We start from the raw sequence: 144,179 nt of genomic DNA, 5'->3' as shown, positions 1-144,179 counted from the left end.
ACTGGGGATAGTCTGCCCTGATACCTGCACTGTCACCAGTGGCAGTGATTGGAGGAAATCTCTCCGCGCTGTGTTTAAACTGCAACCAGTGGCTGGTGGGAATCCTCCCAACTTTATCTTTGCACTGGAACTAACAGCAGCGACCGGATAAGATCTTCCCTCAGTAACAAATACTGCAGCAGCTGCTGGAAATCTAAATGAAACAACAACAACAACTTGTATTTATATAGCGCCTTTAACCTAGTCAAACGTCCCAAGGTGCTGCACAGGAGACAAACAATTTGCTGAAAATAAAAAAAATTGCTGGAAGCACAGAGCATCTAATTTCAGGTGTAGTTCTTCAGCAGAACTGAGAACTGAAACACAACAAAATATTCGCCATCTGTGTACATAAATCGAGAATGACAACAAATTGTACTACCAGCGCCAACCACTCGGTGGCAGTCAGTAAGGCCAAAATGGAAGGGACCAATTTAGCAAAATAATCTCCCTGCTCCAGGCAAAATTACATTTGAGCCACATTCTCCAAGACAAACTTCTTGTTTTAGTATCTGACCAAGGAGGCAGGTCAGCAGAAACAGAGAATCATGTTCTTTATCTGAAACAGCTTAGTTCTGATGTTTTTGTTACACACCCATGTTTTAGAACGAGCTCTGCGTAAAAACTAATGAACAAATTTAGAGTTCTTAACTTTCCTTTGTGTTTATAGCACTACCTTTATTTCTAGTTTATAAACGTTAGACTCAAAAATATCCTTAGGCTGGAATCCTGGCAGCTACGCTGAGATGACACGAAGGCAAGAAAATATATATATTTTTTAAAACAGGGGTCCGGTCACTTCCGTAGCCTGGAGACCCCGATGGAACTCACTTGCCCCCCATCTGGGGGCAGATGACAACATGGAAACATTAGTCCGTGCTGCTGTCCACACCAGCAGCAGTCCTGATCCCAAGTGCCCACTTTGTTCCCATATCCTTTCATCTCCTTTCCCTCGACCAACTGACTATCCAATTATTAAAAACAACAACAGAAAATTGCTGGAAACACTCAGCAGGCCAGGCAGCATCCGTGAAGCGAGAGAAACAGAGTTAACGTTTCAGGTCTGTGACCCTCCGTCAGAACTGGAAACAGTTAGAGACGTAACAGGTTTTAAGCAGCTGCAGAGGCAGGGAAAGGGGGGAGGGGAGGAAAGAACAAAAGGGAGGGTCTGTGATAGGGCAGAAGGCAGGAGTGGTTAAATGGGGATGGCAGAATCATCAACAGCTGCCGCCTGAAAAAATAGGGGCCGAGGTTATGATCTGAAATTGTTAAACTCGATGTTGAGTCCAGAAGGCTGTAAAGTGCCTAATGGAAAGATGAGGAGCTGTTCCTCGAGCTTACGTTGAGCATTTTATTAGGCACTTTACAGCTGCCTGACCTGCTGAGTGTTTCCAGCATTTTCTGTTGTTATTTCAGATTTTCAGCATCCACAGTATTTTGCTATTGTATCCTATTATTAAATCCTGACATGGTTTCTGCTTCATTCACTATCTCGGTGCATTTCCCAGCCTCACAACCCTCTGAGTAAAAGAGTTTCTCCTGCTCGCTGTCTTAATTCTCTTACATTAAATCTCAGTCTATGTCCCTCTGTTAACTATGGGGTGAGGGGGGGGGGGGGGCACATTGAAGTGTAGAAATCAGACCAAATGAACGGGGCTTACTTTGCTCTGCTTACCTGCTCACTGATGCCCAGTTTGGGTTCCGCCAGGACCACTCGGCTCCAGACCTCATTACAGCCTTGGTCCAAACGTGGACAAAAGAGCTGAATTCCAGAGGTGAGGTGAGAGTGATTGCCCTTGACATCAAGGCAGCATTTGACTAAATGTGGCATCAAGGAGCCCTAGTAAAATTGAAGTAAATGGGAATCAAGGGGAAATCGCATCATTGGCTGGAGTCATACCTAGCACAAAGGAAGATGGTTGTGGTTGTTGGAGATCAATCATCACAGCCCCAGGACATCGCTGCAGGAGTTACTCAGGGCAGTGTTCTAGGCCCAACCATCTTCAGCTGCTTCATCAATGACCTTCCCTCCATCATAAAGTCAGAAGTGAGATGTTCGCTGATGATTGCACAGTGTTCAGTTCCATTTGCAACTCCTCAGATAATGAAGCAGCATGTGCCCGCATAAAGTAAGACCTGGACAATGAAAAATTCTAAATGAATTTTTTGCATCTGTTTTCACTATGGAGAAGGACGATGTAGACATAGAAATAGGGCGGGGGGACTGTGATATGCTCGAACATATTAACATCGAGAGGGAGGAGGTATTGGCGGTTTTAGCTGGCCTAAAAATGGATAAATCCCCAGGCCCGGATGAAATTTATCCCAGGCTGCTGTGTGAGGCAAAGGAAGAGATTGCGGGGGCTCTAACACATATACTCAGGACCTCTCTGGCCACAGGGGATGTGCCAGAGGACTGGAGAACCGCTAATGTAGTACCATTATTCAAGAAGGGAAGTAGGGAAAAACCGGGGAACTACAGGCCAGTGAGCCTAACATCAGTGGTAGGAAAATTATTGGAAAAAATTCTGAGGGACAAAATTTGTCTCCACTTGGAGAGGCAAGGATTAATCAGGGATAGTCAACATGGCTTTGTCAAGGGAAGATCATGTCTGACTAATTTGATTGAATTTTTTGAGGGGGTGACTAGGTGTGTGGATGAGGGTAACGCAGTGGATGTGGTATACATGGATTTCAGTAAGGCCTTCGATAAAGTCCCGCACACGAGACTGGTCAAGAAGGTAAGAGCCCATGGAATCCAGGGTGCCTTGGCACATTGGATACAAAACTGGCTTAGTGGCAGAAGGCAGAAGGTGATGGTCGAAGGTTGTTTTTGTGACTGGAAGCCTGTGGCCAGTGGGGTACCACAGGGATCGGTGCTGGGTCCCTTGCTGTTTGTGGTCTACATTAATGACTTGGATATGAATGTAAAAGGTATGATCAGTAAGTTCGCGGATGATACAAAAATTGGTAGGGTGGTAAATAGCGAGGAGGGTAGCCTCAGTCTGCAGGACGATATAGATGGGTTGGTCAGATGGGCGGAACAGTGGCAAATGGAATTTAACCCAGAAAAGTGCGAGGTGATGCACTTTGGGGGGACTAACAAGGCAAGGGAATACACAATGAATGGTAAGACCCTAGGCAAGACGGAGGGTCAGAGGGATCTGGGTGTGCAAGTACACAGATCCCTGAAGGCGGCGGAACAGGTGGATAAGGTAGTAAAAAAGGCATATGGGATACTTGCCTTCATTAGCCGAGGCATTGAATATAAGAGCAAGGAGGTTATGATGGAGCTGTATAAAACACTGGTTAGGCCACAGCTGGAATACTGTGTGCAGTTCTGGTCGCCACACTACAGGAAGGATGTGATCGCGTTGGAGAGGGTGCAGAGGAGGTTCACCAGGATGTTACCAGGGCTGGAACGCTTCAGCTATGAAGAGAGACTGGGCAGATTGGGTTTGTTTTCCTTGGAGCAGAGGAGGCTGAGGGGGGACATGATTGAGGTGTACAAAATTATGAGGGGCATAGATAGGATGGATGCTGAGGAGCTTTTTCCCTTAGTAGAGGGGTCAATAACTAGGGGGCATAGATTCAAGGTAAAGGGCGGGAGGTTTAGAGGGGATTTGAGAAAGAACTTTTTCACCCAGAGGGTGGTTGGAGTCTGGAACTCACTGCCTGAAAGGGTTGTGGAGGCAGGAACCCTCACAACATTTAAGAAGCATTTGGATGAGCACTTGAAATGCCATAGCATACAAGGCTACGGACCAAATGCTGGAATATGGGATTAGATTAGACAGGGCTTGATGGCCGGCGCGGACACGATGGGCCGAAGGGCCTCTATCCGTGCTGTATAACTCTATGACTCTATGACTCTAACATTCAGGCTTGGGCTGATAAATGCCAAGTAACATTCACGCCACTCAAGTTCCAGGCAATGACCATTTCTAACAAGCGAGAGTCTAACCACCGCCCCTTGACATTGATCACCGATACTTCCACCATCAACATCCTGGGGGTCACCATTGACTAGAAACTTAACTGGACCAGCCACTCAAATACTGTGGCTACAAGAGCAGGTAAGAGCAGGTATTCTGCGGCAAGTATCTCACCTCCTGACTCCCCAAAGCCTTTCCACCATCTACAAGGCACAAGGCAGGAGTGTGATGGAATACTCTCCACTTGCCTGGATGAATGCTGCTCCAACGACATTCAAAAAGCTCGACACCATCCAAGACAAAGCAGCCCGCTTGATTGGCATCCCATCCACCACCTTAAACATTCACTCCCTCCACCACCAGCGCACCGTGGCTGCAGTGTGTACCATCTACAAGATGCACTACAGAAACTCGCCAAGTCTTCTTTGGCAGCACCTCCCAAACCCGCGACCTCTACCACCTAGAAGGACAAGGGCAGCAGGCGTATGGGAACCACCACCTCCAAGTTCCCCTCCAAGTTACACAGCATCCTGACTTGGAAATATATCGCTGATCCTTCATCGTCGCTGGGTCAAAATCCTGGAACTCCTCCCTAACAGCACTGTGGGAGTACCTTCACCACACAGACTGCAGCGGTTCAAGAAGGCGGCTCACCACCACCTTCTCAAGGGCAATTAGGGATGGGCAATAAATGCTGGTGTTGCCAGCGATGCCCACATCACGTGAAAGAATAAAATGTGTGGCCACTGTCCTGTCCATTAACTTTAATTGAGACCGTGTGAATTTTGTACTTGCGTCCTCTAGTCCTACGCTCATTGTCCAAATTAAGTAACTTGCTTATTTCCATCTCATCTATACCTTTAAAGACCTGCATCATGTTTTCCATCGGTTTCCCTTTCTGCCGTGAATGGCTTGTTCCCTGGAATCATGCTGGCAAACTTTCTCTGAACCCTTTTTTAATGCACCTATGCTCTTTCTCTGGTGCATGCCATACTCTAGAACTAGCCTCAACACTGATCTACACAATGTCAGTGTAACTTATTCTGATTTGTAATCCAATGAACTCCAATACCTGATTTGCCTTATTGATAACTGCTTCACACGGATTAGATGCTTTTAGGGTATGATTAATGACCGCTACCCAATCCTTCTCCTTTTTTCGACCTCTGCCAATGTTATACATGCTGCATTCATGTTACCTGCTTCTATTTGCGTTACTCTATATTTGTCCCCATTGAAATCCATCTACAATATCTCGGGTCATCGATATAACTGGTCCAAGTCGCTCTGAAAATAATCATTCTCCTTTCTACCTGTTACCTGTGCAGGTTCACGAGGACAGAACAGTGGGCGAGTACACGGAACTGGATACGAGCAGCTGTCTTTTGGGTGAGATGGGGTTTATGGAATGTGATGCTCGAAGGCCAGCAAGGTGAGCGCCGGAATAATCGAGTCAGGTGGTCACAAGCTTCCAAAAGCCCTGGTGGACCCTGGCCATCCAAAAAAGAAACCCAGCTCAAATCATAATAAAGAGCCTCGCATAAACATCAATTTATATGCTAAAAAGTCGACTCGCTATGGTGATATCAAGGCAGTCATCTTATTTTGGATTCAGAAGCAATTATAAACTGCCTGAGCTTTACAAACCTGCTTGATGATGGCAGCTGCACTTCATGATTAGATTAGAGTCTAGTAGTTACTCCCAGGTATCTTTTATTTTCTCATTAATTTATTCCGGTTAATACATTTTTTCAAGCGAAAACATGCCTCATCTGCAGCGACCCAATGTACCAGATGACAGAGTATTCCGCCTTAACTCCAGTGATTAGGGTAGAAACCAGCCTCCAGCACTTGAGTGCTCCCCAGTGTCCTGGCCAATATTTATCCCTCAACCAACATAACAAAAACAGATTATCTGGTCATTAGCACATTGCTGTTTGTGGGAGCTTGCTGTGCGCAAATTGGCTGCCGCGTGTCCCACATTACAACAGTGACTCCACTTCAAAGGTACTTCATTGACTGTAAAGTGCTTTGAGACGTCCGGTGGTCACGAAAGGCGCTATATAAATGTAAGTCTTTTCTTTCTCTGGTAGCACAGTGCATTACATGCGGATACAGGTAGTCATTCCCAGGATCTAGCCAATAGTCCAATTCTGGCCTCTTGCGCATCCTCGAGTTTCACCGCTGCACCATTGACGGCCACGCCTTCAGCTGCCTAAACTCTAAGCTGTAGGTTTAATAGGTCTCCCAACAATTTTTCTTTATACGTTTGAGTGCTCATGTCCAGCTAACCCATAGAGGGGAGCTGATGAAACACAGTTGATACTGGCCCTCTCGAATCCAACAGCTACCAACCAGCTGACCAAACTGCATCGTGATAAAAGGTTTGACCTCTTTCCACTGCTAATAGGATAGAACCTTAATTCCACATGTGCCTGTGGATAAAGAAGCAGCAATACAGACAGCAATTACAGCTCTCAAGTTAAATATCTCTATAGGTTTCATGCAGTATTCTCATGCAGTGGGTTACAGAAACTGGAGTATACTTGAGACCCATTTTATATCCAGTGACATCAATATTAAACGGGTACAGCTTTTGCATTTATCCATTTGGCTATAAGCATAGTGGAGAATGATGATGAAACCCTCCCAACCCCGCCACCTCTATCGCCTAGAAGGACAGAGGCAGCAGGCGCTTGGGAACATCATGGAAATATATCGCCGTTCCTTCATCGTCGCTGGGTCAAAATCCTGGAACTCCCTACCTAACAGCGCCGTGGGAGTACATTCACCACACGGACTGCAGCGGTTCAAGAAGGCGGCTCACCACCACCTTCTCAAGGGCAACTAGGGATGGGCAATAAATGCTGGCCTTGCCAGCGATGCCAACATCCCGTGAATGAATTTAAAACAAATACCCTGCTTTTCATTCTACATTGGAAATACTTGATTTTTGCTTCTATAGTGGTATTCAGATTTTTTGAATCTGTGGTTTATGAAATTTATCTGCAGTGCCCACTAAGGTATGTACTGAAATAAAAACAGAAAACGCCAGAAATACCCAGCAGGTCAGACAGCATCTGTGGAGAGAGAGACAGAGTTAACGTTACAGGTCGATGACCTTTCGTCAGAACTTGTGCAAGGTCTGTACCGATACTGTTGAGACTGATCACACTTAGGGCTGAATTTTGTCATTGGGGGCGGGTTGGGGGCGTGTCAGGTGGTCGGCGTGTCAGGACCCTGCCTCCGATGTGAGGCGGGATAAAGTTGCGATTTTGCCCTAATTGGGCACTTGATTTCCAGCGTGTGGGAAATCCTGGCCCAATGAGTCTTTTGATACTGAAACTCACCTCTGATGACGTCATCTATGCAGCTGGATTTAAGGTCTGCAAGCAGCCTTGGTTCTTTTTCAGCCTTACAACTTTATCAACATACTTCTGAGGGATTCCTACTGCAATTATGTCCAGCACCAGGCCAAAGTGTGCACCCAGATTCGATGAGGCCTCCCTCCAAGCTCTGGTGGAGGGAGCAAGAGCAAACAAGGAAGTGCTCTTTCCTTCCTCAGGGAGGAAAAAGCCTCCACAACAGACCAAAGCTGTGTGGCTACAAGTGGCACAGGAGGTGAATGCGATTTCAATGTGCAGCAGAACCTGGCTGCAGTGCAGAAAGAGGTTTCATTACCTTCTCCGCACAGCAAAAGTGAGTATTCCATCCTCATGACACTCAATCTCATCGCCTCTCATCACCAGCACTCTGCTTTGTCAACCTCCTCCTCCACATCCCACTTCACCCTTACATCCCTGCACCCTTACCCATTCCCTCACTCTGTATGTTCACATTCACTTAACTATTCAACTATGCAGCCCTCACACTCCCTATCACTGTGATGCTATGATAACAACTTACAACACACAGGGAGGGCCCTTGGTCTTGGCACCTCACTCCATCTTTGTGTCCTTCTAAGCATCTATGCTATGGATTCTCTACACTCACTCCTTCATTCTCGCTCAAACTCCACTTGTGTCCCTCATTGCAGGAAAAGAGAGCCCACAATAAGAGGGAGAGGGCGAGGACAGGAAGAGGGCCACCCTCAGTAGCCCAGCTCACCAATGCACAGGAGGCGGCCCTGGAGATCATGGGAATGGAAGAGGATGCGCAAGTGGGGGATGGAGAGACGGGTGTATCAGAGCAAGCTGGTGACAGAATAGTTTTTCATCTCTCATTGGCATTGCATGAGTGACTGATATTGATTCTGATGCTCTAGCAGACTGACTCATGATCATCTGCACAATTCAATGTGCATGCAACATTTATCTCACATTTCTAACTCTTTCCTTTACTCCACCACAGGACCATCGAGAGCCCCCGTCCCCACTGTCGAGGAGGAACAGCCTGAGCCCCCAGAGTCCTCAGAGGAAGCTGCAATCTCTGAGGGCATAGCGTCAGCAGAATTAAGTGCACCCAGCACCAGTGCAGACACTCACACCTCGGTGGGACCTTCGGGAGATAGAGTAGAGTTGTCACCTGGTGTATCACAGCTCACAAGTGAGCATCAGCAGATGGTGGAGACAGGGAGAGCAGTGGAGAGGCCTTGGCAGAGGGCGCAGGACTCTCCCAGATCGGCTCCGCTGCATGTCGACCCTGTGCCTCCGGGTCCATCCAGAAGGAGAGCGGTGCTAGAACTCCAGGAACAGGTGCCAGAGTCTCTGACAGGTTTTGTCTCCAGGGTCGCTGTGAGTGTGGAGCGAATGGAGGAGTCCATTTAGTCCGGATTACACCGACTGCCCCCGTGTTTAGTCCAGGTTACACTGACTGCCCCGTGTTTAGTCTGGGATACACTGACTGCCCCGTGTTTAGTCCTTTGTGGAGGCATTGGCACATGAACACATTACCACGGAAAGGATGGCAACCTCCGTGGAAAGGATGGCTACCTCCGTGGTAAGGTTGGCTACCATAGAGGAGAGGATGGCTACGGTAGAGGAGAGGATGGCTACGGCCATGGAGGAGCTTAGTCGCCAGGGTCTTGAAAACATGGTCATTGTTCAGAATAGAATGACATCTCTTGAGGAGCGATGGTCAGCTATTGAGTATAGAAACCAGACCTTCATGGAAGTCCTCTGGAATAGGACTGCCAGTGCAGAAACAGGTCCTCCTGGCCCCCCTGAAGTGCAGCAAGGTGCTGTCAAGCCACTTGCTAGCTCTGAAGTGGGGCTGACCCATGAGAGGGATGTTGGTGGCAGAGAACAAGGAAGTGGGGGCTCCTCTCCAAGCACTCACACGACCATGCCACTGCAGAGTCCTCGGTCAGAGCCCCACCAGAGTCCTCACCCAACTGAGATCAGCATCTCAGCCCCTACACAGCCACAGGAGCAGCAGACTGTTTCTGAGCCCTCACAGGCTCGCAACCCCAGAGGATGCCTGCCAAAGGTGTTGAGGCAGGAGCAAGAAAGTGAGTAAGGGGCCTCCACATCTGCTGAAGCCACTGGGGAAGCACCACGTAGGAGCATGCGTAAGAGAAAGATAAAGCACAAATAGTCACAAGGGTAGTCACTTGGGTGTTCTGTTGTGTTTATTTTTGAAATGCCATCCGTTGATTGTTGTGATAAAAAATTCTGATGGCAAACTGTTGAAGTTGTGGCCTGTGTCATTTCGCAAATGGGACTTCCACATTTAGGGATTAGGGCGGCTTGCAATTGTCAGTATGGTGGTCAGAGTGATAGGAATCCGCAGGTTCTTGGCCATTGTCAATGCTCTGGTAAGAAGGTGCGAGGCAAAAGTGTTTGATTGGCCAGGCTAAGCAAATCTGGCCAAGATGAGTGCGTCCCTTGCATCCCGGGCAGCAATGTGCTCACGTGCTGCTGCCGCTGGTTGATGCGCCTCCACAAGCTGTTCGTTGTCGCTCTCCTCCTCAGCATCATCTGAGGAGGATATGAGATGAGCCACTTGTACCTCAGGCATCTGCAAGCCACGATGCTGTGCCATGTTGTGAAGTGCACAGCAGACCACAACAATTCTGGAGACCAGGGCTCCACCTGATCTATCAAGGCATCTGAATCGCATCTTCAGCAAGCCGATGGTTTGCTCGATTATGGATCTGGTGGAAAAGTGGTTGGAGTTGTAGCTCTCCCCAGCTTCTTTGGATGGGCTCCTCAACGACATCATTAGCCATGTCTTCAGGGGATAGCCCTTGTCTCCAAGTAGCCATCCGTTAAGTTGGTCTGGTGGACTGAAGAGTGGACGCACACTAGACTGCCACAGGATGAAGGAGTCATGGCAACTGCCAGGGTACTTGGTGCAAACATGCAAAATTTCCTTCTTGTGGTCACACACCAGCTGCACATTGAGGGAGTGGAAGCCCTTGCGGTTGACAAAAATACCTGGATTGTGATGGGGTGCCTTAAGGGCCACATGTGCGCAGTCTACGACGCCCTTCACCCTTGGAAAGCCTGCCAGATTAGCAAATCCAACCACACGCGTGGTTACACTTGCTTGATCCTTGGAGAAGTTGATGTAATTGTGCACAATGGCAAAGAGGGCATCGGTTACCTGCGTGATGCAAGTGTGTGCGGCCGCCTGGGAGACGCCGCTGATGTCTGCTGCTGATCCCTGGAATGAGCCTGAAGCAAAAAAGTTGAGTGCGGTGGTGACTTTGATGGCCACTGGTAAGGGGTGTCCACCCACTCCTCTGGGCTCCAAGTCTTGCTGCAGCATTGCGCAGATGTCACCCAATACTTCTCGCGAAAGTCTGAGCCTCCTTTGGCACTGCTGCTCAGTCATGTTGAGGTAGCTCATCCTCTGTCTGTAAACCCTGTTTTGGGGTTATCTCCTGCAGCGATGTGCTTCCATGCGCTGGCGCCTTCTTGCCTGTGCAGCTTCAGGTGAGTGAGCAGCAGGTTGGCGCTCCTGTTGTTGCTCCTGCTGTTGGTGCTGCTGTTGTTCAGGGTTCTGCTGCTGCCGTGGCTGGTCTTCATCCGAATCTGATGTCCAGGAGGAAAGGCAATAAATGGTTCCCATTCTTCTGGTATATACCTCAGTTGAGGAAGCGCTCATTCAAGGTGGGGAGAGGGATTTCCCAGGAGGTCACACTGGAGATGGGTGTCAGACTCCAAACTTCCACAACAATGAGTAGGCCTGCTAAAAGTTCCCCCAGACCTGAGACAACAAAGTTCTGCCACCTGCAAATGATAATTGGTGAAAACTCCTTTTTAATGGTGGAGCTGCAGCTGTTAGTAAGCAATCCACTTGTGAGGCCGCCAGGATTAACTGGTGTGTTCCAGAGGAGACGTGCAGCACACGGGAAATGTGTTAAATTCAGAAAGGCCTCTCAAAGTGGGATTATAGAGGCAATTAACTGGTTGTTAAAGGCCTTAAGTGCCTATCCCGCCTCTTGGAGGCGGGATGGAAACGGGGTCTGAAACCACGATTGTGGGAAAATTGACCAGAGGCGGGATTGGATCCGCCCGCCATTTTTTGTGATTTTAACACCTCACACGCCTCCAAACCCGCCTCCTCGGGCCTGGTAAAATCAAGCCCTTACAATAGCTACAACCCATAGTAGCCACTGCAGCGAGATTGCTTTTTATCTGATCAGTCACTGGAGTGTAGTAAAAGGTTGTGTTGGAGACCATTTTCTTGGAGCACTTGGCACTTAGGTCTGTTTAATCTAATTGAGCAAAACTAGTGAAGTGCAGACTCACTGTGGGCGCTGGGGTAAAACTGACGATATCGAACTGGATGCCCATTATACACCCCGCCCTATTTTCCCAATGTTGACTTCAATGGAAAAGGGAATCAGGCACGGTGTACACTGGGCACCCAGTTCGATATCGCCAGATTTAGTTGAGGTAAATAGCATAGTTGCATTTAAGTGGAAGCTGGATAAGGGAAAGGAATTGAAGGATATGTTGATAGGGTGAGATGAATAGGGTGGGAGGAGGCTGGCGTGGAGCATAAACACCGGCATGGACCTGATGGGCCGAATGGCCTGTTTTTGTGCTGTAATTTCTATGTAATTCTATGCAATACACCAGCGCCCAAAGGTAAAATCAATCTCACTGGCTGGATGGCTGAGGTCAAACTCCCTTATGGGGTGACTTTTTTTAAAATTCGTTTATGGGATGTGGACGTCACTGGCAAGGCCAGCATTTATTGCCCATCCCTAATTGCCTTTGAGAAGGTGGTGGTGAGCCGCCTTCTTGAACCGCTGCAGCCCGTGTGGCGAAGGTACTCCCACAGTGCTGTTAGGGAGAGAGTTCCAGGATTTTGACCCAGCGACGATGAAGGATCGGCGATATACTTCCAAGTCAGGATGGTGTGTGACTTGGAGGGGAACTTGGAGGTGGTGGTGTTTCCGGCAATGTTTTTAATAAATGCATTGTTGAGCTTGTATGGATTTGCTCTGTGCATTATCGTAATATATCTGTGAACACAGTTACTGTAAGCAGGATAATCAATACGATAAAAAATATCACAGAGTGGAACTTCAAATGAGCACTAACCTCATCGGTTACAGGGAGCAGTGCCAGTAACTAGACCTCAAAACTCGCCAGCTCTGTTAAATAAAGTACAGACTGACCGACTGATTAATTGAAGTCTAAGGGCTAAAAATTCAGTTTGGGGTGCCAAGCTCGCCTGGGCGCCGGAATTACCGCTGCGCGCGGAGCCACTTGCGCCATCGGGATATTCAGTTTCTGCGCCCCAAATGGAAGCGGGCCGCTAAACGAGGCTTCCCGCGCCCCGCTTGGGGCGCTGAAACTGAATATCGGCGCGCAAAGTGCCGCAGCGCCACCCGCTGCGGCACAGCACGCTGCGGTACTGCAGGCCTTCCTCCCACTGTTAAGGGGGAGGTGCCTGCAACAGCGCGATCCCCGCTCGCGAGTGCCGGCAAATGAGCCCGGCACCAAGGAGAAGTGCCGGGCTCTCGGGAAACAGCCGGCAATGCCGCGGGGGGGGTGGGGGGGGGGGTGTGTAGGAGGCCGGGGACGGAGGTGCGGGCAGGCGGCTGCTGAAAAAGCGGCCGGCCGCACCTCCACCTTAACTAGCGCCACTACCGCCACAGGTTGGCCCCTGTGTACCGGTCGCTATTTGCGGCCGGCGCGGAAGAGGCGGGCGCGACCTAATATGGCGTTCGGGGCAGTAGCGGGGCGCTGCGCACACCGATGACATCATCGGTGGCGGCGCAGCGCTACAGGCTAATGCCGCCATTAGCGCCCCGCTAAATATCGCGGTGGTTGTGGCCAGTGGCGCTAAAGCCTCTGAGTGGCCTCTTTGGGCGCAAACTGGTGGCGCAAGCAACTGAATTTCTAGGCCTAACTCTTTTACTCGTTAGTTGTCTGAGAATCTAATGGATCCATTAGACTAACATGAAAGCTGATTGACATTATAGAACAATTAAACCGGCAGTATCATTTTAGTGAATGCACTGTGAGGAGACAACATTCTTCACCACAGTGCATGCTGTGTGTCGTTATACTTCATCCTGTTTTTTTATTAGATAGTTGAAATGCTGTATACCAACGCTGTACTGTTGGACCAGACTGCTTTCTTATTGTAACAAATTTCGAGTAAAAGCTGACAAAAACAAAGGGAAGTCTCAAATGCAGCGAATCTGAAATAGAAACAGAAAATGCTGCAAAAAGCATAGCAGGTTGGTCAGTGTCTGAAAGAAAAAGAGACGTTGATATTTCTGGTGGGACCACTTATCACAACACATGGCTACATGTTAACCTATCTCTTGCCTTCTGATGCTGATTCACCCACTGTGCATTTCCACCATTTTCTGTTCTAATTTCAAGTAAAAGCTATCACTTCAGGCATATCCTGTTGTATGTCTCAGTGTCCGCTCCTGCCGGTTTGCATTATAATTTCACAGCGATCTACAAGAAATGAAACCAGCCTAAATATAGACAAAACAGGAAGGGAGAGCATAGGAAACAAGTAAAGTAAGGGAGGGCATCGATGGCCAGGGAATAAATAGAGTTATAGAACAGGAGTGTAAAAAGATGGTTAAAAATAAAGTGAAAGGAACTGCTATTAAAAATGAGTTAAACTGTCTGTAAAGCAATGCACACAGTGTCCGTAATAAAACAGGGGAAGCTGGAGGCAATCATGTGTTGCGAGGAACCAGACATAGTAGGGATTACTGAGACATGGCTACAGAAAAATCAGGACTGGGAATTAAACATTGCAGGGTACAACATATTTAGAAAAGATAGAGAGGGGAAAACGGGGAGGTGGAGTAGTTGTACTTATTGGGGATAACATAATGGCAGTAGAAAAAGGTGACGCAGCTATCAGCAAAACAGAACTAGAATTCATGTGGATAGAGATAAAAGATAATAAAGGATCAATCACACTAATAGGGGTAGTCTACAGACCACCTAATAGTGGAAGGGAGATGGAGGAAGAAATATGCAAACAAATTAGGGAAATGAGTAAAAAACATAGAATAATAATCATGGGGGATTTCAACTACCCCAATATTAATTGAACAGAAGAGGTAGGTAAAGGGGATAAGGGAATGGAGTTCCTACAATGTGTACAGGACTCCTTTCTAACCCAATATGTAAAAAGCCTAACGAGGGAGGATTCGCTATTGGATCTAATAATGAGGAATGAACCAGAGCAAATAAGAGAAGTAAAAGTAGGGGAACATCTAGGCAATAGTGACCATAATATAATACACTTTAAGCTAATAATTGAGAAAGACGCAAATATGACAAAGATCAGGGTAATAAATTGGAGAAAACTGATTTTGCGGGGCTGAGACTAGAACTTGGGAAAATAAAATGGGCAACAATATTTGCAAGAACGTAAGAAGTAGGAGCAGGAGTAGGCCATACGGCCCCTCGGGCCTGTTCTGCCATTCAATAGGATCATGGCTGATCCGAACTTAGGCTCACGTCCACTTCCCTGCCCTCTCCCCGTAACCCCTTATTCCCTTATCAGCTAGGAAACTGTCTATCTCCGTTTTAAATTTATTTAATGTCGCAGCTTCCACAGCTCTCTGAGGTAGCAAATTCCATAGATTTACTACCCTCTGAGTGAAGAAGTTTCTCCTCATCTCAGTTTTGAAAGGGCAGCCCCTTATTCTAAGATTATGCCCCCTAGTTCTAGTCTCACCCATCAGTGGAAACATCCTCACCGCATCCACCCGATCAAGCCCCCTCACAATCTTATATGTTTTGATAAGATCACCTCTCATTCTTCTGAATTCCAATGAGTAGAGGCCCAACCTACTCAACTTTTCCTCATAAGTCAACCCCCTCATCTCCGGAATCAACCGAGTGAACCTTCTCTGAACTGCCTCGAGAGCAAGTATATCTTTTCTTAAATATGGAAACCAAAACTGTACGCAGTATTCCAGGTGTGGCCTCACCAGTACCCTGTATAACTGCAGCAAGACTTCCCTGCTTTTATACTCCATCCCCCTTGCAATAAAAGCCAAGATTCCATTGGCCTTCCTGATCACCTGCTGTACCTGCATACTAACCTTCTGTGTTTCATGTACCAGGACCCCCAGATCCCTTTGTACTGTAGCACTTTGCAGTTTCCCTCCATTTAGATAATAACTTGCTCTTTGATTTTTTCTGCCAAAGTGCATAACCTCACACTTTCCAACATTATATTCCATCTGCCAAATTTTTGCCCACTCACTTAGTCTGTCTATGTCCTTTTGCAGGTTTTTTATGTCCTCCTCACTCACTGCTTTCCTTCCCATCTTTGTATCGTCGGCAAACTTGGATACATTGCACTCGGTCCCTTCCTCCAAATCGTTAATATAGATTGTAAAGAGTTGGGGTCCCAGCACTGACCCCTGCGGAACACCACTAGTTACTGATTGCCAACCCGAGAATGAACCATTTATCCCAACTCTCTGTTTTCTGTTAGATAGCCAATCTTCCACCCATGCCAGTATATTGCCCCCAATCCTGTGATTTTTTATCTTGTGCAGTAATCTTTTGTGTGGCACCTTATCAAATGCCTTTTGGAAGTCCAAGTACACCACATCCACTGGTTCCCCTTTATCCACCCTGTTTGTTACATCCTCAAAGAATTCGAGCAAATTTGTCAAACATGACTTCCCCTTCGTAAAACCATGCTGACTCTGTCCGATTAAATTATGCTTATCCAAATGTCCTGTTACTGCTTCCTTAATAATGGACTCCAACATTTTACCAAAGGCTAAATGGTCTATAGTTTCCAGCCTTTTGTCTGCCTCCCTTTTTAAATAAGGGCGTTACATTAGCAGTTTTCCAATCTGCTGGGACCTTTCCTGAATCCAGGGAGTTTTGGAAAATTACCAGCAATGCAACCACAATCCCTACCGCTACTTCTCTCAAGACCCTAGGATGTAAGCCATCAGGTCCAGGGGATTTATCTGCCTTTAGTCCCATTATCTTACCGAGTACCACTTCCTTAGTGATTTTAATCGTGTTTAGCTCCCCCCCCCCCTATAGCCCCCTGTTTGTCCAGTGTTGGGATATTTTTAGTGTCCTCTACTGTAAAGACTGATACAAAATATTTGTTCAGCGTTTTTGCCATCTCCATGTTCCCCACCACTAATTTCCCGGTCTTGTCCTCTAAGGGACCAATATTCACTTTAGCCACCCTTTTTCTTTTTATATAACTGTAGAAACTCTTGCTATCTGTTTTTATATTTTTTGCTAGTTTACTTTCATAATCTATCTTCCCTTTCTTAATTAACCTTTTAGTTATTCTTTGCTGGCTTTTAAATGCTTCCCAATCTTCTATCCTCCCACTAGATTTGGCTACTTTATATGCCCTTGTTTTCAGTCGGATACTATCCTTTATTACTTTACTTAGCCACGGATGGCTGTCTTTTCTTTTACACCCCTTTTTCCTCACTGGAATATATTTTTCTTGAAAGTTGTGAAATATCTCCTTGAATGTACACCACTGCTCATGTACCGTCTTACACTTTAATCTATTATCCCAGTCCACTTTAGTCAACTCTGCTCTCATACCTTCATAGTCTCCTTTATTTAAGCTTAGTACACTGGTTTGAGATCCAACTCTCTCACCCTCCAACTGAATTCGGAATTCAACCATGTTATGGTCACTTATTCCAAGGGGATCCTTTACTAGGACATTTTTTATTAATCCTGTCTCATTACACAGGATCAGATCTAAGATTGCCTGCCCCCTGGTTGGTTCAGTTACATACTGCTCAAGGAACCTGTCCCTAATGTAGTCTATGAACTCTTCCTCAAGGCTGCCCTGCCCAATTTGATTTGTCCAGTCAATATGAAAGTTAAAATCCCCCGTGATTATAGCTGTTCCCTTATTACAAACCCCAACTATTTCCTGATTTATACTCCAACCAACAGAGTTGCAACTGTTAGGAGGCCTATAGACTATGCCCACTAGTGACTTTTTCCCCTTATTATTCCTTATCTCCACCTAAACTGTTTCACTATCCTGATCCTTTGACCCAATATCATTTCTGACTATTGCAGTGATTCCATCCTTTATTAACATAGCCACCCCACCTCCCTTTCCTTCCTGTCTGTCCTTCCTAATTGTCAAATACCCCTGGATGTTTAGTTCCCAGTCATGGTCACCTTGCAGCCATGTTTCTGTAATGGCCACCAGATCATACTCATGTGTAGTTATTTGTACCGTCTATTTTGTTATGAATGCTGCATGTATTCAGATAAAGAACTTTTAAATATGTTTTGTGACAATTTATTCCTGCTTTTACCCCCTTTACTACTCTACCTTTATCTTTATACATTCTGGCCTAGAAATTGAGTTTTGGCACAGCCAGGGCTTTAGCGCCGGAAGTTAGTGCCGGAGCTAAGTCGCGCTGGTCGGGCCCAAAATTCAATAGTTCTGCGCCCAAACGGCTGCCGGCGCTGCTGAGAGCTGTTTGCGCCTGAAAACTGGTGCTACGCGCTGAATTTCGGCGCTATTCCGGCGCTGCGGCGCCCGCTGCGGTGCGGCAGGTTCGGGAAGTGCAGGCCTCCTCCTTCCCTTAAGGAGGAGCTGGCTGCACCCGGCCGCGGCCCGCGAAAATCTTTTTAAAAATGAGCCCGGCACCTCGGACAAGTGCCGGGCTTGCTTCTGTTCCGGGGGGGGGGGTGGGGGGAAGTCCGGGGAGGGAGCTGCGGCCAGGCGGCCGGCGGGAAAGCGGCCGGCCGCCGCGGGGCCTTTAATGCGCCGGCGCAAAGTCATGTTGGACTCTGTTGCCAGAGTCTTAGTTGCGGCTGCCACGGGCGAGGCGGCCGCAACTGAATTTCGGCGCTGGGGCCCGTTGGCATGGCAACCGGGACGCTGCGCACACCGATGACGTCATCGGTGCCGGCGCAGCGCTACCGGTGCAACGCCGCTTTAGGGCCCCAGGGAATTTTTGAACTGGCCATAACTCTGGCGCTAGTCCCTCTAGCGCCTCAAAAGCGGCGCTAAGGCAACTCAATTTCTAGGCCTCTGTTCCTTCCTGACACTCTCTGGTTTTTAATTACCCCACTGCTACCTTGCTCTATTGCCTTCTCCGCTGACATTTTTATTTTTCGCTCTCTTGAAACCTCCCCCCCACTAATTAGTTTAAAGCCCTCTCTACAGCCCTAGTTATTCGATTCGCCAGGATTCTAGTCCCAGCACTGGCCAAGTGAAGTCCGTCCCAACGGAACAGCGCTCTCCCATCCCAGTACTGGTGCCAGTGTCCCAAGAAGCAAAACCCATTTCTTCCACACCAGTCTTTGAGCCACGCATTTAACTCTCTGATTTTATTTATCCTAGCCAAATTTGCTCGTGGCTCAGGTAGTAATCCAGAGATTATTACCCTTGTGGTTCTGCTTTTTGCAAACAATGATGTAGAATAGCAATGGGAAACATTTAAAACGGTGTTCAACAGAGTTCAGGAAAAAATATAGGCCTAGAAATTGGGTATAGCCCCGCTTGAGGCGTTAGAACTGGCGGAGCGCTAAGTTTATAGCCAAACGAAAGTTATCGCTGCCTGGTGAGATATTGGGTTGCATCGCCCCCAAAGGGGATTGAGGCGCTAATTCAGCCATTGCACGGTGCTCCTAAGGCGCAAAAGTTCAGGCGCTACTCAATATCGACGCGGACGGGCGCAGTGCAGGTGATCTCAATTACGGGAAACCACGAGACCTCCAGGCCAGCTCTTAAAGGGGTGGGTCAGTCAGCCTGAGCTTCAACACCCAACGCCTTGTAGGCCTCAGAATCGGCGCTCGCCGTTGTCTGGCGCTACAAACTTGTTCAGCATGGAGAAGGTTAGACAGAGAGCAGAGCGCTTCAGCACTGAGGCTCTGGACCACTTGGTGGCTGCAGTTGAACGCCGTCGAGATGTCCTGTATCTGGATAATGGCAAGAGGCCGAATCAGAAGGCTTACCGACGATCTTGGAGGGAGGTTGCTGTGAGGGTCAACTCCAGCAGCATGGCGACCAGGACCCCTGTTCAGTGCAGGAAGAAATTCAACGACCTCACACGGATCGTTAGGGTGAGTGATGGTTTAGCAAACCTCTGATTCCCTCCATCTGCAGCTGACTTCGGGCACCCTGCTGCAATGATGCCCCAATGGCCATCTGTCAGCATGCACCCATGGCCCTTTCTGGGCACACACATGGACAGATGTCTCAAGGCCTCATGTAAGGGCTCTTGCACCATGGGGGGCATGCGATGATGTCTCAAGGCCTCATGTAAGGGCTCTTGCACCATGGGGGGCATGCGATGATGTCTCAAGGCCTCATGTAAGGGCTCTTGCACCATGGGGGGCATGCGATGATGTCTCAAGGCCTCATATAAGGGCTCTTGCACCATGGGGGGCATGCGATGATCTCTCAAGGCATCATGTTACAGAACTTCCCCTTCTTTCCCCTGCAGTCCAAGCTGGCGATGATCCGAAAGGAGCAGCGTCGAACCGGTGGCAGACCTCCACAAGTGGTCACTCTCACGGATCTGGAGGAGAGAGTGCACCAGATATTTGGAGGACGTCTGTCTGGTCCAGTGACCACTGCATCTGCCGACCCCATTACCGACAGCGAGGGTAAGACTCTCACCTTTTTCACCTGTTGCCTTCCACTTGGTCCCCACGCCAGCATGCATCCTCAGTGTGCAGCCATGTCAGAGCCTTGCCGCAATCTGGCATGCCTTTCAGCAAAGCTGTCCTTTTGCTAAAGCCACTCTTCCACCTCCCACTTCCAGATGAAGCAGCACCAACTCGGGCTCAACGCACTGAAGCTGCCAGTGCCAGTGCCACCAGAGGTGAGGACCAGGAGGAATCCGGACCAGCCGTTGCAGAATCCGGGGAGCTGACACATCTACAGACTGGGGATAGTAGTCCCCTGGAGGGGAGGGGGGGGGGCTCTGAGGATGAACCAGTTGCCGGACCAAGCGGCATGCAGCAACGCACGGGGGATAGGCAAGTTCGGCCACCATCTCCCCGGAGGGCAAGGCAGGTCGTGATGACTGCTGCACAGAGTGCAGATGAGGTGCGTCGCCTGGCTGAGATGAGCAAACAGGCCCGGGTCAGACACACGGAGCTGCTGGCTGCAGTCGAAAAGATGCCTGAGTCAATAGATTAATTGGCTAAGAGTATGTTGGACTTCGGGGCAACAATGGAGAGGACTCTCCAGGGCTTTGGGGCAACAATGGACAGGACTCTCCAGGTGTTCAGGGCAACAATGGACAGGTCTATCCAGGGCTTCGGGGCAACAATGGACAGGACTATCCAGGGCTTCGGCCCAACAATGGAGAGGACTGTCCACGGCTTTGAGTCGGCTATGGAAAGGACTGTTCAGGGCTTCAGACAATCCCTGGAAAGGTCTGTGCAGGGCTTGTCCGAGGCAGTGGAGCGGTCGGCACCTGCCTTGTCCGAAGCAATGGGGAGAACTGTCCAGGCCTTCTCCGAAGCACTGGCACCTGGCACACAGGTCCTCACTGTTGCCACGCAGTCACTTGCTGGGCTCCTCCACAGCCAGATTGACGCAACGCGATCTCTCACTGTAGCCACCCTCTCTGCATCAGTTACGATCACCCCGGGCCCTTCCAGTCCCATACAAGGCCAGCAATCAGTGGAGCATGCGATTGTGGCGGATGAGCCGAGCCGCTCCCCTCAGATAGCCAGTGTGTCATCCGACCATGGTGCAGGTGTCCTCTCTCGGCAGGAGACCATTGCACATGCCAGCACTGGGACGCCTGCATTGCAGCTGCCACCACCTGCAGGCCACACTGCTTCCAGCCATGGTCACATCAAGCATCCTGCGTCCGCACCCTCCAAGCCCAGAGGTCGGCCAGGCCGTCCCTCAGGGGCTTCTGCGCTTCCAGTCAGCAGGCGTCCCCCAGCCTTGAGGCCGCCACTGGGGTCCAATTACGTAGGAGCAGCAGGGAGGGAAGGGGCCGGGCGCGAAAGAGAAGTCGTTCTCCCTCAAGGGGCCAGTTGTAGAGGGAGGTGCTGAGACGTTTGTTTGTCCAAATTCAAGGACACCCTCACCTGTTGTTATATTTGCAGAAGGTTTGTTGAGTTTTGCGGCTTTGCCAAGCAGTTCACAGTTATTTTGAAAGTTATGGTTTCTGTTGACATTACGTTGTTTAGCTGTAATTAAAGACTTTTGTGCCAATAAACAGAAGTTTCAATGTGGCATGGTGCATGTGACTAGTTTCAGTGATGCTGGCATTCAGAGGCCCTCAAACATCCAAAGTGCGCATGAGTTAAGACTCTCATCATTCCGCCACAGGGGTCTCGACACGAGTCCAGATGAGCCTCTGACGTATGGCCCTTCAACTTTCAGCAGCCCTTCTATCCTCCTCCTCCTCCTCCTCCGCCTGCTCCTCCTCCTCCTCCTCCTCCTCATACTCCTCCTCCTCCGCCTGCTCTGCTGGTCGTTGAGGGACAGCTGGAATTGGCTGGGTGCGTCGATTCACCAAGTTGTGGAGCATGCAGCAGACGACGACGATGCGTCCCACTTGCTACGGCGAGTACTGCAGGGATCCCCCCGAATCTTCCAGACATTGGAAACGCTTTTTGACAACACCAATAGTGTGCTGTTTACTGTGCCTGGTCGCCTGATGGCCGCTGCTGATCAGCTCTTCTGCTGGGGTGTCGGCCACACGGAGTGTTGTCATCAGCCATGGCCAGAGAGGATAGCCCTTGTCCCCAGTAAGCCAGCCTCGTCTGCGAGGCAGCCCCTCAAAAAGGTAACAAAAACTGAGGTCAACCGCAGGATAAAGGCATCGTGGCTGCACCCTGGGAAATGCGCGGTGACTGCCATGATGATTTGGCGGTGGTCACAGACCAGCTGCATGTTGAGGGAGTGGAACCCCTTGTGGTTGCGGAAGTCCTAAGGATGATGGCATGGCGCCCTCAAAGCCACGTGTGTGCTGTCACTCGCCCCCTGCATCATGGGGAAGTCCGCAATAGAAGCGACACCCTGCGTGCGCTCCGCCTGCTTGTGCAGGGTCCGAGGGAAGGTAATGAATTGACGCCTTCGCCTATAAAGGGCATCTGTAACTTGCCGGATGCAACAGTGGACTGCAACCTGAGCGACAGTCGCAATGTCCCCAATGGCTGACTGAAAGGATCCGTTGGCATAAAAATTGAGGCCATCAGTCAGTTTAGCCATCACGGACAGAGAGGTTCTGCAGCGTTCACGCGGCTGCAGATCCTGACCAAACAGGTGGCACAGATCAGTAACAATGTCCCTCCAGAATCGGAGCCTTCCCAAACACTGCTCCTCCGACATGTCAAGGCTTGTCACCTGCTGCCTAAAGACCCTCGCAGCTTCCCGTCGGATTGGCCGACCTCCATTGCCCCTCCTCCTTCTGGCCAATCCCGGCCCTCTCTCCCGCCGTCTCTCTGCCCCTTCACAGTGTTGGGCGATGAGGCCGTCGCCCTCCAAACAAGCTCCCATTCCGATGCCAGTTGGTCAAAAGGCTTTTAGGTGTAGTGCTGCAAGTGCTTCGGACAGGTTTGAAGGTCCCAAGTACTGTAAAGCTAAATTCCCAGAACTCCGCTCCACATTAGCTCGCCAACTCTCTCCAGCAACGATCGCAATGAGCAGGCCAAGTGGCAGAAGATTCTGCACTGAAGCTGTCCCCTTTAAATAGCGCCCCCCTACTCCGAGAAGGGCCTGTTAGCCCTCCCTCGGACTGTCACTAATAGCGCTGGGCGTTAAGGCTCCGGGCGCCACCCAATATGCGCTCAGGCGCTCCTAAAAGGCGTTGCACACTGAAATGACGTCATGATCTGCTTGCGCTCGCGGGCGCGCGCAAACACTTAGCGCAGGCGCTAAATGTATAGTCAATATCTGAGTTGTCGCTATCTTCATAGCGAACGCCCCAACATAGGGTATCGCCCCAATTCTAGGTCTCTTTAGGCGCTCAGCGCCAGTGCTACCAACCGAATTTCTAGGCCATAGTCTGCTAAAAAACAAAAACAAGCTAAACACTAATGAGACACTGTGGATGAATAAAACCGTAAGTGAAAATTGAGGGTAAGGAAAGAGACATAATTTAAGTACATGGGCAGCAAGGGAGAGGATGATAAGAATGAAAACAAAGAGATTTTTTTGATGAAGTAACAGAGGATTGATGAAGGGAATGCAATGGATGTTTTCTACATGGATTTTCGGAAGGCGTTTGACAAAGTACCACATAGAAGGCTGGTTAACCAAATTGAGGCTCATGGAATAGGTGGGTCAGTGGCAGCTTGGATAAGGAATTGGCTTAAGGACAGAAAACAGCGAGCTGTGGTAAATGGCTGTTTTTCAAACTGGAGGATGGTAGACAGTGGTGTTCCCCAAGGGTCAGTGCTGGGGCCACTGCTTTTTTGATATATATAAATGACCTGGATATTGGAATAGAGAGTAGAATTTCTAAATTTGCCGATGACACCAAACTTGGGGGTGTGCCAAACAGTGATGATGATACCAATTGACTGCAACAGGACATAGAAAGGCTAGCAGAATGGGCAGATGGAATTTAATACTGAGAAGTGTGAAGTGATGCATTTTGGCAGAAGGAACAGGGAGAGGCAATATACACTTAATGGCACAGTTTTAAAGAGTGTGCAGAGACAGAGGGACCTGGGAGTTAATGTGCATAGGTCCCTGAAGGAGGCAGGACATATTGAGAGAGTGGTTAACAAAGCATATGGGATCTTGGGCTTCATAAATAGAGGTATTGAGTAGAAAAGTAGAGAAGGTATGCTGAACCTTTATAAAGCGCTGGTTAGGCCACAACTGGAGTATTGCGTCCAGTTCTGGTCACCACTTTAGGAAGGATGTGAAGGAGATTTACCAGAATGGTTCCGGGGATTGGGGATCTTAGCTACAAGGACAGGTTGGAGAAGCTGGATTTGTTTTCATTAGAGCAAAGGAGGTTGAGGGTTGATTTGATAGAGGTGTACAAGATTATGACAGGTTTGGATAGGCTAGACGGGGAAAGGCTGTTCCCACTAATTGATAGTACAAGGACTAGGGGTCACAGATTTAAGGTTTTGGGGGGATGTGAGGAAAAACTTTTTTACACAGCGAGTGGGAATGACCTGGAACTCGCTGCTGGCAGAAGTGATGGAAACGGAGACACTCAATGTTTTCAAGGGGAGACTGGATAGGCACTTGAGGGAAATAAACTTGCAGGGCTATGGGGATAGAGCGGGGGAATGGGACTGATTGGATTGCTCCACAGAGAGCTGGCACGGACTCGATGGGCCGAACGGCCTCCTTCTGTGCCATTATGACTCTAGGGGGGGAAAATTGGGTTGCTTTGCGCCTCCTGTTACAGGGTGCAAAGCAATTAGTGCCCGGGCGCGGCGCCACCCATGCCTCTCGCGAAATTCAGCGGGAGGTTAGCGGCGGCGCTAACCGGTAGCGCCCCCACGGTGCTGCGCTGCCGGCGATAACGTCACCGCCATGCGAAGCACCCCGCTCGCGCCCCGGCTGCGATCATCAGGAGCATCCCCTGACTTACCGCTGGACACTATGTCCAACGGGGTCAGGGGGGCCTACCTGTGGCCGGGGAGGCACAATTTAAAGGCGAGGTGCGGGGCGGCCATTTTTGTTGCTTGCCACCTGCCAGCACCTGCCTATGCTCCCGTCCCCGGCCCCCTGAACGGCGCCCTCCCCCGCGGAGTGCCAGCTGTGCTCCAAGAGCCCGGCATTTCTTTTGAGTGCCGGGATCTTTTGCCGGCACTCCCGATCCACGGGGGCCCAGCTGGGCCCCGGGTTGCGCTGCGCAAGGCCCCTCCCCTTTAAGAAGGGGAGGAAGGCCTGCAATACCACGGCATGGCGCTGCGGCATGTAGCGCCACCATATTGACTCTCAGCGCCCCAAGAGGGATGCAGGGCGCTTCCAGTAGCCACTCAATTTCCGGCACGAGGGCGCTAATTTTTCCGGGGTGCTGAAACCCGGCGAAGTTAGTGCCCTCAATTTTTAGTGCTATGACTCTATGAGGTTAGGAGAGAAGTCAAAAAAAATTAGGAAGGCAAAGAGGAACTATGAAATTAAATTATCAAGGAACATAAAACAAAATAGTAAAATATTTTACAGGCACGTCAATAAAAAAATGAAATTTGGGATAGGAATAGGGCCATTAAGGGACAAACAGGATAATAGCGCAGGCAACGATAGAGAGATGACAGAGATATTAAATAATTACTTTGCTTCAGCATTTACCAGGGAGATAGAACAGGTGGCGATGGCATCGGATGATGAGATATCTCCCGCACTTCTGCCCTCACCCTGCCCCTCCCTCCCGGAACCACGATAGGGTTCCCCTTGTCCTCACCTTTCACCCCACCAGCCTTCACATTCAACGGATCATCCGCCGCCATTTCCGCCACCTCCAAAGTGATCCCACCACCAAACGCATCTTCCCCTCCCCTCCCCTTTCAGCATTCCGTAGGGACCGCTCCCTCCAAGACACACTAGTCCACTCCTCTATCACCCCCAGCACCCCTTCCCCTTCGCCTGGCACCTTCCCGTGCAAGCGCAGGAGATGTAACACCTGCCCCTATACCTCCCCCCTTCCCACTGTCCAGGGCCCCAAACACCCCTTCCAGGTGAAACAGCGATTTACTTGTACTTCTTGCAATCTAGTATACTGTATTTGCTGCTCACGATGCGGTCTCCTCTACATTGGGGAGACCAAACGCAGATTGGGTGACCACTTTGCGGAACACCTCCGGTCAGTCCGTAAGGGTGACCCCGAGCTTCCGGTCGCCTGTCATTTTAATTCACCGCTCCATTTCCACTCGGACCTCACCGTCCTTGGCCTCTTGCATTGTTCCACGGAAGCTCAACGTAAACTCGAGGAACAGCACCTCATCTTCCGATTAGGCACTTTACAGCCTTCCGGACTCAATATCGAGTTCAACAATTTCAGATCATAACCTCGGCCCTTTATTACATTTTTACTTATATTTTTTATCCACCCCTTTGTTTTGGTTTCTCTCCCCCCCCCTTTCTTTTTTTTTCTCTCTCCCACATGGCAGCTGTCTCCCATTCTGCCAGCGCATTTCACACCTAATCTAGAGCCGTCTTTTGTCTCCACTAGTCCTATCACCATCTCGTCTCGTTTTGAATACCTCTTAATGTCTCTTCACTTCTCTTTTGTTCTCTCCCAGCCTGGCCTCTTAATCTATTTCATTCCCTGCGCCTCTTTAGTCTTGATAAAGGGTTTTGACCTGAAACATTGACTCTAATTTCTCTCCACGGATGTTGCCTGGCCTGCTGAGCTTTTCCAGCATTCTCTGTTGTTATTTCGGATTTCCAGCATCTGCAGTATTTTGCTATCGTATTAGTAATGAGATAGCTGCATTTAAAATAAAATGAGGCGATATATTAACTAAACTAATGAAACTCAAAGAGGATAAAACCCCTGGTTCAGACAGATTACATCCACACATTTTAAAAGAATCTAGGGAAGAGATAGCAGAGGCATTACTACACATATTTAGTAATTCGTTAGAAAAAGGTGTAGTGCCAGAGGACTGGCGGATAGTTAACATAATACCTATATTTAAGAAGGGAGATAGAACATGTCCAGGGAACTATAGACCAGTCAGCTTAACATCGGTGGTAGGAAAAATAATGGAATCCCTACTAAAGGCGAAAATGGAAGAACATCTAGGAACCAAAAATATAATAATAGTCAGCATGGATTTCAAAAGGGAAAGTCTTGCTTAACCAACCTAATTAAATTTTTTGAAGAGGTAACAGAGAGCGTAGACAAGGGTAATGCAATAGATGTAATTTATCTAAATTTTCGAAAGGCCTTCGATAAGGTACCACATAATAGACTAATAAGGTCAGGGAATGCAGAGTCGGAGACAAGTAGCAGAATGGATTGCTGGCTGGCTTCAAGACAGGAAGCAGAGAGTGGGAGTAAAGGGTAGCTATTCACAGTGGCAGAAGGTGGGTAGTGGTGTTCCACAAGGATCAGTGCTGGGACCACTGCTGTTCACAATTTACATTAACGATTTAGACTTTGGAATCAAAAACACAATTTCTAAATTTGCAGATGCCACCAAATTGGAGGGGATAATCAATACTGAGGACGGCAACAAATTACAAGTAGACATTAATAAACTTGCAGAATGGGCATATAATTGGCACATGAAATTCAATACAGATAAATGTGAGATATTACATTTTGGTAAGAAAAATAGGGAGGTCACATATTACTTGGAAAATAAGAATCTAAATGGGGTAGAGGAGCAAAGGGATCTCGGAGTACAAATACACAAATCACTAAAAGTATCGACACAGGTTAACAAGGCCATAAAAAGAGCAAACCAAGCACTAAGGTTTATTTCTAGAGGGAGTGAAGTTATGCAAAACTTGTATCGAACCTTGGTTAGACCACACTTGGTGTATTGCGTACAGTTCTGGTCGCCATATTATAAACAGGATATAGAGGCACTAGAGAGGATGCAGAGAAGATTTACAAGGATGATACCAGAAAAGCGAGGGTATACATATCAGGAAAGGATGAACAGGCTGGGTCTCTTTTCTCTTGAAAAGAGAAGGCTGAGGGGTGACCTAATAGAGATCGTTAAAATCATGAAAGGTTTTGATAGAGTGGATACAGAGAGAGTGTTTCCACTTGTGGGGTAGAGCAAAACTAGAGGCCATCAATATAAGATAGTCACCAAGAAATCAAATAGGGAATTCAGAAGAAACTTCTTTACCCAGGGAGTGGTTGAAGTGAATAGTATAGATGCATTTAAGGGGTAGCTAGACAAGCATATGAGGGAGAAGGGAATAGAGGGTTATGCTGATAGAGTTGATGATGAAAGACGAGAGGAGGCTCGAGTGGAGCATAAACGCTGGCATGGACTGGTTGGGCCAAATGGCCTGTTTCTGTACCGTATATTCTATGTAATCCTATGTGCACCCTGCAGCGCAGGAGTAAAGCAGTTTATTAAGACAGCAACAGGTTGTCAGGCAATGCTGCATACAACAGGTTGTCAGGCAATGCTGCAGACAGCAGGTTGTCAGGCAATGCTACAGACAACAAGTTGTCAGGCAATGCTGCAGACAGCAGGCTGTCAGGCAATGCTGCAGACAACAAGTTGTCAGGCAATGTTGCAGACAACAGGTTGTCAGGCAATACTGCAGACAACAAGTTGTCAGGCAATGCTGCAGACAGCAGGTTGTCAGGCAATGCTGCAGGCAGCAAGTTGTCAGGCAATGCTGCAGACAGCAGGTTGTCAGGCAATGCTGCAGACAACAGGTTGTCAGAAAATGCTGCAGACAGCAGGTTGTCAGGCAATGCTGCAGACAGCAGGTTGTCAGGCAATGCTGCAGACAGCAGGTTGTCAGGCAATGCTGCAGACAGCAGGTTGTCAGGCAATGCTGCAGACAGCAGGTTGTCAGGCAATGCTGCATACAACAGGTTGTCAGGCAATGCTGCAGACAGCAGGTTGTCAGGCAATGCTACAGACAACAAGTTGTCAGGCAATGCTGCAGACAGCAGGCTGTCAGGCAATGCTGCAGACAACAAGTTGTCAGGCAATGTTGCAGACAACAGGTTGTCAGGCAATGCTGCAGACAAGTTGTCAGGCAATGCTGCAGACAGCAGGTTGTCAGGCAATGCTGCAGGCAGCAAGTTGTCAGGCAATGCTGCAGACAGCAGGTTGTCAGGCAATGCTGCAGACAACAGGTTGTCAGAAAATGCTGCAGACAGCAGGTTGTCAGGCAATGCTGCAGACAGCAGGTTGTCAGGCAATGCTGCAGACAGCAGGTTGTCAGGCAATGCTGCAGACAGCAGGTTGTCAGGCAATGCTGCAGACAGCAGGTTGTCAGGCAATGCTGCAGACAGCAGGTTGTCAGGCAATGCTGCAGACAACAGGTTGTCAGAAAATGCTGCAGACAGCAGGTTGTCAGGCAATGCTGCAGACAACAAGTTGTCAGAAAATGCTGCAGACAGCAGGTTGTCAGGCAATGCGGCAGACAGTAGCAAGAGCAAGGCTGAAAACAAAAGAAACAAACTGGAATCATATGATCTGCTCCATATATTTTAACATTGCTGCACCTGCCACCCGAACCCATTGTTTTATTACAGCGACTGCTGTTGAAGGTACCACTGTTAATTTGGCTCCCGCGGCTCACTTCGAGGCCGCACTTGTGCAAGTGGATTGTTTTATGCAATTGGGCTAGGAGTTCCTGAATGGGACACTTGTGACAAGTATAAGGTGCATGCATGACACATATACCAGTGCCTACTTTGACATGGTGTGAACTGTAGCCAGGCAAGATTTAATCTGAGTTGCAAACATTGCAGAATCAAGAAGGGAGGGAAGGAGGGAAGGAAGAAAAAAATGGCAGCCAATTTGTGCACAGCAAGTTTCCACAAACAGCAATGTGATAATGACCAGATAATCTGATTTTTTTAGTGCTGTTGGTTGAGGGATAAATATCGGCCAGGACAGCGGGGAGGAATTTCTGCGCGCATGCTTCTGATGCAGAGCCTTGCCTTCTGGGTGCACTTATTGGGAGATCACACGCACTCTCCTCACGATGTCCCAATATGCGTTTCTGGTGGGCAAAGCTCCATGCCAGGGGCACGCAATGGGAAAATCGGAATTTTAGCCGTTTCCTCTCTGCATCAACATGGACTCTTATGAACGTGAATTCGCTCAATGAGCACTTAGGCAAAGGGCCTGAAACCACTCCGAGAGTTAGTCTCACATAGCGTCGGCTTCACATCGCTGCAGCGTTAACGGTACAGATGTTGGTCAGCAAAGTTCTTGATACGCAGAAGTCCGCTTTCCCTGTCCACTGAGGAACGGTGGGAGCGAGCAGCATTCCTCGGATCTGGTCACCCTGTATCACTCTCAGTAGCCACTGATCACAGGCCGGTACAGAGAATCATGCAGCACAGAAGGAGGCCATTCGGCCCATCGTGCCTGTGCCGGCTCTTTGGTAGAGCTATCCAATTAGACCCACCCTCCTGCCCTTTCCCCAGAGTCCTGCAAATTTTTCCCTTTCAAGTTTATACCCACTTCCATTTTGAAAGTTACGATTGAATCTGCCTCCACCACCCTTTCAGGCAGCGCATTTCAGATCGTAACAACTCGCTGTGTTAAAAAAGAATCTCATCTCCCCCATGGTTCTTTTGCCAATTAGCTCCATTCTGTTTCCTCTGGCTATTGACCCACCCATCAGTAGAAACAGTTTCTCTTTATTTACTCTATCAAAACCCCTCACAATTTTGAACACCTCTATTAAATCTTCCCTTAACCGTCTCTGCTCTAAGGAGAACAATCCCATCTTCTCTTGTCTTTCCACATAACTGAAGTCCCATTTTCAATATTTCTATAATTTAAAAAAAGTATTCAAAGAATTTGGAAAAAAAACTTAATTTTTTTTGATGCCCCTATCATTTTTCTCCTGGGTGGCTCACAGCAGTGTCCAGGAGATTAATCTTCAATTCCTGGAGACTCCAGGGCAATCCTGGAGGGTTGGCGACCCTACTCACTGGGGTAGAAATTGGCCCTTCATTGTGCCCCGTTTTCTGGGCAGAAAACAAGGGCAAAAAAGTACCAATTCACGGGGCTACGTCACACGTCCCAAGGCCACCTGAAATACGGTGGATCCCATATTGTGTTGGGCCGATTTTTCAGGCATCTCCAGCGGCTGCCTAAAACAGGCGTTAAGACGCCTTGCATATGTTACCATGGGGGCCAGAGGGGGTTTAGGACCCCTCTGGGAAATTGGACTGCTCTGCTCGGGGTATTCCTGCCATAGATGAGGCCCAGCAAATGGCCGCCACTAAAATGGTAGGTAAAACATTTTTTTACAGCTTGACTTGGAGCCTGGAGGAGCAGGAGTGCCCCACAGAACTCCTGAATGTCGCTACCGTCTGGCAAAATGGATGTTTCATTTCAGTTTTTGATTTTTAGGGATCATCAATTAATTGCAGTCACAAAATATTTATGTTTCATAGCTTACAGTTGTAGTTATATTTTTATATGCCGCAGCCCCTACACACCCTGGGCCTACCTGAAGACAGCTGCCAGTGAGTCAGGTGGCCCAAAATTGATCTCTTGGAATTGGGCGAGCTACCTCTGGAGGTGTGAAAGGCACCGGCAGCTCACCCAAAGTATTCAAATGAGGCCCGAGGACCAATTTAGGGTGAGGCTTGGGCTTCCCGGTTCGGGCGCGCGCAGTCTGCATGCCGTTGGTTAGGCGCCCCAAAAAAAAAACTAGTCGGTGAGGGCACTGTCTTGCTTGAGGACCAGTCTGAGGAATCCTCCAATAAGCTGCACCAAAGGAGACCTCGGGCAGTGAGCTCCTGATTTCAATCACGCTGCTGCAGTGTCAGGCTGCCCACTGGCATTTTCACTCCTGCTATGGACGCTGCAATAATATTGTCTGCTACTAGCGTTTGTTTGCTTTTATTGAAGCACAAGAGAGGAGAGGAAGCAGCAATACATGCCAGGCTCTGTTGACACCACTCAGCCAGGAGAGCCATGAAGGGGGAAGAGCCAGAAGCAGATGGAGCAGTCGGTCTGTTGAGGGGCCCAAGGGTGAAAACGAAGACACCTGCAAGTGGTCCTTAGTGGTACTAGAGGCAGAGAAAAGCCCCCTTTCCTTTGTGCCAACAATGTGCATTAATATGAGGTTCAAAAGAGATTCCCTGTTGCATTTGGGTGGCCTTCCAGCATTCTACGCTAACCATACTGAGCCTCACTGACAATCGAATGCCAATTTAGTGCTGAAATACAGACTGTCGTGTGCTACCAACTTGTGTGCATTAGAAAATGGGTTGATAATGAGTACTAAACGCAGATAATAATAGGAGCGCTGTTCTATTTAGAGGATATTTATTGGGGCGCTAGTCTACTTAGATAATAACTGGAGTGCTATTCTGCGCAACAGATAGTAATTGGAGTGCTACTGTATTTAGCAGCCAGCACAGAATGGGAGGTCATTTGCCTATCCACCCTCACGGCCAGAGGCACCAGTGGAGAAAACAGGAGAAAAAAGATATATATAGAGGGGGAGGCTACGCTCAAATAATCATTTCAAAAACTGGTGACACGGAGCTTCAATTTGGCTCCATTTGGGTTGAAATCGTGCTGTGTAATGTTAATAATGCAGATTTCAACCCATTTAAAACGAATGCCTCGGTTATAACAACGGACAAAGGAATCCTGTCCCAGTACGTAAGATTTTGCTAACATTGTTCAGTGAGATTTCAACTCATTTAATTTTGACTGCTCAGCTAACACATGTAGCTTTGTAGCTGCTTCTGTGGTCACATGTTATAGAGCAGTGACCCCCCGCCCCCTTGTGACCTCTGCTGAATTACCTAATCTACCGTAGGTTCAAGGGTGGTGTGGATACTTGACCATTAGTAAGACCATTGAAAGATTGCTTGTTTTATATTATCACTTGAATACTTTGGTTATTTTTAAAGTGGATCAGATAAGATGCTTATCCTTAACCCAGATCTAAAGTAAAAAACTTCCAATATTCGTGATTACGTCAGATCTCTCTTCCCTCTCCGCACCCCCCCCCCCCCCCACCCACCCGCCCCTTCAAAAAATGGTATCGCTTCGTCCAGATTAAATTAAGATGGTTTGTGTTGATATGTTTTAAGTTTCAAGCATTCTGGAAAGGTATTTATTTCCAAACTTCTGGCATATTTGGAATTCCAGTCTCTCTCAAACACTGCTTTTAGCTCCTTGTGAATTGTCGCCTTGTTCTTCCTGCTCCTGCTCTGTTTGTGCTCAATGATCAGGCTCACACCTGTGTTTTCCACAAAGTCGTCCCCAACCCAGTCAGAGGTACCTGAAAAGTAGCAAAGAGAAGACTCAATGAATAACCTGATCATGTGCACCAATTCCCCAATTGCACAACCCAGCAACCCTCTTGCAACAGCAGAACCTGTAACTCACCCTGAGCAATACCATGTATATAGAAACATAGAAAAATAGGAGGAGTAGGCCATTCGGCCCTTCGAGCCTGCTCCGCCATTCAATATAAGCATGGCTGATCCTCTATCTCAATACCATATTCCCGCTCTCTCCCTGTACCCCTTGATGCCTTTTATGTCCAGAAATCTATCTAGCTCCTTCTTAAATATATTCAGTGACTTGGCCGCCACAGCCTTCTGTGGTAGAGAATTCCACAGGTTCACCATCCTCAGTGAAGAAATTTCTCCTCATCTCAGTCCTAAATGTCCTACCCCGTACCCTGAGACTGTGACCCCTCGTTCTAGACCCCCCAGCCAGGGGAAACATCCTCCCTGCATCCAATCTGTCTAGCCCTGTCAGAATTTTATACGTTTCAATGAGAACCCCTCTCATTCTTCTAAACTCTAGTGAATACAGGCCTAGTCGACCCAATCTCTCCTCATACGACAGTCCTGCCATCCCAGGAATCAGTCTGGTGAACCTTCGCTGCACTCCCTCTATGGCAAGTATATATCTAAATGTAGTAAGTACATATGTGCACTATACATTTTCATGTATAAGCCATACATTTTTCACAACAACATTGTACAAAAGTGTGAGGTGCATCTCATACATTTGCACTAAAATCCAAAAGTATTTGCAAGGGAATCAGGAGCAGTGAAACCCACCTTTATTAAACTACCTGAAGTGGAATGTGTGAATTAAATTGAACAGAAGTTCTACGTTCACTTACTGCCACACACCTCAGTGTACTCAACTACCTTATGCACCTCTGCTGCACCAAAACCTTTGCCAGGGCACGTGGCCAGTTCAAAAGCCATAAGAGAGTGTGTGTATTATACAACAATAACAACTTGTATTTATACAGCGCCTTTAAAGTAGTAAAATGTCCCAAGGCGCTTCACAGGAGTATTATAAGACAGGAAATTTGGCACCAAGCCATATAAGGAGAGATTAGGGCAGATGACCAGGTTTTAAGGAGTGTCTTAAAGGGGGAAAGAGAGGTAGAGAGGCGGAGAGATTTAGGCGGGGAATTCCAGAGCTTAGGGCCTAGGCAGCTGAAGGCACGGCCGCCAACTGTTGAGCGATTAAAATCAGGGATGCTCAAGAGGCCAGAATTAGAAGAGCGCAGATATCTCGGGGGGGTTGTGGGGCTGGAGGAGATTACAGAGATAGGAAGGGGTGAGAGGCCATGGAGGGATTGGAAAACAAGGATGAGAATTTTGAAATCGAGGCGTTGTTTAACCGGGAGCCGATGTAGGTAAGCGAGCACAGGGGTGATGGGTGAACGGGACTTGGTGAGAGTTAGGACACGGGCAGCCGAGTTTTGGATCACCTCAAGTTTACATAGAGTAGAATGTGGGTGGCCAGCCACGAGTGTGTTGGAATAGTCAAACATGGAAGCATATTATACTTAATAATTTATGGTATCATGTAGGTGTACCTGAAGGCTTAACTGTCAATACTTTGTCATTTTTGTTTATTATTAAACAGTATAATTATCAGTACAATGGCTTTGACAGATGGGCTCCAAGTGTCATATATCTTCAGTGACTGATAACTTACTAAAGGTGCTGCACTCTGAGAATCTAATATATATGATAAAGTGTAGCCCATGGAAAATTAATCATCAGCCGAACCCAATGATACATCAGTAAACTGACTTCACTGCAGAGAAAATAAAAAAATCCTTTGCTATTTGCTTTCAATGCTTTCAACCATCTTAAGGCTGCAGGAGCAATTCTGTCCAGATATCAAAAACAGATCAAGATTATAGTATTTTTTAATGAATGTCAATGATACAATTGAATTCGTATGAAGAATTATGGCAACTCCGCATCCAAATAGGCAATTTTCACATGGTTGTACCACAACCCACTTAATTCTTCCTTCACCAGCTCCATCCAAACAAAAACTGCTCCGACCTGAATGAGATTAGGCCAGTGTTATGCACTAAAGTTTTCATCAAGGTCTATGAGCCCTGCAGCAGGAGGAGAGGTAAAAGGGCTGAGTCCCTGCACTGGCATCATGTGACAGATGGGTGGGCTGTGAGTGGAGGCCCAGGGTCTCATGGATCAGCAGCTCCAATACAGAAGATGAGGATCCCTCAGTTCATATGAGTAGCACTGTTTGCCTAAACAACAGCAATACTGTTTACCTACATAACGGCATAACTACACTCCAAATGTAAATCAATTTGGAAAGCACTTTGAGACATTTCAGTGGCAGGATAAAGTACTGTCCGAGTCCAGCTCTTTCTTTCTTTGGACTGGATTAAATATGTTGAAGGTTCTAGGTGAAATTCGGCTCTACTGAATATAGGGAACATTAACGACTAGGGTTCCGAATTCCTTTAGCGCCCGAGGCGCACTCCCAGCCTGGGTTGGCCAGGAGTCAGGCATAAGGGTAGCAGATTCAGGCATAAGGGTAGCAGATTCAGGCGGGACCTGAAAGCGCCAGGTCTCCGCCCAGATGCTGGCAGCTTCTGATGGTGGCGGTCGGAACTTCCATCTGTCCCTTCATTGTCCATGGTGTGGGAGAAGGTGGAGCTGGAGCGAAGGGTTTGCCACAGCAGAATTCCCATGGCTCCTGACTCCTCTTCACAACAACAACTTGTACATAGTAAAGCGTCCCAAGGCGCTTCACAGGAGCGTTATCAAACAAAGTTTGACACCGAGCCACATAAGGGGATATTCGGGCAGAAAGCTTGGTCAAAGAGGTGGGTTTTAAGGAGTGTCCTAAAGGAGGAAAGAGAGGTAGAGAGGCGGAGAGGTTCAGGGGAATTCCAGAGCCTAGGGCCTCGGCAGCTGAAGGCACGGCCGCCAATGGTGGAGCGATTAAAATCGGCGATGCTCAAGAGGCCAGAAGTAGAGGAGCGCAGAGATCTCGGGGGGCGGTGGGTCACTGGACTGGCCGATGTGGGGTCCATCGGGGTCTTCAGGCCAAGGTCATGAACTGAAAGACCCCGGAAATACTGTAAGGACATGTTTAATTGTTGCTCCACTAAAGTGGGCCAATTATCTGGGAAGCCTACATTTTTTGGTGAGGGGAAACCAGCAGCCCGCACCCCCCCCACCCCCCCCAACCCCGAGCAGCCATCCAGTACCATATTTCCTGCCTCCAAAGCTGTGCCCATATTGGCACAGGCAATTGCCAAAGCCATAACTAATGAGCTGACCCCACCCTGACCCCAGCAAGGCAGGAGTGGATTTCTTTGGCTGGGAGGATCATTTTATGTTCAGAAGAAGAATTTTTACGTACACTGGATTAGGAATTTTGTGTATTGGAAGCAAATATGAAGCAGTTTGGTTCACTGTAATTCAGCACAGTGGGAGTGTGGTTAGGGCGATGGAATGCCGTTAATTCTCTATACAATAAGAGAGTGGGAATTGCTTCAGTTTGCTGGAATTCTGCAGAGCGGAAAGCAGTTTTGTATTTGGAAATTTGCATAATGGGGCTGAAAGGGAAATTGTTTCGTTCATAGAATTGTTGGATCAGAACTATGGTGGGATGAAGAATGTGCCAACCACATTTTAAGTTAACAAATATATTGTGGGTTCCGACTCTACCATGCAATTTGCAGATGGTACTGAGAATTATTCTTGCAGATGCCGGTTGAAGCCAAAAGAACTTCCAATACATAAAAGTTTAAACATTGAACTCTCTCCATGTTAATAAAAATGATTTCACCACCTTTTACAAACGGGCACTTCAAAACCTGTAGAAAAAACATTAACGTAAGGAAGCGTAAAATTCGAAAAAGGAAATAAGAGGCATTATCAAAAATGTAATCATAACAAAATTAAAGTTGGCACAAAAGAAGGTTCAAGAATGTCCCTTGATGAAATCGGAACAGTAAATGGTTTGGTGGAGGAAAAAAAGTGTCTTGGTGAAGATTAAAAATGCAAAAGAGTAGCTGAAATATTATTCATAATTCTGTGTTTGATAATGATAGAGAGCTCCGTACTCTTTACTACTGTGATTAGTTTATCATTCGGTCTCTCAAACGGTTGAAGTTTCTTGGGAGTGAAAATGCCTTTTGCCTGTTTCTATGTAGCTGACTCGAATGAGTACTATGAAATAGGCAGCCAGTATCCATCTATCACTTAAATTATTCTCTGGCTGAACAATCTTATAAAGGCTTTCAAGAAACGTAATTTTTAACTTTGCAAAATTGAAATATATAATTAACAGTTTACCGGCACCAATCCAACACATCCGCAGGTTGTGGGAAAATGGCTGATGCCCTTGCATTGCGGAACATGCTGATTGGTTGCCTTTCAGTGAACGTGGTATTTGAGCCAATCAGAAATGACTGAGCTACTCAAAATACACACAGTGCACTTCACTATCTCAAAACAAAACCCTATTTAAAAAAATCCCCCCCAAAAAGTGTCAGAAAGCCTTTAGATGCTAATGACCAGTTTTCCATTTCTTTTCATTCTGGCCCTTTCATTACTTAAGCACACCAGGTATGCAAATTTTAGTCCCTACCTGCTCCTAATCACTTCAGGAGCTTCCTGCCTCCATCAAGAACCTCCCTTTCTCTTACCACTCTCAGCTCAGCATTTTGTTTAAGTTTCTTGAATCTCCTATTGCTGGGGTCGGAGGTAGCAGAAAACACGCGCTTCCTTGCTACAGGTCAAGCAATCACACTGGTCAAATAGAACAGGGAGGCTTGGAGGTGAATTCAATGGATAAATGGAATCATGTTATTGAGTAATGCGATAACTTTTTTAAAACATTATTTTGTGTAAAACCTTATTTTTGGACAAGGGAAATTTCAGTTGCTGAGTAAAAAAAAATCATTTTTTTTCCCCAGAAAGCATTTTGAGTAATTTGTTGGTCAAAGATAATACAGTACCAGGTGATGGTGTTACAGGGAGTTGTAACAGGTAAGTCACATGGTTAATATTAAAAATCTTATTCGAGTGCCACATACTAGCATCGCAGGGAAATGCAACAGGTAAACGTCCCAGGTAAGTGTGGCTATTTATACATTCGAATTCCTATAGGAAATCTTTACATTGTAGTTTTCAGTGACCTACGCTATAATTTTAATATGTTACCAGAAAGTATGAAAGTAAATGGATCGAGACAGCCTGACCTCATTGAGCTGGCTATTGACCGTTTTATAAAGAAACTTGAGCCTTAGCAATGGATTCGCAAACTTCTGCCTTACATAATGTAAATGTGAGAAAATACTTTTGTTAAATTTAAAACATTTTTAAAAAGCATTACTGATAGCATAGATAAAAGGGAATGCCGCAGAGATAGTGCATGGATTTTCAGAAGGGCTTTGATAGATTTTGACCCTGAACGGGTGGTGGAAGCAGATTCAATAGTAACTTTCGAAAGGGAATTGGATAAATACTTGAAGAGGAGAAAATTGCAGGGCTCGGGGGGAAAGAGTAAGGGAGTGGGGCTAATTGGGTAGCTCTTTCAAAGAGCCGGCATAGGCACGATGGGCCAAATGGCCTCCTTCTGTGCTGTTAAATTCTATGAGTAAATGGGTTCAATGTTCAGCACTGCCACATTGACCTCCATCATTGTCAGGTGCCCTGATGCTCCGTAAATGGCTACATTCATCCTGATCTGTTGGTAGATTCAAAATCAAAATTGGCAACAGAAGCAAATTTGCACTTGGTATTTGGCCTTCGAAACAACCAGATACTGTGAAACTTATACCAATCTGTGGAAGCCTGACGTTTCTCATCCTGACTCCCAGCGGGACCCAAAGTCGAATGGGATCATTTATCGAGGCTGATGCAACAGTGACTCCTTGAACAGACTTTCCTGTTTAAAATACAACTGCAAAGTCTGCCTCCTTCATGTCACTATCTCATAGCGCGACTGGTTGATTATCAGACATATGCTGGCACTCCCGACTGATCAGGTTGGACAGCTGTTGGGTAGTATTTTGCTATCGTACAGCTGTTGGGTTTGAATTTTACATTCAAAATGGCATCAATATTAAAATCTTTTGCTTCTACAAAACCCATTTCCAGTCTAGCGTAGGAGTCACAATTACATTGCAGTGAGATTATATAATGTCGTCTTCTCCAGGCTCCTATCCATATTTAATTGAATATTGTCACACTGGCACTTGTTGATGAATTCTTTAAACGCAAAAGAATCATATTCTTAGAAACAATTTAATGCCTATTAAAGACATAAAAGATCCCGTGGCACTATTTCAAAGAAGATCATGGAAGTTCTCCTCAGTGTCCTGGCCAATATTTATCCCTCACCCAGCATCACTAAAACAGATGATCTCATTGCTGTTAGTGGGACCTTACATTTGTCTTGTGGGACCAAATTGGTTGTCACGTTTCCTACATTGCAACAGTAACCACTTCAAAAGTACTTCATTGGCTGTAAAGCGCTTTGGGACATCCTGAGGTCACGAAAGGCGCTATAGAAATGTAAGTTATTTTATTTCTATAGCTGTATAATGTAAAGCAGTATGTACTTCTGGAACTCAATGCCTGCTGTTATTTCTTACCTACGGGGCTAGTAGACCCTGTGAGGCGCTGTCTTGTAACAATAATTCATTAAATAATGTCACAGGATCTGTTTGTGAGTTCTTTTTAAAAAAAAACAGAGCAATGCCCAGGCTAGCAAGTTTTTAAAATAATGTAATTAATTGTAATTTAATTTAATTCCAGGGCTAGCGGTTGTTTCTCTCTCCACAGATGCTGTCTGACCTGCTGAGTATTTCCAGCATTTTCTGTTTTTCCTCCCTCAGTACTGCACTGAAATGTCAGTCTAGATTATATATTCAAATCTCTGGAGTCAGCCTTGAACTCACCACCTTCTGACCTAGAGGCGAGAGTGTTACCAATGAGCCATGGCCGACACCTAAAACACACATTATTTACTTGTCAGCTGTGGTTCTGTGGGTAGTGTTGTGTATGTAACCGTTTACCTTTAAGGGAACTATAGAATGTAACCGTTCGCCTTTAAGAGCACTACTTTAGGGTGGCACTATCTATTGGCTCATGTATACTGTAATACCGATAGTGACCACACCAGTATATAAGGGTTGTGATACGTTAACTAGGGCAGAATCGCCCGAGCCTCTGAATAGTAAAGACGTGTTTTATTTTGTTAACAGTGGAGTCTGTGATTATTTATAATACAACCCACAGACTTAACATTGGCGACGAGTCAGGATTCGAACCCTGCGGCAGTTGTTCCACGGCGGCTTCGTCCGAAGACAGGACGTTGAAGAGAGGTTTCAATCCTCACCAGTCTGGAACCGACAGGCTGGAAGCGACAGGCATTAGGACCCTGAAGCCTCCATAACCTCGTGGGTAAGCCGCAGCGTTGGCTGCAAAGACAGTGCCACCGATCGGGAGATAAGGGCGATCGCAATCCCTGATAAGAGCCGCGGTGAAACGCGCGAGCGGGTAAGCCAGAGCCCGGGAGGGAGCGAGCAAGATCCGCGCGAGCGGGTGAGCCAGAGGCCGGGGCCCGCTTTCAAGTGCGAGGCGCAGCCGGGCCATCGATCGCATCCGCTGATAAGAGCCGCACTCGGGCTGAAAGTCAGCGTCGGGGAACGGGTGATAACCACCATTGAAGTGGGCGGAGAGCGCCGAGAAGCGCGGGAAAACCGCCATCGAAGTGGGCGGGGAGAGCGAGAAGCGCGGGAAAGCCGCCATTTTTCGCGGGGAAACCGCTGAAGAAGAAGGAAGAAGCGGGAAACCGCCATCTTGGAAATTATTAAGAATTTCAGGAAAGTAATAAGATTTTTCAGAAAGGCTGGTGTGTTCTCAAGAAGAGAGGGAAAATAAGTATAAGTACAGCAATACTTGTGGTGTTCTCAAGAAGAGAGAAGAAAATTAATAATAAGTAAAGTAATACTTGTACTGTACTCGAAAAGAGAAGAAGATGCCTAAGCGAGGAAATATTAATGACTTTAATGCTGAAATAGAAGACTGGGCCACGTATGTGGAACGCATAGAAATATATTGCGTAGCCAACGACATTGAGGATGACGACAAGGCAATAACTTTGTTAAATTCGATGGGAGCAAAAACATACGGGCTTTTGAAACATCTAATAGCACCAGTTAAACCAGTGGACCAGACCTTCGAAGAGATCGTAGCAGTGCTGAAGGATCACTTGAACCCCACACCGTTGATGCTGGCTGAACGATTTAAATTTTACGCCAGAACCCAGAGGCAAGATGAAAGCAATGCGGAATACTTAGTCGAACTGCGTAAGCTAGCGAAATACTGCCAGTTTGGAGGGAATTTGACAGAGGCGCTGCGGGACAAGTTCGTATGCGGCTTGGCCAAAGAAGGAACGCAGAAGCGACTCCTGGAGGAAAACGACCTCACACTGGACAGGGCTGTCCTCATAGCTTCATCGCACGAAGCCGCAGTGAAAGGAACGGCGGAAATGCAGCTAAAGGCGGCGGCACTCGGGGTGGACCAAATGACTGCAAGCATTTCCAAATGCTACCGTTGTGGAAAGACAACGCACGACCAGAATCAGTGCTGGTTTAAGAATCAAGAGTGCAGGAAATGTGGCAAACTGGGTCACATCGCGAAGGTATGCAGGTCCAGAAAGAAGACCAACAAACAAAGGAAGCCACCACCACAAGAAAAGTACAACAAGGTGCATCAGGTGGCTGAAAAGAGTTCAGACGAACAAAATTCAGACTCAGACCCAAACAGCCAGGAGTTGGATGGTCTGAGAATCCACAATGTGGGTAAAGTAACTGATCTACAGACGATCTGGGTCACACTAAAAATAGCTGGAGTCCAAGTACGAATGGAGCTGGACACGGGATCAGCTGTATCAGTCATCAACCAAAAGGACTACCACCGACTATTCTCTCACATACCCTTAAGAAATACCAAGTTCGTATTACAGACATACACGGGGCATCGCGTATACCCCATGGGGAAAATAAGAGTCAAGGTGAGAGATAGGGGTAAAGTACACCCAAGAATGAATTTGTATGTACTACCTGAGGGAGGACCACCACTTCTAGGACGGGAGTGGATCAAGAAAATAGACATGGAATGGCACTACCGACAAGCAATGACGAGTGAGGACTCGGTGCAGACAAGCAGCTCAGACTCTGAGCCGGAAGACGATAAGTCCAGCTTATGTATGAAAAACAAGGTTAACATTAACTCACAGACTAAGGTTGGAAAATCGATGGCGTGCATAAAGACAGAGAATTCTGAGTCTGTTCAAGCTACAGACATATGCATTACGGAGGAACACCGGGCTCGAACTCAACGCTATTTCAAAGTACAACAACAATTAGAACAATTAAGTTACCGCCTCGTACAAGAGATGAAAACAATGAAAAAGTTCTATGACACCGAATGGGAGAGTCTGGAAAGACAACAGAACCTACTGGCTCAAGCAGAGAAGGAGTGCAAGGGTCTACATGAGAAGGTGCAATATCTCTCAGCCCAAAATAAGGGACTACTCACTCAGTTAAATGAAAGTAAACGGGAAATGGCTGAGATGGACTGCAAGAATAAAGAAGAGTTGATGGCAGTGAGACTTCGAGAGGCAGATAGCATAGCAGCCTTGGCTGAACTCCAACAGGAAATTGCGAAAGAAACAAATGAAGAGGAATCTTCAGGAAGCCAGGATTTTATTCCAGTTCTTCTCTACGACTCCTTACAAGCAGAGTGCGAGAAGTTGAAAAAACAGTATGAACAGGCCCAGACTACAATTCTGGAGGGGGTTAACTCAGCAACCTCCGAAAAGCTAGTTTCGTTGGAAGTATATGAGCAACTAAAGGTTGAACATGAGCAAGAAGTCCAAAGGCTGCAGGAAATTCTTGAGGAGCTCAGGGCCAAGACAGACTCATCGGTAGAAGTTCCATACATAGATGAGGATGTAGAGGTGAAAGACATGGCAGAACTCATAAAAATATGGAAGGAAGCCCAAGACAAATATGAGGCGGCAATTACCGAGGTTGACCGACTTGAAGAACAGTTTCAACTGGGAATGGGCCCTGAACATGAGCTAGAGAGCATCGAGGCGCAACTTCTCCAAGCACTGGAAGCCAAAGTACAAGAGGAAGAGAAGATGAAAGCATTGGAGAAAATGATGGATGAAATGGAGGAGTACGCTGAATTACGTCCAGGGGAACAGGAGAATGGGGAAACAGCTACTTCAGTAGAAGGATTAAATAGCCTGATAACGAAATCCCTGAAGGAAGGGAAAGGATTGAACGCACAAATGAGGCCAGGAGGGAAGGAAGGGCAGACATCCGAGGAAGAGCAGGATGAATATGATTGCTTGAAGAAGGGTTTTGACCTGTTGAGTGGCACCGAATGTTATGAGGATGTGGTCTGCCCAAATTGTGATGGGAACTCCCAAAGTGCTGAAATCCTGAGGAAGCACTTAAGGTCTAAGGAACATAGAGAGTTGGTGGCGCTACAGATGGCAGCCGGGAAAAGAGCTCGGAGAGTTTCAAAAAGGCAGAAAAGAAAAAGAAGAAGCAGAAAATAATAACTGTTTAAAATATTATTACTTCTACTACCTCAGTCCGAACACTACGAAAGGTGCTAAATTTGTAAAAAAAAATCCAGGGACATTATCAAGACAGCCAGTGGGTTGTATAAGTCTGCACTGCTGGTTCAACAGGACGAAAGTACAAGCTGTTAAAAAAAAAAAAGGCTATGAAGGATGCTGTCTGGAACGAATTAATACCAGAGACTGAATTTATGAACTGTTCCCACAGAGACTGAACCTGTAAACTGATTCCACTGAGAGTATGTTTGTAAACTGTTATATGACGTTGACTCCATTGAGAGTATATCTGTAAATTGTTATATGACGTTGACTCCATCGAGAGTATATCTGCAAACTGTTTATATAAAGTTGAAGATTGTATGTTTAACGGGATTCTGTAAGTAATAAGCTAGGAAGGGAGGAGTGTTGTGTATGTAACCGTTTACCTTTAAGGGAACTATAGAATGTAACCGTTCGCCTTTAAGAGCACTACTTTAGGGTGGCACTATCTATTGGCTCATGTATACTGTAATACCGATAGTGACCACACCAGTATATAAGGGTTGTGATACGTTAACTAGGGCAGAATCGCCCGAGCCTCTGAATAGTAAAGACGTGTTTTATTTTGTTAACAGTGGAGTCTGTGATTATTTATAATACAACCCACAGACTTAACAGGTAGCACTCTCACCTACTGAGTCAGAAGGTTAGTGGGCTCAAGTCCCACTCCAGAGACTTGAGCACATAAATCTAGGCTGACTCTCCAGGGAGCGCTGCAATGTCACGAGGTGCTGTCTTTTGGATGGGATGTTAAACCGAGGCCCCTTTTGCTCTCTCAGGTAGACATAAAAGATCCAATTGCACTATTTCAAAGAGGAGCAGGGGAGTTATCCCCGGTGTCCTGGCCAATATTTATCCCTCGATCAGCATCACAAAAAACACAGATGATCTGGTCATTATCACATTGCTGTTTGTGGGAGCTTGCTGTGCACAAATTGCCTGCAGCATTTCCCACATTACAACAGTGACTACACTTCAAAAGTACTTCATTGGCTGTAAAGCGCTTTGGGATGTCCAGAGGTTGTGAAAGGCGCTATAGAAATGCAAGTCTTTCTTTCTTTGACTGGCTGCTTCCTGGTTCCAGAAGCCCCAAAAATGACTGTAACCTTCAATCCCAATCCTCATCTGACGTTTATCCAGCTCTTCTTAAAAGATGTAAGAAGTCACACGACACCAGGTTATAGTCCAACAGCTTTATTTGAAATCACAAGCTTTCGGAGCGCTGCTCCTTCTTCAGGTGAAGTGGAGAAATGCATAAAGACACAGCTTATATAGTCAGAGAATTATGTCAGATGTTTACAGGTAACCTTTCCAACTGCCATTTATCACACCTCGGCAGAGAGATAATCACAGCAGTCAAAGGTGTGAATGGTGTCCAAACAGGTCAGTCAGGGAAACATTACATCAAAGAACAATGAGGTGGGGTCACAAGGGGTCAAATATTGCAGATGCTGGGGTCTGTATGAAAAACAAAAAAACAGACAAAAAACATTTTTTTTGGCTGGAAATCACAGCAGGTCCGGCCGCATCTGTGTAGAGAGAACAAGCCAATGTCGACTCGAGTCTGGATGACCCTGCATCAGGTGGGGTTACATGTAGCGTGACATGAACCCAAGATCTCGGTTAAGGCCGTCCTCATGGGTGCGGAACTTGGCTATCAGTTTCTGCTCGACGATTTTGCGTTGTCGTGTATCTCGAAGGCCACCTTGGAGAATGCTTACCCGAAGAATGTCCTTGACTGCTGAAGTGTTCCCCGACTGGGAGGGAACACTCCTGCCTGGTGATTGTTGCGCGGTGTCCATCCATCCCACCTCATTGTTCTTTGATGTAATGTTTCCCTGACTGACCTGTTTGGACACCATTCACACCTTTGACTGCTGTGATTATCTCTCTGCCGAGGTGTGATAAATGGCAGTTGGAAAGGTTACCTGTAAACATCTGACATGATTCTCTGACTATATAAGCTGTGTCTTTATGCATTTCTCCACTTCACCTGAAGAAGGAGCAGCGCTCCGAAAGCTTGTGATTTCAAATAAAGCTGTTGGACTATAACCTGGTGTCGTGTGACTTCTTACATTTGTCCACCCCAGTCCAACTCCGGCATCTCCACACCATGGCTTCTTAAAAGAGTCCTTTAGTTCAGTTTAAGAGCACCAGTAATCTGGTACAGTTGTCAAGGGTTAACTTTACAAAAAACAAAAACAAAAACATGAAATTAAAATGTAATTGTTATACGGTTTGTAGCTGGCGTGTTTGTATGACACACACAGGATCCAGTTGCAACTATCAAGTACCAATGGTGTAAGAATCCTGAGAAATCCCCAGTTCAGATTCCCACTAACTAACTTGGACGAAATGAAATAAGCATTATTAGTTTTAGGTTTAAGTTCGTATTATGTAACTTGTTAGTCAATGCGCGCCGATTCTTGAATAATCATGCTTTTAAATTGGTGTAATATGCCTTGGGTAGACCCGGTTAGATTTTTAAATGGAAGAAAGAGGCGTTCAGCCTGCTTGAACAAATATTAAAAATGCCGACTCCAACAAGCCTTGTTAGCGAAGCAACAGTCAGTCTGTGAGAAAAGCGGAGAGAATTAACGGAATTCCAGAGACTGAGATAAGAGGCAGGGACGGTAAGATTGTGATGAATTACATGTTAGTTGTTTTTTTTTGAATACTTGTTTTGATATCTTATAAACATTAATATCTTACAATCATCAGTAATAGATCTATAATCATGTGTAAGGATTAAATATAGAAATTTGTAATCCTCAACTGCATGCAATGATTACATGTTATACATAACTCAGGTTATCCTTTTTATTATGCTTAAAAGTCTGTGAGTGAGCTGTAGCCAGACAACCTGGGGTGAGGAAGAGATTGCCATGGTCGAATAGACTACAGTTAGCCTGGGAACCAAGGTTAGGTGCCGTTACCATTGTGCTGGAACGTTAGAACATCCGCAGTGAGTTATAAAAACAAAGGCCAACAGCAGGGGCTGTATCTCAACTGACGGTGACATATTCCTTTTGTATTGCCATAGCTACCCCAGATATGAGTCCTGATGATCAAAAACAGATGATGTGAGAGTGTCATCAGACCAAAAACCTGCGTATGCCAGGGTGGTACCTGCTTTTTGATTGGAGTTTGGGTGTCAGCCAGTGATTGGTTCAGGAGGACTCCATAGCTTTTGAATGAGAGTAAAGGTGTAAGAAGGGGGTCTTAACAGCCACAAATTGTAGAAGATTTCAGGAGTAGAAGATTTCAGGAAGAATCAAGGAGACACCTGGAAGACGAGGAGAGATGAGAGACAAAAGACACCGGGTGCAGCTTACTCACGGTTGTGGCTTCTACCCAGAGTATAAGTGGTAATATAAGTATCAATTTTACTCTGTAAACTGCTGCTCGAATGGTGTAATGTACCGCCGCTGCAATTAGCGAGCCGCCCATCAGTGCTAGAAGCTCACCGACATTATTCAAATGAGGCCTGACCACGAAAATGGTTCGGGCCTCACACGGATTCCATTGGGCAGGTGTTGGGCTTGCAAGGTTCGGCTTCTGTCCAATGGAAGTGGACACATGAAAATTCACTCCATAGGAATAGAAATTCACCCCACCAGCTCACCGCACCTCCTCCCCCGACCCCATCCCACCCCCCTAACTAGAACACTAGCTGTTTATTAAATTTAAGTTGGCCTTTGTTGCCTGCCAATTGCAGATACTAGACACCAACGTATAGGGTTTCAGTACTCCTGGTCACTATCTCTCAGCCAGCAAAGGACAGGGGTGAAAGGCTCACTGCCGGGATTGCAGGATATTTTCTCCAGCTCATCGAGACACCCTCAATAAATGCAAGTGGCCTATTATTTTACAGATACCTTTAAAAACTACCCCCAAGTTGTCAAATATCAAACAGGTTCCCCTCTGCAACAGAAGGAACAAGCAGAAAGAATGTTCATCGGCTGCTAGGTAATGGAGTGATTGAACCACAAATCCTTAGGCAGTGCCCATTGTCTTGGTTATGCGTGAATGATCTTGTAATAAAGACTCATTCATTTCAAATGAACGGTTTTCTGGATGCATTTGTTGGCTCCCGCTATGTTTTCAACACTAGATCTATGCAGTGAATGCTGACAAATGGGAGCTGCTGAGGTAGATCAATCAAAAGTATGTTAAATACAGGAATTCACCCTTATTAATTCACTGTTGTGTCAGTTGAACGCTTTAAGGGGCGAACAATATTCAGAATCCGTCAATGAAGCATTGAAAGGTCTTTCGCGGTAAACAGGATTTGTTTTACTCAGAATGCATCATTGTTTATGCCAGTAAATTTTACTGTGTAATTACAAGGGTTTCAAGAGCCATCTGGGAGGTTGCTTCAAGCAATTGATACTCTACTTATATTGCAGAACCCGTTCCAAGTGGACATCAAACAAGGCATCGTATCAATATTCTGTCAGTGGACGACAGCGTGACAAGTCTGCTCTAATCCATCACTTTTATTCATTCCTCTTTGAATATTTGAGTAGAACACATGATCCACCCCAAGGAATATTAAAAGAGCAAGACAGATCACTGGACTGGGAAATTTAAGAACCGATGATTTTGGCATCCAGAATGATAGTATAGTTAAGATTTAAAAAATGCTGTAGGGCAGATTTTCATCTTCATCATCTGGCTGGTGATCTGGCATAGATAGCCCAAATTAAAATCTGGCGGGTTGTACCACAGGCTCCACTTGAATACAGCCCAGGTGGTGAAGATGAAGATTTACCCCGGAGTCTTGCCACAGAGGTCCTGCAATAGACTGCAAACACTGCAGAAGGAGCTGAAGGGAAAGGGTAGTGACAGCCGCTAACATCCACATGATGAAATCCAAATGAGATTCATTTGCAGACACATCTCTGATAACCGAGTTCCAATTAGATGCTTCCCATTCAGCTCGGCCAATTTGATGGAGACAGGCTCCTCGGCGCAGAAGGGAGATAAAAATTGACTGGATACTGTACATTGACCGAAATGAAGGGATTAGAAAGAAAAAGACTTGCATTTCTATAGCGCCTTTCACGAATTCAGGACGTCCCAAAGCACTTTGCAGCCAATGAAGTACTTTTTGTAGTGTAGTCACCATTGTAATGCAGGAAACACGGCAGCCAATTTGCTCACAACCAGGTCCCACAAACAGCAATGTGATAATGACCAGATAATTTTTTTTTAGTGATGTTGATTGAGGGATAAGTATTGGCCCAGGACACTGGGGATAACTTCCCCTGCTCTTCTTCGAAATAGTGACATGGGATCTTATACATCCACCTGAGAGAGCAGATGGGGCCTCGGTTTAACGTCTCATCCGAAAGACGGCACCTCCAACAGTGTAGCACTCCCTCGGTACTGCACAGGAGTGTCAGCCTAGATTTTTGTGTTTAAGTCTCTGGGGTGGGACTTGGATCCACAACCTTCTGACTGAGAGGCAAGAATGCCACCAACTGAGCCACTGGAGACACTTGATGGGTTGAATGGCCTTTTCTCATTGCTATCTTCTTATGAGAGAATGCTCTTCCTGGCCCCACAAAAATAATTTTAAAAAAGTTACTTCTTGGAGCGATGTAGAATGGGCTGCTGATTCGCTATCACCTGTTTTACACTATCACCAAGTCAAAATTACCCCCCATCTGTCCAGAGATCCTACTGACTTAATACAAGGGCAAAATTCTGGATTGAAACACGTTTTCTATTCCCAACGAGTTCCAGTCCGTAAAGTGGGCAGCGAGTGGAAACTCACGCACACTGTGCAGGAATTCTTCAGTTCTGCTGCAGCTGTTTCAAGGGTTGCAGCAGCTATTTTTGGAGCTTCAAATTAAAATAAACAGAAGAGAGAGATTGGAGGAGCATGGTATGGTCAATCGGATCAAAGGCTACTCATAGGTAGAATTAGATGCTGTGAAATCCGGCTCCCTTCCCTCGATAGCAGCCTCGTAGATTAAGTTTTTTATGGGTCAACGAATCTCCCGCTGGAATAAGAAAGCTGGATTTAACAGCATAAATACCAGCAGCTGGCTCACATTTGCCAGTCTTTCAGAATCCAAATTAAACCGATGCCAGTATAAAATGGGTCCCATCTATTTTTAATATAGAATTTGCAAACATCTCATTAATGCTAAACCTGGACAATTCACCAGTTAGGCCGCAGTTAGAATATATGGGGAGATTTTCCTAGGTTGGCACCCAGGTGCACTGGAACACCTGGGAGCAGCGATTATTGGTAAATTGGGCAGGTTGGAGCACAGGTCTACAAAGCAAAGCGCCGCATTTTCCGCTGTTCCTTTAAACAGAAGGAATAATTGAGCAGTATTCGATACTGGTGTGTCCTCTAACCCATCCAATATTTCGATATCCCAGCCTAGCCAGTGTGGCTGAGTGGAGACCCAGGAAAATCTCCCCTTGTGCATCCAGTTTTGGGCATCTCCTTTATAGAGAAAGGTACAGAAGAGATTCGCAAAGATGATCCCAGCAGTGAGAAGCTTTAGCTATGAGCAGAGACTAGAGAAACCGAGGCACGTTTCCTTACAACAGAGAAGGTCTGATAGAGGTGCTCAAAAATAATGAGGGGTTTCAAAGAAGTAAATTGGGAAAAAAATTGCCCGGTGGCCAGTGAGTTAGTAACTAGAGGGCATACACTTAATATCATCACCAAAAGAACAGAGAAATTTTAGGAGAATTTATTTAGGCAGAGGGTTGTTAGGATATGGAATACCCTATCAAAAATAGGGCTGGAAGCAAAATCCATAATAGTGTAGGAACGTGGGTTCCTAACTAAAAGACTGAGTTCTACTCAGGCGATCAAACAAAACAAACTTTAATGAAACAAACAGGTTTTAACAAGAAACTGCAGGATAACATCGATTGTAGGCCTGCTCTCTTTGGAGGCTCCACGAGGACTGCCCCTGCAGTCCCGTGGCTGACGTCATGACGTCATCACGTTTTCCCGCCAGTGGGGAATCACGTGATGAATGGCGTGACATCATCACGTTTTAGCCGCGCTGTTAAAGTAACCACACTCTGTACAGTTAAACAGCATAAATAAAGATACAGACTCAGGCTGTAGCTAACATGTTGTTAAAGGAATTATATACAAACGATCTGAGTCCTTTGGTGGCTCTGCCACAATAGCATTTAAAAGTTAATATTTGAAAAAGAAAAATTTTAAAGGTTATGAGGAAAGGACAAGGGATTGGGAAGTAAGTGGATAGAGAGAGCTGACACAGGTGAGTTTGGCCAAATGGCCTCCTTCTGTGCTGTCAAAATTCTATGGTGTCTCTCAAATAACTTTTTTTCTTGGCTTGGTAATCACTTACAGGCTTCAATGCACCAAACAATGTGGCAAAGAGAACTGGAAAAGCTAGTAGGGAGATGGGAATCCTCAAGAATGGTTGTCCGTACCTTTCATCATTCGCAGCTTCAGTGTTCTACAAAGCTTATGCCCACCCAGTGATTGAACGGTGTAGACCTGTTTGGCAGCACCTCTCTTACTCTTGGATTACAGTCCGTTCCCATCCCAATTGTATTTAATGAGCATGGTCTTGCCGTGCCAGGTTCCACCCGCTGCAGGTTGACAGAGATGAGATGAAATGAGACAGGACTATCAATCTTCTACAAGAGTATGACTGAAATCGCACAAGTGTTCTCTGTGCTTAAGGCAACTGTCCTTGTCTGTACCAGGAATAGAAGAGCAGCTACAGAAGTGCCTCAATGTTCTACATCGCTCCAGAAAGTCTACACACAATGCCAAATACAAACTTTCACGCACAGCTTCTCCTTTCTGTGGACTTCTCTCTCCCGGTCAGTCTCCCAAATGCCATCTCTTATGTACAGACCTTTAAATGCATCCTTTATTGATCCTGGGTTGCTGAACCACATATAGTCCATTAGTAGATAATACAATTTTCGGGGTCGTACCAGGGTCAAAATGGTAACATATTTAGCCTTGCTATGGTTGGCTCCAGCTGCACTCCCTCAATATGGCATTTAGTATATAAACCTCTTAAAATGCCTTGATTGTGTTCCATCATGTCTCATAGTGGAATAGGGCACAAAGTTTCATTAAAAGCATAGTGAGTCCATTAATATTTCAGCAAGGTGTAACATTAATCATCCAATCTGCGTTAGTCAGATTCAGCTCACTTTTCCATCTTACAAAGTCCCTCCTTCCAATCAGTCTATTTTTCCAGGTTGTGCATAATTCTGCGGGAATGATGTACTGCAGGAGATCCTGCTGACTTTTAATACAAAAAGACAAAATTCAGGATCTAATTTCTATTCCCGGCAGGTTCCTGTCCATAAATTTCTTCACTCAGAGGGTTGTGAATCTTTGGCATTCTCTACCCCAAAGGGCTGTGGATGCTGAATCGTTGCATATATTCAAGGCTGAGATAGGTCGTTGTTTGGGACTCTAGGGGGGAATCAAGGGATATGGAGATCGGGCGGGAAAGTGGAGTTGAGGTCGAAGATCAGCCATGATCTTATTGAATGGCGGAGCAGGCTCGAGGGGCTGTATGGCCTCCTCTTAATTCTTATGTTCTTATAAAGTGGGCAGCGAGTGGAAACCTGCGCACACTGTGCAGGAATTCTTCAGTCCTGCAGCAGCTATTTTTAGAGCTTCCAATTAAAATCAACAGGAGGGACGTTGGAGGAGGATGGTATGGTCGATCGGATCAAAGACTGCAGAGAGATTGAGGAGGACGAGGAGGGAAACTGGACCATGGTCATGGTCACAGTCAAAAGAAAAAAAGACTTACATTTATATATACTGTAGCACCTTTCATGACCTCAGGATGTCCCAAAGAGCTTTACAGCCAATTAAGTATCTACTTTGAAGTATTTACTGTTGTTATGTAGGAAACGCGGCAGCCAATTTGCGCACAGCAAGCTCCCACAAACAGCAATGTGATAATGGCCAGTTAATCTGTTTTAGTACGATAGCAAAATACTGCAGATGTTGGAAATCCGAAATAACAACAGAAAATGCTGGAAAAACTCAGCAGGTCAGGCAACATCCGTGGAGCAAAATTTGAGTTGACGTTTCGGGTTGGACCCAACCCGAAACGTCAACTCAAATTTCTCTCCACGGATGTTGCCTGACCTGCTGAGTTTTTCCAGCATTTTCTGTTGTTAATCTGTTTTAGTGATGTGGATTGAGGGACAACCCCTGCTCTTCTTTGAAATAGTGCCATGGGATCTTATACATCCACCCGAGAGGGCAGACGGGGCCTCATCCGAAAAGCGACTCCTCCGACAATACAGCACTCCCTCAGCACTGCACTGGGAGTGTCAGCCTAGATTTTTGTGCTCAAGTGGCAGAATGTGTCATTTGTGCTCTTGGTTAAGACTGTTTCAGTGCTATGGCGGGGGCAAAAACATGCATTTGGTAAGCGATAACACGTTCAAGTACTCTGAAGTGAAAAGGGAAATTAAGACTACGCTCCTTCTTACTTGAAAGGACATGAAGCAATTTTATGTGATGGGACAATAGTTTTCAAGGACAGAGGGTCAAGGATGGGTTATTTGAGTAGGGGAGTGATGGCAGTGGTTGTGAAAGGCAATCGGTCACCTGTTTTATACATTTGTGGGCCGCAAATTGTCTGATATTGCAGATGCTAGCCTGGAAGAAGACAGAGGAGGGAAATGGCCTTTACTCATAGTTATACAGCACAGAAAGAGGCCCTTCAGCCCATCGTGTCCGCGCCGGCCATCAAGCCCTGTCTATTCTAATCCCATTTTCTAGCACTTGGTCCGTAGCCTTGTATGCTATGGCGTTTCAAGTGCTCATCTAAATGCTTCTTGAATGTTGTGAGGGTTCCTGCCTCTACCACCCTTTCAGGCAGTGAGTTCCAGATTCCAACTACCCTCTGGGTGAAAAAGTTTTTCCTCAAATCCCCTCTAAACCTCCCGCCCCTTATCTTGAAACTATGCCCCCTGGTTATTGACCCCTCTACTAAGGGGAAACATTCCTTTCTATCTACCCTATCTATGCCCCTCATAATTTTGTACACCTCAGTCAGTGTGAAGGAATAAGCCAAATAACCTATTCAGAAAAATACACCATTCTATGAAAGAATTCTGGCCTTATTAGAACATGACAAACTGGGTCTGGAAATCTAGAAACTTAACGATGAAAAAGCTGTGATAGCATTCTGGCTATTGAGATAAGATAGTTGTTGACACTGAATCAATAACTTTATTGAAACAGAAGGTTAAATGCTCCTGACAGTCTGAACCTTTGGGAACAAGACAATAGTTCACCTTGTACAAGGTGTTCTAATTTACACTTCGTAAATAAGCACAAACATCTGCCTTTGTAAAAATGACATCAAGTAAAACGCACCTGCTGTTACATCGTTTTTTATGATAAACTTAGAACACCTGGAGAGGAGACATAATTCTGTAATGCTACCAGCTGAGGTGACTATAAGAATTGCAGGGGTCAGCAGAAAAATGACTAGAGATAATTAGCTTACATTAGCAGAAAACCTTAAAGGAAATACCACTGGAAAACGGTATAAATATTGAACTCTCAAATGGGATAGTAGACTCGCTTTAAAGGGGCAAAGCGATTCTTGGCTTCAGAGGCAGCTCTGTAAGTCTCCAACTCTTTGTACCTTGAGGATCAAAGGTATTTGATTTTGGTGCATATCCTGTAGAAAACTAAGAACTGTAAAACTGTAGTGAAGTTAAGATTTGAGAGTAGGTTCTCTGATAAGAGAATTGTAAACTTTCTCTTTTTGGAACTGTTAATGTTGCGATTGACTCACCAACTGTAAACTGCATGTCGGTTCTTTAATAAATCTATATATTTTTAGAAATGTCTCACATAAGACTTCTGTATCAAACTCGTGAACTCAATCTCTGTACACTCGTTGGTGAGGAGTTGCAGAATTCTGGGGGAGTTTTCCGGACCCTCATAATATCCGGAACGTTACAGTCTAGCTAAACTTATTAAAAGTGCTATCTGGAGGACAGTAACATTTTCAGGTTGTTCTTTTCCTTTAGGGAGAGATAGTCCGGACCTTTAGACCCAATTAAGCGTCTTTAGGATTCAGCTACCTCAAACTTTAGTTGAAAGTGAACATCTGAGGAATACGCCTGATCTGGGGTAGCCCTAAAGGGGCTAGGACTAGTAATTATCCCTTCATTAGGTCCCCCCTCAGCCTTCTCTGCTCTAAGGAAAACAACCCCAGCCTGTTCAGTTTCTCTTCATAGCTGAAGCGCTCCAGCCCAGGTAGCATCCTGGTGAATCTCCTCGGCACCCGCTCCAATGCAATCACATCCTTCCTATAGTGTGGTGACCAGAACTGCACACAGTATTCCAGCTGTGGCCTAACTAGCGTTTTCTACAGCTCCATCATAACCTCCCTGCTCTTATATTCTATGCCTCGGCTAATGAAGGCAAGTATCCCATATGCCTTTTTAACCACCTTACCTACCTGTCCTGCTGCCTTCAGGGATCTATGTACATGCACACCAAGGTCCCTCTGATCCTCTGTCCTTCCTAGGGTCCTACCATTCAATGTGTATTCCCTTGCCTTGTTAGTCCTCCCAAAATGTATCACCTCACACTTTTCAGGGTTAAATTCCATTTGCCACTGTTCTGCCCATCTAACCAACCCATCTATATCGTCCTGTAGCCTGAGGCTTCCCTCCTCACTATTTACCACTCCACCAATTTTCGTGTCATCTGCGAACTTACTGATCATACTGTGGTGTATGTGCCTTTAAGAGCCCCTGTGCACTGTAATGCCGGTAGTGGCCACTCGGGCTATATAAGCCTGTATAGTGTCTTGTATCTTTTAGTTCACCTCCAGACTTTGTTCAGTTAACACCTGTTAAACCAACTCCTGCATTCCGTGTCTCCATTAACACACGGATACAACAGTGGTGACGAATTGGAAACGGACTTACCTGCAATTCGGCAGCACCACAAGGAGATCAATTCCTCAGACGAAGGTCAAAGAAAAAAAAAAAGAAAAAACTGTGGTTTCACCAGCTAGCCGGGCTGGTGGCAGGTACTGCAATAATCCTTCCTGGGCGGCAGGCTGAGGCTTGATCGGCTGGCTCTGCAGCGGGGCCGAGCAGCGAAGGCGGAGGCAAACAGAGATGGAGGGTGGAGCACTCGGGAGACGGCCAGCGCTGCAAAGCAGGTCGGCGTTCGGACCAAGCAGAGGGAGGGAAAAGTCCCAGAGAGTCCGGCGGGAACGAGTCTCCAACTATTAAAAATATCTGTATAAATAAAAACCGCGGAGAACAGCGTTGTCAGCAGCGGCAGCGGCGGGAAAGCGCGGGAGGCGCCATTTTTTCTCGGCAGGGAAGAAAGGAAAGCGCGGGAGGCGCCATTTTTTTTTCAGGATGCCTAAGACTGGCAATATTACTGCTTTCGATAGTGATGTAGAAGATTGGGCCACATATGTAGAAAGAGTGGAGGTATATTGCACAGCGAATGAAATAGAGGATGATAAAAAGGCATCAGTACTTCTAAATCTAATGGGCGCAAGGACATACGGGCTGTTACGAAACTTAATCACTCCAGCCAAACCGATGGACAAGAATTTTAAGGAGATTGTTGATACCCTACAGGAGCACTTAAACCCAACACCGCTGCTGATAGCGGAACGATTCAAATTCTTCAGGAGGAATCAGCACAAGAATGAAAGTAACGCTGATTACCTCACCGAATTAAGGAAGCTGTCAAAGCACTGCCAATTCGGGGCAGAACTGGCAGATTCTCTTCGAGACAAATTCGTCTGCGGTCTCCTAAGTGAAGGAACACAGAAAAGGCTACTTTCTGAGAAAGATTTAACACTGGACAAGGCTTTCAGTGTGGCTGTATCATACGAAGCAGCAGCAAGAGGAGCTGCAAAGATACAGCAAAAGCCACAGGACTTCGGCACCCATGAAATGACACAGGGTTTCGAGAGATGTTATCGCTGCGGCAGATCCACCCATGACCAGAGGGACTGCTGGTTCAAGGACAAAGCATGCAGGCAATGCGGAAAGATGGGACACATTGCACGTGTATGCCGATCTGGAAACAAAAAATCCACTGACAGAAAAAAAATCAATAAGGAAAAGTACAGAAAGGTACAAATGATGACGGACAGTAGCTCCGAAGACCAGAAAAGCGATAGCGACTCCGGAAACAAGAGACTAAGCTGTCTCAAATTACATAATGTAATTGCCAAAGAAGATTACCAGACCATTTGGGTTACCCTCACGATAGCGGGGTCCCCAGTTAAAATGGAGCTAGATACAGGATCAGCTCTGACCGTCATAAGTCGACAGGATTACGAGCGGCTATTTCCGCATATACCTTTGAAAGACACATCCATTATCTTGAAAACATATACGGGGCAGAAAGTATACCCCAGAGGGAAAATAAGGGTGCCTGTTGTATACAACGGCAAGGAAATACAGAAGTTGTATTTATACGTTCTGCAAGATGGTGGTCCACCGCTGTTGGGACGTGAATGGATCAGGAAGATACGTTTAGACTGGCACTCCATTCAGGCACTGACGGTGACCAGTAAGAAAAAAAATGATGATGACGTCATACCTGAACGATTAAAAGACATCTTGGCCAACGCCAAAGAAGTGTTTCAACAGGAACTAGGAACCTTGAAAGGCGTCACCGCCTCAATAAAAGTGGAAGATGCGGCAATTCCCAAGTTTTTTAAGGCAAGGCAGGTGCCATACGCAATTCGTCCAGCAGTCGAGGCAGAGCTGGAGAATTTGGAAAAGGCAGGCGTGTTATCCAAGATAGATTGGAGCGAGTGGGCAACACCCATCGTCCCGGTCATGAAGAAAACGTTGAATAATGATAAAGCTGAAGAACAGAGAAAAATTCGCATCTGTGGGGACTTCAAGGTGACTGTAAACCCGGTCCTTCACACGGTACAGTATCCTCTTCCGAGGATAGAAGATATTTTCGCCTCACTATCCGGAGGGAAACGTTTCACCAAAATTGACTTGGCACAGGCATATCTACAGATGGAGGTTGAGGAGGCCTCTAAAAAGTATCTCACGATAAACACACACAAAGGCCTGTACCAGTACAATCGACTGGTTTTCGGAATAGTATCAGCTCCAGCTATCTGGCAAGGAGCTATGGAGCAAGTCCTGCAAGGGATTCCGGGGACTCAATGCTAACTAGACGACATCCTTGTAACAGGAGAAAATGACAACGAGCACCTTGCCAATTTGGAGCAGGTGCTCACTAGGCTGAGAGAACGGGGCCTACGAGCAAATCGCCCCAAGTGCGAATTTTTCCAGAAACAAATATCATATTGTGGCCACATAATTAACGAGGAAGGGTTGCATAAGTCACCTGAAAAAATTGAAGCGGTCATAAAAGCCCCAGCACCTGAAAATGTCTCACAACTAAGGTCGTTCCTGGGATTGATAAATTACTATCATAAATTTTTACCGAACTTGTCAACTGTTCTGCACCCTCTTAACGAACTGCTACAAACGGGAGTAATTTGGAAATGGAGCGAAGACTGTAAACGTGCCTTCCATAAATGCAAAGGCTTGATCACGTCCAAGGAAGTTTTGGCTCATTACAACCCATCACTGCCAATCAGACTGGCGTGCGATGCATCCCCTTACGGCGTAGGAGCGGTATTATCGCATAGATTCCCTGATGGCTCGGAGCGGCCGATAGCTTTTGCGTCACGCTCATTGAACTCAGCTGAGCGTAACTATGCCCAGATCGACAGGGAAGCACTCAGCCTGGTATGGGGAGTGAAGAAATTCAACCATTACCTACACGGACAAAAATTTACCATGTTGACTGACCATCAACCCCTCGTCTCCATATTCAACCCTAAAAAGGGCGTTCCCATTATGACAGCGCAAAGGCTACAGAGGTGGTCCCTTTTCCTAGGGGCACACCAATATGAGATAGAATACAAAGGATCAAAACAGCATGGAAATGCTGACGGTTTATCGCGTCTACCGTTGCCAACGGTAGAAGAGGCACCTACAGTGGACCCAGTGGAGATGTTCCACTCTACCATAGTAGAATGTCTACCAGTAACAAATTCTACCATTGAAAATGAAACGAGAAATGACCCGACTCTCTCACGAGTCTACGATTTAACAGTGAAGGGATGGCCAGCACATGGCGAACCACTGTTGCCAGCATTCTCGCAAAGAAGAGAACAGCTGTCAGTGTGCCGAGGAACCTTGATGTGTGGATCCAGAGTGGTGATTCCACCCAAACTCCAGGATAAAGTGCTAAAGGAGCTTCACGAGGGGCATCTGGGTGGAGTGAAAATGAAGAACCTAGCCAGAGCGTTTGTGTGGCGGCCAGGTATCGATGGAGACATCGAAGAAATGACCAAGGGCTGTCTAGGATGCCAGAAGGTCCAAAACGCCCCACCACAAGCCCCTCTACATCCATGGGAGTGGCCCTCATCTCCATGGCAAAGGGTACACATCGACTTTGCTGGTCCATTTATGGACTCAATGTTCTTAATCGCGGTTGATGCACATTCCAAGTGGCCGGAGGTAATAAAGATGTCCTCCACCACCACGGAAAAAACCATCACAGTATTAAGGACCATATTTGCCAGGAATGGGCTGCCTGAACAGATCTGTTCTGATAATGGACCGCAATTTGTGTCCGAAGAATTCAGGAAGTTCTTAAAAAACAATGGGGTTAAGCACTACACGTCCGCCCCATACCATCCCGCCACCAATGGATTGGCTGAAAGGTTTGTCCAGACCTTCAAGAAGGCCACAAAGGCCATGGGTAATGAAGACATAAATCTACAGCATAAGGTAGATAACTTCTTGTTTGCATACAGGAATGCAACACATGCGGTTACAAACCAAACTCCCGCCATGATGTTTTTCAATAGAAGACTAAGATGCCGGCTGGATTTGATCAAGCCAAACATCAGAAGGGATGTAGAGAACCGGCAATTTCAAGGCATGAATGAAAGGCCAACTAGAACCTTCCAGATAGGTCAACAAGTTTTGGCCTGGGACTACCATACCGAGAAATGGCAACCTGGAACTATTTGCACACAACTAGGACCGCTGATGTATACCGTGGACATTGGAGAAAGCATAATAAGGCGCCATGCTGACCAGATCATAGAGTCATCCGAAAAGGGACAACCTACACCACAACTCTATACGCCTAATGATGAAGCAGAGATACCCATAGTATCTACCTCCGATCCGGTGATACTGGAACCAGATGAACCCGACACTGGCATTCAAGCCGAATCGACCTTGCCAAAAGAACCTACTACACCACCGAAAACTACTACACCACTGAGGCGTTATCTGGACCGAGTCAGGAAGCCTCCAGAGAGACTGACTTATAATTGATTAACTGCAGCAAATGTGTAGATTATTGTTCTTGTAAACATGTTAATTAATGATTACTTAAAATGTTATGTACTGGTTGTCTAAAAGGGGAGGAATTGTGGTGTATGTGCCTTTAAGAGCCCCTGTGTACTGTAATGCCGGTAGTGGCCACTCAGGCTATATAAGCCTGTATAGTGTCTTGTATCTTTTAGTTCACCTCCAGACTTTGTTCAGTAAACACCTGTTAAACCAACTCCTGCATTCCGTGTCTCCATTAACACACGGACACAACACATACCTCCTACATTCATATCTAAATCATTAATGTACACTACAAACAGCAAAGGGCCCAGCACCGATCCCTGCGGTACACCACTGGACACAGGTTTCCAGTCACAAAAACAACCTTTGACCATCACACTCTGCCTCCTGCCACTAAGCCAATTTTGGATCCAACATGCCAAATTGCCTGGATCCCATGGGCTCTTACCTACTTGACCAGTCTCCCATGTGGGACTTTGTCAAAAGCCTTACTGAAGTCCATGTAGATTACATCAACTGCACTATCCTCATCCACACACCTAGTCACCCCCTCGAAAAATTCAATCAAATTGGTTAGACATGATCTCCCCCTGACAAAGCCATGCTGACTATCCTTGATTAATCCTTGCCTCTCCAAGTGGAGACTAATTATGTCCCTCAGAATTTTTTCCAATAATTTCCCTACCACTGATGTTAGGCTCACTGGCCTGTAATTCCCTGGTTTATCCCTACTACCCTTCTTGAATAGTGGTACTACGTTAGCTGTCCTCCAGTCCTCTGGCACCTCCCCTGTGGCCAGAGAGGTTCTGAAAATTTGTGTCAGAGCTCCTGCAATCTCCTCCCTTGCCTCACACAGCAGCCTGGGATACATCTTGTCTGGGCCTGGGGATTTATCCACTTCTAAGCCCGCTAAAACCGCTAGTACCTCCTCCCTCTCAATACTAATTTGTTCAAGTATATCACAATCCCCCCTGCCTGATTTCTATGCCTACATCGTCCTTATCCATCGTGAACACAGATGCAAAATATTCATTTAATACCTCACCTACATCTTCCGGCTCTACACAAAGATTGCCACTTTGATCCCTAATGTGCCCTACTCTTTACTGTTGCAGGCAGTCCCATACCTACGGTGGAGGTTGTCTGCAGATCCCCTTACAATGCATGTTGCATCTCTAAACCCAAGCCTGAGGCTTCGTTGTGTAGAAACATTTTCTTGACATGCCCAGTGATTGCTTTTTAAGCCTAATCTGTCCTAACTGCAGACCCACAATAAAGTTACCGATCAGTCACTTACTTATATATGCTGCCTTGTCTGTCACCATGTATTTGTTGCGATTAACGCTGGAAAACATGACCTTCTCGTCTCCTTCAGAAGCAGGAATTACAAAATATTTCTGTAAGAGATAAGCATAGAACCAAATTTTGAAAGGACCATCAATACAACTTTGATTATAAAATTGCTCCATATACTCTCAACTAAGAAAGAAAGTTAAGATATTTAGTTTGCCTGAATACAAGTAAAGGACCATCACCAACAAAATGTTCATGGGCTCTTTGAAAAGTTCTTTCATAATATTATAAAAAATGCTGCATTACGGTATAACTGAAGCCCAACTAATAATTGACACAAATGTTTATTATTCACTTGAGTGAACTATCGCTTGGCCATGCAGTTTATTCCCACAGACTCAATCAGGCTAGTTAAATGATGTTGTACAATGCCCAAGTATATAGAAAAATGATTCAACTTTTTCTGTCATAAGGAAAGTCAAGGTTAAGAAAAAGGTCCATCAAACTTCACCTCTCTAGTACCCTATCTTCTTCATCAGTCTGTCTCTAATGCTCCAATGTTTTTTTTTCCCCTCTACTAACTGCCTGGTAGACCATTCCTATGGCTGGAACTTCTGTAGGGGTTTTCTTGATCTCCCACCATCTCTTCAGTGGAGATCGGCAGAACCCCTGGAGAAATGGCGTAAATGGGGAAGAACATTGTTTCTGTAGGGTTCTGCTGAAGTTACAGCAGGTGACCGGGAGAACCCCGCGGAGATTCACCTCTTGCCATTTGTCACCCACAAAAGGAAGACATTTCTCCTGATAGCTGCTTTGAATCTGTTTCAATTTCAAAACGGGCGCCTGAGCATTCAATATGGCGGGCCGGGAGCCCACGTTCATTACATGCTGGAAGTGCGTCGCCCGCCATATTGGTGAAGGGAGAAAAAGAGGCATCCCGGGTCCATGCCTGAAACAGGCATTTAGGTCTTTTGCATATGGAAATGGTGGGGGTGGGGGCTAACAAATGTTTGAGGCCCCCTGTACAAAATTGAGCTGTCCTGAACACAGCCTGTTTAATCAATAGCTGATCGCCAGGAAATAAAAGTTAGTGGATTAAATCTGCACAATGTAATCAGCAAGGTCCCAGATTCAATCCGCAGTCGGTGCTGAGTTAGCTGATTATTAGGAGGTAGAGAAAGACCGAGAGAGGGACAGAGAAATACACCCTAAAAGTTTAGAGCAAATATATTGTACAAATGAAAAAGGAAGTACTCTGGAGCAGACTTCAAGGCTGTAATCACATCTCAGGTTTTTGACGACGGCAATAAGGAAAGAACTCACAGTTATTCAACACCCGTGCATGACCTCAGGATGACCCCGAGGGCTTTGCAGCCAATGAAGTACTTTTGAAGTGTGCCATGGATCTTTTACATTCACCTGAAAGGGCAGACGAGGTCTCGATTTAACATCTTGTATGAAAGACAGCACCTCAGACAGTGCAGCACTCCCTCAGTACAGCACTGAAGTGTCAGCCTAGATTACTCCTCAAGTCTTGAGGGTGCAACTTCAACCTGCAACCTTCTGACTCAAAAGGTAAGAGTGTGCCAAGGCTGACACTTTGAGACTTTATATGAGGGTTTACGAGATCATCCAAATCCTTCAATTGCAGCCCTGCAATCACTTCACTGTAATCCATTTTTCTCTATATAATAAATACCATTAAGAAAATTACATGGGAGCAATTCAGTTAAAGAATACATGATGTCATCAATTGAGAGTGGTTTATGGCAATCAGCTAGCTCCTCAATTGAAGGCGTGCCTTACATTCACTTCCAGGTGCCTGTTCTACTGAACCTGCAGCAGAGAGTTCAGTGGTTTACTGTCCTGGCAAAATGCCATTTTTAACAACGCAGTTTGAGTTTTCCAATTTATTTTATTGAATAGCCCACTACATGTATTTAACTTTCTCAAAGTAACTAATTAATAATTGTCGCAAAACAAACACACTGCATTTTAATTACAGTCTTTTATGCTAAACTTTAGGGACTACAGGCTATTAGAATTTACTGACTGGGTCTATGGAGAGTAGCCCAGGAGCAGCACGCACCCGTGTTAGAACTGCAGCTGCGACACACGCCTCGCTTTGAATCGAGGCAAAGTGCATTCCGGGGGTTACGTGAATGCAGTGGAGCCACGGCCGATCGGTCACTGCAAATGCACAGCATAAGTATGTGATGCTGTTGTCAATAGATGATATCATGGCATGCCAAACGCCCAGGCCTTTTTTAAGCACTTCACATCATGACATCATGGGGTGGGGTCGCTTTCATGATGGTGCCACTCACCTCACTTCTAAAATCAGTTTAGTTGTAGGATTGGTGTTGAACATTAAACCAGGTACGTGCAGTATTAGTGTGTACAGCTCCCATACAAATAGTAAGCCCAGAATCCCCCAATGATGGCGGGTGCAAGCACAGGGTGATGTTTATTTTTCTGGCTACAGAAACTAATCTGCGGAAACAATATTTCAGTCAGCGAGCGGTCAATCTATGGGACAGACTCCATAGGGAGAAGGTGGAAGGCGATGGCCTTGATTCACTCAAATGCAAATGAGAAAGATTTCTTTCCAAAAATAATCTTTTGGGATACAGTACATGAGTAACTTGAGACATGGCAAATTGTAAGTGTAGCGAGCTTGGGAGGAACAGGTGACTTTGGATCTATGGTTCCCAAAGCTCTCTACCACTGGGGGTTTTCTTCGCCTCATGTCTGGGTCTGCTGTAGACTAATTGATCGAGATTGATCGCTCTGATTAGTCAACAACTCCATTATCGTTGTATCCTGCGACTGCCAGGATAGTAGAAGGCAAAGTAGATGGACCTGGGTCTTTTTCTGTCTATGTTGCTATGTACGTCTCTGCATGCACTGTACATCTTATAACCTTCATGACTGTGTACCAGCCCACAATGCAATGTAGGATGTAGCTCCTTCCACTATCGCACTCAGTTTGCATTAGGCCTTCTGCACATGCCCTTACTCTCCTTCCCACTCCTTCTTCAGTGGAGAATTCCCACTATAACTGGTCCCTTGTTGGGCAACTCCCTCCTCGCCATCTGTCACCTCCTTCCCACTCAGAGGCTGTTCAGCCTCCTATCTTTAAGTCCAATGGGAACCTGGTCCTGCAGCCAAATTACATGCCATGCCGTAAAGAGATGGAATCTCCTAATCTTCTTAGGTCTCAATGAGTTATTCTTTAACACCCCGCTCCCCCCTTTTTACACCATACACGATTTTCTTTATTCATTGACTTTAATGAAAATTGGGAGAGGTGCAAAACAGGTGGCCGATTCACTATCACCTGTTTTCCACCCAACGCTAAAAGTTAAAATGACCCCCCCCCCCCCCCCATTGGGGTAGATTTTCATCTGCACCACCTGGGTGTAAAAACTTGCCTGGGTGGTGCACAGAACGGAAAATCAAGCTGGGCGGATTACATAGTCATAACGAATCCTGCCCGATCACAACGACAACAACTTGCATTTATATAGCGCCTTTAATGTAGTAAAAAGTCCCCAGGCGCTTCACAGGAGCGATTATCAAACAACATTTGGCACCGAGCCACATAAGGAGTTGGTGGGGCAGGTGACCAAAAGCTTGGTCAAAGAGGTAGGTTTTAAGGAGTGTCTTAAAGGAGGAGAGAGAGGCGGAGAGGTTTAGGCAGGAAATTCCAGAGCTTAGGGCCTAGGCAGCTGAAAGCACGGCCGTCAACCATGGAGCGATGAAAATCGGGGATGTACAAGAGGCCATGAGCTGGCACCGCCAACTGCACTCACCACATCAAAGCTGCAGTCGATGGGCTCACGGCAGAACATTTTGAGGGACCACAGAAAGTTGAGCATCGGCGCGTAGGTTTCCTTCCAGCAGCTGACCAACAGACGCACCTTCGCGTTCCGCAGAAAGAGAGCTTCCCGCAGCCCATTATCTATCAGAGGCCAGTACCTGAAACACAACACAATTATTGCTTGCCTCGAGTGGAACAAAGGGAACAGTTATTCTGTCTAGTAACTCTGGTGGTCTCGGTTCCCAGCCTCAGCCGACATCTCGCCTTATGGAATCTAGGGGAAGAGATAGAAGGGAGCGATGTGAAGGTAGAAGGTATGTGGCCAACAGGTGAGGGATTGGGTTCAATGGGACTCTGAACTGCAACCAGCTCTGCTATTTATACACTATTTTCTTGAAATTGGGAAACCATTTCTACTGCCAAGTTCCTAATTGCAACGGAGATCAAAATATTCCTTTTATCCAGCTGAAATTGATTTATTCCCTATCTACTTAACAAGTCTCTGTCGCACATCAGGATTCAACCAGTGCTCGAGGAATCCTCCTCGTTAATAAAGGTCTTTCAACTGGGGAAAACTATATTTACATTCACTGTATTCACATTCTAAGTGGCCACAAATGGATCAGGTATGTTTAGAGGACATGGCATTTCATAATAGAGAAGATTTTAGGGATTAGAGAACACAAGGATGATTATCCACATTGTTAGTGGATGTGTTCAGCATTATAGAGGCAGAACGAGCAGCTGAAAATAAAGAACTTGCATTTCGGTAGCGTCTTTCACAACCTTTACAGCCAATGAAGTAATTTTTTTGAAGTGCAGTCACTGTTGTAATGTAGGAAACGTGGCAGCCAGTTTGCGCACAGTAAGCTCCCACAAACAGCAATAAGATAATGACCAGATCATTTGTTTTAGTGATGTTGGTTGAGGGTTACATTTTTTGAAGTGTAGGTGCTGCACCCAGCACCACGTGGCCCACCGACCAAGAATGCTGGTAAATCAAGCCGATGGGTGGTTTTTGAAGGCCAGTCTGCCAGACTAACCAAGCACAATGGCAACATGCTACTCTGTTCGAGTATGTTCACTTGTTGCTATATTTTTAATAGCCTAGAAATTGCTGTGTGGATGAACATAGAATCGTCGAGAAATAGAGCACAGAAGGAGGTCATTCAGCCCATTGTACCTGCGCCGGCTCTTTGAAAGAGGAATTCAATTAGTCCCATTCCCCTGCTATAGAAACATCTAACATGTTCATCTGACATTAAGTCATCAACTATTTTGATACAGATAAGAGACTTAGGCCTAGAAATTCACTTTGGGCCCGCCAGCTGGCATGCGCCCAAAAGTTAGCGCTGAGCGCGGAGCCAGTTGCGCCCATCCGATATTCGGTTTTTGTGCCCCAAGTCGGAACCGGGCGCTATTCCAGGGTGTGCCCGCCCCCGCTTGGGGCACTGAAACTGAATTTCAGCGCTCTAGGCGCCGCTGCGCCACCCGCTGCGGAGCGGCAGGCTGCGGTACTGCAGGCCTCCTCCTTCTCTTAAGGGGGAGGTGCCTGCAACGGGGAGATCGCCGCTGGATAGTGCCGGCAAATGAGCCCGGCACCACGGAGAAGTGCCGGGTTCGCGGAAAGCAGCCGGCAATGCCGCGGGGGGGGGGGGGGTGTGGAGGAGGCCGGGGAAGGAGGTGCGGGCAGGCAGCCGCCGAAAAAGCGGGCGGCCGCACCTCCACCTTAAAGCGCCCACGAAGGCTACAGTACGGCCCCGTTTTCTGATCGCTGTTTGCGGCCGCTGCGGAAGAGGCGGCCGCAACTAAATATGGCGGTCGGGCCGGTAGCAGGGCGGTAGCGGGGCACTGCGCACACCGATGACATCATCGGTGGCGGCACAGCGCTACTGGCTAACGCCGCCATTACCGCAGCGCTGAATATCGGCGAAAGCTCAGCAAGTGGCGCAAAAGCCCTCTTTGGGCGATAACTGGGCGCAAAGCCTACTGAATTTCTAGGCCTTATTTCTCTTAACAGGGTTGATGTCCCTGTTAAAATAGCAAAGTAATGTTATATGACTGACAACATCCTTATGCTAATACCTCACACAGTAGTTCTCCACCGTTAATCTTTGCTGAGCAGTAAATTGTGATTTTCTTGCTCTCAGTGGTAAAGCACTCCATTGTTATAGAGCACCGTCACTTACTGCCCCATCTCTTTCGGATGAGATGTTAAACCGAGGCCCTGTCTGCCCTCTCAGGTGGACGTAAAGGATCCCACAGCACTATTTCACAGAAGAGCCGGGGAGTTCTCCCCCGGTCAATATTTATCCCTCAACCAACATCACTAAAACAGATTATCTGATCATCATCACATTGTGGTTTGTGGGACCTTGCTGAGCACAAATTGGCCGCCACGTTTCCAACATTACAAAGTACTTCATTGGCTGTAAAGTGCTTTGATGATGTCCTGAGGTCGTGATAGGCGTGCTATAAATGTAAATTCTTTCTTTCTTTACAGAGCAGACTGGCTATTATTTTATTTATCTCATTATACCGATGCCTTCACAATCCAGCATCTACTCCGTCCGTTGTTTCATCTCTTGCACTGTTTCCGTCCTCAGTGTGTTGTTCTCCCTATGGGCATTATTCCTTAACCTAGGTCTCCAGATTTTAAAACATCCATCAACACTGACGATACAAAGCTAGGTGAGGAAGTAAGCTGTGAGGAGAACGCAAAGAGGCTGCAAAGGGATAGAGACCGGTTAAATGATTGGACAAGGTGGCGGATGGAGTATAATGTGGGGAAATGTGAAATTATCCACTTTGGTAGGAAGAATGGAAAAGCAGAATATTTTTTAGAAGATGAGAGAGCAGTAAATGTTGGTAATCAGAGGGATTTAGGGGTCCTTGTACACAAATCACATAAAGTTAACCTGCAGGTACAGCAAGCAATTAGGAAGGCAAGTGGTATGTTAGCATTTATTGCTAGGGGGTTGAAGTATAAAAGTAAGGAAATCTTGCTGCAATTATATAGGGCTTTGGTGAGACTACACCTGGAGTACTGTGTACAGTTTTGGTCTCCTCACCTAAGGAAGGCTACACTTGCCTTAGAGGGAGTACAACAAAGGTTCACCAGATTGATTCCTGGGATGAGAGGGCTGTCCTATGAGGAGAGATCAAGTAGAATGGGCCTATATTTTCTGGAGTTTAGAAGAATAAGAGGTGATCTCATTGAAACGTATAAAATTCTTCGAGAGCTTGACAGGGTAGGTGCCGAGAGGCTGTTTCCCCTGGCTGGAGAGTCTAGAACTAAGAGGCGTGGTCTCAGGATAAGGGGCCGGCCATTTAGGACTGAGATGAGGAGAAACTTCTTCACTCAGAGTTGTGAATCTTTGGAATTCTCTAACACACCAGGAAGGACTGCCGGATGTCTCTTTGGAGGAAAAATTCGGTTGCTTTACGCCTCCCGTTAGCGCCCCGCCGATGACATCATCGCCGTGCGCAGCGCCCCAGCTGCAAACTTCGCTCGCGCCCCATGACCTACCGCCGGACGCTATATCCGACAGGGTCAGGGTGCCATGTTTGCGGCCAGGGCGGCAGGTGCCGGGCGGCCATTTTTTGGGGGGGCCGCCTGCCAGCCCCTGCCCCCTCTCGCCACCTCCTGCGGGGTGCCGGCTGTGATCGGGCTCTTTTGCCAGCACCCCGCTCCCTGCTGGACCAGCAGGGCCCCGGTGCGCGATGCGCTAGGCCCCTCCCCTTTAATCAGGGGAGGGAAGCCTGAAGTACCGCGGCGCTAGGTGCAGATGGGCGTGGCGCTGTTGCACGTAGCGACGCGATACTCAATGGGAGTGCCCCAAGAGGGAGGGGGAGCACTTCCAGTAGCCTTCTGCTTGGGGCGCAACCATTCAATTTCGGGCATGGGGGTGCCAACCAAGTTAGCGCCCCAAAGGGGGCGCGACCCAACTTTTTCCCCCCTTTAATCTTTGTCACAGCTCCAATTCCAGCCCCGAGAGTTCCCACCACATAAAAGCGCAATCAACATTGTACAACCTTATTACAAACTCATCGCATTCCATATTTTGCTTGATGTATGCTTGAGGTACCAGTTTTTTTTACCTGGGGTGGGGTGGGGGAGGAGAGTGGAGAGGGGAGACAGTGGGCTTAAGTTGTGTTAGACTTTTACCCTTGTACTATAGCTGACATTCAGAGTAATTGGCTGCACGGGCCAGAAAATGAAAGTAAATCAAGTAATTGCCTGGATTATCCAAACCTTCACTTCAGCCATTTGTGTGGGCTGAAAGGTCACTTTGCTGTTATAGCCAATATATCAAGCTGAATAGACGCTTCAAGCTGTTTGTGCCCTTTCTTCCCCCCACCCCATGGGATTTTAAAATAAATGACCGTAGCTAAGGTAAAACAGAATAAAATGTAAAAGCAAATACCAATAAGGTGTTCTAGAGATGAAGAATTAAAACAAAATGTCATATATGTATATTATATATACACCGTTAAGGGTTTAGTCTAAGGGCTGCAACACAATGGGGGCAATTTTCCCAGCTCTGGGGAGGCGGGTATGGAGGCGGGACTGCTGGGAAAATGGCAGAATCTGGGAGCGGGTACCCATCCCGCCCCCAACCCGCCTCTGTGCTATCTTCGCAGGAGGCGGGCACCCGATCCGTGCCGGGTCCCGTCTCCTCGTGGAGGGAAGGGGTTTAGTGCCAATTAACTACCCGCTTAACAGGTAGTTAACAGGCAGTTTTTTGGCTAATCCCTATTTTGAGCCCTAAAGTGTGGGCTTCCCGACGACTCTGAACCTCGCCAGGGTCAGCGAGGCGAGCCGTGGGTCTGCGGGGGTCGGAGGAGCCGAAAAGTGCGCTGTGCAGGTGAGTGATGAGTGCAAGTGTGGAGAGGTAAGTGTGTGAGGTGAGTCTAAAGTGTTTTAATAAGATTACTTACCTTTACTTCTTCCTCCAGGCTTCATCCCTTTAGGCTGCAGAGCTGCCTCATCTCCACGACAGAGATGACAGAATGGCTACTGCATTCTCCAATGCAACAGCCATCTGATTTCTGCTCAGGAAATAGGTTTGGTGAGTCTGGAGTGCAAGGACTCATCAAAGAACAGAGGATGTCAGTGTTTGACAGCTTCTCAAAGCTGTCAAACGATGACAATTCATCTGTCAAAAATTTTAACTGGCCTGCCAAGCCCGCTGGGCGGGCTTAACAAGGTCAATCAAGGGAAAATAGCGTGGGTTGGCCGGACCTCGATGGAGGCGGGACTAAAACCCAACAAGCAGCCGTCCTGCCTCCATCACATTCCCATTGATAAAATCACCCCCAGTGTGTCTATTAACCAATAATAATTTCTAAAACAGCTTGTATAATCAGTAAAGAAGAAGAAAGACTTGCATTTATATAGCCCCTTTCATGACCTCAGGACGTCCCAAAGCGCTTTACAGCCAATGAAGTGCTTTTTGAAGTGGAGTCACTGTTGTAATGTAGGAAACGCGGCAGTCAATTTGCGCACAGCAAGCTCCCACAGACAGCAATGTGATAATGACCAGATTATCTGTTTAATGATGTTGGTTGAGGGATCAATATTGGCCAGGACACCAGAGAGAACTCAGCTGCTCTTCTGGTCATTTATCACATTGCTGTTTGTGGGAGCTCGCTGTGGGCAAATTGGCTGCCGCGTTTCCTACATTACAACAGTGACTTCACTTCAAAAAAGACTTGCATTTATATAGCGAGGTCCCGCAAACAGCACTGCGATAATTACCAGATAATCTGTTTTTAGGTGCTGGTTGCGGGATAAATATTGGCCGGGACGCCGGAGGAGAACTCCCCTGCTCTTCTTCGAAATAGTGCCACGCAATGTTCTCGTTCAGCTGTGCAGCCAGTTTGGAGGTCCCGTGCAGCTGGTTTGGAGGTCCCGTGCAGCTGGATTGGAGGTCCCGTGCAGCTGGATTGGAGGTCCCGTGCAGCTGGTTTGGAGGTCCCGTGCAGCTGGTTTGGAGGTCCCGTGCAGCTGGTTTGGAGGTCCCGTGCAGCTGGATTGGAGGTCCCGTGCAGCTGGATTGGAGGTCCCGTGCAGCTGGATTGGAGGTCCCGTGCAGCTGGTTTGGAGGTCCCGTGCAGCTGGATTGGAGGTCCCGTGCAGCTGGATTGGAGGTCCCGTGCAGCTGGTTTGGAGGTCCTGTGCAGCTGGATTGGAGGTCCCGTGCAGCTGGATTGGAGGTCCCGTGCAGCTGGTTTGGAGGTCCCATGCAGCTGGTTTGGAGGTCCCGTGCAGCTGGATTGGAGGTCCCGTGCAGCTGGATTGGAGGTCCCGTGCAGCTGGATTGGAGGTCCCGTGCAGCTGGTTTGGAGGTCCCGTGCAGCTGGATTGGAGGTCCCGTGCAGCTGGATTGGAGGTCCCGTGCAGCTGGATTGGAGGTCCTGTGCAGCCGGCTCACCGGCTTTTAAAATGCAACGCCAGAAATCTGAATAGGCCGCGCAGCCCGTTAAAGGGGCTGCACATCCAATAAAAATTAGAGGGAAACATTGGTGCCACGGCATATTATACGTCCACCTGAGAGGGCAGACGGGACCTCGGTTCCAAAAGACCTTCAGTACTGCACTGGAGTGTCAGCCTAGGTTTTGTGCTCAAGTCTCTGGAGCGGGACTTGAACCCACAACTTCAGAGGCGAGGGTGCTACCCACTGCGCCACGACTGATACCAGAAGGATGGAAGGACCGAGAGACCCTCCAACTAGGTCCAAAAATTTCCTTTGCAGGGCCAGGAGGAGAAGGAGTGCTCCTCTAGGCCCAACAAGGAAAGTCGCGGCCTCCCCTGCCCCTCACTCCACCCGCCCCACCTCCAAAGACCTTCCCAAAACACCCTCCCCGTCACTTACCTGGAAGACAGTGGGCGATCCTATTTTCCTGTCAGCAGCTGCTCTGGGAACGATCAGGAAGTGGACCGGCAGCATTTAAATGAGGCCTGATGGTTAAAATCACCGCGGCCTCCTGCGGCCTCAGTTTGTGTCAATACTAAAATCTCTCTGGGATCCAGTAGATAGGATCAGAGTGCAGAAGGAAGCCATTCGGCCCATCGTGCCTGTGCCGGCTCTTTGAAAGCGATATCCATTTGGTCCCACACCCCCCTGCTCTTTCCCAATAGCCCTTCAATTTTTTTTCCTTTAGGCACTTGGCCTACTAGCTGTAAGATCTTCAGTACTTCAATAAGATCACATCTAAGCCATGTTTTTTTTTTCCAGTGTAAACATTCCTATAATTTTTCTTCATAGCGCAGGTACCCAAACCTACTTTTCAACTCGGTTGCCCTTCTTTGTGTTCCCTCCACGCTCTGATGTCCCGACCAGTAAGCAGGATAACATCTACAACTGTACCCAATACTTAAGGGGGGACGGCTGGACCAGTGTTTTGTACATACTAATTACCACAGAAGGCAGTTGAGGCCAAATTATTAAATATGTTCAAGAAGGAGTTAGATATATTTCTTAAGGCTAAAGGGATCAAGGGATATGTGGAGAAAGCAGGGACAGGGTACTGAATTTGGATGATCAGCCATGATCTCATTAAATCATTAAATGGTGGAACAGGCTCGAGGGGCCGAATGGCCTACTCCTGCTCCTATCTTCTATGTTTCTATGTCTATGTTTCTATAACTTCCTGTACAAAATCAAAATACTGCGGATGCTGGAATACTGAAATAAAAACAGAAAATGCTGGAAATACTTAACAGGTCAGGCAGCATCTGTGGAGAAAGAAAAACAGGGTTAACGTTTCAGGTCGATGGCCTTTCATCAGTTCTGACGAAAGATCATCGACCTGAAACGTTAACTGTGCTTCTCTCTCTCCACAGACCTGCTGAATGTTTCCAGCATTTTCTGTCTTTATTTTAAACTTCCTGTGATGTGTAATCATTAGCTTTTTAACCATGTGTATTCATCACTGTTAAATGTATACAAAACCTTTACAGATAAGCTTATACAAAGAAATAAAATTTGAAATGAGCGACCTTTATTGACGGGGGCATTTCCTCAACTGATTCCCAATGAGTATACAAAAGCAAAATACTGCAGATGCTGGAAATCTGAAATAAAAACAGAAAATACTGGGAACACTCAGCAGGTCAGGCAGCATCTGTGGAGCGAGAAACAGAGTTAAAGTTTCAGGTCGATGACCCTACGTCAGAACTGGAAAAAGCTGGAGATGGAGCAGGTTTTATAACAAGTGCAGGGGCAGGGAGAGGGGGGAGGGGAGGAAAGAACAAAGGGGAAGGCCTGTGATAGGATGGAAGGCAGGAGAGATTAAAAGACATTAAGTGATGGTGCAAGGCAAATGGAGATGGTAATGGGACAAGTTAAGAAACAAAAGATGGCTCTAGATGAAGTGTGAAAGACAGCTGCTATGTGGGAGGAAAAAAAAATTAAAAATAAAATAAATGGATAAAAAATGATAGGGGCAGAGGTTATGATCTGAAATTGTTGAACTCTATGTTGAGTCCAGAAGACTGTAAAGTGCCTAATCGAAAGATGAGGTGCTGTTCCTTGAGCTTACGCTGAGCTTCAGTCGAACAATGCAAGAGGCCGAGGACGGTGAGGTCTGAGTGGGAGTGGAGCGGAGAATGAAAGTGACAGGCGACCGGAAGCTCGAGGTCAACCTTACGGTGTGCGCTTGGTCTCCCCAATGTAGAGGAGACTGCATCGTGAGCAGCGAATACAGTATACTAAATTGCAAGAAGTACAAGTAAATCGCTGTTTCACCTGGAAGGAGTGTTTGGGGCCCTGGACAGTGGGAAGGGTGGAGGTAAAAGGGCATGTGTTGCATCTCCTGCACTTGCATGGGAAGATGCCGGGCGAAGGGGAAGGGGTGTTGGGGGTGATAGAGGAGTGGACCAGGGTGTCGTGGAGGGAGCGGTCCCTTCGAATGCTGAAAGGGGAGGTGAGGGGAAGATGTGTTTGGTGGTGGGATCACGCTGGAGGTGGCGGAAATGGTGGAGGATAATCCGTTGAATGTGGAGGCTGGTGGGAGGAAAGGTGAGGACAAGGGGAACCCTATCGTGGTTCTGGGAGGGAGGGGAAGGGGTGAGAGCAGAAGTGTGGGAAATAGAACGGACACGGTCAAGAGCCGTGTCAACCACGGTAGAGGGGAATCCTCGGTTGAGGAAAAAGGAAGACATGTCGGAGGCACTAGGTGGCATCGTCAGAGCAGATATGGCAGAGATGGAGAAACTGGGAGAATGGAATAGAGTCCTTACCGGAAGCGCTGTGGGAGGAAATATAGTCCAGGTAGCTGTGGGAGTCGGTGGGCTTGTAGTGAATGTTTGTCAATAGCCTATCCCCAGAAATGGAGACAGAGAAGTCGAGGAAGGGAAGGGAGGAGTCGGAGATGGACCATGTGAAGGTGAAGGAAGGGTGGAAATTGGAAGCAAAGTGAATGAGATTTTCTAGTTCAGTGCAAGAGCAGGAAACAATGGCCTAGAAATTCAGTATAGCCACTTTTGGGGCGGTAAAGTCAGGCGGCCGCTAAAGTTTGCGCCCGGCGCAAAGTCGCGCCCCCTTCGCCGATATTCAGTCGCATCGCCCCAAGAGGTTGCTGCTGCGCTAAAACAGGCGATGTACGACTATCTTTAGGCGCTAAGCCGGCGGTGCTGAGCGATACCCCCGAGGCCGGGCGCAGCGCCGGTGTGGCGAGTTCTTGATTGACGGCAGACACTCTGGCGCCGGTCAGCTCTTAAAGGGGGAGGGTGGATTTGTTTGCCTGCCACGCCCTGCACACTGCAGCCCTCAACCTAGGCCTGACCACTTCAGCTTCACCTTCACAACGCCCAGGGCTATGGAGAAGGCCAGGGAGAGAGCGCAGCGCTTCAGCGACGGTGACCTGAGGCTGCTGGTTGGCGGAGTGGAGCGCAGGCGCCATGTTCTGTTCCCAGAAGGTGGCAAGAGGCTGCTGCCCAGCGCCTACCGGAAAGCCCGGAGGGAGGTCTCCAACAGGGTGTCTTCCAACAGCGTGGTTGCCAGGACTCCTGTGCAATGCCGGAAGAAGTTCAATGACCTCACTCGGGTTGTCAGGGTGAGTACCCTTTCCAGTGTCCTCCTCATCCTTGCATGTGCACCTCACTTTATGGGCAAAGGGACCTGAAAGCCCTAATGGCCAGCCCTCATCCAGCAGCTATGGGACTGGCATGAAAATCACTTGCACATTCAGCACTTTACACACTGTACAAGCTATTCCACCATGGGCGGCATTGCAGACAAGATCAGGGCTACACACTGTACAAGCTATTTGACCATGGGAGGCATTGCAGACAAGATCAGGGCTACACACTGTACAAGCTATTCGACCATGGGAGGCATTGCAGACAAGATCAGGGCTACACACTGTACAAGCTATTCGACCATGGGAGGCAGTGCAGACAAGATCAGGGCTACACACTGTACAAGCTATTCGACCATGGGAGGCAGTGCAGACAAGATCAGGGCTACACACTGTACAAGCTATTCGACCATGGGAGGCAGTGCAGACAAGATCAGGGCTACACACTGTACAAGCTATTCGACCATGGGAGGCAGTGCAGACAAGATCAGGGCTACACACTGTACTTAGAGGCCGTCCTTTCTCTTGCAGGCCAAGGTGGCGCACAACCGGCGCAACCGAACTGAGACCGGGGGAGGCCGTCCTGACCTCAAAGAGCTCTCCGACCTCGACCAGCGTGTGGAGCGCATTATGGCAGGCCGGCTGATTGGCCCCGTCGCCAGTGGAGTTGCCGACCCTGTTCTGGGCACCAATGGTAAGGGCATCACCTTTTGGACCTCTCTCGTTCCACTTGCGCATGAGATCAGCATCCTTTGCCACTGTCCGAACAATGCGGTGAATGGCAGCACTCATGCCTCCCTCGCTGCCGCCCTGTCCTCACTCTAAAGCTACTCTTGTGCCTTCCTGCTTTCAGATGGTGAATCGTCAGGTGAGGAGGCGGGCCCTCAAGCTGCCACTGTCAGCCCTTCGGAAGACGAGGAGGAGGAAGAGGAAGCCGGCCCATCAGTGCCATCCTCAGCCGCGCCAGCCCATGGCGATGTAGGGGACACGTCTTCCCTGGAGGGGAGCCGGGGGGAAGGGTCGGAGGAGAGTGAAGCTCCGGGGCCCAGCGGCCTGCAGCAACGCGGGAGGGGTGGGGAAGCTCGGCGGACTTCTCCCCAGAGGGTGAGTGCGGCCTCCAGTCCTGCGATGGTCAGCGCAGAGGAGGTGCGGCTCCTGGAGGAAATGGCCGTCCAGGCTGAGCGCAGGCACAATGAGCTCATGGCTGCAGTGGCAAGGATGCCTGACTCCATTGAGTCTTTGTCAAGGAGTGTGCAGCAATTTGGAGCAGCACAGGCCAGGAGTCTGCAGGACTTCGCGGCAGCACAGGCGGCTTCGAGCCAAGTGCTCAGTCGTGCCGTCCATTCACTGGCTGTTGTCATGCGGACACAGACCAGGGCCACACGGGCACTAACTGCTGCCACCCTCGCTGGATCAGCCAGGCATCGCCACGGCACCCGCCGCGCAGCAGCAGCCCAGCAGTCTGTCCTTCAGCTGTTTGCTGCGCATGCTGCAGTGCTGGCCCGTGCGAGTGCCACTGTATCAGGCGACCAGTGAGCACCTGCGATCTGCCAGGTTGGCACCATTCCTGCAGCCGACACTGCCACTCCGCCATTGCAGCTGCCACGAGCCGCTGGACAGACTGCTGCCGCCCAGCCAGAGTTGGAGCAGTCAGCAGCCGGCCACTCCAAGGCCAGAGCTGGTGCAGGCCGACCCCCAAGGGCATCTGCCGTCACGCCATCTGCCCCTCAGCAGCCTTCCCCCAGCCTTGCTGCAACCACTGGGCTCCCATTGAGGAGGAGCTGCAGGGCGGGCAGGGGCCAGGCAAGGATACGAAAGGCATCGCCCTTGCAGGGCAAAAAGTAGAAGGTATGCCCAAATGCCTGTTGTGTTTTTGTAAGGCCGAGACTGGTGTCTTTCTTTCTTTTTGTAAGGCCGAGACTGGTGCAGTTGTGTTTTTGTAAGGCCGAGACTGGTGTCTTTCTTTCTTTTTGTAAGGCCGAGACTGGTAGTTTTGTGTTTTTGGAGGGGGCTTCTCCACATGAGCATGTAATGTGGGAAGGGCAGAGGTTTGCAATAAATTATTGTTGTTAAATTGCACTGTGCATGGTTTTTTGGTTAAGTCCTGGTTGCCCTGCTCGGCTGAGGGCTTGTGGAGCGGCTACATTCATCTGCTGACATTGGCACAAGCCATTCCCTGAGAGGGGGCCTAGAACCGACGTTCAATAAGCCGGCGACGGGCGGTCCTTGCACTTTCTGCCTCCCTCCTGTGCTGGTCCTCCTCCTCCTCCTCCTCCTCCTCCTCCTCCTCAGGTGGTCCTCCAATCTCTGGTGGCAGTGGCTGAGTCCTGCGGATAGCCAGGTTGTGCAGCATGCAGCAAACGACCACAAAATGGGAGACTCGCTCCGGCGAATATTGTAGGGCTCCACCGGAACAATCCAGACAGCGGAACCGTTGCTTCAGGACGCCGATTGTTTGTTCGATGATGTTCCTGGTCGCTTGATGGCTATCGTTGTATCCCTCTTCAGCAGGGGTGCTGGGCACACGGAGCGGGGTCATCAGCCAGGTACACAAAGGATAGCCTTTGTCCCCGATAAGCCATCCTCGTGGGTGAGGCTGGGCCTGGAACATGTCTGCCACAGAAGTCTGTCGCAGGATGAAGGCATCGTGGCTGCTGCCTGGAAAGCGGGCATTGACAGCTAGGATGAGCTGCCTGTGGTCACACACCAGCTGGACGTTCAGCGAATGGTAGCCCTTCCGGTTGCGGTAATCCTCGGCATTCTCCAGAGGTGCCCGCAAAGCCACATGCGTGCAGTCAATTGCGCCCTGCACCATGGGGAAGCCCGCGAATGCTGCAAAGCCCATTGCACGCTGTTGCTGCTTGGCAAGGGCCATGGAGAAGGAGATGAACTGACGTCTCCTTTTGAAAAGGGCATTGGTGACCTGGCGGATGCAGCAATGCACGGCGAACTGGGAGATGTTGGCAATGTCCCCAGCAGCGGATTGGAAGGAGCCGGTGGCATAGAAGTTGAGAGCCACCGTCACCTTCACTGCCACTGACAGAGACATCCTGCACCTCAGCTGTGGCTGCAGATCACCGCCAAGCAGGTGGCAGATCTCTGTGACCACCTCCCTTCGGAATCGCAGCCTCCGAACACACTGCTCTTCAGACATGTTGAGATAGGAGAACTGCTGGCGGTATACCCTGGGTGGGTAAGGCCTCCTTTGCCGACGCCTGTTGTCCCCTCTCCGTCTAGCCAGGGCTGCCACTCTCTCACGGCGTCTGTGAGCCCTTTGGATGTAATTGAGAAAGCCAGCGTTTACACCCATTGCAGCCCCCATAATATGCTGGCAAACAATGAGATGTCAATGAAGGCAAAGACAACTGGAAAGCTGTGGCCTGAAGCCACAAGTACCGGTCCGAGTGATGAGCCAAAGCAGAAAGCTCTCTACCTTGGTCTCTCTGCAAAGATCCGTCTCTCAAGAAGGAGTGCTGCGAAATGGCAGCCTTTTATAGTGCAGGAGGAGTGCCCTTTAATTTGCGCCCCCCGCGCCCCGCATCGACTGAGCACCGTTCCACTGTAACAGTCGCTAGGGGTGCCAAGCGCACAATGGGGCGAAGCGACTGAATTTCCGGTTTGGGGCGCACAAAGGGCGTTGCACGAGGAAATGACGTCAGGATCTGCGCGCGCAGCTGAGCGCGCGCAAAGACTTTGCGCCGCCGCTAAATCTTGAGTGAAGTTGGGGCGAGGCGCAGATCGCGCTGCGCCCGGCCGCTAGCCGCCTAGCGCCCGACATCTACTCCTTCAAAGGCGCTACCGGCTGGCGCAACCAACTGAATTTCTAGGCCAATGAGTATAAACTGGTATTGATTGACAAGTGACTTCATTCTATCCAACTTTCTTATTGATCTTGCTTATGTTTTTGAACTATAATGCAGATCTTTGTGAATTGATTTAATTGACATATGTAAATTAGGTATACTTACCATAATTTATCAATTATAAAGCATCGCTAAAGGCAAACCAATCATACTATGTGAGCTACACAGAGATAAGATTTCCTTTTTTTTGAGTGAAAAGGGAATGTGTGTTTTCTAATTAATCAACTTTGTCTGTATAGATCAAATAAGCTTAACAAGAACACAAGAATGGAATGTAAAAAGGCCATTTGGTCCATCAAACCTGTTCCACAATCATTTGTTACATTCTACCTAATAACATCAATGTTTTGGTAGAGGTGGGCATCATTGGTCTTGGGTTACTCATTAAAAAAGCAAAAGGAAACAATTTTCAGGGAAAGAGCGTGGGAGCGGGATTATTGGATTTATTTGTTCACAGGATGTGGGCGTTGCTGGCAAGGCCAGCATTTATTGCCCATCCCTAATTGGTGGCAAGTCACCTTCTTGAACCTCTGTTGTGTGTGGTACAATTGAGAGCCTTGCTGTAATTTCAGAGGGCAGTTAAGAGTCAACCACATTGCTGAGGGTCTGGAGTCACACATAGGCCAGACCAGGTAAGGACAGCAGATTTCCTTCCCTAAAGGGCATCAGTGAACGAGATGGGTTTTTACGACAATCTGATAGTTGCATGGTCACTAGCTTTTTAATTAACTGCATTTAAATTCCACAGCTGCCATGGTGGGATTTGAACTCACGTCATTAGTCCCAGGTCAAACTGGATTACTAGTCCAGTAACATAACCACTATGCTACCGTACCTCCAGTTCTACCAAAGAGCCGGCACAGGCACAATGGACCGAGTGGCCTCCTTCTGTGCTGCATCATTCTATGATTCTATGAAAAAATGTAACGAGATTTACAACAATGTTATTCAATTTCCTGTCCCTATATTTTCTGGTGAAATACAGGCAAATTAAAAGCGATAATCAACCTCTGTTATTAATTGAGAATCAAACCAGACAGGAAAGCAATGTAGAAGATACTCCATGGAATGCGGTGAATGACAGATGCTTTCCAACATGAGAGAAGAAAGTCTGGAATCCGTTTATTTATGACAGCTGGCTGATTGCAGCACAGTGACCTGTGACCCCGTCCCTACGGTTAAGATATTATCATTGGCACAGCTAAGCTGCTAGTGGGTCTCAGCATTCACTCAGCGAGAAACATAAAAACAGACTTCGAAAATTACTAATATGATACGTTGGAGATGTGGACGGATTAAAGATTCCGACCATCGTGTCGCAAAAACCTCCAAAATTGGATATTATCTCTGCAAAGCACTTTCTAAACAATTTCAGATCATAACCTCGGCCCCTATGTATATATATATATATTTTTATCCACACTTTTTGTCTGTGTCTTTTTTTCTTCTCCCCCACACGGCGGCTGTCTTTCATCCTGCCAGCACAATTCACACTTCATCTAGAGCCATCCTTTGTTTTTTAACTTGTTCCATTACCATCTCCTTTTGCCTTGAATATCTCTTAATATCTCTTAATCTCTCCTGCCTTCGATCGTATCACTTGCTTAAAAATCTGTTCCATTTCCTGCCTTTTTCCAGTTCTGACGAAAGGTCATCGACCTGAAACGTTAACTCTGTTTCTCTCTCCACAGATGCTGCCTGACCTGCTGAGTTTCTCCAGCATTTTCTGTTTTTATTTCTAAATAACGTAGTTCTTTATCAGTGAGTAATTTGACTTTTGAGTATTTCCCTTGATTTTCTGTGTACTGCCTTCAGAATGAGAATTCATTTGTTTACAGTACCCTAGAACACCTACAAGTAACTAAGCCATGTCAGACCTGCTAACCACAGTAAAATGCATTGATCTGTTGTGCCTGTGATACAAAGGGGATCTAGGGTCATGCTGCCAGGATTCTAAACTGTGGCTTGTACATATTTTTAAAAAAGCACACTCCAATCGGTACAGTACGTTAGTATTAGATTCACTGCAGCTAGTTTTGTAAAGTAAATTGTATTTATTTCCCCACCCCTCTCCTTCATTTTCCGCCATCTTCTGCTGAAGGAACTGTCTGATGCTGGTTGCCCCATACATTATACCAAGTATCCATCTTTTCATAAGAACATAAGAAATAGGAGCAGGGGTAGACCATTTGACCCTTCGCGCCTGCTCCGCCATCCTTACCTAAGGAAGGATATACTTGGCATAGAGGGAGTGCAACATAGAAACATAGAAACATAGAGGATAGGAGCAGGAGTAGGCCATTCGGCCCTTCGAGCCTGCTCCGCCATTCAATGAGATCATGGCTGATCATTCAAATTCAGTACCCTGTCCCTGCCTTCTCCCCATATCCCTTGATCCCTTTAGCCTTAAGAAATATATCCAACTCTTTCTTGAATATATTTAATGAACTGGCCTCCACCGCCCTCTGTGGCAGAGAATTCCACAGGTTCACCACTCTTTGGGTGAAGAAATTCCTCCTCATTTCAGTCCTAAATGTCCTACCCCTTATCCTTAGACTATGATCCCTGGTTCTGGACTCCCCGACCATCGGGAACATCCTTCCAGCATCTAGTCTGTCCAGGCCTGACAGAATTTTATAGGTTTCGATGAGATCCCCTCTCAATCTTCTAAACTCCAGTGAGTATAAACCCAATCGACGAAATCTCTCCTCATACGTCATTCCTGCCATCCCAGGTATCAGCCTGGTGAATCTTCGCTGCACTCCTTCCATGGCAAGAACGTCCTTCCTCAGATAAGGCGACCAAAACTGCACACAATACTCAAGGTGCGGTCTCACCAAGGCCCTGTACAACTGTAGCAAGACATCTTTATTCCTGTACTCGAACCCTCTTGCTACAAAGGCCAACATACCATTTGCCTACTTAACCGCCTGCTGCACCTGCATGCTTACCTTCAGCGACTGGTGCACAAGAACACCCAGGTCTCTTTGCACTTCCCCTTCACCCAATCTATTGCCATTCAAATAATAATCTGCCTTCCTGTTTTTGCCTCCAAAGTGGATAACCTCACATTTATCCACATTATAGTGCATTTGCCATGTTTCTGCCCAATCACCTAACCTGTCCAAATCGTACTGGAGTTTCATGACATCCTCCTCACAGCATACCCTCCCACCCAGCTTTGTGTCATCTGCAAATATGGAGATATTACATCCAATTCCCTCATCCAGATCATTTATATTGTGAACGGCTGGGGTCCTAGGACCGATCCTTGCGGTACCGCACTAGTCACTGCCTGCCACTCGGAAAACGACCCGTTTATTCCAACTCTTTGCTTTCTGTCCGCCAACCAGTTCTCTATCCAAGTCAATACCTTGCTCCCAATCCCATGTGCCTTAATTTTGCACGCTAATCTCTTATGCGGGACCTTATCGAAAGCCTTCTGAAAGTCCAAATACACCACATCCACTGGTTCTCCCTTATCTATTTTACCAGTTACATCCTCAAAAAATTCCAGTAGATTAGTCAAGCATGATTTACCTTTTGTAAATCATGTTGACTTTGTCCGATCCTGTCACTGCTTTCCAAGTGCTCTGCTATTACATCTTTTATAATGGACTCTAGCATTTTCCCCACTACCGATGTCAGGCTTACCGGTCTATAATTCCCCGCTTTTTCTCTGCCACCTTTTTTGAATAGTGGGGTAACATTAGCTACCCTCCAATCCATGGGTACTGTTCCAGAGTCTATTGAGTTCTGGAAGATGGCCAGCAATGCATCTACTATTTCTAGGGCCACTTCCTTAAGTACCCTGGGATGTAGATTATCAGGCCCTGGGGATTTATCGGCCTTCAGTCCCATCAATTTTCCTAACACCATTTCCCTACAAATACTGATTTCTTTCTACTGAACAAAGGTTCACCAGACTGAATCCTGGGATGGGGGGATTGTCCTATGAGGAGAGATTGAGTAGACTAGGCCTATATTCTCTAGAGTTTAGAAGAATGAAAGGTGATCTCATTGAAACATACAACATTCTTACAGGGCTTGACAGGGTAGATGCAGGGAGAATGTTTCCCCTGGCTGGGGAGTCTAGAACCAGGAGTCACAGTCTCAAAATAAGGGGTTGGCCATTTAGGACTGAGATGAGGAGAAATTTCTTCACTCAGAGGGTGGTGAATCTTTGGAATTCTCTACCCCAGAGGGCTGTGGAGGCTCAGTCATTGCAGGAAAGTGGAGATGAGGTAGCAGATCAGCCATGATCTTATTGAATGGCAGAGCAGGCTCAAAGGGCCAAATGGCTTACTCCTGCTCCTATTTCTTATGTTCTTATGTTCAATAAGATCATAGCTGATCTTCTACCTCATCTCCACTTTCCTGCACTATCCCCATATGCCTTGATTCCCTTAATATTCAAAAATCTATCGATCTCTGTCTTGAATATACTCAACGACTGAGCCTCCACAGCCCTCTAGGGTAGAGAATTCCAAAGATTCACAACCCTCTGAGTGAATAAATTTCTCCTCATCTCAGTCCTAAATGGCCGACCCCTTATTCTGAGACTGTGATCCCTGGTTCTAGACTCCCCAGCCAGGGGGACAGTGTGAGAGCATGTGTGAGCAGTGACAGGCTACTTAACCATCACAATCAAGTCCGATAGCAAAATACTGCGGATGCTGGAAATCCGAAGTAACAACAGAAAATGCTGGAAAAACTCAGCAGGCCAGGCAACATCCGTGGAGAGAGAAACAGAGTTAACGTTTCAGGTTGGAACCCTTCATCAGGACTGAAAAAGCACAGGAAATGAAACAGATTAAAAGGCCAGTTTGGGGGCTGGGAAATGGGGATGAGAGAACAAAAGGGAAGTGAAGAGACACTAGGAGGTATTCAAAACGAGACGAGATGGTGATAGGACTAGTGAAGAGACAAAAGACGGCTCTAGATTAGGTGTGAAATGCGCTGGCAGAATGAGAGACAGCTGCCATGTGGGAGAGAGAAAAAGGGGGAAGGGCCAAAACAAAGGTGTGGATAAAAAATATATGTAAAAATGTAATAGGGGCCGAGGTTATGATCTGAAATTGTTGAACTCGATATTGAGTCAATCAAGTCCAATCCGTCGCACTTTCGAACAAGAGCGATCAGAAGTAAGGACTCTGGTTGTGTTTTGCCTTTCCTATTCCAAATTGGCAATTGATGCCAATTGTACTTCAACAGCGACCCTGGCAGCTAATTCAGCATCGATTGGGAATCATACTCCGAACCTTGTGCTTAGTACCAGCGCAGGCGATGTATTTACCTACAGAGACATTTGGAGAGCCAATATAATCCCACAGAGGACACGAGATCTCCAAAATTAAGTTGCATATTTCTGACAACAACTTACATTTATATAGCGCCCTTAATGTAATAAAACGTCCCAAGGCGCTTCACAGGAGTGTTAGCAGAAAACAAAATTCGACACCGAGCCATATAAGGAGATGTTGGGGCAGATGACCACCAGCTTGGTCAAAGATATAGGTTTTAAGGAGAGTCTTAAAGGAGGAAAGAGAGGTAGAGAGGCGGAGGGATGCAGGGAGGGAATTCCAGACAATAACGGTAAAATATCTAAATTAGCCCAGATAGTGAGCAAGTCTTACTAACCTCAGAACATTAGTGCGGTTGACAAGAGGCAGAAAATCCATGACAGCTACGTATATAAACCTCTGAGCATTGGCAATAACCCTGAGAACAGCATCAATATCTCTGGTGCGGCCATTGGGACATAAAAGTGCAGGAGAAGTCTATCGAGAAAGAAAATGTAAATTAGCAGGTGTGAAGCAAGGTTACGTCAGAACGCCAATCTCTTGTAGCCATTTGCTCCAGGTTCCGTACACTTTTCTCAACCCTGCCCAAAGCTAGTGTTGGTAGGCTGGCCACGTACTAAGTGCTCTCCCTTGGCAAAGCAGAGCCTTATCGCCGAACAGTAACAGTTCTAGAGTTCTGGTTCATCCATGTGGCTCACGTTCTTTACCATGAGCTGCAAGGTAACATGTAACGTGCACATGGAAGGATGCTTCTAGTGGACTGTGTGTTGATTATGGCAACGTTTACCTTCTCATATACATTCAACAGTTCTCATCGGCTCTGCTCACCCACAATTCCTCATATCCAAGATAGCTGCAACCTTTAAGTAGCCAACCGCCATTGAGTAAGTGTACTTGTGCGGTGTGGCACTGAGCAGGAAGGATGGTCCCAGGTTCAATCTGTGCTGAGTTAGGAGGAGCAGCAGTAAATGGTGCTACGATTGGCTTCACCTTCCCTGAGCTAGAGCAAGAAGCAAAGAAGTCAACCAGTATTCCTCTTCCCGCTGGTGATCAACGGCCTCTGTTTGAAAACGTGCATGTGTGTGAACATCAGGTGAGGACAGGAATAAGGTGATGTCACCCAAAGTCAAATGGCCTGCTGACACTCACTGTCCAGATGCCCATGTTAAGAATAGCACAAGGTTGGCAGTGCCTATGGAACCGGACGGCAGCACCTTGAGAGGAGGGGAGGAAAAACTGCACCCAGGCATGTCCCAACACAAGTACTGGGATACACCCGCCCACAGCTAACGCCTCCAACCATGCCAAGGTTTAGGAAATCAGGGGGCAGGGTCGGGAAAAAAAGGCATTTTCTGCTAGTGGGCACATCAGAGGACCTCCTCCCAGAAGTGGATGCATGGTGCGGTGTACGTGGGCGGCCTGAGGTGGGGGTTCCAGGCCTCTCTGCCCCAAACAGAATCCGCCAGCTTTTGTACCCTCCTTAAAAAAAAAAACCTCATCTTTGTGGGTCTAGACCCCAGTCCCAGCCTTAAGCTCCTGCCTGCAGTGGCTTGTCATGAGTGCCTAGAGTTGCCATCTCTGATTGGAGGTATTCCTGGCGGTTTTATCACGTGACCTCCTGTCTCCAACTACCTCCCCCGGTCAAACAGCCTTTTTCCCCATCTCCAATATTTTTATAACAAAGAAACGAAACTGTTCAAAGAAAACGGGAAAAAAAACACCGCATTTTTTTTAATGCCCAATGGTCTTTAATTCCTGGAGACCTCAGAACAGAACAGTCTTGGAGGGTTGGCAACCCTACGAGTGGCGGTTTCAATAAAAATCCTGTGCGGGGATCGCGTTACCCCCGCCTTTCGCTAAGAGCCTGCAATCTCTCCGATCTCCCTCCTCATCATCGCTGATGCCATCGGGAGCCTTTAATCAACAGCCCTGTAACTATCTCTCACTCCGAACCGCATCCTACGGTTTCTTAATGTGTCCTTATAAAGTACCCAGACTGCACTTTCCAATGTTTTAGAAGCAGGAAAGCCGGTTTAAAAAAAATGTCTTAATGTTGAGAGTAAAGCGAGACTGTGCTAATCTCCCCGCACAGGGGATTCACTGATTCAGCACAGCTGTCAGGGGGCGCGGAGGGCCCCTGGGAACTATGAACAGGAGTGCTTGGGATATTTCCTGGCTAGCTCGTCCACCTAAGTTCCCAACTGCGATCGGCTAATTCAGAACAGAGCAGGGACGAAACTCGGGGACTTCCTTGGTCTGTATAGTTCAGTACCACGCCACGTGGCGCAAATACAGGAGATGAAGCCAGCTTGCGGGGGCCAATGCGAAAACCTGGCCTACGGCCATGTTGCCTAAAAGTGTCCAATCTCATCTGATCTCTGAAGCTAAGCCAGAGTTAGGCCTGGTGAGTTCTTGGATGGGAGACCGCCCGGGAATACCAGGTGCAGTAGGCTTATTCGATGCCTTCCGCGACCGTTGGGCACCGCAGGGACTGGAGTGCATCATCACCCCCCGCGCCCCCCCCCCCCCCGGAAACCTAATTTTAATTTAACTTGTTAAGTTTAATTTGATGTATTTTTAAGTTACAGTTTTTGTTTACTGATCGCAACAAAAGAGCAACACAAAAACCTGAGTACAGGAAACTCTCGTTTAAACAGCACCTATATCCGGAATTCTCTATTAACCGGCAAAATTCTCACTCCGAAAACAACACCTCAATAACCGGAAATGTTGCTGAGTCCGAGTTCGAGTCTCCCGCGGTGGCCAAGTTAGTCAGTGGGGGTAGTTCTCCAAACTGCCACTACTCGGCTTCTTGGCGCTGTCAGAAGTCAGAACACCTCAATAACAGGAGTCTGACTCTCCCGCGGTGTAGGTGAGTACCCAATTACTGTATACTGCACATTTCTTGATTTTTTAATTTTTGTTTGGTAAAAACAGCCTCGGTAGATAACCCTCTCCGTCAACCGGAATTTTTAATCAACCGGCACCATCCCGGTCCCGACGGTGCCAGATACCAAAGAGTTTCCTGTACCATCAACAAGCCAGCTGCACTCAGTGCTTAATACTTATTTCCGGGTTTAATGAGTGGTTTCACAAAGTGTAAATCTGCTCCGTTCTCTGGCGAAGCCGGCAATATAACAAACATCAAAATCGAACTTTACTCACAGCCAGGTAGACCTCGGCCTCAATCCCGTTCAGCTGTAACTTGAGAGGCGACTGCACACTGGAGATACCGAATAGTTTCTTCGACCAGAATTCGGGTGCCGAGTCTTGGTACTCCAGCTGCCAATACACAGAGAACACTTTGTGCAGGTCCAGAGCAAGGCAGCTGCAGTTGTACATGATGACACCCAGCTCTTTCATCTGTGGAATTGAAGTGAATTCTGTCAAGGGCACAGCAGCAGATGGGAAGTGTCGATTTAGCTCTCTCCATGCACTACAACGACTAAAAAAGGACAAGTCTACGCACTTCCACGGCTGAATATCTCAAGTGAAATGGAAAGATGCTTCTGAGATGGGAGAGCCTCCAGCCTGTGCCACGTTAGCAGTCTTTCAGGCACTAGAGTGCAAACCTCCCAAAATTGGACCAAAAATACACTTTCAAGAGAAAATGAAATACTTTGTTGTACGACTGGCCAATGTTATTTTTTTTAATATTACGAGAAAACACAAAGCCATAAACCGCAGTACATACTCATGGTAGACATGAACAGGCAATGGATCATTTTAAGCGTGGAATACAATTAGCTATCGGCCAGAAACTCTCTCCCGGCATCTGTGGCTTAAATAAAAGTGAAAGATTAAACTTTATTTTAATCTCATTTAATTACATTCCCTTTTTTTTGGTTGCAAATAACCAACAAAAAAAAAGTGAGCTCCTTTCGAGTTAATGCGTTAGTCTGGAGCATCGCGATGACCGAAAGGCTGATTGTTCTCATCTGTGACAATTAAAGAATTTTAATTTACGTAGGCTCATACATCCAAATATATTTTAAAAGCAGTCGTCAAGCATTTTCAAAATAAGAGACTGGAGTCAACTGCGCGGCAAAGAAAATCAGATTCTTTCTGATGTAGAATTAGTTAAGATGAAGGTGCTTGGACTATGATGTACATTATAAGGGTTATGGCGGTAGGGTTGCCATCCCGTCAGGATTGGCCTGGAATCTCCAGGAATTGAAGATTAATCTCCTGAACACTGCTGCCAGCAACCCGGGAGAAAAATCATTGGGGCATTAAAAAAAATTGGATGTTTTTTTCATTTTCTTCAAACACTTCTGTTTATTAGTTATACAATGTTGGAGACGGGATAAAAGGCTGCTTGACTGAGAGTCAAGAATCATCCAATTGGGTAAGGAAGAGTCTTTTCACGTTCCCAATTGGCCGTGGGAAGGCGGGGTGCTTTGAAGATGGACGTGTCGGGCGACCAATGGCGGGACGGTTGGAGGCAGGAGGTCATGTGATGAAACCTTCAGGATTACGTCCAATCAGAATTGGAAACCCTATATGGCAGGCATTGAGACTTTGGATCCCAGGCAATGTATGGCAGCCCAGTGGTTATGGCACTGGACTAGCAACTCGGAGATAATGGGGGCTGATCTTCGACTGAAACAAGCGCAAAGCCGGCGAGGCATCTGCAATGCTTGCCCAAAGCCGGCACCGGCAGCCCTGAACCGAATGATTTTCCGCTCAGGCCTCATTTAAACGCTGCCGACAAGATCTGGGCACCAAACGGTGCACCCGCCACAGCGCAAGAGTTGTAGGAAGGGTGGGAAAATGGCCAGGGGGGTGGAGGTGATCTGGAGGGAGGGCCTCGCATGGGTCAGCAACAGGCTGGAGGTTTGCTTTGTGGGCCCAGGAGGAGCAGCCTAACCAGTGAACCTTAAAGGGACGGCTGAAGGCTGCTCAACATCTGGCACAAATGGGCAGAGTGTACGCAGCACGCGCTTCATCCATTTCTACCTGATAATTGCAATAACGCACCTACAATCGGTGTAGGACTCCAGTATGCAAATTTAAACAGGCTCCCACTGGAAACAGGTGGGAGGGCTACTCGCCCGTCTATAGGCCCAACTAAAAGTTGCATCAGACAGGCCTCGGGCGTCAATGGGACAGCCATTTTTCAACCACCCAATTTTCAGGGGGTGGCCTGCAGTTAAAAATTCGCCCCCCCCCCCCCGCCACCCACTGTAGCCTGCTTTGAAATCAAACTAAAACTAAAAACAGGGAGGTGAAGGTGATCTGGAGGGACTCGGTTTCACAGCCACCGTAAGGGGGACCCTGAGCTCGCGGTGGCCTGTCACTTTAATTCACCGCTCCATTCCCACTCAGACCTCACCGTCCTCGGGCTCTTGCATTGTTCCACGGAAGCTCAGCGTAAGCTCGAGGAACAGCACCTCATAGAAACACAGAAGATAGGAGCAGGAGTAGGCCATTCGGCCCCTCGAGCCTGCTCTGCCATTCAATGTGATCATGGCTGATCATCCAAATTCAGTACCCTGTCCCTGCCTTCTCCCCATATCCCTTGATCCCTTTAGCCTTAAGGAATATATCCAACTCCTTCTTGAATATATTTAATGAATTGGCCTCTACTGCCTTCTGTGGTAGAGAATTCCACAGGTTCACCACTCTCTGGGTGAAGAAATTCCTCCTCATTTCTGTCCTAAATGGCTTATCCTTTATCCTTAGACTGTGACCCCTGGTTCTGGACTCCCCGACCATCGGGAACATCCTTCCTGCATCTAGTCTGTCCAGTCCTGTCAGAATTTTATAAGTTTCAATGAGATCCCCTCTCATTCTTCTAAACTCCAGCGAGTACAAGCCCAATCGACCCAATCTCTCCTCATATGTCATTCCTGCCATCCCAGGTATCAGCCTGGTGAATCTTCGCTGAACTCCTTCCATGGCAAGAACATCCTTCCTCAGATAAGGCGACCAAAACTGCACACAATACTCAAGATGTGGTCTCACCAAGGCCCTGTACAACTGCAGCAAGACATCCTTGTTCCTGTACTCAAAGCCTCTCGCTACGAAGGCCAACATACCATTTGCCTTCTTAACCGCCTGCTGCACCTGCATGCTTACCTTCAGTGACTGGTGCACAAGGAAACCCAGGTCTCGTTGCACTTCCCCTTCGCCCAATCTATTGCCATTCAGATAATAATCTGCCTTCCTGTTTTTGCCACCAAAGTGGATAACCTCACATTTATCCACGTTATATTGCATCTGCCATGCTTCTGCCCAATCACCCAACCTGTCCAAATCATACTGGAGTTTCTCGGCATCCTCCTCACAGCACACACGCCCACCTAGCTTTGTGTCGTCTGCAAATTTGGAGATATTACATCTAGTTCCCTCGTCTAGATCATTAATATATATTGTGATCTTTCTTTCATTTTATCATCTTTCGATTAGGCACTTTACAGCCTTCTGGACTCAACATAGAGTTCAACAATTTCAGATCATAACCTCGGCCCCTATCACATATATATATATATTTTCTTTTTTTTATCCACAATTTTTGTTTGGCCCCTTTTTTTTCTTCTTCCCTCCCACATGGCAGCTGCCCATCATTCTGCCAGCACAATTCACACTCCATCTAGAGCCATCCTTTATTCCTTAACCTGTCCCATTTCCACCTCCTCTTGCCTTGAATATCTGTTAATGTATCTCAATGTCTCTTAATCTCTCCTGCTTTCTATCCTATCACTGACCTTCCCTTTTGTTCTTTCATCCCCTCCCCCTTTTCCCAGCCCCTAAACTTGCTTTCCATTTCCTGCTTTTTTCCAGTTCTGACGAAAGGTCTTCGACCTGAAACGTTAACTCTGTTTCTCTCTCCACAGATGCTGCCCTGGCCTGCTGAGTTTTTCCAGCGTTTTCTGTTGTTATTTCGGATTTCCAGCATCCGCAGTGTTTTGCTATCGTAAAAATAAAAACAGGTCATTTGTGGGCTGGCATCAGAAAATGACCGTGAAAGCTGCCATTTTGACATTAAAAACTCAACTGGTTCACGAATATCCTGCAGGGGAGGTAACCTGCCACCCGTGGTCTGGCCTATGTGACTCTATGGGATTGAATCTTAATGTGGTCAGGGCAAATAGGGATGGGTAATAAATATTGCCTTGCCAGTGTCATTTACATCCCAAGATGGGTAATTATCCCATTCAAGCACCGTGCTGTTAAATATAATCTGGTTATATTCTTTTTGCTTCCGAGGATCATTCTTAATTGTAAATAAATCCAATCAGTGGTCAGTCTGGTTCAGAATTGTGATATCTTCTGCTATTTGAATTGACAGGAGATACACTGCACATCCTACACGCTCTCCATTAAGAAATAAACGATATTTGGATTAACTGTTATACCCAAGCTATGCTACCTCGGTGGGAGAGTGTAAAAAAGACAACAGATTTCAGTTCTTAACTGACACTGTCTGCTCAAGCTATTTCCAGTTGGAAAAGATGTTGGATAAAGCCCAAAATGTAACACATTTAACACACTCTTATTTGGCCAAATTTTTTTAATGTGTTTCTAAAAAAAAAATCCTTCCTTTCCTCCCTTCTAGGTCCCCACATGCAATGTAAAAAGTGTGAGCAAGGTGATTTTCCCTCCCACACACTGAGCTTCCTTTGAATGGCACTGTTAAAGTTGCAAAGTCACTGTAGAACTGGCAGTGAAAAATGGTCAATCTATCCATCAAACCTTTCCTGCTGCACGAAAAATGAGCTTTCAAAATGGCCCAGTGAGCTGATACAGTGATTTGCTGATCTATGCAGATCAGGCACGTCCATGGTTTGATTTCCAGTCATTGCTGAGTTTACTGATCTCAGTCATGGCAGTGTTAGGGATAGGCTACAATTGGCCTCCACACTTTGATTTAGGGAGGAGGGGGGGAGGAGGAGGAAATCACCCCACTCCTGATTACTATCCAATGACAGCTGCTCAAAGTGCACGTGGGCAGACAGCAATGAGGACAAGATCAGGCTCAGCTGTGCTGCCCCATCCTCATGGTGGGATAGTCTGGGCTCACACATGAATAATGAGTCACTGGAACAAGAGCCTGGAGAACAACCAGCTCCTTTGGAATCATACTATGTCAAGCAGTCAATCTTTCCGAGTGGGTGGGAATGGAAGGGGAGAAAACTGGTGAAAAGAAGAAAAAACCTCGGAGAGCAGCTGCTTTTCTTGGCGTGACATTGTGGAGAACTATGAGCACAGCATTGTATCACCCGGATTTCCATAACTCTGCATCAAACACCTCTCTGAACTTGAGGTTACTGCCCTATAGATTCTCCTGAGACTGCTAGGCGTCAGCCTTGGCTCAGTGGTAGCACTCTTGCCTCTTGTGGGTTTTAACCCCAATATATCTTCTTAGGCAGTCCCTCGGAACCGAGGAAGACTTGCTTCCACACTAAAATATGAGTTCTCAGGTGACTGATGAGTCCAATGTGGGACCTACAGTCTCTGTCACAGGTGGAACAGATGGTGGTTGAAGGGGCGGGTGGGCGGGGTGCTTGGGTTGACGTGCGCTCCTTGCGCTGCCTGCGCTTGGCTTCCGCTTGCTCCCGGCTAAGAGACTAGAGGTGTTCGGCGCCTTCCCGGATGCTTCTCCTCCACTTTGTGCGGTCTTGGGACAGGGATTCCCAGGTGTCGGTGGGGATGTTGCACTTTTTCAAGGAGGCTTTGAGGGTGTCCTTGAAGCGTTTCCTCTGCCCAGCTGGGGCTCTTTTACCGTGCTGGAGCTCTGAGTAGAGCGCTTGTTTTGGGAGTCTCGTATCGGGCATGCGGACGATGTGGCCCGTCCATCGGAGCTGATCGAGCGTGGTCAAAGCTTCGATGTTGGGGATGTTGGCCTGAGCGAGAACTCTGACGTTGGTGCGCCTATCCTGCCAATGGATTTGCAGGATCTTGCGGATGCAGCGTTGGTGGTACCTCTCCAGTGCTTTGAGGTGCCTGCTGTACATGGTCCATGTCTCTGAAGCATACAGGAGGGCGGGTATCACTACTGCTCTGTAGACCATGAGCTTGGTGCTGGGTTTGAGGTCCTGGTCTTCAAACACTCTCTTCCTCAGGCAACCGAAGGCTGCACTGGCACACTGAAGGTGGTGTTGGACTTCGTTGTCGACATCTGCCCTTGTTGCCAGTAGGCTCCCGAGGTATGGAAAGTGCTCCACGTTATCCAAGGCGTCTTCATGGATTTTGATAATTGGGGAGCAGTACTGTGTGGCGGGGGCAGGTTAGTAGAGGACCTTTGTCTTACGGATGTTTAGTGTAAGGCCCATGCTCTCGTACGCATCGGTGAAGGTGTTGACGATGGTTTGGAGTTCGGCCTCAGAATGTGTGCAGACGCAAGTGTCGTCTGCATACTGTAATTCGATGACAGAGGATGGGATGACCTTGGATCTGGACTGGAGGCGACGGAGGTTGAACAGTTTCCCGTTTGTTCTGTAGAGTAGCTCCACTCCAGCAGGGAGCTTACTGAGGGTGAGATGGAGCATTGCAGCCAGGAAGATCGAGAAGAGCATTGGGGCGATGACACAGCCTTGCTTGACCCCGGTCCGTACAGGAATTGGGTCTGTGGTGAATCCGTTGGTCAGGATCACGGCTTGCATGTCGTCGTGAAGCAGGCGGAGGATGGTGACAAACTTTTGAGGGCAGCCAAATTTGTGGCGGACACTCCATAATCCCTCACAGTTGATGGTGTCGAAGTCCTTTGTGAGGTCAAAGAAGGCCATGTACAGCGGTTGGTGCTGTTCCCTGCATTTCTCTTGTAGTTGACACATGGTGAAAATCATGTCCAAAGTGCCCCTTAGTGGGCGGAATCCGCATTGCAACTCTGGGAGGAGCTCTTCCGCCACTGGGAGAAGGCGATTGAGGAGGATTCTTGCGATGGCCTTCCCTGTGGCAAACAGCAGGGAAACTCCTCTGTAATTACCGCAATCGGACTCGTCACCTTTCTTGACGATGGTCACGATTACAGCATCTCCGAGATCCCCTGGCATGCTCTCCTCCTTCCAAGTAATATATAGGTTGGAGCACATAATCTAGGCTAACACTCCAGTGCTACATTGTTAGTGGTTCCGTATTTCAGATGAGGCATTAAACTGAGGCACTGTCTGCTCTCTCAGGTGGGTGTAAAAGATCCCATGGCACTATTCAAAGAAGAGCAGGGGAGTTCTCCCCAGTGTCTTGATCAATATCTATACCTCAACCGACACCTAATACAGATTATCTGGTCATTATCACATTGCTGTTTGTGGGACCTTGCTGTGTGCAAATTGGCTGCCGTATTTCCTATCTTACAACAGTGACTACATTTCAAAAAGTACTTCATGGCCCTTTGGGACATCCTGATGTCATGAAAGGCACGATATAAATGTGAGATCTTTCTTTTGCTTTTACGACAGGGTTCTTTCAATTCGTGTCCACTGACAATGTTTGATGGTAATGCTGTTTTACTGGTGTTACCTTTCACCCAATCCAATCACTGTGATGTGATTTACAGCAGCAATAGTTAATCACGGGCTTGGCTAATGTGTTAGTGTCGTAAGACACGCCAGATTCCATTAACAAATGTTTACAATGATTGGCCATCTATAAGCATAATAGGTTTTGATTGATACCATATTTTGTCATTGATCCAATACTGGAAGTGTCAGGAAATTCTCCACCCAATTACTGCCGAGCTTTGCCAGAGGTCAGGCTTTTTTGCTGATCTAGTTTGGCTGGGATTATTTCCAATGCTGTATGAAATATGATAATTGCACAGTTTTAACCAGTTATCAATGCATGGGTCCAACGTACATTTGACTCTTACAATTATTCACCATTACTACAGTCCTCCATGGACAGAATTTAGACAGTATCAGATAAAATAATGCCCAGTCTGTAAGACGTAATTTACAACATTTTCCTTTTATAAATAATGAAACCATTAAACCAATGAATCTTGAATACATGCTAAAATTTCATAATGTAAATCTCATCACAACAATTATATCACAGCACCTCAAGGAACAATAATCTTTGTAATATATACTTCAGAAATGTTATGGGTATCACAAAGATGTTGGCCTGGAATTTGCGCTCAGCAGCGAAGTGAAGGTGTTCACTGCTGGCCCCGAAGTACGCTTGGCGATCCCTGTGTTGAGAACTTTGGGTTTTCCGACCTACAATTCAATTCAACGGAAGTTAATGGGGATACCCCTTGTGCGAACTGCTGTGACAGCAACAGGCTGTCTAAGCAGCCAATCAAAACACAGAACTCTCACAGACAGCAAACAAGGAAGTGAGTAAGCTCTTAAAATTCTAAGGGCTAGAATTTCATTATAGGCCAGGAATGGGCGGTATCTTTAGAAAAGTTTGAGAATTAGCGCCAGGCGCTGATGCTTTAGACTGCACGCAAAATTCATTCTCAATGCTCAAAGGAATGATGGGGCGCTAAATCAAGTCTTAAAGGCCTAGCTCAGTGGTGTTACACTCAAAGGGTGGACCAATATTGGGTGCAGTCTAATCTCAACTCATCATTGCCACAGGCCTTTCCCAGTACTTAGAGGGGAGGTTCATTGTTACTGCAGCACCTCATTCTCAGCAATACTGGTTGTGCAGCTGCCTCAGCAAGGAGCAGCACAACAAGGAGAAGGAGCCGGAGGACTGAATCAGGTGTGCTCGTGGCAGATCCACCTCAGTCGGGTGGTCAGGGTGATTCAATGCTTCACCAAATGCTACATACCACCATCTGTGCCACAAGCTTCGCACACTGCCCAAAGCACACTCACACCAACAATCTCTACTTATCAATACTCACACCCACATCTCACGCCTTGCACACAGGCAGGCGCAAGGGTCATTAATTATTAGAATGATTGTGATATGTGTGATATGTTTATGCATACATTTATTCATGGAGCTTGCAATATTTTGTGGTCTCTCTCATTTCACCTTTGCACCCAGGAATGGCATGACACAGGGATGGCAAGATGGGCATGTGGTGAGCAAAAGGGATTTGGGGTTTAAGTCATCCTGGTGTGAGGCTGGAGGTCTGTTTGGAGGAGGTGGCAGAGTTCTGTGACCAACACCTTGGTGATGCGGAGCCGTCTAATACTGCTCCTCGCTTAACTGAAAGTAGGAGAAGTGCTGTCGAAATACCCTTGGAGGGTAAGGCCTCCTGCTGAAAGCCCTGATGTCCCTCCTCATCCCTCTGCGCACATGTTCCCGTATTTCTCGCTGCCTACGCTCCCTCCGCCATAGATCCGGGAGGGCGAGATGGCATGTCAGTATAGCCCCCATTAATGTTGCCAAGTGTAGCAGTTTGAATCTTTGAACAATAAGTATACACTTGGCAGAAAATTGCTGATAAAAGAGAAGCTTGAAATTACTCATACAAACTGCTCCACTGCCTGAAACTGACGAGTTAACATCAAAGGGAACCCAAAAATCTTCTACCGGCATGTAAACAGTAAGCGGGTAGTAAGAGGCAGGGTGGGGCCTATTAGGAACAAAGGTGGTGATATATGCTTAGAGGCGCAGGGTAAGGCTAGAATACTTAATGAGTACTTTGTATCGGTGTTTACTAAGGAAGAGGATGTTGACAATATATCAGTAGAAGCGGAGATGGTAGAGGTAATGGATGGGGTGAAAATTGATGGGCAGGATGTACTGGAAAGGCTGGATATGCTTGGAGAGTGGATAAATCGCCTGGTCCGGATGGCTTGCATCCCAGGTTGCTAAGGGAATTGGGGGAGGAGATAGCGGAAGGGCTCGCCATCATCTTCCTTAGATACGGTGGAGGTGCCAGAGGATTGGAAAGTGGCAAATGTGACACCCTTGTTCAAGAAAGGGTGTAAGGACAATTCTAGTAACTACAGGCTGGTAAGTTTAACATCAGTGGTAGGTAAGGTTTTAGAAACAATAATCAGGGAAAAAATTAACGGGCACTTGGAGAGGTTTAAGTTAATTAAGGAGAGCCAGCATGGATTGGTAAAAGGCAGATTGTGTTTGACTAAACTAATTGAATTTTTTGATGAAGTAACAGGGAAGGTTGATGAAGGGAATGCAGTGGATGTTGTCTATTTGGATTTTAAGAAAGCGTTTGACAAAGTACCACATAAAAGGCTGGTTAACAGAATTGAGTCTCATGGAACAAGAGGGTAAGAAATTCGCTTAAGGACAGAAAACAGCGAGTCCTGGTGAATGGTTGTTTTTCAGACTGGAGGATGGTAGACAGAGGTGTTCCCCAAGGGTCAGTGCTAAGACCACTGCTTTTTTTGATATATATAAATGACTTTGATATTGGAATACAGAGTAAAATTTCAAAATTTGCCGATGATACCAAACTTGGAGGTGTGGCAAACAGTGAGGAGGATACCAATCGACTGCAACAGGACATAGAAAGGCTAGCAGAATGGGCAGACAAGTGGCAGATGGAATTTAATACAGAGAAGTGTGAGGTGATGCATTCTGGCAGAAGGAACAGGGAGAGGCAATATTGACTTAATGGCACAGTTCTAAAGAGTGTGCAGGGAGAGAGGGACCTGGGGGTTCATGTGCATAGATCTTTGAAGGTGGCGGGGCATATTGAGAGAGTGGTTAGCAAAGCATATGGGATCTTGGGCTTCATAAATAGAGGTATTGAGTACAAAAGCAGGGAAGTTATGCTGAACCTTTCTAAAGCTCTGGTTAGGCCACAACTAAAGTATTGCGTCCAAAAGACAGCCATCCGTGGCTAAGTAAAGAAATTAAGGATAGTATTCGACTAAAAACAAGGGCATATAAGGTAGCCAAATCTAGTGGGAGGATAGAGGATTGGGAAAACTTTAAAAGACAGCAAAAAATAACAAAAAGATTGATTCAGAAAGGGAAGATAGAATATGAAAGTAAATTAGCAAAAAATATAAAAACAGATAGTAAGAGTTTTTATAGTTATATAAAAAGAAAAAGGGTGGCTAAAGTAAATGTTGGTCCCTTAGAGGATGAGACCGGGAAATTAATGGTGGGAAATATGGAGATGGCAAAAACACTGAATGAATATTTTGTATCAGTCTTTACAGTAGAAGACACTAAGAATATCCCAACACTGGACAAACAGGGGGCTATAGGGGGGGAGGAGCTAAACACGATCAAAATCACTAAGGAAGTGGTACTCGGTAAAATAATGGGACTCAAGGCGGATAAATCACCTGGACCTGACGGCTTACATCCTAGGGTCTTGAGGGAAGTGGCGGTAGGGATTGTGGATGCATTGGTAATAATTTTCCAAAACTCCCTGGACTCAGCAAAGGTCCCGGCAGACTGGAAAACTGCTAATGTAACACCCTTATTTAAAAAGGGCAGTAGACAGAAGGCTGGAAACTATAGACCGGTTAGCCTAACATCTGAGGTAGGTAAAATTTTGGAGTCCATTATTAAGGAGACAGTAACAGGACATTTGGATAATCATAATTTAATAGGACAAAGTCAGCATGGTTTTATGAAGGGGAAGTCATGTTTGACAAATTTGCTGGAGTTCTTTGAGGAAGCAACATATAGGGTGGATAAAGGGGAACCAGTGGACGTAGTGTATTTAGACTTCCAAAAGGCATTTGACAAGGTGCCACACAAAAGATTATTGCTTAAGATAAAAAATCACGGGATTGGGGGTAATATTCTGGCATGGATAGAGGATTGGCTATCTAACAGAAGGCAGAGAGTTGGGATAAATGGTTCATTCTCGGACTGGCAATCAGTAACTAGTGGTGTTCCGCAGGGGTCAGTGCTGGGTCCCCAACTCTTTACAATCTATATTAACGATTTGGAGGAGGGGACCGAGTGTAACATATCAAAGTTTGCAGATGATACTAAGATGGGAGGGAAAGTAGTGAGTGAGGAGGACATAAAAAACCTGCAAGGGGACATAGACAGGCTAAGTAAGTGGGCAGAGATTTGGCAGATGGAATACAATACTGGAAAGTGTGAGGTTACGCACTTTGGCAGGAAAAATCGTAGAGCAAGTTATTATCTTAATGGCAAGAAACTGGATAGTGCTGAAGTACAAAGGGATCTGGGGGTCCTGGTGCACGAAACTCAAAAGGTTAGTATGCAGGTGCAGCAAGTGATTAAGAAGGCCAATGGAATGTTGGCTTTCATTGCTAGGGGGATAGAATATAAAAATAGGGAGGTATTGCTTCAGTTGTACAAGGTATTGGTGAGACCGCACCTGGAATACTGCATACAGTTTTGGTGTCCATACTTAAGAAAAGACATACTTGCTCTCGAGTCAGTACAAAGAAGGTTCACTCAGTTAATCCCGGGGATGAGGGGATGGACATATGAGGAGAGGTTGAGTAGATTGGGACTCTACTCATTGGAGTTCAGAAGAATGAGAGGCGATCTTATTGAAACATATAAGATTGTGAAGGGGTTGGATCGGGTGGATGCGGGGAGGATGTTCCTGATGATGGGTGAAACTAGAACTAGGGGGCATAGTCTTAGAATAAGGGGCTGCTCTTTCAAAACTGAGATGAGGAGGAACTACTTCACTCAGAGGGTGGTAGGTCCATGGAATATGCTGCCCCAAAAAGCTGTAGAAGCTACATCATTACATAAATTTAAAACAGAAATAGACAGTTTCCTAGAAGTAAAGGGAATTAAGGGTTACGGGGAGCGGGCAGGAATTTGGACATGAGTCTAGGTTCGGATCGGACATGGCCCTGTGGGTAGCGGAGCGGGCCCAGGGGCCGTGTAGCCTGATCCTGCTCCTATTTCGTGTGTCTAATTCTGTTAGATTCAGGAGATGGTTCTGTGATAGTAGATTGGCGGTTAGGATCAGATCAGCCATGATCTTATTAAATGGCGGAGCAGGCTCGAGGGGCCGATTGGCCTACTCCTGCTCCTATTTCTTATGTTCTTATGACGGTGGAGCCCAGCACGTGAATGCAAAAGACAAGGCTGAAGCGTTTGCAACCATCTTCAGCCAGAAGTGCCAAGTGGATGATCCATATCGGCCTCCTCCTGAGGTCCCCACTATCACAGAAGCCAGTCTTCAGCCAATTCGATTCAGTCCACGTGATAACAAGAAACAGCTGAGCGCACTGGATACAGCAAAGGCTATGGGCTCCGACAACAACCTAGCTGTCATGCTGAAGACTTGTGCTCCAGAACTAGCTGCGCCTCTAGCCATGCTGTTCCAGTACAGTTGCAACACTGGCATCTAGTCAACAATGTGGAAAACTGCCCCGGTATGTCCTGTCCACAAAAAGCAGGATAAATCCGATTCTGAAAATTAACGCCCCATCAGTCTACTCTCAATCATCAGCAAAGTGATGGAAGGTGTCATCGACAGTGCTATCAAGCAGCACTTACTCACCAATAACCTGCTCACTGATGCCCAGTTTGGGTTCCGCCAGGACCACTCGGCTCCTGACCTCATTACAGCCTTGGTCCAAACATGGACAAAAGAGTTGAATTCCAGAGGTGAGGTGGGAGTGACTGCCCTTGACATTAAGGCAGCATTTGACTGAGTGTGGCATCAAGGAGCCCTAGTAAAACTGAAGTCAATGGGAATCGGGGGGGAAAACTCTCCACTGGCTGGAGTCATACCAACCACAAAGGAAGATGGTTGTGGTGGTTGGAGCTCAATCATCATAGCCCCAGGACACTGCTGCAGGAGTTCCTCGGGGCAGTGTCCTAGGTCCAACCATCTTCAGCTGCTTCATCAATGACCTTCCCACCATCATAAGGTCAGAAATGGGGATGTTCGCTGAAGACTGCACAGTGTTCAGTGTCATTCACAACTCCTCAAATAATGAAGCAGTCCATGCCCGCATGCAACAAGACCTGGACGACGTTCAGGCTTGGGCTGATAAATGGCAGGTAACATTTGTGCCACACAAGTGACAGGCAATGACTATCTCCAACAAGCAATAGCCTGACCACTGCCCCTTGACATTCAACAGCATTACCATTGCCGAATCCCCTACCATCAACATCCTGGGGGTCACCATTGACCAGAAACTTAATTGGACTAGCCACATAAATACTGTGGCAACAAGAGCAGGTCAGAGGCTAGGTATTCTGCGGTGAGTGTCTCACCTCCTGACTCCCCAAAGCCTTTCCACCATCTACAAGGCACAAGTAAGGAGTGTGGTGGAATACTCTCCATTTGCCTGGATGAGTGCAGCTCCAAGAACGCTCAAGAAGCTTGACACCATCCAAGACAAAGCAGCCCGCTTGATTGGCACCCCATCCACCACCTTAAACATTCACTCCCTCCACCGCTGGCGTACCGTGACTGCAGTGTGTACCATCTATAAGATGCACTGCAGCAACTTGCCAAGGCTTCTCCAGCAGCACCTCCCAAACCCGCAACCTCTACCACCTAGAAGGACAAGGGCAGCAGGCGCATGGGAACACCACCACCTCCAAGTTCCCCTCCAAGTCACAGACCATCCTGACTTGGAAATATATCGCTGATCCTTCATCGTCGCTGGGTCAAAATCCTGGAACTCCCTCCCTAACAGCACTGTGGGAGTACCTTCACCACATGGACTGCAGCAGTTCAAGATGGCGGCTCACCACCACCTTCTCAAGGGCAATTAGGGATGGGCAATAAATGCTGGCCTTGCCAGCGATGCCCACATCCCATGAACGAATAAAAAAAAGAGTTCTGGTCACCACACTTTAGGAAGGATGTGAAGGTCCTCACGAGGGCGCAGAGGAGATTTCCCTGAATGGTTCCAGGGATGATGGATTTTAGCTACAAGGTTAGGTTGGAGAAGCTGGGGTTGTTCTCCTCGGAGCAAAGGAGGTTGAGGAGAGATTTGATACAGGTGTACAAGATTATGACGGGTTTGGATAAGGTAGACCGAGAAAGGCTGTTCCCATTACCTGATGGTACAAGGACTAGGGAACACAGATTTAAGGTTTTGGGCAAGAGATGCAGGGGGGGGATGTGAGGAAGAACTTTTTTACACAGCAAGTGGAACTCGCTGCCGACGAGGGTGGTGGTAGCGGAGACGATCAATGATTTTCAAAAGGAAATTGGATAGGCACTTGAGGGAAATAAACTTCCAGGGCTACGGGGATAGAGCGGGGGAATGGGACTGACTGGATTGCTCTACAGAGAGCTGGCACGGACTCGATGGGCCAAATGGCTTCCTTCTGTGCCGTTACGATTGTATAAACCAGTGAAACTAACCTGCCCTGACAGCTGCAAGTGGTTAATGATGATGCCTTTAAATAGCATCCATGGAGCGGGCTTCCAGTTGCCGATCGCCTCCTCTCCCTGTCGCTGTCGGGGCGAAGCACAAAGGTAGGAGACGGAAATGAATTTTGCAGATCGGGCGCCCAGTGAGAGTTGCATGCTCACTGATGTCACGATCTGCCTGCCGTTGAAGTCCCCGGTGGTACCTCGTACCGGCGGCGCAAGGGGGGTACCGGCTTTGCCATGCGGCGATTGAATCGCCTCGCCCCAGCGCGACTGCATCAGCGCCCCGTTACCGCCCTCTGCAGGCGCTAACGGGAGGCGCTAACCAACTGAATTTTCCCCCCTAACTTTTTAAAAATGTTAAGAGATGGCAAAACAAAGATTGGGGCTCTCACATGGGGGAAAAGTAAACCTGAAGTAAAGATGGTCATACTTGAAAAAAAAATTACAAAAATGTTTTGAAAAGTTTCTTAGAAATTTAAATTTTTATTAAAATGGACAAATTTCACACTGCACAAAAGTAAAATTCCTTTCCCTTTGGGTCTAATGTTTAGTGGGGAATTTAACAGCGTACTTACTGCGGAAGAGCCGAGTTTGTTGTCAGTTTCAATGATTTACGAGATGGCACTGATTGCCGGCTCTGTAGGTGGAGGGGTGCACAGTACATCCAGTTTCGGAGCTCTCATTGAGTGATTGCAACTTCGGGATTTCCGCATGTGCGGCACCAAATTCCAAAGTTGTGGTCAGTTTCAAAGGCGGAATGACTGCGAACGCTGCCAGTTCACTGTCATCCCAACCGCAAATTCCAGACCATTTTACATATATTTGCAAAATGGTAAAATCCCATTAATTAATATCTAAACAAAAAGAGAGCCCAAAGTATAAGGGGGAGTCATTCGGGGCAGATTGATTTAAGGCCACATCAACGCAATAAATGTTCAACTTCTTCCATTACAAATAAAGATAGCAGTGGATCCCAAATACATTGCTAAGTGCAAAGATTTCATAATGTAAACCTTGCCCTCACGATTATGGCACCTGCATTCCTACAAATGAACATCTTTGCCAAACGTGCTTGTCAAAGCTTTATGGGTATAACAACATTTTATAAATCTATGAAAATGAGACAATCTCAATCACATGCTGCGTGAAGATGTAAATGAGGGCAGAATCCGCAGTGTGGGCACCTGAGGCATGGGATTCCTGGAGCCGTTCAATGGGCCTGGCTCCATGGCTGATGTTCAACTTTAACATGAAATGGAACTTTTAAAACCCATATGCAATATCAGCAATAAATCCTCTTGTGGGTCTTTTTTTTAAAGTGCTTCTGAAGTACTACTTTATAAACAAGCAGAACATCAATATTTGTAAGAGTGGAACTTTATATTAAGTTCTCCATGACTAACAGAGTACAACACAAGTGCACATTTTCCTTTATACAATTAACTCTAAAAGTGTCCATAAGCCAACCTATTCTCTTCACACCATGCCTCTCCTGGGCCTTCCTGTCTTCTATTCTACTGCTTCTCCTAGGGCCAACCTGAGGGCCAGTATCACAAGAGGTGGTTGGCTGCTCCTCATGGACTACAGGCTCAATAAGCTGAGGTTGATCTCCTCTGCTGGCTGCCTCTCTAGAGTCTGTGTCTGGGCAGCCTAGTGTTGCCTTCTACCTTGTGTGGTGCTCTGAGGTGGGGGGAAGGCCAGAGGCCTGGCTAGTGCTGCTATCCTGAGAAACAGCAGTAACGTGCAGGTCTCCTCCAGCTATTGCCACCGGGCCCTGAACCTGTGTTCCCACTGATCGGTGGTCCGGCTGGTTTAATTCTGAAAGCGCCGAGAAAACAACAGACTACATCACGGCCCCCCAGGGTACCGTCTAATCTATCCCCTACTGCCCCTAGAACTGCAGTCTGTGCTTCCATGGAGGAGATGTCACTGACTGGCCTCTGACTGCTTCTTAGATGGAGGCTGTTGCAGGTTCCAGTGAAGCTGCCGCACGCTCCATTGATGCATGCAATGAAGTAAAGGCTTCCCTGACATTCCGACAAATGAGGGTTGCAGAGTCACAGTCATCATTTGCTTCACATCCTCAGAGACGGACTTCAGAGCCTGCATGTTCCTCGAACATCCTTCTTTTCAGGTGATTGCTCATAAGATCTGGATTCCCACGATGCCAAGAGCATGGGCAGCCTTCTCCTCAGCCTCCGCTGGAAAGATGCCACATTCTCACCCACTCCTCCAGCTTCCTGCTGCTCTGTGACTCACCTGGCACCACATCCTTACTAACTCTATGGCATTTGCCTCGGGTGATCGTATCTGAGCTGGTGTGTGTGGGGGGGGGGGGTGAAGATGTAAATGACGCAAGGCGTGAGATCAAGAGGCTTGTGGCAGAGATCCGTGGGACAGAATCTTGCTCCTGGGTCTTTAGTGTGACCCTGTCCCCAACATCCTCGTCCTCCACATCATCATCATCATAGTCCACGAGGAAGAATTTTCTTCCCCCTTGCTCCTCCTCATCATCATCCTCTGTTCCCACCCCTTCCCATTATTCTGATGGATCTGTGGGAAAGGAGGGCATAAGCCGAGCAAGGCTGGAATTAACCCCCCTTGGGAATGAGGTGCCGGTGAAGGGTGTGGAAACGTTGGCTGTGGGCTGCTTCACAAGCCTGCCATGGCAACTCTGCACAGTCAATCTCACCATCTCCCATGGCTAGAGCAGAGTGCCTCCCCAACCACTCCATGGCTTGCTCCTCATAGGGAGGTCAGCTCTCTGATGTTTGAAATGCCCAAAGGCCGGCGCACCCGTTCTGTACATTGGAGAAATACACTGGGCAATTCACCTCTGGCAGTGCTGTGCGTTCAGAGACCAAAATCTTGGCGTTCTTTCTTGACCCTCAGTAAACTTGAGCTCATCCAAAACTCTGCTGCCCATGTCCTAACTCGCACCAAGTCCCGTTCACCCATCACTCCTGTGCTCGCTGACCTACATTTGGCTCACGGTCGGGCAACGCCTCGGTTGTAAAATTCTCATCCTTGTTTTCAAATCCCTCCATGGCCTCGCCCCTCCCTATCTCTGTAACCTCCCCAGCCCTGCAACCAGCTCAAAATATAACCTAATGGCCCAGAAATTCGGGTCTCCATGGGTGAGTACGCACGGGGTACTCACCCGTAAGCCCAATGGAAGTGTCGGTTTCGTGCATGCACTGCACATGCGTGGGAAACCGGCACGTCCGTTCCCCTGAAAGAAGGGGTTCAGAGGTCGAACGCGTGCGCCGGAGAGGCTGTGCGTGCGCATTGAACTTACGTTTTTTTTGCAGGTTTTCCTGGGAGTGTAAGTCTCCAGAAATTAGACATTTAAAAAGCAGTCGCAAGGCCTGCTTTTTACAAGGTAAGTGGTGAATTAATTAAAATTAAAACATTTTTTCCACAGGTTTATTATTTTTAAATACTTTAAAGAATAGTAAGTTTATTTTTAGCCCCGTTAGAAAATGTAATTAATTTTTTCAAAAATTTAAATTATTGTTTAAAATAGTTATTTCATGTAATTTATACTTTATTTTAAAAATGTGATTTTTAAAAACATTTATTTGAAGATTTCGTGATGTTTTGGGGCTTATAGTATTTATAGGTTTGACAGGCCTGTCAAACTTATGAATGAAGCATTCCCTGCTACCATTGGCTCTCCATGGCCCACGTGATCCCAGGGGACGCATCGAACTAACTGCGCCCCTGGGATACGCAAGCACTGCGCGCTGGCAGTTGGAGGAGGCCCAGGATCGGAATCCCACGCGGGCCCACAGCTCAACAGCCGGTGCGGTATGTAAGTGCAGGTCGGGGGCTTGCACCCGCGGGAAGCCCCCGACCCGAATTTCTGGGCCAATATATTTTTATTTTTCTGCCATAGCAGAACCTGTGTAGTACACATAGTCCCCACTGGAGGCAGTGCTTGAAGATAAAGGATTGCTTCCTGATACGACCTGGCAATTTGTTATGGGTGTTGCACAGTAGGCATTTACCTATAGACACAGGTGTCTGACTAATCAGAGTGCACGGATGATGAAAATAGCAATTTTCCCAATGAGTGTTCTGTGAATTTTGCAGCAATTCTCTTTGGCATTCTTGGACCAGGCTGCAGTCCTCTCCTGTGCTGTGCAGTAAGGATGCAAGTCATGCATTCAAATGGCACTGAGAGAGAGCCTGCAATACGTGCTGAAGCTCTAACTCCATTTATCACTCCAGCAGGCTTCTCGTCCTCCCCTTACTAGCAGAGGCAGTTATAAAATTGAACATTCCAGAACCCTGCCAGCTGGCTATTTGAAATATTATATATGGCAATTACCAGCAGAACAATATGATTTGCAATTTTGTAGCTGATTGGATTTACAGCTAATGGGATCCTAATACAATTTGCAAGAGCATAAGTTGGCTTACTGTATTACAGAACTATAGTCAGCTAAGAACTGTAGTTATCTTGGAGCACTAATTTCAATAATTTGTGACCAGCGACCTATATTGGACCCTTGTCTCCCAGCCAGACGGTAAAAGAGTCAGGGTTAGAAATTTGGCTCCTTTGTGCCTATTGTTAGCGCCTTTGAGGGGCGCTAACGGGGCGCAAAAGGCTTATCGCCTGGGGAGGGTGAGAAAAGCACCTCCCGAGAAATTCGGTGGGGCACTGCTGAGGCGCTACCTGATAGCACTGCGCTCCCGCCAGTAGCACCCTGGGCCACCGTGCGCGACAACCCCTTAGCGCCTTGTGGCAGAAATTTAGCTGCGCCCCGCGAGGCTGCCGCAGGTGATGTCAGCGCCAATCTCGCGGGTTGCGAACCGGGCCGACCTCCGCTCGCGGGGCGGTATTTAAAGGGGAGGTGTGGCCGTGGGCCCGCGCCGCCATTTACTTTTTTTGGTCGGCCCTCTGTGGTGGGCCGTGGCGTGGTCCTGGCCGCCATCGTGCAGCCCGGCACTGCGCCTCGGTGCCGGGCCGCGGCACCACGCCGCCCTGGTGGCCTAGTGTGGGCCATCGGAGGCCCTGCAGAGTGTGCAGCGGCCTTCCCCTTTAACTGATGGGGAGGGGCGTTGAAACGCAGCAGCGCTCCGCTGTCGATCGCGCCCCGACATCGCCCCGGTTACCGCCCCACCAGCCGAATTTAGCGGCTAAATGTCCGTCCCTAACTTGGTTACCACCCCCAAACAGGGCGTAACCGAATTTCGCGCCCACAGACTTGATCTTCCTTATGCAAGAAAAATTCTGTTCAGGGTTCTATTCAGAAGGTGGCACCCTTACCAAATAGCAGTTTTCATCCAATTTACAGTATACAAAGCAAAATATGGTGACCTGGTTTAAATGCTACCACCTAATTCACATCTTATTGAAATTGGCAGTTGGCGATGCAGGGAAAATTGCATTTTCATTTCCCACTGCAAATGTAACATATTTCAATTGTGCTCCTGTCACAAACCGTTCTGGTTGGAATAATAGAAAAATACTGCCTCTAATGTGTAGTCCTTGTAAAGGATAATTCTATTCTTTGTAATAGTGGGCTGCGCACCTCTCCAGTAATATCTTGGCCTTGCCCTCTGTGATGAAATATATGCCTTCATCAGCCCTTGTGTTTTACCTGCTTTGTATTGTGTGTACCGCCCCCTTTTTCCTATTGTGTGTATTGGCTACGCCCCTGTCTTTTGTCATATAAAGGTCTCAAGAGCTGTATGAGTCATTCCATCAGACGAACTCGATGTGTAAAGACCTGCAATGTTCTTAGTGATTAAAAGCCTTTAGTTGAATCCTTTAAACTCCATGGGCTAGATTTTCAGTATAGACAGTTTTGGGGCACTAAGCTTAGCGCCCGCCCGAAGTTATCGCCCGCCCCAAAGTAGCGCCCCGTTGCCGGAAATTCAGTGGCTTCGCCCTAAGAGGTTGGTGGAGCGCTAAAAGAGGCGTTCCACTAGTATCTTTAGGCGCTAAGCCGGCGGTGGAGAGCGCAACACCCGAGCTCGGGCGCAGCGCACGGCAGACACTCTGGTGCCAGTGAGCTCTTAAAGGGGAAGGGTGCATGTATTTTTTTCAAATGCAAAGTCTGGGGAGAAACGGGATGATGATGATGGGAGGAGGAGGAGGAGGAGGAGGAGGAGGAGGAGGAGGAGGAGGAGGAGGAATGATTGGTGCCCGGAAACATAAATAGACCGTTCACAACAACACACTGCTTACTTCCACACAACACATGCAGAGTGCCTTTTGTACGAGTGCCCTTTAATTTGCGCTCCCCAGGGTGTGTTGCGTTCCATTTTACAAACGCTCTGGACGCCAGCCGCACAATGGGGCGGTCCGACTGAAGTTTGGATTCGGGGCGGCCAAAGGGCGTTGCACGAGGATGTGACGTCATTTTCTGCGCGCGCATCCGGGCAGCCGCTAAACTTTGCGCCGGCGCTAACGGGCAACTTAATTTGGGGCGGGGCGCAAACTGCGCTGCGCCCAGGCGCTACACGCATAGCGCCCGAAAATCACTTCTCTTAAGGCGCTAACTGCTGGCGCAAGCAACTGAAAATCTAGCCCCTTGTCTTTGAGTTATCGATGGCACATCACCCTCCATTATACTGCATATTTCAATGTTGATCAAAGTGCTATGACTGTGCTGAACCTGACTCGATGGGAATGGGACTTATCAAACACAAGCGTAATTGATGCCAGCTTACTTTGTACCCGCTTGTTCAACCGTTGGAACCGACAGCCTTATTTCTCCACCATGGTTCAGGCGGGCCAACCTGAGACAACTCAATTTACAGTTTAATCTTTCGCTCGAGGCCAGGTGCGACAACACGTTATTTTCCTTTGCAGTCATTCGCCAACACTTGCCCATTCCACATTGCTTCAGCTTGCATTGTTCATAGAGCGTGTGCGCGCCTTGTCCAAAGTCTTTCATTCAACACCGATGTGCCATCCACCGACTAGATACGCCAGCTTGAGCATTATTATTTCCTCTATGGGACGTTGAACACATTCAAAAGACGTACAAGTATCAAGCTTAAAAAAGTATGGGATTATCTTTATGTAAGCCTGTTGGGTATAAATTACCTGAGTCAGAGAGTGCCAGTCCATGTGGGCACTGCCAATGTAAATGTGCTTCTTGTCCACCACCCAAAAAGAGGAATGAAGCTTGCCACCGATAATGGGAGTCATGTTGATGTATTTCACCAGTGCACCTGGGTGTTAAACAGCCAATAACCAGTCATTAGTTGCTACTTCTCAATATCTTCAAGCAATGCAGTGAAACATAGAGGACACAATATGAAGAGCTCTCGTCACTGCGTCAGAAGATTGTGGTTTTGCTGACAAGAGTCAGTTATAAATATTATCGCGTAACATTCTTAAAAAAACTGAGGGGTAGAAATACCTGTCATAAGGGCACGTGTTCAAAAAAGGTCTCAGGTCAGCCCTGCAGGTTTACAGTGAATTAAAAACTAGGGGCTAGATTTTCAGTATAGACAGTTTTGGGGCGCTAACCTTAGCGCCCGCCCGAAGTTAGCGCCCGCCCCAAAGTAGCGCCCCGTTGCCGGAAATTCAGTGGCTTCGCCCTAAAAGGTTGGTGGAGCGCTAAAAGAGGCGTTCCACTACTATCTTTAGGCGCTAAGCCGGCGGTGCAGAGCGCAACACCCGAGCTCGGGCGCAGCGCACGGCAGACACTCTGGTGCCAGTGAGCTCTTAAAGGGGAAGGGTGTATGTGTTTTTTTCAAAGGGAGGAGGAGGAGGAGGAGGAGGAAAACATAAATACACCGTTCACAACAACACACACTGGATCCTTCCACACAACACATGCAGACTGCCTTTTATAGTGCAGGAGGAGTGCCCTTTAATTTGCGCTCCCCAGGGTGTGTTGCGTTCCATTTTACAAACGCTCTGGACGCCAGCCGCACAATGGGGCGGTCCGGCTGAAGTTTGGATTTGGGGCGGCCAAAGGGCGTTGCACGAGGATGTGACGTCATTTTCTGCGCGCGCATCCGGGCGGCCGCTAAACTTTGCGCCGGCGCTAACGGGCAACTTAATTTGGGGCGGGGCGCAAACTGCGCTGCGCCCGGGCGCTACATGCATAGCGCCCGAAAATCACTTCTCTTAAGGCACTAACTGCTGGCGCAAGCAACTGAAAATCTAGCCCTATCTCTTTAATGGATGACAACACGCTGATTGATGAGGTCAGGGGCATGATCTAACTAACACCCAATGTATTATTCTGCTATTAAGGTGGAGACGTACTTAAGTTGGCCCATCCCTTTAAGGGCACAATGCCTAAGTGAACAAAGCCGGAGGTCAGTCAGAGTTTAATTGCTGTTTAGTGAAGGAAGTCTGCAAATTGGAAGGCGCTTGTAAAATTCTGACTCCAGGTCAGACAAGCAATCAAGAAATTGTATATTCCTGGCACTTTTAACCATCACAGCTGAAGGGTGACATCTGAAGTGCGATGATGCTCTCTCAACTTTTGCACAGACTAATGCAAAATCTGCAGCATTATTTAAGGCAAGTTGAATGTTATAATGTCAGCCGCAATGTATTATATGGAGTTGTGTCCTTTTAAGGCCACAAATTTCCCAATCACCGCCCTCGCTTCTGGTACTTCCCACTGGAGAGGACAGTGGATCCACAATATGGTCGCTCATATATTTTTGGGGGGATTAAATACGTGGGGTTACGGGGATAGGGTGGGATATGTGTTGGTGTAGGGGTTACGGGGATCGGGTGGGATATGTGTCGGTGCAGGCTCGATGGGCTGAAATGGCCTCTATCTGCACTGTGGGGTTTCTGTGATTCTGTGATTCTGTGATATGGGCAGGTATGCTGTAATGCTATGCCAGCAATCCAGTACTTGTGCCATAGCAATGCCAGGGGCAAGGGATGCCTTGTTCATCCCTGATGTCCTGTGTTGCTATGGGCAGTGAAGGGGGGGCATTTTTGAATGCAAGTGGACAAAAAAGTCAATGCAAACGGTTGCAGAGCCAATGAGGCATTACTGTACTTGGCACTAAAGGTCGTTGACTGAAATGGCTGCTCAAGGGTTAACACCATCTGAGCAATTGCAACTCCTAACTGAAACCCAGCACAGAACAGCAACTGTAAGCAGAGTGAGTGAATTATGAGCCAGCTGCAGGTTTTGGAGACAAAAGAGACTTAAAAGCGCCATCACTCCTTACCATAATTGGTGCTGATGCTGCTGATTTATGGCAGGCAATCAAAGGGAAATACAGGCAGTTTGAGAATTCTTGTAAATGGGTGAACAGGCTGCCCACCTCTTTCAGCGCACGGCTGCCTGGATATGAAAAGAACGAACGAACTTCCATTTATATAGCGCCTTTCATGACCTCAGGACGTCCCAAAGCGCTTTACAGCCAATGAAGTACTTTTGAAGTGGATGTGCCACGCATGCTCCGTCTATTTGTACTCAGGCGGTGAACAGCCTAACCAGCGGTTCATAAGAATGGACTGCCTGCACTCCGAATAAGAAACATCATTACAGCTGGTAGCTGAATCATACAGAGCAGGCAGATCCCAGGTTCAATCTCTAGTCTGTTATGAATGAAGTAATCTCAGAGCCAGACCCTACAACTAGCCTTCATGGCCCTTGTTAGGGAAGAGAAATCTGGTTAGGGTTCTCTCTCTTCTGATGCATTGACTGTACCAGCGCTGTTTCCTGCTCTCGTCCTGAACTAGAGCATTTCATTCACTTTGCTTCCAATTTGCACCCTTCCCTCATCTTCACCTGGTCCATCTCCGACTCTTCCTTTTCCTTCCTCGACTCCTCTGTCTCCATTTCTGGGGCTAGGTTATCGACAAACATCCACTACAAGCCCACTGACTCCCACAGCTACCTGGACTACACTTCCTCCCACCCAGCTTCCTATGGACTCTATTCCATTCTCCCAGTTTCTCTGTCTCCATTGCATCTGCTCTGACGATGCCACTTTCCATACTAGTGCTTCCGATATGTCTTCCCTTTTCCTTAACCGAGGATTCCCCTCTACCGTGGTTGACATGGCCCTCGACCGTGTCCGTTCCATTTCCCACACTTCTGCTCTCACCCCTCCCCCTCCCTCCTAGGATTACGATAGGGTTCCCCTTGTCCTCACCTTTCACCCCACCAGCCTCCACATTCAATGGATCATCCTCCGCCATTTCCACCACCTCCAGCGTGACCCCACCAGCAAACATATCTTCCCCTCCCCTTTCAGCATTCCGAAGGGACTGTTCCCTCCGAGACACTCTGGTCCACTCCTCGATCACCCCCAACAGCCCTTCTCCTTCTCATGGCACCTTATCGTGCAAGCGCAGGAGATGCAACACCTGCCCTTTTACCTCCTCCCTTCCCACTGTCCAGGGCCCCAAACACTCCTTCCAGGTGAAACAGCGATTTATTTGTACTTCTTGCAATTTAGTATACTGTATTCGCTGCTCACGATGTGGTCTCCTCTACATTGGGGAAGCCAAACGCAGATTGGGTGACTGCTTTGCGGAACACCTCCGTTCAGTCCGTAAGCGTGACCCAAGCTTCCGGTGGCCTGTCACTTTAATTCTCCGCTCCACTCCCACTCTGACCTCTCCATCCTCGGCCTCTTACACTGTTCCAACAAAGCTCAACGTAAGCTCGAGGAACAGCACCTCATCTTTCGATTAGGCACTTTACAGCCTTCTGGATTCAACATCGAGTTCAACAATTTCAGACCAGAACCTCTGGCCCTATTTTTTCACATGGCAGCTGTTGATGATTCTGCCATTCCCATTTACACCTCTTCCAGACTCATCTATTGTTTCTTTACTTGTCCCATTACCATCTCCTTTTGCTTTCTACTATCATCTCTTTTGACATTGAATCTCTCCTGCCTTCCACCCTATCACAGACCTTCCCTTTTGTTCTTTCCTCCCCTCCTGCCTTTCCCTGCCCCTGCACTTGCTTAAAATCTGTTACATCTCCAACATTTTCCAGTTCTGACAAAAAGTCATTGACCTGAAACGTTAACTCTGTTTCTCTCTCCACAGATACTGCCTGACCTGCTGAGTGTTTCCAGCATTTTCTGTTTCTATCTTTCGCTGCCTGACTGCTATCCAGTGACCCCTGCAGGAAGTCTGGATGTGTAGATGTCAGGGGAAGGCCAGGATTCTGCTTGACTGTGATCCCCCCCCCCCATCCCCCCTGTGGGCAAACAGCGCCTCAATATTGGGGTAGATTCTCAGCTTTCCCACCTGGATGTTAAGCTTCACTTAGGCAGAGGGCGGAGAGGAAAATCTGGGAGGGAGGATTGCATGGCTGGTAGCAGATCCTCCTACCATTTAAATTAATGGAAGGAAATTCCGTCGTGTTCTGTAAGGGGGTGCAAATCTCCTCGCCAAGTGGCATATATGAGAATCTACCCCCACTGTCTACATATTGAAGGTCATTGAGTACCGGTGGAACTGTACCACAACAAGGTGCCAACACCCTCATGGCAGAAGGAAGAGAGGGGTGAAAACTGATGGCAAGAGAAGGAAGGAAGGAAAAAAAGACCTAAAAGACACTGACACTAACCTCTAAATACATCCCTAACAGGAAGCTAGAGCGACCGATCGATGGCAGTTTCATCAGATTTATCGCCAAACTTTTGCCAAATGTATTAATATCGGAAGCTGACAGTTAATTAACTGACTATGAAATATATGGTGCTTAGCCTCAGCATGCCGTGTGCTAGGCAGGAAATACCAGGAAGTATTTCCAAAAAAAGATTAAGTTGACAGCAGATGTCATTGCTCTGTGAGAACGTTAGAAAACAAAGGCAAAATGAAGAAAATAAACACAGAAATGCAATTACCTGCCAGTCTAGAGTAATTATAACCCTTAGTTTCAGAGGAACACAGATAAGTCTTTGCCTAGTCAGCATTTCATGGCATTATCAATAATGTCACAAGGGAAGTGCCTGTCTGCGGGGAAATTCAATCTCAGAGTTATTTCGCACTATGGGGATAGGTATGAGCTTGTGTAGGACATAGTCCACTTGCATTTGTCCTTTAGTTTGGACAACCAAAGTGCAAGCCTACCCAAGGATGAGGTAAAAGGGGGCTATGAAGGATCACAATTAAATTGAGTTCTGGTCAGCCTGTTCTCTTGCTCAGTCGGTCTTGTGCCAGATGTGCTCAGTGGTAGCATTCTCGCCTCTGAGTCAGAAGGTCAAGGGTTCACGTCCCATTCCAGAGACTTGAGCACACGTCTAGGTTGACACTTCAGTGCAGTACTGAGGGAGTGCTGCCCTATTGGAGGTGCTGTCTTTTGGATGAGACGTTAAACGGAGGCTCCATCTGCCCTCTCAGCTGGCCGTAAAAAAAACCCATGGGACTATTTCGAAGAAGAGCAGGGGCGTTCTCCCCGGTGTCCCAGACAATATTTATCCCTCATCTAATATCACAAGCAGATTATCTGGACATTATCTCATGGCTGTTTGTGGGACCTTGCTGTGCGCAAATAGGCTGCCGCGTTTCCTACAATACAACAATGAGCACACTTCACAAAGTACTTAGTTGGATGTAAAATGCTTTGGGGCATCCAGAGGTCATGAGAGGCGCTATATAAATGTAAGTTCGAGAATTTAAGTCCTTGGAGGAACTTAATATTGGTTGTAATTGGGCAATATTTTCCACCCATTGACTATGTTAATCAATGTTACGAGTTATCAACTCCAACAGCTTCTGAAACACTTTTCACCTTGGTAATTAGTATTTATAGTCAAGAAATAGTCTTTCAAAAGCTTAAAGAAACAGTTCAATGTCATTTCCATAGAGAATCTAACCATAAATTTAACTCACCATCACTGGTATCCTTTATACCCATCCTATTCCTACTTGTTCTGGAGGGGAAGGGAATTGGTCATTCCACAGACAAATTCAATCAATCCCATGCCTCAGTTAATCTACTGAGAGGTTCCAATCTCTCCGTTCCACTCCTCTCCCCCAACCATGCTGCTTTCCCTTTCACTCACAGCCAAAGTTACCATATTGGGGAACATTGAGAATGAAATTAGGATTCAAACTCAGACCTCGCAGTTGGGAACTTAAGTGCTTTAACTTTATAGCTACCCGTCAGCCAAGTTGGAAAGATGAACATTTCCTTGAGACGAGTGTTTAAAGATGTTCCTGATGTAGGAGGCCAGTAAGTTTCAAACCTAATAGAAATTATTATTGCGTAGTGATGACCTAGTTACTGGAGCTCAATACGGTTCACCAGCAACGACTGATGAGCGGTGACAGTTGCGAGCTGATGGACCACTTGACTAGCCACAATAAAAAAAAAAGTATGCTGCGAGTCTTAGGATGAAATGTCTACTTACCATTGGCTTTCAGATTTGTTATATCTTGGGACCCAAATTGGAATTTATTAACCGGTATTCTCAGCCCGATATTGCGAGTCTGCAGCTCCAGCAGCTTCTCAAATACCTTTTCACCCTGGTAAAGGTCATTTATAGACAAAAAAAAAGTTTTCCAAACTTTAGGAAACATTTCAGTCTCATTTCTATCTGCTTCATTTGTCGTATTGCATTTTTCCTGTGTTTACCACATTTTCTTATTTTCCGCCTTTTGAAATAAGCTTTTAGGTTGACCTCTTTCTACTTGTGAGGAGCATCTGTCCATCAAACTGGCAGGTGCATCTGGGTTCCGCCGATTGGATTCGTGCCGTACGAATTCAATAATGTTGCCCAGCAGGAGCAGTGCACTGTCCGCACGATGCTCATTCTCACGCTGCACAAGTGGTTAGCTAATACTTGCAAATGAGAGGTGATCTCATTGAAACATACAAGATTCTGAAGGGGAACAAGGTTGAAGAGAAGAGCAGAACTTCTTCGAGGTAGGCATTCCTAGAAGAGGTGTGGCAGTGAACCAAAGCTGGAAATCCGAAATAACAACAGAAAATGCTGGAAAAACTCAGCAGGTCAGGCAACATCCGTGGAGAGAAATTTGAGTTGATGTTTCGGGTCAAAACCCTGGTTTCGACCTGAAACATCAACTCAAATTTCTCTCCACGGATGTTGCCTGACCTGCTGAGTTTTTCCAGCATTTTCTGTTGTTATTTAAGATTCTGAAGGGGATTGACAGAGTAGATGCTGAGAGGTTGTTTCCCCTGGCTGGAGTGTCTAGAACTAGGGGGCATAGGCTCAGGATAAGGGGTAGGCCATTTAAGACCGAGATGAGGAGGAATTTCTTCACTCAAGAGGATTATGAATCTTTGGAATTCTCTGCCCCAGAGGACTGTGAATGCTGAGTCTTTGAGTATATTCAAGGCTGAGATCGATAGATTTTTGGACTCTAGGGGAATCAAGGGATATGGAGATCGGGCGGGAAAGTGGAGTTGAGGTCGATGATCAGCCATGATCTTATTGAATGGCAGAGGAGGCTCGAGGGGCCATATGGCCTACTCCTGCTCCTATTTCTTATGTTCTTATGCAAACAGGCTAAAAACATGGCCAGGCAGCAAGGGAATGAGAATACAAAGGCAATGACTGCTCCCAGCATTCGAAATCCCGGTTCTCTGAGCAAGACTTTATGGTCCTTCTTGATAGTGCCCATGACAAATAAGATGGCCTTTTTGACCGGTAGCCAAACTCACTAGCCATATTTGGGTCCAGGCTTCTTGCATCTGGATCAGCGAGCATATCAACATTGCCTCAGAATCCCAACCCCACCGAAGGCTGTGACAAAAGAACCCTGACTTGAAGATAGACATCAAGGTACTGCAGAAATGAGACAACAAATGCTGCAGCCTTTACTGTGCACTGTATTTACATTTTTCAATCTGACAGTTTAAAGTATTGCAAATATTGCCATTGGAACCCACATTTAGTAATGCTGCAGATATAATTGTGTAAACCTATCACAGTGAAGGTGGCATTTTTATTTAAATAGATAGAACAACATCTCCACTGTGCATGTGACAGAAACCTTAAAAATTGTGTTTTACAACTCTACTCGATTTTGCAACTTTGATTTTGTTTTTTAACCTTTCTAATCTCTGCGTGTAATATTTTCTATGCACCCAAAGTGAGCGTGGGTGTGTAACAGTGTTTCAGCACACGACTCATGTAGCCCTGCAGCAGTATTGCAGTGGGATCATTGTTAATTCTGGAGTCAACTCCCTCTACAGGGGAAGAGAGTGAAAAGATGCAGATTTCAGATTGTAAGGGATATGCTTCACTCACAGAGACTGGCATCGGGGTGTTAAGCTATAAAACAGTGCAAAGCAACCCAACATTGTAACAGCCGCTACGTGATTACAGGACAGCTGATGTGGTATTTAATGTGTCATGGTTAATAGACCCTGCCAATAATGCTTCACAGAAAAAAGGCAGTGTATAACAACAGGGTCTGCATTGGTACCAGTGATGGGCGAGGGAGGGGCTGTTGGGGGCAACATATTGGAATCCATTTGGAAAAAGCATGTTGGCCTACATCAGATGGAAACAACCTTCTGTTGCAGAGCTCCGAGGAGATACACACCAATTTGTATCTGTTTGCAAGTACAGGTAGACTATCCTTTATCTGCACTTTGGAAAACCGAAAACCTCTGAAAACCAAAAGTTTTTTCGTGGAGCGTAAGTCGTGCGCACGACATGACCCAAGTGGCACAAAACATGACCCGACGCGGCCGATGCTTGACCCACGCAGGTGTGAGGCGTCAGTTGTGTCTCAGCGCTGTCACACGTGCGCCTGCTGCTCTCTTTGATATTTGTTGGTTTTTTTGTGATTTGCGAAAATGCTAAAAAGAGCTGCAGATACCCCTATGGGTAACAGTGAGAAGCAGAGAAGGAAGCATCTCTCATTATCGATATCGCAGAAAGTGGAGTTATTGCAGAAGCTTGATCGTGGTGTGTCTGTGCGACGTCTTACTGAAGAATATGGTGTGGGAACTACCACCATATATGACTTAAAGAAACAGAAAGACAAGTTGTTGAAGTTTTACACTGACCGTGATGACCATAAACTAATGAAAAGTAGGAAAACATTGCATAGGGCAAAAAATGAAGATCTTGACCGTGTGCTGATTGAGTGGATTCGACAACGCAGAGGTGAACGTGTGCCACTGACTGGTTTGATGGTCATCAAACAAGTTAGAATATACCATGAAGAACTGAACATTGAAGTTGAGTGTGAATATTCAGAAGGTTGGCTGCATAAATTTAAGAAGCGTCATGGTAGAAAATATCTGAAAATCTGTGGTGAAAAAGCTTCTGCTGATCATGAAGCAGCTGAAAATTACATAGACGAATTTGCCAAAATAATATCTGATGAAAACCTCGGTCCTGAACAAATTTACAATGCTGATGAAACAGCTCTGTTCTGGTGCTACGTTCCTAGAAAAACATTAGCAACGGCTGATGAGAGTGCACCAGCAGGTTTTAAGGACGCTAAGGACAGGTTGACTGTTCTTGGGTGTGCCAATGCTGCAGGTACACACAAGTTAAAGTTGGTAGTGATTGGAAAAAGCCAACATCCGAGATGTTTGAAAGGTGTATGCAATTTACCTGTGCATTATTATGCGAGCAAGAAAGCATGGGTAACCAGAGGAATATTTTCTCACTGGTTCAATAACCACTTCGTACCAGCGACACGAGCTCATTGCAGGCAAGTTGGACTGGAAGAAAACTGCAAAATTTTATTGTTCCTGGACAACTGCTCCGCACATCCCCCTCCTGAACTTCTTGTGAAAAGTTATGTTTTCGGCATTAACTTTCCCCCTAATGTGACATCTTTAATACAGCCTTGTGACCAAGGGATTTTACGCTCCATGAAGAGCAAGTATAAAGACGTTTTTTTGAACTCTATGCTTGATGCAATCAACAGAGGCATAGGAATCCAAAGCTTCCTGAAAGAGTTCAATGTTAAGGATGCCATTTACGCAGTTGCTAATGCTTGGAACGATGTTGCCAAACCAACATTAATAAATGCTTGGCACAGACTTTGGCCTTCAATGATGTTTCATGAAGATGGACCTGCAGATGAAGATTTTGAAGGATTTCCTGTCAGTCAGGAGAAGATGATGATATCAAACCTCCTTACTTACGCCAAAGGTTTATCATCCGAAAGTGTAAATAAGTTAGAGGAAGCTGACATCGAAGAAGTGCTGAACATTGACAATGATGCACCTGTTGTGCATTCATTGAGTGATGGGGAAATTGCTGAAATGGTGTTAAATAAAGACAAGCATGAGGATAGTAGTGATGATGATGATGATGACATTGTGAACACAGGTGAAAAAATCCCCATAGACGATATGGTGACAATGTGTGATCAGTTAATTGCTGGCCTTGAACAATGTGCATTTATCAGTGAGCAAGAGATTATGCAAGTTTACTCAATTAAAGAGAGACTGCTTAGACAGAAACCAATGTTAATGAGACAGATGACACTGGAAGAAATCTTTAAAAAGGCCATCTGTCGTAGTGCTGCTTCATCACTTGAGAATCCTGTTCCTGGCCCATCTTCAGATGTCCGACTCCAACCTGATGACGACGATGACAACACTGATGTACCCTCTTCTCCAAGATCCTCAAGCCAGATGTAATGTACCTTTACTGCATGTATATGTACAGGTATTTAGCTTAGTTTGTACCTGTATATGTTTGAAGTTTTACTGAATGTTTTCCTTACAAATAAACTGTACTAGAGTATTTATCCCTGTAATACTACAGTATTTATAGTCTTTATTTATCCCACTCAGTGTGAATACAGGTATTCATAAGGTTCGCTGCAGAAATATTAATGTGGTGGCTTACGGGGTGCTGCCCCATAATACCTTCTGAAATCCGAAATTTTCCGAAATCCGAAACACGGCTGGTCCCAAGGTTTTCGGATAAAGGATAGTCTACCTGTACTTGATGCTACCTGATTCATTGAACGGCTAACATGAACAAGTCAATGCCCTCACACAACGAACATCAATTTTCCACGTCATTACTTTCAACATATTGTCTTAATACATTTGTAAGCATCTGAGTCAGAAGGTCGTGGGTTCAAGCCTCACTCCAGAGACTTGAGCCCATAATCTAGGCTGACACTTCAGTGCAGTGCTGGAGAGGGGCTGCACCGTCAGCTGAGACGAGGCCCCATCTGGCCCTTGCGTTCAATTTCTAGCCCACAGTCTTTAAAATATGAGTTGTTAGTCAATGTACCACTTTTGGAAAGGAAAATTAGATCCCAGAAGTAGGTTTTCATGTCTCCAATAGCCTGAAAAGCATCTTTGGAGGCCAGAGCCTGTCAGTTTTGGTGCCAAGACTCATTTGTCCCAGCCTAATGAGCTAATTTTATTTGCAAGTGCACCGTCTCTCTTAAAAATGTCATGTTGTGATAATGTAGGAACCACAAACCTCACAGAATTCAGACTTTGCTGATCACGTTACATTTTACGGTAATACGATTCGCAGAGGACAGTATTTTTTTTAAGCTGCAATTTTCCTCCTCTAATTGCTGAGTCTGTTGTGTCACTTACCGAGCTGGATAATGAATGGTTATGGTCCAGGTTACCGTTTCTTAGAGCCCAGTTGGAAGAGACAATATCAACACTGTGCGCTGCCGCATCCAGCAAGTCCGCCCAGCCCCGGAACAATGAGATGTGCTTAGTGGCGTTGTCAGTATCGTCCGGCCCATCTGGAATGTTTTCAACAAGGTGGACCCTGAAGAAAAATGCAGAATTGCTTCAGGATCTCCTCCTCAGTCCCAAGGAATAATTTTTTTTTTAATTACTTTCCTTTCACTTGAGCTGGACAAAATACAGTTCAACATGTTCCTAATTTAATTTTCAGGAATATAGATATAGTCAGCACAGGGTACATCAACCTCTCATTTTTAATCAACCTGCCCTGAGTCACACACATGCATATCTGATAATTATATACGCTCATAAATTACTGAACATCAGATATTGGGTAAAAGAAAGCCATGCATTGTGCAGAACTGTTCTCCCGTGAAATGATGAAGGCGAGGACTAGAATCACAAAACGAGGACTGAAACACAGACAAGAAAAATGCCTGAAGTTACAAGAGGGCCCGTCAACATTTCTGTTTTAGGGAATGAGTAGTGTTGCATTGGAACGAGAAGATAAGAGGGGGCGATTTTAACCCTACGCACCGAGTGGAAACTGGGTGGGCGGGCTGTTCTAATCGCCCAAGTTACGTACCCGCCGCGCTGGAGCCATCGGGAGCAGACAGGTTTCTATTTTGACCTGGTCTTCTGAGCAGGCGGCATGGACACCCGCCCAAAGCCGGCAGGGTCCTTTTCAACTTGTGCATGTCGGGTCCCAATGACATCATCGGGACCCAGCTGCAATTTTTACAAGGCGGCCTGAGCAAGAAGCGGCAGTGAATTTCCCGCTCAGGCCAACCCAGCGAGGAAGTGGATTGGGGCCGGAAGAGGTCCAAAAGGGTAAGTTTGCACGTTAAAAAAAAACTTCTTTTGCAGGGCCAGGAGGAGCAGGAGTTCTCCTATTTCACTATTTCGAAGAAGAGTTCTCCCCGGTGTCCTGGCCAATATTTTATTCTCAATCATCATCACTAAAAAATGGATGATCACATTGCCATTTGTGGGAGCTTGCTGTGCACAAATTGGCTGCCGTGTTTCCTACATTGCAATAGTGACTACACTTCAAAAAGTACTTCATTGGCTGTAAAGCGATTTGGGATGTCCGGAGGTCGTGAAAGGCGCCAAAGAAATGCAAATCGTTCTGTTTTTAGGCCTCCTCTGCTGCGATCTCGCCTCGCCCTTTCGATAGTGGGTCCCCAGCGGGACAGCATGGCAGCCGAACCTGCCACTTCTCAATCCAGGAGGGAGGTCAGCTGACGGGATTAAAATGAGGCTGGGGGGTTAAAATAGCCCGGGTCTCGGCGGGTGAGTTTCTAACTCAAACCGCTGCTCACCCGCCTAAAAATGTCCCCGGGTTAAAATCGGGGCCCAGATCCTTGCTTGAGTTTTTAAAACAATGGTAAATGGTATCGCACTTCTCTTTCTTTACTGGTCTGCAAGAGTTGCAAGAGATGGGGGAGCTCGTAGCCTCAGGCTTTCAAATGACTTCACGGGCTACATTTTATGCCTGTTTGGATAATTGCATTATACATGTCCATTGCCAACCTGTAAATATAATCTGACAGCCGCTACAGTTAGATTCATTGGTACTGTTCACTCAGCAGCAAGATTTACTTAATAAGGAATAGTTCTGCGACACGAACACAAGTATTTTGGAGCCATCAGTCTGCAGCTATGAACCTCGATTTTCCACTCCAAGACAATGGATGGGCGAGGTATGGTGGGACGGGGTGGGAGCAGGTGGGACGTCCACTGACGGACTCGCCGCTGTCCCCAGCAACCTTTCTGCAGTCATCTCCATCGCAATATTTTAGGCGGGTTCACAGCGGTGTTGCTGTTTGCGGTTGGGAGTTGCGGGCCACAGCAAAGGTGAGAAATGGTGTGCTGCTTAAAGGGTCAGGCATCTCTAGAAGCAGCTTTGTTTGTGTAGCAGGTGAAAGCTCATACAGAATGGCAGCAAGGGTAGTTTCAGCACACCGATCCCTTAAATCTTTGGAACCTGAAATAAGTTATGCTGGCCTAAATCAGGATGAGGATTGAGGCTCTGTTTCGGACATTTAGGACATGGAGTAGGTCTACCAATGGGACAGTCCAGGCACTATGGAGAGAGTTAGCTTGGGAAGTAAATGCCACTCATGGAAGCCCTCTCCAGTTATGCTAGTCAGGCTCAACACTGTGGGCACCATCCACAAGAACTGGGAACAGAACCAGAATGATGGCACACCTGAAGGAAGCTATCAACAGTACCATTTACCAGGTACATAGCACAAGTAAACATCCCACATAGCGTTGGCTGTCAGTATGTGGCCCAATTTTTGTTAGTCCATGGTAAGCCCTTTACACAACTTTTCAACTCTTTCATTGCAAACTATGTATACCCATACTCCAGCATGGCACACATTCAAGCTGCAATTTACAGTTGAAAATCTTGGCACAGACAGGATCACATTCCAGGAAATTGCCCAGGCCACGGCCACTCGAATTGCACCAGTGGGAACAATATTCTAGAGGGAAATTTCTCCCCTATATCCAGCAGACAGACTAATAGCTGGTGAACGGTCTTTATCCACGGACGGTACTCATACTGAATTGGTGAAAACTGATGGGGAAAGGAATAGCAATTGTTTTGGTCAACAGCGCCAAGAACCACCCATTGGGCTTGGAGCTACCCAAGACTGGTTTGAGGCACATATACCCTTGATATTCCAGAGTGCGGTAGTAGTATCTATCTACAAGGAGGGAGTTTTTCTAGTTTCTTGAAAACTACAGAGAATTTCACTAATATCAAATGGAGGTTACGATGGTTCTTTGGGATGTTGCGGCATGTACACTGGATGCTCTGGAGACCTGCAGTATATTCAGAAAGGAACAGGCCAGTTCCAGAATTGAGCTTCCCTGAACCGTGAACTCATCAGCAACTGATAGCCGATCTCTCTATTGCTTCGGTGCCTAGACAATACACTGAGCCCAATCTTTAAACATTCTTAAATAACCTGCGGTCTTTTTGAAAATTATTTACTTTGTAATATGCCAGTGACATTTCCTTCTCTAACTGATGTGTAAGTTACTGAATGGAAGAGTTAAAGAATGGATAAAGTTAAATTTGGAGGGAATTTTGACCTTGTACGATAGCGTAAAACAGGTGATAGCAAATCGACAGCCCATTTTACATCTCTCCCGGTTTTTAGTTCCATTGACCAAAAATTGGAAGGGGTGTTTAGTGGGAGCCGATAGCGCACGTTTTACACTATTGTCTAAAGTCAAAATGACCCCTGCAAATCTTTGGTGATCGGACAGGAGCTAAAGTTTCTGTCTTCATCACCCCCATATCTACATGTAAATCTTTAACCCTTGGTTGCTTTGGCATCGTCTATGTGACATCCACCTAGATGTCACTTTGCATCGTTATTCTGTTATTAATCCGCCATCAGCAGCATCTAACAAATGTGCGTGATTTCGTAAAATGGATGGCACTCAACAGGAACTTTAAAACAATGCTGTTATCTCGCGGACAGTTACTTCACAAATGTTACTAAGACGCAATGATGCGATATCACACGAGGATTAAATGAGAGAAGTGGGAGGAATTTATCATAACGAATAAAATCTGGAACAAGAAAAAGCCATTGAGCTTATCGAGATCCTTCCTTCCTCAGGCCATGTACGATGTAACCTATTATCAATCCTACTGCACCCCCCCCCCCCCCCCCCAACCACCTATTTAATCTTTTGAGGGAAAGATCTGTAGGACCTTTCTTCAAACTGTCTATCTATTCTCATACTTTGATTCTGTCACAGACTTTTTCCTTTATGGAGTATTTCCAAAACATTCCCACAGAGGCCCATTAAAATGAACATCTGCCTTTAAATTAATGATTACAATTGATTTTGAAGCAGCCGAATAACATGTTCTGTAATGTGCTGTGCTCCGAATGTCAACCTGGACAACATTCACAATACTGCTCAGATCTTGCCAAATTACATAAGCTAGGCTTGTATTCCCTGGAATATAGATGGTTAAGGGGTGATTCGATTGAGGTTTTTAGGGTTTTGAAAGGAATTGATATGGTAGATAGAGAGAAACGTTTTCCGCTGGTGGGGTGGGGGGGGGGGGGGGAGTCAAGGATAAGGGGACATAACCTTTAAAATCGGAGCCAGGTCATTCAGGAAGATAAGTTAGGAAACACGTCTTCACGCAAAGGGTGGTAGAAGTGTGGAACTCTCTCCCACTAAGAGCAGTAGATGCCGGCTCCATTAATAATTTTAAATCTGAGATCGAGAGAATTTTGCTCGACAAGGGTGTTAAAAGGATATAGAGCCAAGGCAGGTGGATGGAGTTTAAGATACAGATCAGCCATGTTCTCGCTAAATGGCGGCGGAACAGGCTCGAGGGGTTGAATGGACTGCCCCTGTTTCTATGTCCCATGTTCTTATGTTTCAGCTGGGTTAGTAAGTGGAACACTGTGTTACACAATGGTGGGGGTGGGGATAGAAACTGGTAGGATCTGCCCCAGCCCATAGAGGAGAAAGAGACAAGTCAGCTACACAAATCTAATCTTGAATATCAACGTAGTTTCTGCCTCAAATACTAATCCTGGAAGTGAATTCCACAGCCTCTCAACTCACTGTGTCGAGAAGTGTTTCCTGCCTCTCCGTTCTGAATCTTTTAAATCTAATCTTGTATCAACGGCCCCTTGTTCTTGACCCCTCAACCACTGAAAACAATGTGCTTCTATCTACCACGTCCCATTCTTTCCTAATTTTAAGCACCTCTAATATTCTATTCGCATCACTGAAGCAAGTGTGTCTGGAATGTCTGGTTTGTACAGAAGGATTGTATTTAGGCAGTTTGTTGAGTGTCTTGTGTAAATGTCCACATTGACCGAGTTTAAAAATCAATAGCATCAAAAAAGCAATAAGCACGCACAAGGAAACATTTCGTCATGAAAATGTCGTGGGAGGCAGCTCATTTCTCCACTCGACATCTCAGGAGGCCATCGGACGGATAGCCAAACTCAACAACCCATTAAAAGCTTTTCGAAAGCCATACGAAAATAATAGCAGTAGGAATAAAATGTCACATCCCAGCTGGTCAAACAGGTCACAACCAGTTGACAAGAGCTCGATAGTGGAGGAAAGAAAGATGGAACAAGCATTTCAGTATATTTATTTTAATAGATATGAACATACTTAGCTTCTCTGCCAGCTCCGTGGCTGCACTTTTCTACCCAGTACTGAGCCATTTGGCCAGAGAAGTTCCGGGTTTGGACTCCAGTGTTATCAAACCTTGGTTGCGGCAACATTAGCAGGGCTACAATTGGTCTCAACACGCATGGGCCTGGAAGGTGAGAAATGAGCGAGAGTCCTGCTTCTGATCACTGATCCCTGACCCCCTGCTTGGAGTTGCGCCATGTGTGGATCTCACGGGGATAGGACCGAGCTCCGATGTGATACCTCCCATGAACGAAAGGCGTGCCACTTTGATGAGGTACAGGAGGGCTGCCAGGATGTGTGGAGCGAATGGAGGTATATATTGTGATGCGATTCTGCGCATTCAAGAGCGGAGGGGAGATAAGAGGAGGAAAGTTAGGGGAAACATATCCATAGGTACGCCTCAAGTAAACTCATCCTTACCGGCAGTTCCTATTGCAGTTGTCCTCTGTAATGTCTTCTGTGTCACTGCTGCTGCCTGGAATGTCCACAGCAGAAAATATGAGTGCAACAGAGATGGCGAAACAGCACACCAGGGCAAAGCCGACGATGCACTTCTGCTGCGACTAAGATGGAAAAACCAAAACAGAGGAGTATGAATATTGGTTCAGTCGGAGAAAAATAAAGAACAACTTAAAGGTTTTTTACTATTGACTTCGTTCAGCAGATCATAAGAAAGCAAGGAATGAGGGAAGATCATTTGATCCAGCAAGCCTGCTCCTTATACAAGCCATGTACAATTTATCCCATCTCTTTAATCGCCCAAGGAAAAGCACTCCAGAAATAACCCAGAGTGAATCAAGAATATTGATCCTCATATTGCTACTATTCAGCCCTGGCTGGTTGCTTTCCACAGATCATGTTTCCATAGTCCCAAAAACAAGCATATTCCACGGGGCAACAACAACAACAACTTGCATTTATATAGCACTCTCACCTCCGAGTCAGAAGGTTGTGGGTTCAAGTCCCACTCCAGAGACTTGAGCACAAAAATCTAGGCTGATGCTCCAGTGCGGTGCTGAGGGAGTGCTGCACTGTCGGAGGTGCCGTCTTTCGGATGCGACGTTAGACCGAGGCCCCGTCTGCTCTCTCAGGTGGAGGCAAAAGATCCTATGGCATTATTTTGAAGAGCAATGGCGTTATCCTGGGTGTCCTGGCCAATATTTATGTCTCAATCAACATCTAAAACACTTTATCTGGTCATTACTACATTGCTGTTTGCGCAAATTGGCTGTCGCGTTTCCCACATTACAACAGTGACCACACTTCAAAAAGTACTTCATTGGCTTTAAAGCACTTTGGGATGACCGGTGGTCGTGAAAGGTGCTATAGAAATGCAAGTCTTTCTTTTTTCTTTTTCTTTTACAAAGGGCCCAAGGAACTTCTTGATCATTGGTCTTTACTTAAGCTATTTGTCTTCAATCCTGTATTATTGGAGGTTGGAAGAGACAGTGGATATTTTATTGAGGTGATTCATATTCAATAGGAAGTTAAAACTCGTTAAATATGGAGGAAGAAACCTCTTTATTTTCTCATGGTTGTTCGTGCTAATTTTGTTAAGAGCCATTTATGGAAGTCTCTGTAAGGCTCAGTCCTTGAAGCAGCAAACTCAACCTCCCACAGCCATTTCAGCCATAAATGGGAGGCAAATGTTCCATCTGCTACAAGGCAAATCTTTGAAACACAGTCACTGATATTCTTTCATAACAACACACAATGGTTCAGGGGTAAGTGCCCGACATGGTACTGAACCATACAGACCAGCAAGGTCCCAGGTTCTATCGCTGATCTGCACTGATATCAGCCCAGGGAGCAGTAGTGGTGGTACAATTGGCCTTTGTGTCTCTAGGGTATGGATGGTGGGGGGAGGAGGGGAACCCAACCAGACTTCCAGCACGGTGGCATAGTGGTTAGCACTGTTGCCTCACAGCGCCAGGGACCCGGGTTCGAATCCGGCCTCGGGCGACTGTCTGTGTGGAGTTTGCACATTCTCCCCGTGTTTGCGTGGGTTTTCTCCGGGTGCTCCGGTTTCCTCCCACAGTCCAAAGATGTGCGGGTTAGGTTGATTGGCTATGATAAATTGACCCTTAGTGTTAGGGGGATTAAATATGTGGGGTTACAGGGATAGGGTGGGATATGTGTTGGTGTAGGGGTTACGGGGATCGGGTGGGATATGTGTTGGTGCAGGCTCGATGGGCCGAAATGGCCTCTATCTGCACTGTGGGGTTTCTGTGATTCTTTATAAATGTGCAGGGACCACTGCTGAAAAAAATGTGGCTGTGTCAGGTGAGACAGGATAAAGCATCAGGTAACAGCAGAATTGCGCTACGCTGTAATGCCTTCCCCTCCCCATTCAAATAGTCTGCCATTAATTATCATCTAGGTTCAAGTTTGGGAGCTGATTCCATGCTTCCTGCAGGAGGCAGTGCTCTCAGGGAGGAATTGGCGAGAAATCACAGACACACAGCCGCTTAATAAAATTTAAATTCCCTGGCATGGAAGCATCACTCTACGATTAGGAACGGTTATTGGGTGAGGTAACAAATGACTGCAGAAACCATGGAATTGTTGCCAACATGTCATAGAGTCACAATGGCATAGAAGGAAGCCATTCGGCCCATTGAGTCCATGCCTGCTCTCTGTAGAGCAATCCAGTCAGTCCCATTCCCCCACTCTATCCCCGAGGCCCTGCAAGTTTATTTCCCTCAAGTGCCTATCCAATTTGCTTTTGAAATCATTGATTGTCTCCGCTTCCACCACCCTTGTTGGCAGCGAGTTCCAGGTCATTACCACTCGCTGTGTAAAAAATGTTCTTCTTCACATCCCCCCCGTATCTCTTGCCCAAAACCTTAAATCTGTTTTCCCTAGTCCTTGTACCATCAGCTAATGGGAACAGCCTTTCTCTGTCTACCTTATCCAAACCCATCATAATCTTGTACGCCTCTATCAAATTTCCCCTCAACCTCCTTTGCTCCAAGGAGAACAACCCCCAGCTTCCCCAACCTAACCTTGTAGCTAAAATCTCTCATCCCTGGAACCATTCTGGTAAATCTCCTCTGCACCCTCTCAAGGACCTGCACACCCTTCCTAAAATGTGGTGACCAGAAGTGGACGCAATATCTAGTTGTGGCCTAACCAGAGCTTTATAAAGGTTCAGCATAACTTCCCTGCTTTTGTACTCAATACCTCTATTTATGAAGCCCACGATCTCATATGCTTTGCTAACTACTCTCTCAATATGTCCTGCCACCTTCAAAGATCTATGCTCATGAACCCCCAGGTACCTCTGTCCTTGCCATTAAGGCAATATTGCCTCTCCCTATCCCTTCTGCCAAAATGCATCTCCTCACGCTTCTCTGTATTAAATTCCATCTTTCACTTGTCTGCCCATTCTCCTAGCCTATCTATGTCCTGTTGCAGTCGATTGGTATCCTCCTCACTGTTTGCCACACCTCCAAGTTTGGTATCATCGGCAAATTTTGAAATTCTACTCTGTATTCCAATATCCAAGTCATTTATATATATCAAAAAAAGCAGTGGTCTTAGCACTGACCCTTGGGGAACACCACTGTCCACCATTTACCACAACTCGCTGTTTTCTGTCCTTAAGCCAATTTCTTATCCAAGCTGACACTGACCCTCTTATTCCACGAGCCTCAATTTTGTTAACCAGCCTTTTATGTGGTACTTTGTCAAATGCTTTCTTAAAATCCATATAGACAATATCCACTGCATTCCCTTCATCAACCTTCTCTGTTACTTCATAAAAAATTCAATTAGATTAGTCAAACACGATCTGCCTTTTTATCAATCCGTGTTGGCTCTCCTTAATTAACTTAAACCTCTCCAAGTGCCTGTTAACTTTTTCCCTGATTATTGTTTCTAAAACCTTACCCACCACTGATGTTAAATTGACTGGCCTGTAGTTACTAGGATTGTCCTTACACCCTTTCTTGAACAAGGGTGTCACATTTGCCACTTTCCAATCCTCTGGCACCTCCCTCGTATCTGGTGAAAGATTGGGGAATGCAGATGCTCAAAGTGTCCTGGGTGTCCTTGTACATGAGTCACTGAAAGTGAATGTGCAGGTGCAGCAAGCCATTAGGAAGGCAAATGGTATGCTGGCCTTCATTACAAGAGGATTTAAGTACAGGAGTAAAGAAGTCTTACTCCAATTATATAGGGCCTTGGTGAGACCACACCTGGAGTATTGTGTACATTTTTGGTCTCCTTACCTAAGGAAGGATATACTTGCCATAGAGGAAGTGCAACGAAGGTTCACAAGATTGATTCCTGGGATGGCGAGACTGTCATATGAGAAGAGATTGAGTAAACTAGGCCTGTATTCTCTTGAATTCAGAAGAATGAGAGGGGATCTCATTGAAGCATACAAAATTATTACAGGGCTTGATAGGATGGATGCTGGGAGAATGTTTCCCTTGGCTGGGATGTTTAGAACCAGGGGCCACAGCCTCAGGATAAAGGGTAGGCCATTCAGGACTGAGATGAGAAGAAATTTCTTCACACAGAGGGTGGTGAATCTTTGGAATTCTCTACCCCAGAGGGCTGTGGAGGCTCAGTCATTGGGTATATTCAAAACAGAAGTTGATAGATTTCTGACTAGTAAGGGCATCAAGGGATATGACGATAGGGCAGGTGAATGGAGTTGAGGCAGAAGATCAGCCATGATCTCATTGAATGGCGGAGCAGGCTCGAAGGGCCGAATGGCCTACTCCTGCTCCTATTTCTTATGTTCTTATGTTCCCTTAGCAACTTGGGATGCAAGCCTTCCAGACTAGGTGACTTATTCACTCTAAGCATATCCAGCCTTTCCAGTACATCCTGCCTATCAATTTTCACCCCATCCATTACCTCTACCATCTCCACTTCTACCAATATTTTGTCAGCATCCTCTTCCTTAGTAAACACCGATACAAAGTACTCATTACGTATTCTAGCCTTGCCCTGCATCTCTAAGCATATATCACCTTCTTTGTCCCTAATAGGCCCCACCCGGCCTCTTACTACCCACTTACTATTTACATGCCAGTAGAAGATTTTTGTGTTCCCTTTTATGTTAACTGCCATTCTATTCTCATATTCCCTCTTTGACAGTCTTATTTTCCTCTTCACTTCCCCTCTCAACTTATTATATTTGGCCTGGTTCTCACTTTAAGAATTCACCTGACATGCATCATACACCCTCTTTTTTGTTTCATCATATTCTCTATCTCCCTCGTCATCCAAGGAGCCCTGGCTTTGGTTCCCCTACCTTTCCCTCTTGTTGAAATGTACCTAGCCTGTACCTGAAACATCTCCTCCTTAAAGATCACCCATTGTTCTGTTACAGTTTTTCCTGTCAATCTTTGGTTCCATTTTACCCTGGCTAGATCCCCTCTCATCCCAATGAAGTTAGCCCTCTTCCAATTTAGAAGTTCTACTTTAGATTCTTGTTCCTTGCTCTCTCCATTACTAATCTAAACCTTATGATACGATGATCACTCGTACCTAAGTGTTCTCCCACAGACACTTGGTCCACTTGGCCGACCTCATTCCCCAGCACCAGATCCAGCAATGCCTCCTTCCTAGTTGGGCCAAGGACATACTGGTCAAGGAAGTTCTCCTGAACACATTTCAGAAATTCCTCCCCCTTCTTTCCCTTTACTCTAACATTATCCCAATCAATATTTCGGTAATTAAAGTCCCCCAATATCACCACTCTATAGTTCTTGCTCATCTCTGTGATTTCCCTGCAGATTTGCTTCTCTACCTCCCTCTCACTATTTGGAGGCCTATAGAATACCCCCAATAGCGTGATCATATCCTTTTTGCTTCTCAACTCTAACCAAATGGATTCTGTCCTTGCCCCCTCAAGGACATCATCTCTTTCCAACACTACAATGTCTTCCCTAATCACCCCACCTCCCTTTTTTCCTTCCCTATTTTTTCTGAACACCTTGTATCCATGAATATTAAGTGCCCAGTCCTCACCATTTTTAAGCCATGTTTCTGTTATTGCCACTACATCATATTTCCACATGGATAATTGTGCTTGTTGCTCACCAACCTTATTCACCACACTTTGTGCACTTACATACATGCATTCCAAACCTGTCTTTGTATTTCTCGTAGTCCTTCTTAGTCTGCTCCTATCTAATATGGCACTACTTCCTTCTCTAGTACTATCCAACACTCTCCCTCCTTTATGCACCTCTTTTCTACTTCTATATGCTGGTGCCCACCCCCCTGCCAATTTAGTTTAAACCCTCCCCAACTACACTAGTGAACCTCCCCGCGAGGACATTGGTCCCAGTCCTGTTGAGGTGCAACCCGGCCCTTTTGAATAGGTGCCTCCTGCCCCAGAACTGGTCCCAATGCCCCAAGAATCTGAAGCCCTCCCTCCTGCACCATGCCTGAAGCCACGCATTGATCCTCCCTATCTTCCTATTTCTACTCTCGCTGGCACGTGGCACTGGGAGTAATCCAGAGATTACTATCTATTGAGGTCCTACTTTTTAACTTCCTCCCTAGCTCCTGAGAGTCTGACTGTAGGACCTCAATACCTGCCCTCTCTATGTCGTTGGTACCGACGTGTACCATAACTTCTGGCTAACTCCCTTCCCCCCGGCAGAATATTCTGCACCCTCTCCATGATGTCCTTTACCCAGGCATCAGGGAGGCAACATGCCATGTGGGATTCACGGTGACGTTTACAGAAACGCCTGTCTGTCCCCCTAACTATGGAATCTCCTATAACAACAGCATTTCTACACTTTGCTGTTCCCCCCTGTGCAGTCCCTTGCCCATTGGTACCATGGTCTGGACTGCACTCCAAGGTGTCGTCACTCCCAGCAGTCTCCAATGCTACCTACTGGTTTGAGAGTGACACACACCCCGAAGACTCCTGCACTTCCTGCCTCTTCTTACTCTTCCGGATGGCCGCCCATTTACTATCCTGAACACTCACTGCCTGTGGGATGGCCACCTCCTGGAACGTACGGTCCAGGAAACTCTCAGCCACCCTAATGCTCTGCAGTGACTCCAGCTGCCCCTCAAGCTCGGAAACCCTGAGCTCGAGCTCAAGCAGCTGGAAACACTTCCTACACACATGGTCCCCCAAGACACATGAAGTGTCCTGATGTTCCCACATGGCGCACGAATTGCAAGCAACAGGTATCAGCTGCCCATTCATGATCTAAAAAATGTCAATGGCCCAGAAATTCGGGTCTCCATGGGTGAGTACGCACAGGGTACTCACCCGTAAGCCCAATGGAAGAGCCGTTTTTGTGCATGCACTGCGCATGCGCGGGAAACCGGCACTTCCGTTCCCCTGAAAGAAGGGGTTCAGAGGTGGAGAGGCAACGCGTGCGCCGGAGAGGCAGCGCGTGCGCATGGAACTTACGTTTTTTTTGCAGGTTTTCCCGGGAGGGTAAGTCTCCAGCAGTTACACTTTAAAAAAGCAGGCGCAAGGCCTGCTTTTTACAAGGTAAGTGGTGAATTAATTAAAATTAAAACATTTTTTCCACAGATTTATTATTTTTAAATACTTTAAAGAAAGGTAAGTTTATTTTTAGCCCCGTTAGAAAATAAAATTATTTTTTTCAAAAATTTAAATTATTGTTTAAAATAGTTATTTCATGTAATTTATAGTTTAGTTTAAAAATGTGATTTAAAAAAAAAATGATTTGAAGATTTAGTGATGTTTTGGGGCTTATAGTATTTATAGGTTTAACAGGTTCTGTCAAACTTATGAATGAAGCATTCCCTGCTACCATTGGCTCTCCATGGTCCACATGATCCCAGGGGACGCATCGAACTAACTGCGTCCCTGGGATACGCAAGCACTGCGCGCCGGCAGTTGGAGGAGGCCCAGGATCGGAATCCCACGCGGGCCCACAGCTCAACAGCCGGCACGGTAGGTAAGTGCAGGTCGGGGGCTTGCACCCGCGGAAGTCCCCGACCCAAATTTCTGGGCCATTGTCTTCAATAGAGAAGAGTGGAAAATTTGGGAAAAAACACAATCTACTTTCATGGTTTGTATGGATCCATTCTATTTTCTACAAAAGAACATTAGGAACAGGAGTTGGCCATTCAGCTCTTCGGGCCATTCAATTAAACTGCACCTGCACCTCAACTCCATTTACCGGCCTTTGCTCCATATCTCTTGATACCCTTACCTAGCAAAAGTCTATCCATCTCAGTCTTGATAGCTCCAATTGTCACAGCCTTTTGGGGGGGGGGGGGAGAGTTCCAGATTTCTACTACCCTTTGTGTGAAAAAGTGCTTCCTGATTTTTCTCCTGAATGGCCTAGCCCTAATTTTAAGATCATGCCCCTTGTGGTGTTCTAGGTCCTATGGGGGTCATTTTAATCTACTTTGCCGGGCAGAAAACCCACAGGGTCGGGAGGAACGCCGGTTTTATACCTTGCCTAATATTGCTCTCCCTTGATTTCAATGTAGAGTAGAATCAGGCAGGGTGTAAAACCAGCGTTGTTCCCGATCCCGTCAGTTTTATTCACCTTTTATTCACCACCTCGTACAGAAGCGAACATTTAATTGCAGGACACGTCAAAGATTCAGTGAGCAGGAAAAGGATGTCTCATCCCAGTCCTTATTTATTATTCTGTTGCATGCCTTTGGGTCACTGTATACATCATGTTGCTTTAGCCTGAGAACAACACCGTCAGTAGATCTACTTTTACATATTGGCATGAAAGCAGGGAATGTAGTTAGAATGAAATAAAGCGAATAGAGCTTATCACGTTGTCCCCTCCCATCAAAATGCATTAAAAATCATGAGAGTGCTAATAAAACAGCCATTGAAATGTGGGCTGGTACAATCTTGCACCATTGTACGTAACAAGAAAAGAAAGCGGAAGAAGCTAACATTAGCATATGTGAAACTAGCTAAATTCTAAATGTTTTTTAATAGAATCAAAGAACTTGAATGTACTGTATATAGCAACTCAGGAAGTCACAAAGCGCCTCATAACCAATTACTGTAATTACTTTTTGCCGTGTCGGCACTGTTTCTATGTAAGTGAAATCAACTATATTTCATATAGCATCTAAAAGGTATCAATTATAGGAAACTGCCAATTAAACCACCTTTGATTAGAAATGCTATTCATTAGAAAGGGAAGAGCTAATCCTGATTGAATCAGACTGGAGCAGTGTGCTCCCTCCACATTCGCTCAATGCCCTGTGATCACTGACTCATGGACCATCTTGTGATGTGTTCACTGACAGCCCATCTTCTATCTGTCACTCTGCACCTGTGTGGATTGCTTTCAGTTTTTTTTTTAAACCAACCCACAGACTGTGCAATGCCAGCTAGGAACCTACAATATATCAAAAACAGAAAAAGGTATCAAAATCCTTTGCAGCTCCGAATGATTTTTTTAAAAATCCATGCACATATTTGAAGCAATCAAATAACATAATGCTTCCATTGCACGCTGATCAATATTTTAACATGACGTCTTTTTCAGTGACATTTTTCGTTTCCCTTTTTCTGAACTCCAACCTTTCATGCTCACGCCCTCGTGAACAAGAGTCAGGAGATGCTGATCAATGTCCTTATGATTCTCCAAGAGACAGATATCAACTGCTTAGTCATGTTTCTGTGTTCATCTGCAACCTGTTCCAGTTTAGCAGCCCTGCTTCTTGCTGTTATTAAACACTGAAGAGTGTTTTTTTTTTGTCACTTCCAACAAGAGTAGAGAAAGGTAAAAAAAAACTCCTTTTGTCTTCTTTTATTCCTCAATTGTGTAACCTGCTGTTGAGAACTATTCTGATGCCTCTCTTGAACAGGGAGCCCTGTTGAGAAACCCTTAGGAACTACTTCTCACAAGTACTGCAGTTCGAAGGTATCCTTCGATCCATTTTAAAAAAAGACTCTTGTACAAATCACAACCTTGTTCCTCGCATTTTGAGGTTAAATCCAACCAATGATTTGTATTCTTCCATGGGCGCACAATAACAGTGTAAATGGGTGGTTGATGCGACCCCTGAGACCTCCTTGTGCAGATATGAAGAGCCCCCTCCTCCCAGGCAAAATAATCCGCAAAGCACTGCACGTTATGGGAATCTAGAGGAGTGACTCGCTTGTAAGGTAAAAACCGATGTCTTCCTTTTTGTCATTTATCACCCACTCTCATTCTTCCCTTAATCAGGTAAACTTTTACCTGCCAAGAATGCTGTTTTTTCTAATAATAGAAAAGGTCATGTCCAAACCGTTTTAGATAGCTACATAGAAACCCAATCTGAAAAACAGAAACGATATAGAGAACAAAATGGTGTCGAATTTACAGGACTATCATTCAGTATAACTCCCACGGTACACACTTTGAAGGAGGGGCTCCACTGTTCACTATTTACAACAGTGAATTATACATGTAATATAACGCATGCATTTATGATTTCCCTGTATGTGCTAGACAGTGAAAATCTGCCCTCTTAGCAGTGATGTTCCTCCCTCTGATGGGATTTTAGCGCACTGGTTAATGCACTGTTTTACTGCAGTCATAAGAACATAAGAAATAGGAGCAGGAGTAGGCCATTTGGCCCTTTGAGCCTGCTCCGCCATTCAATAAGATCATGGCTGATCTTCTACCTCATCCCCACTTTCCTGCACTATCCCCATATCCCTTGATTCCCTTAATATTCAAAAATCTATCGATCCAGTCATGGAGCAGTTTACTTTAAATGTGCTATCCCCCTCTTAAAATAGCTTAGACAAGAAGTTAACACAAAAACCAGTGTGCTAAAAATAGCACACAATAAGATAATAACTTTGTGTTGCTCCTCAATGACAATATATGCTCGTCATTGAAATAGTGTCATAGGATCTTTTACGTCCACCTGAGAGAACAGACGGGGCCTCAGTTTAACATCTCATCTGAAAGACGGCACCTCCAACAGTGCAGCACTCCCTCAGCACTGCACTGGAGTGTCAGCCTAGCTTTATGTGCTCAGGTTCCCTGGAGCAGGACTTGAACCCACAACCTTCTGACTCAGAGGTGATTGTGTTACCCACTGAGCCACAGCTGACACTGAGTGGAGGAAAGAACAAAAGGGAAGGTCTGTGATAGGGAGGAAGGCAGGAGAGATTAAAAGATAAAAGGGATGATTTAGGAACAGCTTCTTTCCCAGGGCTGTCATCCTACTGAACTCCACAAACAAACTCTAAAGCCTGCACATCTGCCAATGCACTTTATTATGGTTATGTTATGTTAATATACTACAAGCCAAATGTATGTTGAATGTTTAAATGTCTTAATCCAAATGTACACTCTCGGGAGCCGCAAGCCTACATTTCGTTGTACTGCACTTGTGCACTAACAATGACAATAAAAGTTGATTTGATTTGATTTGATGATGGTACAAGGCAAAAGGAGATGGTAATGGGACAAGTAAAGAAACAAAAGATGGGTCTCGAGGAGGTGTGAATGGGAATATCAGAATCATCAGCAACAACTGCCATCCGAAAAAAATGGGGCCGAGGTTCTGGTCTGAAATTGTTGAACTCGATGTTGAGTCCAGAAGGCTGTAAAGTGCCTAATCGAAAGATGAGGTGCTGTTCCTCTCTGTTACATCTCTAACCGTTTCCAGTTCTGACGAAAGGTCATCGACCGGAAATGTTAGCTCTGTTTCTCTCTCCACAATTGCTGAGTATTTCCAGCATTTTCTGTTTTTTTATTTCAGATTTCCAGCACCAGCTGTGTATTGTTTTTGTATTAATGAATCTTGTAGATTTGAACTTCAGGCAAATATATTAATTTTTCCTGTGTGTTTTTTAATTTAGTTTATCCACTACCAACCACCTCAAAACCCCTCTCCCCCTGCCCTCTCCACTCTCACACCTATTAACAACTGCAATCAGCTCATGGGTTTCTACATCACCATCAAGATAGAGACCATCCGTTCAGTTGCCTCTGCTGCTTCCACCCCTTCCCTTTACCCACTAATCCAAATCTCTCCCCTGCCCCCCAACACTAGCCCTCAATCCCCATTGTTTTCTACTTTCTCTTTCATCTCCTCAATGCCCTCCCTGAGCTCATCTCATCTATGAAACCTACTTCCTGCTCTCTCAAACCCATTCCCACTGAACTCCTGATCATCCAGCTTACCTTCCTGGCCCCCCCATGTGAGCTGACACTGTAAATCGTTCCCTCTCCTCAAATACTGACCCCCTCCATTTCAAAACTGCTGTCGGTACCTTGCTGCTTAAAGAACAAACACTTGCAAACATCTCCAATCTCCTTTTCCTCTCCAAAGCCCTTGAACATGTTGTCACCTCCCAGATGCACGTCCATCTCTCCTGAGACGTCCTGTTTGAATCCCTCTAATCAGTTTCCACCCTTGCAATAGCACAAAATGGCCCTAACAAAAGTTACAAACAACATTTTCTGTGACTATGACCGTGTTGCATTATCCATTCTCATCCTCCTCGACCCCTTTCCAGCCTTTGACATGATTGACCACATTACCAAATAGCTTAGATAAGGCTTATCTCCTCCAAAGACTCTCCTATGTTATCTGGCTCAGTGGGACTACCCTTGCTTGGTTGCACTCATACCAATCTGATTGCAGCCAAAGAATCACCTGCAATGGCTTCCCTTCCTGCTCCCGCTCTGTTACCTCTGGGGTCCCCAAGGATCTATCCTTGGCCCCCCTCCTATTTCTCATCTACATGCTGCCCTTCAGCGACATCATCCCAAAATACAGCGTCAGTTTCCACATGTATGCTGACGACACCCAGCTCAACCTCACCACCACTTCTCTCTACCCCTTCACTGTCTCTAAATTATTAGACTGCTTGTCCGACATCGCAGAAATTTCCTCCAACTAAACATTGGCAAGACCGAAGCCATATCTTCAGTCCCCACAGCAAACTCTGTTCCCTAGCCACCGACTCCATCCCTCTCCCTTAGCATCTGTCTGAGGCTGAACCAGAGTTTTCGTAACCTTGGTGTCATATTTTGACCCCAAGATGAGCTTCTGACCACATATACGCGCCATCACTAAGACCGCCTATTTCCACCTCCGCAACATCGCCCGACTCCGCCCCTGCCTCAGCTCATCTGCTGCTGAAACCCTCATCCGCGCCTTTGTTACCTCTAGACTTGACTATTCCAACGCACTCCTGGCCAGCCTCCCACGTTCTATCCTCCATAAACTTGAGGTCATCCAAAACTCTGCTGCCCGTGTCCTCACTCGCACCAACTCCTGTTCACCCCATCACCCCTGTGCGCGCTGACCTACATTGGCTCCCGGTTAAGCAATGTCTCGATTTTGAATTTCTCATCCTTGTTTTCAAATTCCTCCATGGCCTCGGTCCTCTCCATCTCTGTAATCTCCGCCAACCCCTCAACCCCCCGAGATATCTGCGCTCCTCTAATTCTGGCCTCTTGAGCATCCCCGATTTTAATCGCTCCACCATTGGTGGCCGTGCCTTCAGCTGCCTAGGCCCTAAACTCTGGAATTCCCTCCCTAAACCTCTCCGCCTCTCTACCTCTCTTTCTGCCTTTAAGACACACCTTAAAACCTTGTCATCTGCCCGAGTATCTCCTTCAGTGGCTCGGTGTCACATTTTTGTCTTACAACGCTCCTCCTGTGAGGCGCTTTGGGGCATTTTACTATATTAAAGGCGCTATATAAATACAAATTGTTGTTGTTGCAGTCACCTCGAGATCTCCAAGGATCTATTCTTGGACCCTTTTCCTCATTTACATGCTCTCCCTTGGTGACATCATCCGCAAACATGGGGTCAGCTTCCACATAAACACTGATGACACCCAGCTCTAGCTCTCCAGCACCTCCCTCAGCTGCCTCTGTGCTGTCACAATCTTTGTGCAACATTCAGTCGTGGAGGAGCAGCAATTTCCTCCAGCTAAATAATGGGAAAACCTAAACCAGCATTTTCAGCCCCCGCCACAAACTCCATACCCTTGCCAATGACTCCACCACCCTTCTTGGCCACTATCTTAGGCTGAACGAGACCGCTCGCAATCCCAGTGCCCCATTTGACGCCAAGCTGAGGTTCTGACCTCATATCCTGTCCATAACAAAGACTAACAAGGCAAGGGAATACACAATGAATAGTAGGACCCTAGGAAGGACAGAGGAACCTTGGTATGCATGTACATAGATCCCTGAAGGCAACAGGACAGGTAGATAAGGTGGTTAAAAAGGCATATGGGATACTTGCTTTCATTAGCCGAAGTATATAGAATATAAGAGCAGGGAGGTTATGATGGAGCTGTACAAAACGCTAGTTAGGCCACAGCTGGAATACTGTGTGCAGCTCTGGTCACCACACTATAGGAAGGATGTGGTTGCATTGGAGAGGGTGCAGAGGAGATTCACCAGGATGTTGCCTGGGCTGGAGCGCTTCAGCTATGAGGAGAGACTGGACAGGCTGGGGTTGTTTTCCTTAGAGCAGAGAAGGCTGAGGGGGGACCTGATTGAGGTGTACAAAATTATGAGGGGCATAGATAGGGTAGATAGAAAGGAACTTTTCCCTTTAGTAGAGGGGTCAATACCAGGGGGCATAGTTTCAAGGTAAGGGGCAGGAGGTTTAGAGGGGATTTGAGGAGGAACTTTTTCACCCAGAGGGTGGTTGGAATCTGGAACTCACTGCCTGAAAGGGTGGTAGAGGCAGGAACCCTCACAACATTCAAGAAGCATTTAGATGAGCACTTGAAACGCCATAGCATACAAGGCTACGGACCAAGTGCTGGAAAATGGGATTAGAATAGACAGGGCTTGATGGCCAGCGCGGACACGATGGGCCGAAGGGCCTCTTTCTATGCTGTATAATTCTATGACTATGACACCTGTTTCCACTTGCGTAACATCACCCGCCTCTGCTCCTACCACAGCCCATCTGCCTCCCAAACCCTCATCCTTGACATTGCCACCTATAGACTTGACTATTCCAATACTCTCATTGTCAGCATCTCATCATCCACACTCCATGAACCAGCTCATCCAAAACTCTGCTGCCTCTATCCCATTTCACAGCAAGTCCCACTCACCCATCATCCCGGTCCTCCCTAACCTGCATTGGCTCCTGGTCCTCTAACGCCTCAAATTTAAAATTCTAATTCCCGTCTTTAAAACTCTCTATGACCTTGCCTCTCCCTACCTCTGTAATCTCGTCCTGCCATTCCTCTAGACTTGCACATTTCCCCTCCCTTTGCCCCACCATTAGTGACTGTGCCCCTAGGCACCATGTTTTAAACCCCTCCACCCCAACTCCTCCTTAAAACTAATCTCTTTGACCAAGCTTTTGGTCACCTCGCCTAATATCTCCTTTTGCTCAGTGTCTATTTTTTCCCCTTACACCTCTGTAAAGTGCCTTAGAAAGCTTTACTTTATTTTAGAAGAGCTATATTAATCCAAGTTGTTATTTTATTTGCTTCCTCTCTCTGTAGGTCTCCTCAGACAGGTGACCTTCTCCAGTGCCCAGAGGACATAAGTGGCCAAGGATGATTCAGTCTCTGATTATCACCCCTCCTTGTGGGAAACATCTGTCCAGAGACACCCTTAATCATGGACAAGAGTGGGAACTGTCTACATGGGGAAATCACAGGCACAGATCTGCGTTCTAGCAGCGCTCTGAAGTAGGATGTGTCCCGTAGAATTGGGGACATTGACAACCGAGTTGACGATTTGTCAAATACAACAGGGCATTCACTCAGTGTAGCTGGACAAAGTATGGAGTTGCTACCTGGTTGAATTTCATTGAGAGTCACAACCCAGTGAATGGTCTGGTCTGCCAAGAGAGCAAAACCTTTCTCTTGCTTATATTTTTGAAAGTAAAGCTTGTATCGACCACTTATTGATGCAATTACTGGACACTCACATTCAAGTAAGTCACCAAACGTGTCAATGTTTTATCACGTCACCGATACATTTACATTGCACTCACGCCAACTCAGGGTGGGCGGATATTTACAAGCTGAAAGTTTCACTCCCAGCAGTTTATTGTCATCGGAATCACCCCCTCCCCAAAAATGTCTGGTATCATCAACTACTGCACATTTCCCCCCACTCATTCTAGGCATCACAGTGGTTGTTGAGGATTGCTGCTCCGTGTTGGTGAGGCTCGGGAGTTTAAAGCAAGGCTCTGCACTGAGTGTACCCGGGGAATTCTCCTTCACTTGACTGACCATTTGCTGTTTATACATTCTATAAACAATTCGGTCCTCCGAGAGCAACGATCGCTTCTGTCCTGCTTGCAGTTAAAAGTTAACGTTTCAGAAGCAACTTTAATTCAAGAGCTTGGTCCTGTCCTGAATGTATTCATTCAGGCATCGTCTCAAGTAAAAACGAAGAGGACCTGTAACTTTGGAGTCAGTCGGACAGCGTCTTTTTGTTGTGTGTGACTGCAATCTACTGCACTTCCACAACCTGCCTATCAGCAGCATATAAATTATTTATTAAAAAATAGAATTGTTTGATGGTTCAGTCACTCCCTCCCATTTGGCTATAAAACAGAAAAAAAAGTAGATTTAAAATAAAAGAAATGGCTTACGTGTTCGCTTTTCGACTTGTTGTTGAGATACACCGAAACAGTATAGTCTTTCTTCTTGGCCGCGCTGTATAAGTTAGCAGCCCCTCGAGCAGGGCTCTGAGTCGCCTCCCTCGGTCCTGTCTTCATTTTCAGCTGATCGTAGGGCTCTTCTGGCAGGCGGTCGTGCTTAACTTCCATGTTTTTATTCCAATCGGTCATTTTCGGAGAAGGGGAAAGGGGGGTGGGAGGGGGCGAGAGATGGGATGGGATGGGGATGGGAGAGGGCAGTGGGAGTGGCTGGGCTGACACCTTAGGTGGTGCTGCTGCCAATCCGCCTACTGCAGCTCATGCTTGTTGAGTGGATGCAGCAGCAGCAACGAGCGATCGAAGAGCCAAGTGCAGCCGAGTGGGAGGGGCACACTTCTGTGTGTGGTGCAGTGAGCTGAAGGAGGAGGAGGAGGAGGGTGGGGGTGCAATAACACCATCATCCAGGCTGTCTGTTTTAAGGAACGGTGTGTTGAAATTAAGCTGTTAAATGAGCCACTCTCATCATGTTATTCAGTAACCAGGCAAATCACAAGAATGTGCTTATGGATAAGGTGGAACACCGTTAAAAGCAACATCTTCACAGAGTCACTGGGGCATCAGTTACGGGACAATTATTTTTTTTAAACAAGGAACGAAGGACAGGTTGACTGTACTGCAAGGGCATAAAAGCAGCCATTAAATGTTAATGTGAATTGTGGCAGTGTTTCACTTTGCAGCAGGTCATTCAGTTTCTGCTTTCTATATCCTCAGAACAATATGTCACTGAAGTATGACAAAGAACATATTGTGGAATGCTACAGACCAGGCAAGTTTAAATCCGACATGGGATAGATTCAGAACAGATCTAGCAGCTCAAAACTGGGCATCCATGAGGTGCTGTGGGCCACCAGCAGCAGCAGAATTGTATTCCACCACAATCTGTAACCTCATGGCCCGGCAT

At 46.7% G+C, this 144,179-nt stretch overlaps 1 protein-coding gene across 2 annotated transcripts; it reads right to left on the bottom strand.

The window, feature by feature from the left end:
• Positions 1–32,999: 32,999 nt before the first annotated feature.
• LOC147120964 (inactive phospholipase D5-like) lies at positions 33,000–143,512 on the bottom strand. 2 transcript variants are annotated; one of them, XM_085979945.1, is made up of 10 exons: positions 143,213–143,512; positions 127,093–127,235; positions 121,369–121,552; positions 116,219–116,333; positions 109,956–110,083; positions 87,877–88,074; positions 85,049–85,188; positions 65,452–65,617; positions 61,641–61,740; positions 33,000–33,254 (listed from the first exon to the last, which is right to left on the bottom strand). In XM_085979945.1, the coding sequence occupies exons 1-10, from the start codon at positions 143,408–143,410 to the stop codon at positions 33,034–33,036; spliced, it is 1,593 nt and encodes a 530-aa protein (XP_085836071.1). In that variant the 5' UTR covers positions 143,411–143,512; the 3' UTR covers positions 33,000–33,033. The 2 variants fall into 2 exon arrangements, with proteins under 2 accessions (XP_085836071.1, XP_085836075.1); XM_085979949.1 differs by lacking the exon at positions 33,000–33,254 and adding an exon at positions 62,960–63,055 and having other exon boundaries at positions 61,652–61,740.
• Between the last annotated feature and the right edge of the window lie 667 nt (positions 143,513–144,179).

This window comes from Somniosus microcephalus, chromosome 3, assembly GCF_052327205.1.
Source record: "Somniosus microcephalus isolate GS21.2 chromosome 3, FLI_Smic_1.0, whole genome shotgun sequence".
NCBI classification, from domain to species: domain Eukaryota; kingdom Metazoa; phylum Chordata; class Chondrichthyes; order Squaliformes; family Somniosidae; genus Somniosus; species Somniosus microcephalus.
Note: the sequence above shows the minus strand (reverse complement) of the source record. Positions and strands in the feature narration are given on the sequence as shown.

What these genes read in the sequence shown, in the direction of transcription:
- LOC147120964 (XM_085979945.1), bottom strand. Translation starts at nt 143,410, where the DNA reads ATGACCGATTGGAATAAAAACATGGAAGTTAAGCACGACCGCCTGCCA. An exon ending in ACCATTCATTATCCAGCTCG is followed by an intron (nt 116,334 to 121,368) that starts GTAAGTGACACA and finishes GACCTTTACCAG; the next exon opens with GGTGAAAAGGTATTTGAGAA. An exon ending in AGACAAGGCAGCATATATAA is followed by an intron (nt 33,255 to 61,640) that starts GTAAGTGACTGA and finishes GCTACTTTTCAG; the next exon opens with GTACCTCTGACTGGGTTGGG.